The sequence below is a fragment of the Rana temporaria genome, chromosome 2 (genome assembly GCF_905171775.1).
Source record: "Rana temporaria chromosome 2, aRanTem1.1, whole genome shotgun sequence".
Taxonomy (NCBI): domain Eukaryota; kingdom Metazoa; phylum Chordata; class Amphibia; order Anura; family Ranidae; genus Rana; species Rana temporaria.
The window spans coordinates 78,647,401-78,791,579 of NC_053490.1; the positions used below are offsets into that span (position 1 = coordinate 78,647,401).

At 44.1% G+C, this 144,179-nt stretch overlaps 3 protein-coding genes across 4 annotated transcripts; 2 read left to right on the forward strand and 1 right to left on the reverse strand.

The window, feature by feature from the left end:
• Nucleotides 1–1,327: 1,327 nt before the first annotated feature.
• Nucleotides 1,328–24,932, forward strand: LOC120929171 (NEDD4-binding protein 2-like 1). The gene is made up of 5 exons (XM_040340438.1): nt 1,328–1,624; nt 6,397–6,524; nt 12,037–12,125; nt 13,627–13,703; nt 24,341–24,932. The coding sequence occupies exons 1-5, from the start codon at nt 1,443–1,445 to the stop codon at nt 24,444–24,446; spliced, it is 582 nt and encodes a 193-aa protein (XP_040196372.1). The 5' UTR covers nt 1,328–1,442; the 3' UTR covers nt 24,447–24,932.
• A 9,936-nt stretch (nt 24,933–34,868) lies between these two features.
• BRCA2 (BRCA2 DNA repair associated) lies at nt 34,869–121,288 on the reverse strand. 2 transcript variants are annotated; one of them, XM_040340440.1, is made up of 27 exons: nt 121,092–121,287; nt 113,676–113,927; nt 104,777–104,867; nt 101,780–101,865; nt 101,657–101,697; nt 99,490–99,595; nt 98,256–98,311; nt 96,430–96,544; nt 92,214–93,134; nt 85,673–89,160; nt 84,739–85,567; nt 77,591–77,689; nt 75,916–75,985; nt 66,307–66,509; nt 62,232–62,422; nt 60,891–61,075; nt 58,482–58,652; nt 57,773–58,112; nt 55,179–55,334; nt 53,447–53,591; nt 51,952–52,076; nt 47,653–47,854; nt 46,095–46,261; nt 43,752–43,890; nt 43,414–43,670; nt 37,740–37,868; nt 34,870–35,734 (listed from the first exon to the last, which is right to left on the reverse strand). In XM_040340440.1, the coding sequence occupies exons 1-27, from the start codon at nt 121,156–121,158 to the stop codon at nt 35,246–35,248; spliced, it is 9,120 nt and encodes a 3,039-aa protein (XP_040196374.1). In that variant the 5' UTR covers nt 121,159–121,287; the 3' UTR covers nt 34,870–35,245. The 2 variants fall into 2 exon arrangements, with proteins under 2 accessions (XP_040196373.1, XP_040196374.1); XM_040340439.1 differs by having other exon boundaries at nt 34,869–35,734; nt 84,739–89,160; nt 121,092–121,288.
• Nucleotides 121,289–128,490: 7,202 nt separating this feature from the next.
• Nucleotides 128,491–139,539, forward strand: ZAR1L (zygote arrest 1 like). Its single transcript, XM_040340441.1, has 4 exons — nt 128,491–129,107; nt 132,433–132,525; nt 137,762–137,836; nt 139,225–139,539. Exons 1-4 carry the CDS (start codon nt 128,586–128,588, stop codon nt 139,366–139,368), a joined length of 834 nt encoding a protein of 277 aa, XP_040196375.1. The 5' UTR covers nt 128,491–128,585; the 3' UTR covers nt 139,369–139,539.
• Nucleotides 139,540–144,179: the final 4,640 nt, after the last annotated feature.

Consider the following 144,179-nt stretch of genomic DNA (forward strand, 5'->3'; position numbering starts at 1 on the left):
CAGTGGTTAAGATCCGCCCCTCCCTCCACCCTGGGGGGACTGAGAGGAATATGGGGGTGGGAGCTTGTTCTCTCACAGACCCTCCCCCCCATACATCAGTGGTTAAGATCCGCCCCTCCCTCCACCCTGGGGGGACTGAGAGGAATATGGGGGTGGGAGCTTGTTCTCTCACCCCCCCCCCCCATACACCACAGTGGTTAGACCCCGCCCCTCCCCCATCCTGGGGGGACTGAGAGGAATATGGGGGTGGGGGCTTGTTCTCTCACAGACCCTCCCCCCCATACATCAGTGGTTAAGATCCGCCCCTCCCTCCACCCTGGGGGGACTGAGAGGAATATGGGGGTGGGAGCTTGTTCTCTCACCCCCCCCCCCCCATACACCACAGTGGTTAGACCCCGCCCCTCCCCCATCCTGGGGGGACTGAGAGGAATATGGGGGTGGGGGCTTGTTCTCTCACAGACCCTCCCCCCCATACATCAGTGGTTAGACTCCGCCCCTCCCTCCACCCTGGGGGGACTGAGAGGAATATGGGGGTGGGGGCTTGTTCTCTCACAGACCCTCCCCCCCCATACATCAGTGGTTAGACTCCGCCCCTCCCTCCACCCTGGGAGGGACTGAGAGGAATATGGGGGTGGGAGCTTGTTCTCTCACCCCCCCCCCCCCATACACCACAGTGGTTAGACCCCGCCCCTCCCCCATCCTGGGGGGACTGAGAGGAATATGGGGGTGGGGGCTTGTTCTCTCACAGACCCTCCCCCCCATACATCAGTGGTTAGACTCCGCCCCTCCCTCCACCCTGGGGGGACTGAGAGGAATATGGGGGTGGGGGCTTGTTCTCTCACAGACCCTCCCCCCCATACATCAGTGGTTAAACTCCGCCCCTCCCTCCACCCTGGGGGGACTGAGAGGAATATGGGGGTGGGAGCTTGTTCTCTCACCCCCCCCTTCCCCCCATACACCACAGTGGTTAGACTCCGCCCCTCCCTCCACCCTGGGGGGACTGAGAGGAATATGGGGGTGGGGGCTTGTTCTCTCACAGACCCTCCCCCCCATACATCAGTGGTTAGACCCCGCCCCTCCCCCATCCTGGGGGGACTGAGAGGAGTATGTGGGTGGGGGCTTGTTCTCTCACCCCCCCCCCCCCCCCATACATCACAGTGGTTAGACCCCTCCCCTCACGGGATAAGTCACACGGACATTAGGACCCGAGTAGGGGAGGTGTGTGGACTCTCCCGGAGCCGGCGCTGTAATAGGGGGGTCTGTGGTGTGGTTGTCAGGGGGTAACTGTGGATATAGATAGAGGTTGTGGGCGCCATAGAGAGCCCGGTCCTGTGTATGGGAGGAGATCTCTTCTCGGGCCCCCAGCACATCCCTGCTCTCCCCGCCCCGTCCTCCCTCCTCCTTCTCTACTATCATAATAGAGGAAGCGGGCGGGGGATAGCATGGCTGAACGGCTTATCAGCTCCTTCGGGAACCTGAGCCTAGACGGGCCGCCTCGGCCCCGCTATAGACAGAGACCACCCGACAGACACCCCGCCCCACAGCGCCCCCCTCCGTCCAGGTTCAGCAAACACATCTACCTCCTGAGGGGGCTGCCGGGCTCCGGGAAGAGCAGTCTGGCCAGGTACGGGGGGGAGGGGCGGCCTTGTTCTTCAGTCTCCTCATCCTATCAGGGGAATCTTTCTGTACCCCGCACAGTGAGGGCCACTTCCGGGTGAATGTACTAAAGGATGATAGACTGTTCTTGTTACTTAGTACATGACTTCTGTCATCCAATCATGTGCAAGGAAAATGCCTTTTTTTTTTTCATTTGCATGTGATTGGGTATTCTGCAAAGTGAAGCTTCACCTCATTTACTAAGCTCTGGAGCAGCTGCATGTGCAAAGTGTGCAGTCTATTTGTTTTTAGTAAACCAACCCCCATTGTAATCAGGGTGCAGGGCACCGCCCCCTTACCTCCATGCAAGGGCGCCGCTGCCACCCCCTTGATGCATGCATCTGACCTCCATGCAGGGGCGCCACCCCCCCCAATCCATGCGCCCGTCCACCTAACCGCCACCATGCAGGGGCGCCACCCCCTAATCAATGCACCCGCCCCTAACCTCCATGCAGGGGCGCCACCCCCCAATCCATGCACCCGTCCACCTAACCGCCACCCCCCCAATCCATGCGTCTGTCCCCCTAACCTCCATGCAGGGGCGCCACCCCCTAATCCATGCACCCACCCCTAACCTCCATGCAGGGGCGCCACCCCTCTAATCCATTCACCCGCCCATAACCTCCATGCAGGGGCACCACTCCCTAATCCATGCACCCGCCCCTAACCTCCATGCAGTGGCGCAACCCCCCTAATCCATGCAGTGGCGCCACCCCCTAATCCATGCAACCCCCTTGATGCATGCATCTGCCCCCTGACCTCCATGCAGGGGCGCCAGCCCCCCAATCCATGCGCCCGTCCACCTAACCGCCACCCCCCCTAATCCATGCGTCTGTCCCCCTAACTTCCATGCAGGGGCGCCACCCCCTAATCAATGCACCCGCCCCTAACCTCCATGCAGGGGCGCCACCCCCCTAATCCATGCACCCACCCCTAACCTCCATGCAGTGGCGCCACCCCCCTAATCCATGAACCTGCCCCTATCCTCCATGCAGGGGCGCCACCCCTCTATCCTCCATGCAGGAGCGCCCCTCCCCCTAGCCTCCATGCAAGGGCACCACCCCCCTAACCCATGCATCCTCCCCCCTAACCTCCGCGCAGGGGCGTCACCCCCACAAGCGTGTCCACCCCCCTAACCTCCATGCAGGGCGCCGGACACATGGATTTTAGTGTTTGCTTTTTTAGCACATGATTAGAGCTTGAGGCTCAAATTGGTTTAAAAAAAGGGTGGGCCGAGCCTACCCACTTGTGTTACAATAGCATATTAATATTCTCTTATGTCTTTGTGATTCTCCTCCTGGCCAATCAGGAAGCGGGCCCTGAGACCTGATTGGCCAGGGAGTCTTAGGACTCCCGGCCAATCGGGTCTCAGGACCCACTTTCTGTTCAGCTGGGAGGAGAAACCCTGGCTCTTCCCTCAGCTGGAGCGAGGAGCAGCCCTGCCCCTTGTCCTCGATCCTCGCCAACTTCCTGCCTGTCTCTCGCACTGGGGGTGGCATCAGTGTGAGTGGGGGGGGGGTTTGTTTTTGCTGCCACCACTGATTATTATAAAGTTAGAGAAAGGTAAACTGTGCTGTATTGGTGTGAAGCATTGTTGCAAAACATCACCCTGTTTTTTCTTTCTTCATTTTTAACTTTATGGACAAAATGACACTCCTTTCATCTGTGTACTACAACACACTACACTGGGGTGCGGTGCGGTGTGTTGGGCAGATGCGCTATGTCTGCCTTCTACACAACACACCTGAATGCAGCATTGTGATAGGGCCGGGCACACTGGCAGCATTGGTTTTCTATGTGTCATTGTGCTGAGCCTGTACTGATCACTTCACCGCTACACAGCTTAAAGGAGTTGTAAAGGAAACATTTGTTTTGCCTAAAATGAATGTCTGCAAGGTAGACAGACAGAATAGTGTAATGATTCTGTTAAAAAAACGAGTAAATACCTATTAAATTCCTTCATCTATATCACCTCCGGCATTCTAGTTTCCGTTCTCTCATTCACTTCCTGGTTTGCGGCGCTGGTTCATGTAAGAACTACATTTCCCAGTATGCATTGCGGCACGCCCAGTAATTCACACCTCCTTGAAGTCTCTAACACGTAGAGAGCGTCCTGCCGCACAGATGTAGTTCCCAGGAGGGGGTGAGCACGTTACTGACCACCGCAGTAAAGCCTCCCATCACGGTGGTCAGTAAAATCAGACAAGCAGGAAGTGAGCAGAACAGAGAAGAAATAGAGCAACTTCTGAGCAAAAACTAACAATGAGGAAGTGAAAAGAGGAATGTCTGCAGGTAAAGGATGCTTATTATGAAAAAAAAAATTCCTTTACAACCCCTTTAAAGGAGAAGTATGGAATTTTTATTTTTCTAATCATACTTGCCTAGATGGGTGCAGCATCGGTGCGATGCGGCATCTGTCCCCCGGCAGCTCTAAGGCTGAGAACCGAGCAATCGAACACCGCTGACCACTCAGTCCTTAGGTCTCCCTGAGCAGAGAACCGGTGACCGTCTGCCCCCTCACCCCCCCACTTGAGCGCTCGGCTGTAGGGGGTGGAAGCAGCCAGTTCAGGCTCTCAGCGGCCCGCTGAGTCAGGGTGTTTGTCCAGGTATGTGGGCGGATCCCGACATGGTCTCAATCTTTCCTGAGCCTGGAGTGGCTCTGTGACATCATTTGACAGCCCTCTGCCGAAAACTGGTCACAGGAGTGCATGACTATCTGCACTCCTGTGATCCACAGAAGAAGTACAACCAAACAAGCTTTGGCTGTACTTCTCCATAACAGACATTCTGTGAATAAAGCCTTTCACATGGGGTAAACTCCACCTGCGGATCCGCCTGCTCAGTGCAGGATCTGTCCGCTGATCTCTGCTGAGCAGGCAGATGACGGGTCCCTGTCTGCTCCTCTGATGCATGGCGGACACAGACACAGCCCACGCTCTGTGTGGTTGGTCGGATGTAAACTGAGCTCCTGTCTGTTTCCATCCAACTGTCATCTGATCCACCACATGGATGTTTTTAGCAGATCGGATGTCAACACTCATGTCCATTTACATCCGCTGCTCAATAGAGGGCAATGGATTGTCTTATTGGGTCCGCCTAAATAACTGACAGGTGGACCCGATTGGTCCACCCATGTGAAAGGGGCCTAAGTTGGTCACACACTGATCATTATTTGGCTGGTTCAGCAGGTAGCAGCTGAATTATGATTAGTACATGACCCTCCCCGTTTGACAGAAAGTTGATCATCATCAGGAATATGTTGGAAAACATTTGATGACCGGCAGCTGCAGCCACTGATCAGAATGTTCTGAACGCTGCAGGTGCCATGTGATGTCCCTGCAGGGGGATGCTCGGTGCTGCTGATCTCCTGCAGCCTTTTTCAGCTGCTTCCTGTTTACATGAACTCGCTCCAGTCTGCTGCACATCATGGCTTCCTGATGGTGATAACGATGTGTTTTGCCTATACAATAATATCTGGCGTGGCTGTGTGCAGGTTCCTGCAACAGGATGATAACACAGGAGCCCAACAGAGAGAATTGTTGTCACCTCATAACAGGAAGTGCCTGAACAAGGCCCATTCTACAAGGTCGCTAGGTCTTATTTTCATGAAAGGTGCGTGTACACTAATGCCCGGTACACACGATCCGATTATCGGACGAATGATTGTCCGTTTTTTTTTTTTGTATGCTAATCTCACATTGAATCTGATGAGTTTACTAAAGTCACGAAAATTCTCGTACGGCAGAATAAAAAATCGGAAGTGATGTCATGAGTTGTAATGCATTTGTATTGAATTTTGGAACGACGGCTGTACTGATTAAACGAAAATCGTACGATCTGGCATCGTACAAAAAAAATTTCCATGCATGTCCGATAGAATAAAATCAGATGAACTGTCCTGATCGGCTCTCGGAAGCTCTGTACTAACGATCAGATTATCGTGTGTACGGGACTAAAGGCTGCATTCACACCTGAACGTAGCGTTTTGCCGCGATTTTGGACAGGTCTAGGGTTACCAGTGTTAAAAGCAGAAAAACGCCCAAAAAAATGTCCCAGAACTTGTTTGAGCTTCAGGCGTTTTGTAGTGGAGATGTGAACCATCTCCATAGAGAACAATTGATTTTTTTCCCCTCCAGCGTTTTGTAGCTTCAGGCTTCAAGCTACAAAACGCTCAGGTGTGAATGGGGTCTAAGGCTGCATTCACATCTAGGCGGACAAAATCGCGGCGACAAATATCGGCGTATTGTACCGCGATTTGCGGCGACAAAACGCCGCGATTGTCCGCCTAGATGTGCCCCTAGATTGTCCCCCTATGGAGATGGTTCCCATCTCCTATGCCGAAAGCCGCCTGAAAAAAAGGTCCGGGACTTTTTTTCAGGCGGCAGGCATTCGGCGTGGAGATGTGAACCATCTCCATAGAGGGCAATGTTAAATCATCCCTCTGGCGTGTTGGGGCGGCAGCGGCGTCACACTACAGGTGACAAAACGCCTAGGTGTGAATGGGCTCTAACGCATATATAACATTTTAGTGAGTGGGCTTAGATCTATTTTATTGTTCAATGTCTAGAGAAATTTCTATTTTGTTGGCAGCAGCACCACGTTCTTCCTGGTATTCTGCTTATTTGTGACGGGTGCTGGCTATCAATAGACTATAAAGCTGCTATATTTCCTTGTTGCATGTGAAAAACGGTTTCTGCACAAATAAAACGAGAACCAACCAGACGTCTTCATTATTTCTAGGAAGCTGAAGAGAAATTTCCCCAGTGCTGTTGTGCTTAGTACAGACGACTATTTCCTAATGGAAGACGGAACCTACATATACAATCCAGATCTACTACAAGATGCACACCGGTGGAATCAGAGGAGAGGTGAGCTACTGATTTGTCTGCAGAAGGTCGATCGACATTCACCAGTCAGTCTGCTGCTGTACAGTACAGTTATACTTCTTCTCTGAAGGGTGAACTTGCCGGGCGTTCAAGAAAAAATGCATCATCCGATTGGAGCCTTTCTGTGTAGTACGATAGTCACCCCCCCATCCATCCGTGCAGTCCCACCAGTGCTGCCAATCAGTTTTACCTATCAGTGCCCATCAGTGTAGGAGAGAAATTACCTGTTTGCAAAATTTTATAACAAACTATGAAAACGTTTTTTCGTTTTTCCCCCCAAAAAGTTTATTTTTTTATTTAGCAAAAAATAAAAATCCTAGTGGTGGTTAAAATTATATTTTTTTATATATGTACAGTGTAGCATGACCACACAATTGTCATTCAAAGTGCGACAGCTGAAAACTGGCCTGGGTAGGAAGGGGTTGAAAGTGCCCAGTAGGCAAGCCTGTAAGGAACGGGTTACGAAACTGCAATTTTGTAATGCCTACTAGCAGTGGCGGCCGGTTGAATTTTTTTTTTTTTTTGGGGGGGGGGCACAAACAGTATGGGAACCCACAAGGGAACCCAGGTCAGTAGCACTTACCCCATCACTGGCGGCTTCCCCTGCTCAGTGGCCTCCCATTCTCCTACGGTGGCTTTCATTTCCTCTCTCCTCGGCAGCCAATATTCTCTTTTCAGCCAATCAGAAAACAGGTCTCACCCCCCCCCCCCCCCTCCAACAAACTTTACACAATGTAGTCAGGCAAGTACCGTCACCTGGCGACTGCCAAACCCAAACATGTCCATCGGATTGCCAGACAGTGAAGTGTGATTCGTTACTCCAGAGAACAAGTCTCCATTGCTCTAGAGTCCAGTGGCGGCGTGCTTTACACCACTGAATCCAACGCTTTGCATTGCACTTGGTGATGTAAGGTTTGGATGCAGCTGCTCGGCCATGGAAGCCAATTCCATGAAGCTCTCTACGCACTGTTGTTGTGCTAATCTGAAGGCCACATGAAGTTTGGAGGTCTGTAGCTATTGACAATGCAGACAGTTGGCGACTTCTGCGCACTGTGCGCTTCAGCATGCGCTGACCCCGCTCCATCATTTTACGGTCTATGAAGCTGGTTATGGCGTGGAATAGTAGCTCTTAGAAATGGTGTGAGTTGATATCCAAGGGTAGGCAAGTCAGATTTTTAAAGTGGAGTTCCACCCATAAATATAACATTACATCAGTAGTTTTAAAAAAATGTCATTAGTCCTTTAAGAATTTTTTTTTTTTAGATGCCTTCAAAGTGTTGTTGCTAGGCAGAATAGTTAATCTTCCCACTTCCTGCACCTAGGTGCTTAATGCTTCCTAACCTACACCGCACAGACTCCTGGGAATGTAGTGGGTGTAACTTTCCAAGAATCATGTGACTTGGACAGTACAGGTGCTGAAACCTGATCTGAAACCTATTACACTGCTTGTGCAGCACATGTGCGGGATCTGCAAGGCCGAAATCCAGGAAGTCATACAGTCTGGCTTCATGATGCCCACACTTAAGATGGCCCCAGTCAATTTCTATTTTATAAAGTGTCTAAATGCTGTAACAACCTAATAAAACAGACCTTAGTTTACAGACTAACTTTACTAGAATACATTAAGCTTGTGTATTACAGGGGTATTTATATTTAAAAAGTGAAATTGTGGCCGGAACTCCGCTTTAATATCTGTATGGTCCATCCAGCCAGTCTGGATTAAACAGTGTAGAAGGTGCAATTTGTCAATGTACAGGAGATGTATTAGTGGATTATTTTCTGTGCTGGGGGGCGGGGAAAGTGTATCTCCTAGGATTGGGTTGATGGGTGAGGGGAGATTGCTGGCAGGGGGAAAGTCTGGGTGATAATGTTGGCTTCAATTGTCAGGTGGGAATTTAGCGATCTGGAGTGGCATAAGGCTGACCATAGTTGACATAACAGGGGTATGGGGTCGATGTTTGTTCGATTTGAATCCTCTACAGCAGTGTACCCTGTAGTACTGGGTCAGGTCTGATAGGCCGACACTAGCATTGCGTTTTGAAAAGGGTAAGGAATAATGCACATTTTGCGGTTTTCACCCAGTAGTGACAATTGGGGTGATTTACTAACACTGAAGAGTGCCAAATCTGGAGCATAGAAAGCTTTTGTCAAAGCTTAATTAAAGCTTAAAGGAACACTAAAGGTTTGTTTTTTATTAGATCAATTGATTGCTGTAAGCTAGAGCATTTAAATATCACTTACCTCGTTTTTCCTTTTGACCTCCAAAATACAGTAATCCAGGTTTGAAAAAGCCATTTCCTGTCACTTCTCTTCTTGCTTTCCACCAGCATCTGAGCCGTTTTGCATGGTGGAAAGCAGAATGTGCTCACCCCCTCCCTATGACTACAGCCCTGCGTGAAGATGCTCTCTTATCCCTCACAGGCATGGAGGCTAAGCCTAATGGGAACTGTAGTTCTCATAGGCCGTGATGTAGCAAGAATGAATGCGCACCGCAAACCAGGAAGTCAGTGAGAATAACGAGTGACGGAGGTGAATAAAACGGCTCGATTTCAACAGGTATCAAACTAGTCATAATGCAAAACATTACTTTTTACTTTATCAGCTACGGTCCGATTTTAATTTAAGAGGAAAATATTTTTGTCTTTACAACCCCTTTAAAGAAGCTGAAAAAGCTGAAGTTAGAAGCTGATTGGTCTCTATGCACCAGATTTTGCACTCTTCAGTGTTAGTAAATAAACCACACTCACTATACTGTACTGAAAACGGATTAACACTTTCCTCTTTTTTTTAGGCTCCATGCACACTGAAGCTAAAAAAAGCTATTAAAAAAACGCCAGTAGCTTTGCAGGGAGCCTTTCAACGTTTTTTTTAGCATTTTTGCAATAGCTTTAATCAGCGTTTTTCAGTGTAGCTTTTTTTTTTTTTCAATGGATCAAAAAAAACTGGCATCTGCGTTTTTGAGCATTTTGCGTTTTTTTTCCCACCGAAAAACGTCACTTTGAACGCAAATTTCAGGCGTTCAGAAAAAAGCCAATAAACTCCAAAGCTCATTAACACTAAAAAACGCCCAGGTGTGCATGGGCACATAGGCTAACATAGAGTTCAGTTTATGGGCCTTAAAAAAAAAAAAAAAAAAAGCCAAAACGCCAATAAACTGCAGTTTATCAGCTTCAGTGTACATGGAGCTTAAGAGTAAACCTGCCATTGATAGCTTTGTTATGAAAATGAAATGATGTCCTTGGCTGTTTTGTTGACCCCCCCCCCCCCCGGTTTCAATGCTTTCTAAGGCCCCTTTCAGATGGTCAGATAGAATGGTGCTTTAAGCTGCGGATTTTACCGCAGCTAGAAGCACACAATGCTTTCCTATGACATCATTCACACACTACGATTACCTGCAATGTTTTTCCCCGCGGTTCGATAGAAAAAATAGAACTGGATGCGTCCAGCTGCGAAATCCCGCAGCTATAGGCACATAACCGCAGTGCACTGTGTCAGCTGCGTTTGGTATGAATCTTGAGGAGGAATTCCACGCCAAATTTCAACTAAAAAAACGGTATGGGTTCCCCCTACAGGAGCATACCAGGCCCTTGGGTCTGCTATGGATTTTAAGGAGACACCCCCTGCGCCGAAAAACCGGCATGGGGGGGGTCCCCCAAAATCCATACCAGACCCGTATCCGAGCAGCAGCCCGGCCGGTCAGGAAAGGGGTGGGGACGGGCGAGCGCCCCCCCTCCTTAACTGTGCCAGGCCACATGCCCTCAACATGGGGGGGTCGGTGCTTTGGGGCAGGGGGGCGCCCTGTGGCATTGCAGCGGGAGGAAGCGACGTGTCAACATCGGAGAAGAAGAAAAGAGAGAAAGATATATCGACAGCCGCACTCCAAAGTCTTAAAAAGACGTGTCCTTTATTTGGGTAAAAAGAAAATGCACTACAAAAAACAGCATACAGTGGGAAAAAAACAGCTGACGCGTTTCACATTGAACCTCAATGCTAAGCATCGAGGTTCAATGTGAAACGCGTCAGCTGTTTTTTTCCCACTGTATGCTGTTTTTTGTAGTGCATTTTCTTTTTACCCAAATAAAGGACACTTCTTTTTAAGACTTTGGAGTGCGACTGTCCATATATCTTTCTCTCTTTGCATGCCTTGTGCATTGCCGGCACCTGTTGGTTCTTGAGTGGACAGTGATTACCTTAGGTGTGCTCACCTGGAGCGGCAGGTTTCCTACCTGATCGGAGAAGAAGGCGGCAGAAGGCGACAGAAGCCCGAGCAACCCCCGCCGAATAAGAAGACCGGGAGGGGGCCGATGTAAAAGAGCTAAAGAAGAAAGCGCCCCCCCCCCCGGCGGAAGAGAACCAGACGGCGGTGAAGACCTGCACTTGCCACCCCCCCCGCCCCCGCCGAAGACGTCGAATGAGATGACCGGGAGGGGGCCACAGGGCGCCCCTCTGCCCCAAAGCACCGACCCCCCCCATGTTGAGGGCATGCGGCCTGGCACGGTTAAGGAGGGGGGGTGCTCTCCCGTCCCCACCCCTTTCCTGACCAGCCGGGCTGCTGCTCGGATACGGGTCTGGTATGGATTTTGGGGGACGCCGGTTTTTCGGCGCAGGGGGTGTCTCCTTAAAATCCATAGCAGACCCAAGGGCCTGGTATGCTCCTGTAGGGGAACCCATGACGGTTTTTAGTTAAAATTTGGCGTGGAGTTCCCCCTCAAGATTCATACTAGACACAGTGCTTGGTATTGGCAGGGATCCAAGTCGGATCCCCGTTCAATATCGTGCCGCTGCTAAACGCAACTGCAGCTAAAAGCACTGTACAAATGCAGCTGATCGCTGTGCCTGGAGTCTTGAATTCCAGCAAAACATAAACATGCTTTTAGCTGTGGTAAAACTGCTGTTCTTCTGAAAGGGGCCTAAAGTTGGTCATACATTATACAAGTGCCTTCTGATTGCATACACATGTAAGTGTTTAGGTTTGACCTCATATATTATTTGGTTTTGGTAAATCTGGGTCACTAACCCGGAAACATTAGCAGATAAAAGAATCATAGAGAAGTGAGATTTCCTGATCTGCATTGTTTTATTTTACTAAAAAAATAAAACCGAGGGATTGTCTGTCACAATTCCAGGCTTCCCTAACTTTTGTCAGTGCAGATTAAACCTGCGATGTTGTGAAGAAAGGAAGTCGCAGGAAGAGGAAACCTGAATCAAGACAGTAATTCTATAAAGCGTACTTGTTATATGTGTCCGCAGAGTCTAATATATAACCTAATGCATGGCCTATTGCAGCAAGACTCTAATTGTCAATTTCTAGATAATTCATATCTGATTATTTGTGAATTCAATTTAATTCAAAATGTCATGTTTCATTGGGACAGTAGGTAGTTTTAATGTGCAGTACAATAATAACTATTATTTTTGCATTGTTAATGTTTGTTCTGTAATGGATCGTTATGTTGCTGTAACTAGCAACTACCAGAGGCTTTTCTCTCTACAGCACGCAAGGCAATGACCAAGGGAAGGACTCCAATTGTCATCGATAATACCAACATCCGGGCCTGGCACATGAAGCCGTATGCGGTTATGGTAAGTACGGTCAGGCTTGGCTTAGATCAGTGGTTCTCAACCCTCTCCTCAAGTACCCCCAACAGGTCATGTTTTGGGAATTTCTCTTAGATAAAATAGCTGTCCAAAATACCAAGCCATTGACTGACTCTGATTTAATGTGCAAAATAAAGGAAAACCTTTAAACAGGGGCGGACTGACAACTCACGGGGCCCCCAGGCAATAGATTATGGGGCCGCACAGTATACATACACACACACACACAGTATACACATATATATATATATATACACACACACAGTATACATGCACACACACAGTATACATGCACACACTGAAAACATATTGGAGAGGCGGGGAAGCTATAATCTTGGAATTTTGAAAAAAAAAACACAGATTTTTACTTACTGTCCCTGGTTTTACTGAGGCTGGCAACCCTGATGGGGCCCCCTAGTGGCATGGGGCCCTCGGGCAGTGCCCGAATGGTCAGTCCGCCCCTGCCTTCAAACATGGTCTCTTGGGGGTACTTGAGGATAGGGTTGAGAACCACTGGCTTAGGGGACATGAACAGTTACATATAGACATGTCTCATTTTAGTGCAATTAATTATATATAGGAAAATGGAATGATCTTTAAGAGGAGTTCCAGCCTCAATTTTTTTTTTTACAAGTGCTTTAAACAAGCCTGGTTCTTTGCAGCGGTTCTCTTTTACTTCCTTTTTTTCTGCTGCGGTTCTGAGCCCTGTAGTCCTCCTGTGTTCCTCTGCCTCTTTCCAAGATGGCAGCCATGGCTTCAGGGCTTCTGAGCATACCAGCAGGAGGCGACAACATAAGGGACCTCCTTTGCCAGTTTCCAAGATGTCACCAGATTCTGCAGGTCACACGGAGCATGCTCGGCAATTACATCACTTTCTCTCTGTCGGCTCCACTTTTAAAAGTGATTTCCACCCTCGAGGTGATCTTACAGAGAATTCTGGGCTGGGGCCTAGCTGAAAACCTATAGCTAACCTGTCCTATCAGGTTGTAGGGGCAGAGCTGCCATGATGATGTACAAAGAAAGGGAAATTACGGAAAGGTGAGTATACAATTTTTTGTTTTCTTCTCACCTCTGATCCAAGTCATATACCATAAAGAAAATGAGGGACAAATCTTTTCAGTAAGGACAAAGGTTGCAATTTTTTATAGAAGGGTTAGAGCCCCGGTCATGTTTTTACTGTGGAGCTCTTGCCTCACTTACTGCCTTGTTTACCAATGCTTTCAGGATATGATGTAAAGAAAAATCCACCTTAACAGTTAAAAAAAAAAAAAGTAATCTCCTCGCTAATTTACTATAATAAACTGATTTTATTGCCATCTGCATGGTCTTCTCTGCACTTTCACTGAAACGCAAAGTACTCTGGGTACAGAAAACAATGCAATTCTGCTTCTAAGTTAGTAAACCTTCCAGACTCTTTTTATTGAAAAAGAAAAAAATGAAATTGCATTTAAAGTCTAACATTTTTCATGTCCTCGCTTGTCTTCAGGCACTGGAGAATGCATATCAGGTCATATTTCTGGAGCCTGACACACACTGGAAGTTCAATGTCAAGGAGTTAACAAGGTAACTTCTTCATCTCACTTCTTTACTCTAGAGCAGAACAGCTATAAAAGATGAGTACTTTCACTCCATAACATGCACCTGACCATAAGACGCACCTAGGTTTTAGAGGAGGAAAACAAGAAAAAAACTATTCTGAACCAAATGGTGTACTAATTTTTTTTATTTATACTACTACTATAGGTGGGTGGCGGACACACAGCAATACCACCCCCCCCCTATCAAATCAGCTCAGCTGCACTATATCTGGTGCTGGTGGTGGACACTGCAACCTTCCCCGCTTCCCAGATCAGCTCAGGGTGGCAGGGCACACACACAAACACCCCTTAAGCCTCTTCTATCACAACAGCTCAGGTGATGGAGCCTCACATCCTGTCTTCTCTCCTTCACAGAGAAGCCTAGCGCTGGGGATTCTGGCGCGGCGACTGGGGGGGGGGGGAAGAGGGTTCAGTGCCTGGTCAGTATTAGCTCCGTAAGACGCAGGGACATTTCCCCCCATTTTTTTTTGGGGGGGGGGGGGGGTGCGTCTTATGGTGTGAAAAATACGCTAGTTGTTTCGGTTTACTCTATATATTCTCATGTTGCAGTATTGACCACTTCACCCCCGGAAGGATTTACCCCCTTAATGACCAGGCCATTTTTTGCGATACAGCACTGAGTTTGCGTTACTTTAGCGGACAATTTCCAATTTAAAAAAACTCTAAAAAATAAAATGTCTTCATCAATTTAGGCCAATTTGTATTCCGCTACATATTTCTGGTAAAAAAAAGCTCCATTAAGTGTATATTGATTGGTTTGCGCAAAAGTTATAGCATCGACAAACTAGGGGATAGATTTATGGCATTTTTATTTATTTTTACTAGTAATGGCGGTGATCAGTGATCTTTAGTGGTACTGAGACATTGAGGCAGACAGATTGGACACCTAACTTACATTTTTGACACTTTTTTGGGAACCAGTGACATTATTACAGTGATCAGTGCTAAAAATATGCACGGATATTGTACTAATGTCCCTGGCAGGGAAGGAGTTAACGTTGGGGGGTGATCAAGGGGTGAATGCGTATCCTGGGTGTGTTTGCTAATTGTATGGGGGATGGGCTGCCTGGAACAACACACACACACACACACACACACACACCAACCAGTCTTCCTGAATAGCAGAAAGACAGGGGCCCGGATTCAGATAGGAGTTACGACGGCCCACTGCATGGAGAATTTGAATTCCGCGGGCTTACGCCGGACCACATACGTTACGCCGCCTTAACTTAGGGCGCAAGTTCTTTCTGAATACGGAACTTGCGCCCTAATTTACGGCGGCGTAACATATCTGAGATATGTAAAGTGAACTCCTGCGCTGTCTGGGGTGAGGGGAACAAGGGAAAGGGAAAACTGGCAGGGATACTGCTGCAAATATAAAAAAGGTCTACCTCAATAGACAAGGAGTGATATATAAAACAAGTGAAAATATTTGCGCTGTAAAAATGATGTACACAATGGGTATAGATATGCATGCATATACAAACATACGCACATACAGGGAGTGCAGAATTATTAGGCAAGTTGTATTTTTGAGGATTAATTTTATTATTGAACAACAACCATGTTCTCAATGAACCCAAAAAACTCATTAATATCAAAGCTGAATATTTTTGGAAGTAGTTTTTAGTTTGTTTTTAGTTTTAGCTATTTTAGGGGGATATCTGTGTGTGCAGGTGACTATTACTGTGCATAATTATTAGGCAACTTAACAAAAAAAAATATATACCCATTTCAATGATTTATTTTTACCAGTGAAACCAATATAACATCTCAACATTCACAAATATACATTTCTGACATTCAAAAACAAAACAAAAACAAATCAGTGACCAATATAGCCACCTTTCTTTGCAAGGACACTCAAAAGCCTGCCATCCATGGATTCTGTCAGTGTTTTGATCTGTTCACCATCAACATTGCGTGCAGCAGCAACCACAGCCTCCCAGACACTGTTCAGAGAGGTGTACTGTTTTCCCTCCTTGTAAATCTCACATTTGATGATGGACCACAGGTTCTCAATGGGGTTCAGATCAGGTGAACAAGGAGGCCATGTCATTAGTTGTTCTTCTTTTATACCCTTTCTTGCCAGCCACGCTGTGGAGTACTTGGACGCGTGTGATGGAGCATTGTCCTGCATGAAAATCATGTTTTTCTTGAAGGATGCAGACTTCTTCCTGTACCACTGCTTGAAGAAGGTGTCTTCCAGAAACTGGCAGTAGGACTGGGAGTTGAGCTTGACTCCATCCTCAACCCGAAAAAGCCCCACAAGCTCATCTTTGATGATACCAGCCCAAACCAGTACTACACCTCCACCTTGCTGGCGTCTGAGTCGGACTGGAGCTCTCTGCCCTTTACCAATCCAGCCACGGGCCCATCCATCTGGCCCATCAAGACTCACTCTCATTTCATCAGTCCATAAAACCTTAGAAAAATCAGTCTTGAGATATTTCTTGGCCCAGTCTTGACGTTTCAGCTTGTGTGTCTTGTTCAGTGGTGGTCGTCTTTCAGCCTTTCTTACCTTGGCCATGTCTCTGAGTATTGCACACCTTGTGCTTTTGGGCACCCCAGTGATGTTGCAGCTCTGAAATATGGCCAAACTGGTGGCAAGTGGCATCTTGGCAGCTGCACGCTTGACTTTTCTCAGTTCATGGGCAGTTATTTTGCGCCTTGGTTTTTCCACACGCTTCTTGCGACCCTGTTGACTATTTTGAATGAAACGCTTGATTGTTCGATGATCACGCTTCAGAAGCTTTGCAATTTTAAGAGTGCTGCATCCCTCTGCAAGATATCTCACTATTTTTGACTTTTCTGAGCCTGTCAAGTCCTTCTTTTGACCCATTTTGCCAAAGGAAAGGAAGTTGCCTAATAATTATGCACACCTGATATAGGGTGTTGATGTCATTAGACCACACACCTTCTCATTACAGAGATGCACATCACCTAATATGCTTAATTGGTAGTAGGCTTTCGAGCCTATACAGCTTGGAGTAAGACAACATGCATAAAGAGGATGATGTGGTCAAAATACTCATTTGCCTAATAATTCTGCACTCCCTGTATATGCATATAGTGAGTGGGAAAACCAAACGTGAAAGGGACAATAAATGAATAATAAGTGACAGTGTTGAACAGTCCCTGTTAGGGGAAAACGCAAAAGGTCCAGGAAAACAAAAGTCCAGCCATATAAAAGGTATAGTTCATCAACACTTGATCCAATCAATGAAGCGATGTAAACTTGTAAGATAGTTCAAAAGAGAGAAGCCTCATATCCAAAAATTGGTGAAAGTAGAAGATAAGCAGTAACCGGGGTTGCAATGGGGGAGGAAGAGTCCGTATTCTCCACCAGATCTTTTGATGTACAAAAGATACATAGACGATATTTTCGTATTATGGAAAGGTGACCGCCAGTCACTTATATCGTTTTTTTAAAAATTAAACGACAACTGTAAAAATATCTTATTGAGCTGGCAGATCGAAGAGAATACTATACCATTTCTAGATCTGGAAATCAGTAGGACAAACAACGTGTTCACCACAAGGACTTTTTTTAAAAATGTAGACCGCAACAGTTACCTCCCTATCACCAGCTGCCACCACAAGAACTGGCTCTTCAATATACCGAAAGGTCAGATGGTGCGTTTACGACGTAACTGTACGACTATTGAAGAATTCCAGAAGCAGGCTAATAAAATAGGTGACAGATTTATAGAGAAGGGATATGAAGAAACCTTTATCCAAGATAAAATAAGAGAAGTATCTGATCTACCGAGAAGTCAGCTTATGGTGACTTCCAAGCCTACCAGCAAGAATGACCTGGTCCCTATTGTCCTAGGATTCAATGCACAGCATAGAAAAGTAGAGAAGATCATTTCACGCCACTGGAATATCTTGAAGTCAGATCCAGGCCTAAAGGAGATCTTGCCCAATAGACCGAGGTTCATCTATACAAGAGTGCCCACTCTATGTGACCAACTGGTTAAGAGTGTGATTGACCCTCCTAAAAGAGCATTTTCATTTTTTACGGGTAAGGGGTTCTACCCTTGTAAGAGATGCTATTCATGCACACATACCCACAAGCCAAATCTAAAAGTGACTAATTTCCAGTCTAACAGTAATGGGACCCAATATGAGGTTAGAGAGTTTATTGGGTGCAATACCGAAGGCGCCGTTTATGTTCTGGAGTGCAGTTGTGGCCTCCAGTACATTGGACGCACCAAAAGGCTTTTGAGGATCCGCATTAAAGAGCATGTTAAGAACATAGAATGCGGTTTTCCCAAACACAGTGTATCTCGACACTTTGCAGAAGTACATCAAAAAGATCCCACACATTTAAAATTCTGGGGGATTGTGCCATATTCTAGACCTTGGCGTGGCGGCCACAAAGTGAGATCACTGAGCCAAATCGAGTCCAAATACATTTTTTCTATGGACACTTTTACACCCAAGGGCTTAAACATTGAATTTGACCTTAATTGTTTTCTCAGTGATTTTTGATTTAAGTTGGTGTATGTCAATGTATGTCATCTTTGGGCTCTGGATGATTAGATGCGGATTTCAAGGCCATTCTGCCTTATGTTCCATATAGATGCTATGAGGCCGGACATTGCATGCGGTGTACTAATGCCCCTGTTTAAACGGTTGGGGTCATACCATCACACTGTGCCCTCTGTTACCATATGGCCATTTTTTCCATGTTTAATTGATTTTGGACCCTATGGGTCCCTTTCCCCTCCCCTCCCTCCCTTTAATAATGACCCAGTCACCTATGCGGCACAATATATGCCAAATACCCTCTCTGGTCTATGATGGGTACACCTACATCCCACATTCTGACCTCCTAGGACCCATTGCCCACTGGTCTCTGTGAATTATGGATGTATTCCCACATTTCCATGATGTCAGGCAATTTATTCTCATTTTGTCTTCACCTTTCCCTTCCCTCTTTAGGCTCTCTCATTACAAACATTGCCATATACATTCCCATATATATATATATTCTTTGATATTTAATCTCCTGTTTGCTCTGCGAGTACCCCTTTCCTGAACCAGGCATCGAGTGATATGTGTGAGGGCCATCCCATTTTTTATCTGGCACCCGGGTCATGTGGGTATGGACACGTGTATCCACCTGTCAGGATTACCTTAGTTCATCGTTTGTTTTTTGGGAGTTACGGTCAACTGCTTTTCTTCAAGATACCTGGGCTCCAATACATTATGCCGGTAGCATTATTTGAGCACTTTCCCATCCTATCCCTTTTTTCATATATGTTCATCTCATATATGTTTCGTGTTTTGGGCCAAGCTGGATTCCCGTGCCATTTAGACTTATTGCCATCTCACCCCCTGCTTTCACGTCCGGGTGTGTACAAGCATTTGTGGATCCTTCCATTAGATCCTTTCCCTGTGTCATTATTGCTGACCTTTTGCTTTTTTACCACTAGGGGGCGTTCCTCTGTGTACGACCTGGACAGTCAGAAAAGTACTTAGTTTTTCCATTTTTTTAATATTTTTAATATATATTTTCAAGTATCTAGGTTCTATGTCCCTTTGGCTTTCATCCGCCTGTCTGCTTATGTGTCAGCAACAGTACAGATGCAAGCTTTGCCGGCCGTTTGTGCGAAGACTGCGCTCTATGGAGACGGCAACATGGCGCTGGTAGGCTGCAGTATGCCCTGTCTCCACTACAGCGCGTGAGCTTCGACAAAATGGCCGCCATGCGTCCAATTATGCAGACTATAAATGTCTGCCGATATGTCCACTACGTCATCCCCTGATGAAGTCACGTGTTGTGACGATACGCGTCGGGATTGGAGGGCTAGACACAATCTAGCATCCGACGGACGGTCGAACGAGTTCGCTACTCGTAGGATATATGCCGTTTTTTAACCACTAAATGTGAGTTTTTACCTTGTTTTAATAAATATTCCACTGCCGATTGGGGTACGCTACGCATCTTTATTTACTGCATGATATTGCCATCCGAGTACTCAGCCTGATCCACAGATAGAAGGGAGGAGGCGGAGGAGGAGGTTATTGCGAGTCCGCACTCGTGGAGATAGGTCTCATTTCACTGTATGTATGTGAGTGTATCTTCATCTACTTTCTTTTGGGGTCCTGTGTTGCATACTGTATCACACTATCAGGCTGCATGTCCTTCTGCTTTGTTTTTTATGTACAATCGAGACCCACATACATATGCAACAGGACTTGACTAATCAGACTCCAGGAGCCAGCTGTGAGCCGTTCTGGGACATAGGACTCCCAGCCTGACACATTGGAGGACTAGAGAAGGAAAGGAAGCAGGGACTGACGAGCTGGGCGCTCGTGGAGATAGGCCCTAGGTTATCATCTATATGTGAGTGCATCTCCACTGGCTAGGATCGAGGCTCCCCCCCCCCCCCCCTTTTTTACGTTCTCACACCATTTGGTATATGCCCTTTTATGTTTTACATGCATCGCATCATACGGAGATCCGTATCTGCTATCTAGTCCTGGACCACATCCATTAGGATTTGGCTAATCTTTTTTTTTTAATTTCAGTATTTTTTTTTATTGTTGTTTGCGTATCAAAAAAGTACAAAAAGTGTTACATCATCGTGTGTGTTATAAACAATACACAAGCATACATTTTTTCCCCTAGTTTCCCCTTGTCTTTTCCTACCCTCGTTCTTTATGACATTGTAAATAAGTGAGAAAACCCTTGTTTTATCTCGCCTCCTCTCCCACCCTCCCATCACACCGTAAGCCAGTTTTTAGAGTTAATGTACTACGTTAAGTACATCTTCCCCATAAAGAAATACCCGATAGCGGGTTAAGATATTTATTAAATTTGGATGGCGATTTCTATATAGGATTTGGCTAATCTAGTCTGACCTGACAGATCTGAGGTGAGCTACTGGGACCACCAGAGGTGTCTATGTGAGATCTTGGTTACGGCTTATCTTCTACTTTCACCAATTTTTGGATATGAGGCTTCTCTCTTTTGAACTATCTTACAAGTTTACATCGCTTCATTGATTGGATCAAGTGTTGATGAACTATACCTTTTATATGGCTGGACTTTTGTTTTCCTGGACCTTTTGCGTTTTCCCCTAACAGGGACTGTTCAACACTGTCACTTATTATTCATTTATTGCCACTTTCACGTTTGGTTTTCCCACTCACTATATGCATATATGTGCGTATGTTTGTATATGCATGCATATCTATACCCATTGTGTATCATTTTTACAGCGCAAATATTTTCACTTGTTTTATATCTGAGATACGTTACGCCCGCCGATAGATACACAATTGTATCTGAATCCGGGCCAGGATCTCTTTGTCATCCACTGACAGAACAGAGATCTGCCTTGTTTACTTTGGCAGATCCCCCTTCTATCTCTACGGGTAACGATCGCGGGTGGCCGGCTGACATTGACTCTGCTGGACCTGCTGATTGGCTCCCCCCGCTGGCCAATCAGGGCACACCCACGCACACAATGCCTTGTACAAGCCCGACGTACACCTATGACGATTCACACAGCCGAGCCAACCTGTGTTGGCTGCTCAGCAAGCGGTTTCAAACACTTTTTTGTATATGCCATAGTTGGAGTAGAAGCTGAATTGCAGTGCAGTACCTTTTATAACTTTCCTTTCATGAGATCACCAGCCAGATTCTGTCAGCAAGTCCCAGCCAATGATTCACAAACAATAAACAGCTCTGTACTGAGGGAGTCATCTGTTAGTTTCCCGGATGAGAAACTGAGAGATCTAGTAGTAAAAGCAGAACACTTCATACATATTACCCACAAACAGAGCACACATTTTACCCTTTGATCGCCCTAGATCAGTGATGGTGAACCTCGGCACCCCAAATGTTTTGGAACTACATTTCACAGGATACTCATGCACTCTGCAGTGTTGAGCATCATGGGAAATGCAATTCCAAAACATCTGAGGTGCCAAGGTTCGCCATTACTGCCCTAGATGTTGATCCCTTTCCAGCCAGTGTCATTAGTACAGTGACAGTGGGCCAGATTCAGGTAGACTTACGACAGACGTATCAGTAGATACGCCGTCGTAAGTCCGAATCCGCGCCGTCGCAACTTTAAGCGTATGCTCAAACTGAGATACGCTTAAATGTTGCTAAGATACGGCCGGCGTAAGTCTCCTACGCCGGCGTATCTTAACTGCATATTTACGCTGGCCGCTAGGGGCGTGTACGCTGATTTACGCCTAGAATATGTAAATCAGCTAGATACGCCTATTCACGACATACGCCCGGCCATCGCAGTAAAGATACACCGTTTACGTAAGGGGTTTTCAGGCGTAAAGATAAACCACCAAAAAGATGGCGCAGACAATGTTAAGTATGGACGTCGGAACCGTGTCGATTTTTTTCATATTTTACGTTGTTTGCGTAACTCGTCCGTGAATGGGGCTGGCCGTAATTTACGTTCACGTCGAAAGCATTGACGATTTGCCGACGTCATTTGGAGCATGCGCACTGGGATACGTCCACGGATGGCGCATGCGCCGTTCGAACGAAACGTCATTTACGTGGGGTCACACCTAATATACATAAAACACGCCCATAGCTTCAACATTTGAATTAGGCGAGCTTACGCCGGCCCTAATACGCTACGCCGCCGTAACTTTGGCGGCAAAATCTTTGAGAATACCATACTCGCCTCTCAAAGTTACGGCGGTGTAGCGTATAGGAGATACGCTGCACCCGCCTAAAGGTATGTGAATCTAGCCCACTGTATAGTATTAAAGCGGAGCTCCACCCTAAAGTGGAACTCACGCTGATCGGAACCCACCCCCCCTCCGGTGTCACATTTGACACCTTTCAGGGGGGAGGGGGGTGCAAATACCTGTCTAAAGACAGGTATTTGCACCCACTTCCGGCCACACGTCTCGGGCAAAAGACGGGTTTTTCCAGACTTCCCGTCTGTCCCCCGTTGTGTGCTGGGAACACTCGGCTCCCAGCACACAGCGTGTGAGCCAATTGGCGGGCGCAGCGTGACTCGCGCATTCGCCGTAGGGAACCAGTAGTGAAGCCGGAGCGCTTCACTTCCTGGTTCCCTCACTGAGGATGGCGGGGGGAGCAGCAGAGAGATGAGCGATCGCTTGTCCTCTGCTGCGGACGGCGCTGGACTCCAGGACAGGTAAGTGTCCTAATATTAAAAGTCAGCAGCTGCAGTATTTGTAGCTGCTGGCTTTTAATATTTTTTTTTACTGGCACATCCGCTTTAAGCATTGATGTCAGTGGCAGTTAGTGTCAGGTTGTCCGCTGCACTATTGCAGCCCCATTATTGGCCGCTGGTCATCACCATTGGTGCTATAAAAATAAAAAAAATGGCAGTGTTGTAGGTGCTATAACGTTCACGCAAACCAATCCATATACAATTATTGGGATTTTATTTATTTTTTTAAATCAAAGACATTTAGAAGAATACATTTTGTCCAAAATTTATGAAGAAAATTTATTTTGTAAATGTTTTTTTATTGTCTGTTATATAGCAGAATGTGAAAAATATTGTTTTTTCTTTTTCCCCAAAATCTTTTTTGTTTGTTTATATCATAATAATTAAAATAAAAAAACGCCAAAAGAAAAAAACTCTATTTGTATGAAAAAAATGATATAAATATAATTTGGATACAGCGTTGCATGACTGCACAATTACCTGTTAAAATAGCAGAGTGCCGAATAGCAAAAAATGGCCTGGTCACAAAGAGGGTAAAAGTGTCCGGAGCTCAAGTGCCTAAAGGGGAAATCCAGAAAGAAGGAAAGTTACCAGTACGTTTATGGAGTGTAAAGGCCATAAAGCACAGCTATCAACCATCCAGTTTACAATAGTGAAAGATGAACTTTGAACACAAACATTGCTCTGTAAGGTGTCTGAATAAACGGTGGCTAAATAAATGAGATTTAACTGTTTGGAACCCAATCCCTGGGCATGAGAGCCTACCCTGCATGAGATGATACAACGCCTTTTCCAGCACACTCCTGGGATGCTTGTCAGAGAATTAATAAACCGTATAAAAACAAGAAAGGAAAAACTGAATTGGAAGAAGAAAAGAGAGGAAGTTTAGACTTACCGTATTTATCAGTGTATACCGCACGCCGGCGTATAACGCGCACCCCAAGCTTAGAAGGGAAGTTTAGGAAAAAACTTACATTTTGGATGCTCAGCCTTGTCGGTGTCCGTCTGCTGTCAGCGTCCATCGGCGGCCTTGTCCGGCGGCCTTGCGCGGGGTCCGTCCAGCCTTGTGCGGCGTCCGTCTGCGGCCTTGCGTGGCTGCGGGCGGAGCCTAGCCGAGTACGCAGTACACTCGGCTCGGTCTTTGTCGGATGGGGCTCAGAGACAACGGGGATTGGCGTATAACACGCACCCACGATTTTCCCCTGGTTTTAAGGGGAAAACAGTGCGCGTTATACGCCGGTAAATAGTTGTACTGATATGAGGGGACTAGTATTAAACGCTGTAGTTAAATGTTAAGCTCTTACCACTGTATTTGTCCCACAATGGTCCAAATGTTTCATTAAGACGTTGCTAAAAAAATCTATTTAAAAAAAAAAAATCCCCAAACTATCTCTACCTGTAATTGTAGGAGGAATAGCCATGGCGTTCCCAGGGGGAAGATCCAACGGATGAAAGATGTCTATGAGTACAATGTCACTTTCCGGAGCGTCCTGCATGCAGAGAAGCCATCTTAAACTGGAAAATGCTGCTGACAGGAGGAACAACTCCCCCAGAGGGAGGTCTATAGGCCAGAGAACTTTATAGGTGTGGAGTAACTACAAATCCCAGCATCCCTGAGAGTCTTACACAGTGATGTCCTTCAAAAGGTAACATCCAAATGGCATTCTTCATGCAGGGTACAACGTATTGAGAAAGGTGTAGCATGAGCACTGTGCTGGTTAAAGGGGTTCTGGCCACGTGTAAGCAGGACGTTGCTGCAAATATTCCCTGAGAAAGAAAAGATTTTCATATTGAATTCAAGTAACTTAAATTTGGGGGCTGCCACCGCAGAACTCTTCTGTAAAATATTTGCTGAACCTCGTTTCAATATGTTAAAGCGGGTACACAAGTTCCTCCCCTTCACAGCCTCGTGGAACACATGACAGGTCCCAGAAGACTGCAGGACTATTCACAAGGTGTGGAGAGGCTCATGCAGGTTTCCCATAGTTAAGATGGTGGTGCTGGACTTTTTTTTTTTTTAAAGTCAGCAGCTACAGTATTTGTAGCTGCTGACTTTAAAAAAAAAAAAAAGTAGAGAGACTGTAGCTCCTCTTTAGGCTACGAAGCAAAGACCAGTTCCCCAAATCTACAGTCTTTTTGTGGCCCAGATTTAACCACTTTCTTACTGGGCACATATACCCCCCTTCTGCCAAGGCGAAATTTCAGCTTCCGGCACTGCGTCGCTTTAACTGACAATTGCACGGTCGTGTGACGTGGCTCCCAAACAAAATGGACGTCCTTTTTTCCCCACAAATAGAACTTTCTTTTGGTGGTATTTGATCACCTCTGCGTTTTTTATTTTTTGCGCTATAAACAAAAAAAGAGCGACAATTTTGAAAAAAAAATTCAATATTTTTTACTTGTTGCTATAATAAATATCCCAATTTTAAAAAAAAAATAAAAACATTTTTTTCTCAGTTTAGGCCGATACGTGTTCTTCTACATATTTTTGGTAAAAAATAAATCGTAATAAGTGTATAGTGACTGGTTTGCGCAAAAGTTATAGCGCAAAATAGGGGGACAGAATTATTATTATTTTTACTAGTAATGGTGGTGATCTGCAATTTTTATTGGGACTGCAACATTATGGCGGACACTTTTGACACGTTTTTGGCACCATTCACATTTACCGTATTTATTCGAGTATAACGCGCAAAATTTTATACCCAAAAAAAAATCAAAGTTTGGGTGCGCGTTATACACGAGGACTGGGGTGGGGTGGCAGTGGCGTTCCACTTTAAACCTAGCCTTTTGTATCACCTTGCCCCCCCCCCCCCGCCGCCGCTGCTACCGCCGCCGCTACAATGTTAATCACCGCGGCGCGGGGAACATTACAGACAGCTTTCTGTAATGTTCCCGCGCCGCGGTGATTAACAGTAGGTGGCTGCATATACAGGGGACATGGCTGGACATACAGGGGACATGGCTGGACATACAGGGGACATGGCTGGACATACAGGGGACATGGCTGGATATACAGGGGACATGGCTGGATATACAGGGGTCAATACATTGTCAATAAATGATTTTTGGCAATTACAATGATTTTATACCGATTTTTAATCGAAAATTAGGGGTGCGCGTTATACACGTGTGCGCGTTATACTCGAATAAATACGGTATACTGCGATTAGTGCTATAAATATGCACTAATTACTGTATAAATGTGACTGGCAGGGAAGGGGTTAACACTAGGGGGCGAGGAAGGGGTTAAATGTGTACCCTGCATAGTGTTTCTAACTGTGGGGGAAGGGGACTGACTGGGGGAGGTGACCGATCTGTGTACCTATGTACAAGGGACACAGCATCGGTCTCCTCTCTCCCTGACAGGACGTGGATCTGTGTTTACACACACAGATCTATGTCCTTGTCTGTGTAACCACCGATCACGGGTGTTTGGCGGTCATTGCGGCCGCCAGGCACGCGCATCGGCATCTCAGTGATGCGGCGGCCGCTTGCGCGCCCCCCAGTGGCTGGAGGCCGTATATAGACAGCCTCCTGGCAATTAGGATCCACATTGCGGCCGTAGAAAGTCGTCAGGCCGGCAGCAAGTGGTTAAAAAGAAAAAAAGCTGTAATGTAAAAATAAGACATTTTAAGGCATACTGTGATTCCTTGGTAGAAGCTGAATAAAAAAAAAAAAGAAACCAATGCAGCACAATAGCCAGACACCAACCATTTTCAGAGATCAGCAATGGCAGCCCCCTATCTCTCCATCTCATTGCTACTTAGTGCTCAGTCCTTTAAGTGCCTGCATCTCTTATTCTTTTATTTACAAGGCACCCAAACCTGGGAACACTGTGCTATGCAGCCAGGGACCAGACCACTCCATGGAGTACAGAGGCCTCAACTTTCTATCCTCCCGACTCCCATTTGTTTGTGAACATGGCTCATCGATGACATGGGAAGACTTTACAGACCCTAACCCAACTAGATCAGATTTGCCAAGCACTAGCACATGCAATATTAATGTATGGACTAACAAGACTTGATTACTGTTAGAGATTTTCTGGAATGTCTTTCTGGTTGCTTCAATATGTAGTTCATCGCTGAGCCATGCTAGGATATGTAGTTAGGAAAAAAGGAGATGTTGCGCTGGTTAAATGTATCTAAACAGTAAAATTGATATGAAGTAAATGCATAAAATTAAAGCCAGTAAACCCAAACCGATGGGAAGCTATAAAAAGAAAAACTCAGTCCCAGTATATCCGCAATAGGTATAGTTCATATTAAAGTGAATAAATGTTCTGGAGAAGAGTATGTGCGATAACCACCACCATGAATTAATAAGAATTGGAGGCTTACCACATGGCAAGCAATAAATGCTTGCGGCTGCAAACCCCAGCCAGGGGGGGGGGGGGGGGGGGAGATGAATGTTGAAACCTCCAACGAATCCACGATGTTGAAGCGTGTGACAGAAAAAAAACACTCAATGGTGAAGTATGACAAGAACCGGCACACACATGAGGTATATTGTGACTTATGGAACCACCACCACCAACACCCTATAATTAGGAGGCTTACCAGAGCGTATAAATAAACCAGCAAGTGGCTAAAACCCTAGCCAGGGCCTTTGAAAATCCTGGGCTGTGATTAAAATGTCCATGAACGCATTTCCGATGCCAGAAAGTAACAGAACCAGATGCTGCCCATCCATAACATTTCAGACAAGTCGGCGTGTGTATTGGTATAAAGATGAGGGATGGACAGCCGCACTCCAAACCAAACAGGTTGTCTTTATTCAAATCAACAGCAAGAACACAGCAGATCACAGCAATAGGAACAGGAGAATACCGACATTTCGCACTGGCTTCAGTGCTTATTCATACGCGTGAGGACGTGGAGAGCTGCTGGTGACGTCATCTGCTCGCGGCCGCAGAGCGGAGACACACGATTACACACGCCGACTTGTCTGAAATGTTATGCATGGGCAGCATCTGGTTCTGTTACTTTCTGGCATCGGAAATGCGTTCATGGACATTTTAATCACAGCCCAGGATTTTCAAAGGCCCTGGCTAGGGTTTTAGCCACTTGCTGGTTTATTTATACGCTCTGGTAAGCCTCCTAATTATAGGGTGTTGGTGGTGGTGGTTCCATAAGTCACAATATACCTCATGTGTGTGCCGGTTCTTGTCATACTTCACCATTGAGTGTTTTTTTTCTGTGACACGCTTCAACATTGTGGATTCGTTGGAGGTTTCAACATTCATCTCCCCCCCCCCCGGCTGGGGTTTGCAGCCGCAAGCATTTATTGCTTGCCATGTGGTAAGCCTCCAATTCTTATTAATTCATGGTGGTGGTTATCGCACATACTCTTCTCCAGAACATTTATTCACTTTAATATGAACTATACCTATTGCGGATATACTGGGACTGAGTTTTTCTTTTTATAGCTTCCCATCGGTTTGGGTTTACTGGCTTTAATTTTATGCATTTACTTCATATCAATTTTACTGTTTAGATACATTTAACCAGCGCAACATCTCCTTTTTTCCTTGCTTGTATTGTGTATGTATGACACTTTGTTGTTGCAGCTCTGTTAGTGATTTCGATTGTTTTTAGCGCGGTAATTTTTTCTTTGTTAGGATATGTAGTTGCCTATAAGCTGGTGATTTCCTTGCTGACCGTCTATAACATGTCCTTAATTCTCATTATGATCCTACAAATGATTTTAGAACCGCTTCTACATTGTTAGAATTACGCTTGATAAAAATGAGGCATTAAGAGAAATAATGGTTCTAATTTTGTGAACCGAGCCTGTGGTGTCTTATAAGGTCCCATCACACATGTGGAAATGTGCTCGTTCCCTTCCACGTGGCAGACCTATAGAGCCCAATATCATTTCTGGAGCGCAAAACTAAAATGTGCCCAATAGCTGGCTAGGCACTGGCAGAAATACCCACCAAACAGCATCCTACCACCAACTGTTCTAATAAATGTTTCTGGTAGTTGTCTCGGTCTGTTAGATGTTCCTGTTGTAATCCTCACAAGAGTCCATAGTAATACAAGCAATGGATTCACAATTAGGGCCGGATTCCTACTACAGGCTTAAGAGCACCTGAGGTGTCTGCAACCCCCAACAGACCCCAATAGTACTGAATGGGAGACCTTAAAGGGGTTGTAAAAAGGTACATTTTTTTTTTTCTAAACAGCTTCCTTTACCTTAGTGCAGTCCTCATCCTTCACAGTAATGCAAGGCTTTTTCCCTGGTGTGGAGTGTCATGCTCGCCCCCTCCCTTGGACTACAGGAGAGTCAGGATGCCCACTAACACACAGCTCCTTCCTCTATCTGCAACGTAGAGAGCGTCCTGACTCTCCTCTGGGGCTCGCCCCCCCTGCCTTGGACAACACTCCACACCAGGGAAAAAGCCTCGCATTACGGTGTGTAGTTACAGACAGAAGAACAGGAAGTGACGATTTCTCAGAAGAAATAAGGACATTTAAAAGCAAAATCGAAGGATGAGGTAAGTGAAGGAGGACTGCATCGAGGTAAAGGAAGCTGTTTAGGGGAAGAAAAAAAAATTGTACCTTTACAACCCCTTCAAAATATTCCTAATGTGTTTAACTCAAACGTAATTGAGCAATAGTAATGAAAACACCTCCTTTAATCCAGTCTTTGGGATGAAGATGATTTTGAAGCTTTTGCTCTAAGAGGGTGTATTCATGAAAAAAAAATAGAGAGACATTTTTCCTATGAGAAACTTCATGTACAACATTCATCCTGTGCAAAAATAAATGTTATTCAGTCATTTTCTCCCAGGTCAAATATTCTTCATACAGAAGTCTGAATAAGGAAATAATATTTTAATATGGCCATTAGCTGGAGCGGATGATCATATGAACCACTTCTGGACCAAGCCTATTTTTGTTTTTCAATCTCTATGGTCGTCACACGGCAGCAGCCAATTCTTTCTCCAGGTCCCTGATTGCCTGTAAGAATAATCAAGCGGGGGAACTGCCGCTATGATTGTTCTTATGGTGCACAGAATCGCTAAACACACGGATATCTGAATGTTGCCTGCAGCTTTAGGCATCATTCAGATATTCCCACTGAAAGTCAAAGACTTTATAAAGTCCTTGGGCTGAAAGTGGTTAAAAATCTCCATAGGCAACATTTAAAAATTCCTAACGGGTACCAGTTTAGAGTTGGGCCCCTTTCACACTGGAGCAGGAGGCGGTATAGCGGCGCTATACCGTCGCAATTCCCGCGGGATCCAGCTGCTAGCGGTGCGGTATTTACCCCCCGCTAGCGGCCGATAAAGGGTTAATACCGCCCGCAATGCGCCTCTGCAGACGGTTTCCCATTGTTTTAAATGGGAAAGAGCGGTATACATACCGCTTCAAAGATGCTGCTAGCAGGAGATTTTTTTTTCTCTGAGATGGCTGGGCAGGAGTTTTTCAGGCGGTATAGCAGCGCTATTTTTAGCGCTGTACCGCCTGAAAAACTCCTCAATGTGAAAGGGGCCTTACAGAGAAGGTCTAGTGCTAGAATTATTGCCGTCACTCTGACGATCACAGCGAGACCTCACATGTGTGATTTGAACACTGTTTTCATTTGCAGGCGCAACTTACGCATGCGTTCTCTTTGGTGCGCTCTCCTTTTTTCCTCTGTCTCTTTAAAAAAAAAGAAATCTGATCACTTTTATTGCTGTCACAAGGAATATAAACATCCCTTGTGACAGCAATAGGCGGTGACAGGTACTCTTTATGTAGGGATCTGGGGTTTAAAATACTCCAAATTCCTTCTTTGCACTTAAAAGTATTCAACTTGTCGTTTTGGAATACTGTGGATTTTAAATTGGTGCCATTGGCAGCGGATTAAACCGGAAGTGACGTTGCTTCTGGGTTACTACAGTCGAGACCCGATCAAAGCCGATGCCAGCTTTGTTTGGGACGCCGACCAGCCAGCAGGCTTCACCCTGGTACAATCACTTCCTCAGTTATGTCGTTTCGCGGGAAGTGGTTAAATAAGTAATAATTTCCTATGACCATCAGCTCCATCTAGTGGCTATAATGCAGCGTTTTTTTGACTGTCTATTCTGTATGAATGGAAAAAAATTAAAAACAAACACGTTAAAAGCTGGAGAGAACACATAGCTCAACATTGATCCTTTGCCCCAATTCAAACTGAACTGTACATATAGTTTCAAAGGACAAAAAAAAACCTGCATTTCTTTTTTTTTTTATATAAATATACCCCTAAGTGTGTTATTTTGTGCAGCATGTACTAATCTGACAATACAAAACTTCACTTATACATTCTCTTTTTGCACTTAAACTTTCTTTTGTATCTTTAACATTGATGTTTTTTTTTTTTTAAATAAAAATCTATTTGGTAAAAAACAAAAACAAAAAAAAAACAATTTATTAACAGATTTATATATTTGTTGTAAGACTTTACCTGCAAATTCTGTAATTTGTACAGACACCTGAAAATCAATAATTAAAGGTAAAAAACGTTTCCCCTAAATAGCTTCCTTTACCTTAGTGCAGTCCTCCTTCACTTACCTCATCCTTCCATTTTGCTTTTAAATGTCCTTATTTCTTCGGAGAAATGCTCACTTCCTGTTCTTCTGTCTGTAACTCCACACAGTAATGTGAGGCTTTCTCCCTGGTGTGGAGAAAGCCTCTTGAGGGGGCGAGCAGGCGTGTCAGGACGCCCACTAACACACAGCTCCTTTCTCTATCTGCAAAGTAGAGTGTGTCCTGACCCTTATTCTCGCCCCCTCAGGCTTTCTCCACACCAGGGAGAAAGCCTTGCATTACTGTGTGGAGTTACAGACAGAAGAACAGGAAGTGAGGATTTCTCAGAAGAAATAAGGACATTTAAAAGCAAAATGGAAGGAAGAGGTACTGTAAGTGAAGGAGGACTGCACTAAGGTAAAGGAAGCTATTTAGGGGAAATTTTTTCCCCCCCTTAACAACCCCTTTAAGTACCGTATTTATCGGCGTATAACACACACCTTCATTTAAAAATAAATAAATAAAATATATTTCGAAAATAAAATATATTTTTAAATAAAGAACTTTGAAGCAAATGAAGGGTCACAGTCCATCAATGCAGCCTCTCCATTGCAAATGAATGCAACCTGCACAGTGCCCATCGGCAGCCTCCTAACTGCCCATCTGCAGTCTCACCATTGCCAATTACTGCAGCCTGCACATCTGCAGCCTCGCCAGTGCCGCCATCTCCTGTGTACCCAGCGATCAGGCACACATAGTCCCACCTCCTAGCCCAGCTCCATTGATAGACAGAACAGTGGTGCAATCCTGAGCCAGGAGGCGGGACTGTGTGTGACTGATCACCGGGTACACAGGAGATCGCTGCTGTGTAATCCGGCAGCGCCCGCCCCCTCTTTCCACTCAGACACAGCAGGAATTGGCTTATAACACGCATACACGATTTCAGGGGTAAAAAGTGCATTTTCAACACCGATAAATACGGTGGGGCAGATCCACAAAGAGTACACCGGCGTACTTTCAAATTTCCCGCGTCGTATCTTTAGTTTGAATCCTCAAACTAAGATACAACGGCATCTGGGTTAGATCCGACAGGCGTATGGCTTCGTACGCCTTCGGATCTTAGATGCAAAACTTCGGCGTCCGCTGGGTGAAGTTCTCGTTGTTTTCCGCGTCAAATATGCAAATTAGCTATTTTCGACGATCCACGAACGTACGCATAGCCGCCGCATTCTCTTACGTCGTCTCTAGTCGGCTTTTTCCGACGTATAGTTAGACCTGCCATGTTAAGTATGGCTGTCGTTCCCGCGTTTCATTTGAATTTTTTTTTTTTCTTGCGCAAGTCATCCGTGAATCGGGATGGACGTAATTCACGTCTGTTTAAAAAAAATGACATCCTTGCGACATCATTTATCGCAATGCACGGCGGGAAATTTAGGGACGACGCATGCGCAGTTCATTCGGCGCGGGGACGTGCTTAATTTAAATGAAACACGCCCCCTAATCGCCGATTTGAATTACACGCCGTTACGCCGCCAGAGATAGACTACGCCGCCGTAACTTACGGCGCAAAATCTTTAAGGATTCGAACTAAAGCCAGGTAAGGTACGGCGGCATAGCGCATCTCTGTGGATCTGCCCCGGTATATTTAGTTTGTACAAGTGTATAGTGTGTGTTTGTGCAACTTCTCCTAGATTGTCATTCTGGATGACTGGTATTTAATAAAATAACTAACACTTTACACCCCCCCCCCCACCAGGTTTCTGCACAGATGTCGATGTAAATTGCGGGCCGAAATCGCAAAAAGTAGTACAGAAATTACTTTTTGAAAATCGGTGCAGTGCCGCAGATGGGGCCTCGCAACGATTAGGACGGTGCCATTGCCGCCGATTTGACATGCAATTTGTCAAATCGCACCAGTGTGAACCAGGGCTAAGGGGTTGATTTATTAAAACCGCAGTGTTTAAAATCTGGTGCAGCTGTGCATAGAAGCCAATCAGCTTCCAGGCTTTATTGTCAAAGCTTAATTGCACAAGCTGAAGGTAGAAGCTGATTGGCTACCATATAAAGTTGCCCCAGATTCTAAGAGCTCCCGTTTTAGTAAATCTCCTTAAACTCCTAATTGAGACAAGGACACACTATAGACTAGAAGGATACACTTTGTTCTTTTTGCATGTCTGACGTTTGAGCCTTGGTTCACATTGATGCGCAACCAGGGAAATTACAGCACCGGTTCCCGCATGGCTCCTCTCCCGCAGGCAGTTCACACTGCCTTGTGCAAACCCCCAATTTTGTTTACAGATCGCCAAGCGCCTTGAGGCGATTCAGTTCGCATTTGTAGCGCTATACAAGTAATTCACTCACTCGCAGTGCAAACTCGCACAGGAATCGGATAGCATAGTTGAGAACACCCATGCGATCCGATCTAGTGGGGGGGAAACAAGTCCCTGCTCTATTTTCTGTGAAGGTCTAATGCGAGTTCACCAACTCGCATTGCTCAGAGAGCGCATGTGATCGGCACCTGCAATGCGTGTCCCAATCGCATGCGATCTCTGAGATCGCAGCAGTTTAAACCTGGGCTAAAACCACTTAATAATTAAGTCCAGCCCCACTATATACTATAGTTTGGGTATGACATGTAGAGCGAAAATACTTTTAAGAATTCTGCCTGCATATTGTCTGATATCTAGAGCGCTTAGTGTGTCTATGAGTAACATGCACAGAATGAGGCTTGAGAAAAGCAATATATTTGGGAAAAGGTAAATAGATGGACCAGTACAAGCCCTTAGATTGAAGATTCTGCAAACTGGAGTAGGCGAGTGTATGATATTAAAGGGCTCCTCCTTTACCTCTCCAAGAATAAGGTTACAAAAAAAGTACTTCCAGAAATATCAATGCCTATGGAATACCATCATGTATTTTCTTTAGACTGATTGTTTAGATCAGGGGGTCAGCAACCTTTTTCCACTTAAATGCCAGATTCAACGTATGTGAATGCATGGAGGGCTAATAAATTAATTAATAATAGTCCTAACATAGAAATAACAACAGTACAGGTTTACCTCACTTTAAGGTGCTTAATGAATGCAAAGCCAGTTTTTCTCTGTCACCATACTGTCCTCTGCCCTCCTGCACCCCACGGACACAAACACACACTGTGTTGGTAGAACTCTCCTACCTTACACAGGTGTAAAGTACAGCAGCGAACAGCTGGCAGCACAGGGCTGGACGGGGGCAGGAACTGCTGAAGTTAACTTTCAGCAACCAATCACCTTCTGTTTAAATGTAATAAATTAAACTTTGGCAGTTTTTGCCCCCATCCAGCCCTGTGATGCCAGCTGCTGTCCAATGAAGAGGACAAACATGTCCGCGGGCTGGGCGACGGTGAATTAATGACGGGCTGGACAATTAGCGGTGGCCGCCATCCCCTGGTTTGGACTTTTTTTTTTTTATGGAAAGATTTCTGAACAAAATATATATATAACATTTTTACACACCATGCATTTGCAGGAATTGCCGCAGGAATGGAACAAGGCCTAAACTACACTGGGTGAATGTAATCTGCCATCACTTCCAGTGCAGTGATAATATTGCTGAGATTAAAACCATCCATATAGTTGAGGTGTAAAGCTGCAGTGGGAAGGCTCACAGGAGTGTTCATGCCCCTGACAATCCATTCTTATATACTTGCTGGAGTTCTTTATTATTTTTTTTCTCATATTTTACATTCCAGTACAATAATTTTTTTATATTTACAGTATATTAACATTTTAAACATATATACAGTATTTGTATAAATAAAGAACAGATATTGTTTAAAGTTTGTGTCTTCTTCTTTTGTGGAGTTTCCCATGGCCAGTGTCTTCTTTCTTTGTATCATTACCTGAAGGATCAGGTTTCCCATCAGACTGGTCAGGAGAGATCTTTTCCGTCTTCTCAGCTGACATTTCTATTTTTTGCTGTATTTTCCTTTTCTCTAAACCGGAAACCAGAGCCTGTGTATTGATCATGGCCAGTTCTTCATCGTCCACGAATTCCCCTTTACTCAGAATGGGCTGTTCACTGGTCTGTACATCTTTCTGCATGCTTCGAGGAGGACGAAACGCTCTCTGTAATGATGGCGTCACAGAGGGGCGCACGGGCGTTATCGGTGGAGGGGAAGGTATCCGGCTAAGGAGGTCCAGACCTTTTATCTTCTTGCAAGTCTTTGGGTCCATGTCACTACCGGAGATGATTACTGTATTACTCCTGCTAGGGGTATTCAGGGGATTCATCTGGGCACTTCCAAGTTTGCCCGCTGGAGTCTAAAAGTGAAAATATTAGGGTGCAAAGCTTATTACTTACTACAGAAATATCAAAATAAAATTCACATGGTTTTTAATGCCTGATCAATTCATGTTATTCAGAAATGATGGGACAGATGTATGTAAAGTAGGGTTGTCCCGATACCACTTTTTTAGGACCGAGTACAAGTACCTATACTTTTTTTCATGTAGTCGCCGATACCGAATACCGATACTTTTTTTAAATGTCATGTGACAGTTTTCAAACCACAATACAGACTAAGGATATTTTCTTTAGAATTATGAAGAACTCTAACTCAAGACATTATAAAAGAATAAAAATGAGTAAAAATGAATAAAAATGTTTTATTTGCTTGTCACGCAGTAGTAAAAAACTCAAAGAATTTTCATAGAACATGTTGATAAATACAAAAAAAGTATTCTATTTAGGTATCGGGAGCATTTGCGCGAGTACGAGTACTCGCGCAAATACTCGGTATCGGTCCCGATACCGATACTAGTATCGGTATCTGGACAACCCTAATGTAAAGTATGGATTTTGCATCTATCTGCTTCAATGTGTTACAGTACTAAATACAATGGAGGCCAGTTAGCCAACATCCACTTTAGGGGTTGTATAGGTTTGTTTTTTTATTTTATAAATAGGTTCCTTTAAGCTAGTGCATTGTTGGTTCACTTACCCTTTCCTTCCATTTCCCTTCTAAATGATTTTTTTCTTTGTCTGAATTTCTCACTTCCTGTTCCTCCTCAGTAAGTCGTTCTGGCTGACTAACCCCCATAGATGATGGGGGCAAGCTTACTGAGGAGAAACAGGAAATGAGAAATTCAGACAAAGAAAAAAAACATTTAGAAGGGAAATCGAAGGAAAAGGTAAGTGAACCAACAATGCACTAGCTTAAAGCAGGGGTCTCCAAACTTTTCAAACAAAGGGCCACTTTATTGTCCTTCAGACTTTAGGAGGGCCGGATTGTGGCCAGCAGGGGCAGGAAATGTCATGGGCCCAGCATCAGTGAGAATAAATATGGCCTCAGGTTTGGTGGTCAATAGGAGGAGTAGTCCCCCCCCCCCCCCATTAGTAGGAGGAATGGTATCCTATCATTGGTATCAGTGTAAGATATAGTGCCCCGTTGTTGGTAAAAGTGGGAGGAAAAGTGCCTCATATCAGTGGAAGGAATTGTGGCCCAAGGGCCGGATAAAGGCTAGCAAAGGGCCACATCTGGCCCTCGGGCCGCAGTTTGGAGACCATTGGTTTAAAGGAACCTATTTAGAAAATAAAATACAAACCTTTACAACCCCTTTAATGAGTGTGCATAAAACGTGTCACAAACAATGTACATCTGATGGAAGCTTTCATGCTTTGCTGTGCATATTTATGTCATTGTTATCGTTATATTTATTGGCGTATAACACTCACTTTTTTACCCTGAAAATAGAGGGTAAACTGTGCCTGAGTGTTATACGCAGGGGGTTGTGGAAATTATTTTCCTGAAACTTCCCTCTTAAAGTTAGAGTGCGTGTTATACGCCGATAAATACGGTAATTGCAATAGAAAACATGTTATGGAAAAAGCTTGTTTTTTGTACAATCAAAAATGCACAACACAGGGTTAAAAAAAAAAAGTGCCGTGAGCTTCTTTGACGAGTTTAGGGCAGTGTAGTAAAGGAATGACCTACCCAACACGCGAAGCGCAAGCATAGTGTGAATGGGGGCTTATAGTGATCAGATTTATTTCCTGAATATTAACTGACTGAGGGGAACTGCTGTACCTTCTGTGATTCAAATACCGTATGGCTCTGCCAACAGTCTGTTAAAGGCCAATCACAGAGCTAGTATTGGTATATAATTATTGGGGCAGGCAGATTCATTGGCTGGTCTAGCCCGCCTTCTAGAAACCATTTCATGTGTTCCTGTTCTCCATTGGCCCCTCTAATTCATAATGCTGTGTAAATATAGCTGGGTCCTCCCAGAACCGAGTACTATGTTGGAAAGGAAGCAGTGAACTTACTGAGAACTTGGTTGTTGCAGCATACGAATCCGAACTATGCTGAGCTGGAGGTGGTTTCTCCTCGGGATGGGGGACTCTCAGGATGTTGAACAGTTGTATCTCTGCTTCATGGTGGAACTTCTGGGTAGCCTGTGTACAGAGTATGTTCAGGTTAGCAGGGTGAGAACTGTTCTGCCTTGAGTGCAGATTAAAGCCACTTAATTACAGTTGAACCTCGGATTAAGAGCATAGTCCGTTCCAGGAGTATGCTCTTAATCCAAAGTACTCGTATATCAAAGCGAGTTTTCCCATTGAAGTCAACAGAAATGAAAATAATTTGTTCCGCATTGACTTTAATGGGATGCAATACCGAATGCGGCCAGAGATGGAGGGGCGCCAGAGAGCGCCAAAAAGGTCAGAGGACACTTCGGCTTGTTTCCTGCGCCCCTGTACATCAGGCCAAATGAGGTACTGCAGGCCACTGTCCGGCTTTTCTCGGCTCCTGCGCCCCTGTACATCAGGCCAAATGAGGTACTGCAGGCCAATGTTCGGCTTTTCTCGGCTCATGCGCCCCCCGTACCTCAGGACAAATGAGGTACTGCAGGCCTATTTAGTTTGAATTCTGCTCGTCTTGAGAGTCAACACTCACAAACCAAGTCAGAATTAAAAAAAAAAGTTGCTTGCAAATCAAATGCTCTCAAACCAAGTTACTCTTAAACCAAGGTTCTACTGTACACGATTACTGCCCCAAATACATTTCTTTGTGTGTAAAGTGGGTCAGGTTCACAACTTTCCATCACTTCGCTGGTGGTGGCCAAGACTTTTTCCGTGACCTGAGTCACTATATATTCTTATGAAAATTTCACTACACAGTGGGCGTGCAAAGATTGCATAACTGCATCAAGTGCCAGATAAACTTTTATTTGACCTCTTCACTTCCCATTCTACTTGCAAAGTAGCTACCAGGACAGACACATCTACCATCGGAGCCCAAGACTTTCCTTCATCAAAAGCCTGTGAATTAAATTATGCATACAGTGCACTACAAGGGACAAAGGATGCCAATTCTAATAAGATCAGGAACAATACATACATGTTGAAAATATACTATATTGTCAAAAGTATCGGGACATCTGCCTTTACATGCACACGCACTTTGACATCCCTGTCTTAGTCCGTAGGGTTCAATACTGAGTTGGCCACCCTTTGCAGCTATACCAGCTTCAACGCTTCTGGGAAGGCTTTCCACAAGGTTTAGGATCGTGTCTATGGGAATGTTTGACCATTCTTCCTGAAGCACATTTGTGAGGTCATGCACTGATCTTGGACAAGAAGGCCTGGCTCGCAGTCTTCACCCGAATTCATTCCAAAGGTATCCTATCAGGCGGAGGTCAGGACTCTGTGCAGTCAAGTTCCCCGACCCCAAACTCGCTCATCCATGACTTTATAGACCTTGCTTGTGCACTGGTGCGCAGTCATGTTGCAACAGGAAGGGGCCATCCTCCGAACTGTTCCCACAACACAAAGTTGGGAGGATGAAGTTATCCAAAATGTCTTCGTATGCTGACGCCTTAAGAGTTCCCTTCACTGGAACTAAGGGGCCAAGCTAAACCCCTGAAAAACAGCCCCACACCATAATCCCCCTTCACCAAATGATTTGGACCAGTGCACAAAGCAAGGTCCATAAAGACATGGATGAACAAGTTTGGGGTGAAGGAACTTCACTTGCCTGCACAGAGTCCTGACCTCAACCTGATAGAAAACCTTTGAGATGAATTGGAGCGGAGACTGCGAGCCAGGCCTTCTCGTCCACATCAGTGCCTGAACTCACAAATGCGCTTCTGGAAGAATGGTCAAACATTCCCATAGACACACTCCTAAACCTTGTGGACAGCCTTCCCAGAAGAGTTGAAGCTGTTATAGCTGCAAAGGGTGGGCCGACTCAATATTGAATCCAAGTACAGACTAAGATCGGGATGGCATTAAAGTTCATCTGCGTGTAAAGGCAGGTGTCCCAGTATTTTTGACAATATAGTGTATGTTGTAATTCCTAAACACATTCCATATTATCATGTCTTAAGAAGATCCACAGAGGCCGAAAAATCTGAAGTGAAGACTTCATTTGGGCACGTATAGGACTTGTGGACAAATTGGAAAACATATTAGCCCATGTCTAACAACAGCCCATTTGGTAAAAGGAAACATACAGACAAAGCTTGTTTTGCTGTACTTCTCCTATGGATCACAGGAGTGGTTTGTTCTGCACTCCTGTAACCCGTTTTCAGCAGAGTATAGGCATAAGTCCGCTCTGTGCTGACATCGGAGTCGGTCCAGGGTCCACGTCATCATGACCATGGATTCAGGATCTGCCTGATCCCTGGACCGACATCCATCATTTGAACCTAGATGTCCACATTCAATTTAGCACCACCTGTATGCGTCGGGTAATCTTATTAAAACCTCATCTCATTTTCTTCAGGAAAAAAACTTTAATTCTCATGCAATTTACACTAATTAGCTTAGAGCAACTTCAAGGATCTATATTTCCCATTAACAGCTGCAGCCTGCCAACTTTGACTGCAATTGTGCATCTCTCTGTACTAGAGCTGCACAATTAATCGTCAAGAATCATTATCACAATTATTTCCCATCTTCCTGATTATGTCTCTGCTCTCAGCCATCAAAAGTCAGTCTGGGCAGTCTGCCAAGTTTTAAAACATTCTATCAGTGGAATGTCAAGTCTAAACATTGTATCAATTTGACTTTTACATCAAAGGAATAGACTTCTGTATGTAAATTAGGAACGTTTAACCACTTAAACACCAAACCTTTTTCTGACAGTTGCTTTCTTCAAGTAAAATCATTTTTTTTTGCTGGAAAATTACTTAGAGCCCCCAAACTTAACTTTTAATTAAATCGATTAATCTTTAATCTTTTTGATCGATTAAAATTCTTTAGATTGGTACTCGCCTCTCCGCCGGCTTCTGGGCCTTCAGGGAGTTCCGTCGGAGATCCAATAACGTCACGGACACCGGCGGGGCTTGCCGTGTCCATCTGAAGGGCTCCTTTGCTGTGCCTTCATATCTGCATGCCGGCGGGACCTCACTATCTGCCACACGCAAGGGCTGTTACACTTCCCTCTATCACTTCCCCCTATCAACCTGGGATTCTATTCTACAACCATCCACTGGGAGTTGTGATAGTTCCCTTCATGGGACATCTACATGCCGACGGACTGATGTTAACCTCTCCTCATCTGGATTCAGCTGTGGTATCATTGTACACATTTTTATACCAGTATCATACTTGGCTACATGTTTTTATGACTGCTTTTGGTACCGTTTGGTATTACTCGCACCATTTTTACAGTTTATGTAGCTACATCGATTTTATCTCCAGTGCAATATTTATTTGGTTACCTACTTGAAGACTATAAAAGTTTTAATGCTATTCCCATCGAGCGCGGCCTTTGTGTGTTTTTGTATCCTGCTATCCATTTTTCCAGTGGTTTGTAGCTGCACTGGGAATCAGCCTGCAAGGAGATCAGCTAAAAGTAGTTGGATCTGTATGTGCGTTATAATTAATCGAAATTAGTCGATTAAAAAAAAAAAAAAAAACGATTAATCGAACAGAAAATTTTTGATCAGTAACAGCCCTAATATATATATATATATATATATATATATATATATATATATATATATATATATATATATATATATATATATATATATATATATATATATATATATATATATATATATATATAGTAGGGACCCTAGAGCAGGGGTCTCAAACTCAAATTACCTGAGGGCCACAAGACAAGTTCTCATATCCCATGGGAGACCGCATGCAAACTTTCAAACTTCAAAAACAACAGTACTGGTGTCAGCGAACACATTATTAACCATGACCACTACACTGCACACTGACCACTACACTACACACTGACCACTACACTACACACTGACCACTACACTACACACTGACCACTACACTACACACTGACCACTACACTACACACTGACCACTCACCATCAGGGCACAGCACATCATGTCACAGAGCCCAGCACATCAGGGCACAGCACATCAGGGTACAAAGCACAGCACAACAGGCCACATCAGGACAGGGCACATGGCACATCAGAGTACATGTGGCACATCAGACCACATCAGGGTACATGGGGCACAATCAGGGTACATGGGGCACATGACATCACAATCGGGGTACATGGGGCACATCAGGGTACATGGGGCACATCAGGGTACATGGGGCACAGGTCAGCGTTTACTTGTTGTCGTTTTCTTCACATGCAGAGTAGCACAGGAAGCGTCTGTCATAAGTTCACTTCTCGGTCATGTCACGCTGCGACTGCTCCCCGCCACCCGACGGACTCCCCTCTCTCCTCGTCCATCACAGATGATGTCACAAGCAAATGGGGATGAACGAGAAGAGGGGGGGGCCACTGGGGGGCGGGGAGCAACCGCAGCGTGACATGACAGAGAAGTGAACTTATGACAGACGCTTCGTGCGCTACTCTACATGTGAAGAAAATCTACTCCCCCACTTCTGCGGCACCCCCCGCCCTGCCTGTGGGCCATTTATAACCGGTCCGCGGGCCGGTACTTTGAGACCTCTGCCCTAGAGAATAAAATGGTGGTTGTTGTAATATTTTGTCGCACTGTATTTGCGCAGCGGTATTTCAAATGCAATTTTTGGGGGGGAAAAAACGAACCAGTAAAGTTAGCCCAAATTTTTTTTGTATAATGTGAAAGATTTTACGCCGTAAGAATCGTTATTCTAAGCAAAAAAAATCGTGATTCTCATTTTGGATAGAATCGTGCATCTGTACTCTGTACCAATACAATGAGCTGCTAGGTTTGTTATGTTACTCAACCCATGTTATCACATGATCGTGAAACATTGTGGTTTCAGTTACATTTTGGAAGACCAGCACTGTCACTGATTGTTGTAGACTCCTAGTTCAAAAATAAAAAGGTAGCTTTGTTACGCACATGGTTATTATGTAATATTTTAATTTTTACCAGTAATGGCGGCGATCAGTGACTTATAGCGAGACTGCGATATTGCGGCGGACATTCTGGACACTTTTTTGGGGACCAGTGAGACCAATACAGTAATCAGTGCTATAAATATGCACTGTCACTATACGAACAACACTGGCTGGTAAGGGGTTAACATCTAGGGCAATCAAAAGATTAACTGTGCTTAGCCAGTGTTTTACTATACTGTGTGAGGTGCTTTTACTAGGGAAAGAGATGGAATTTATTCCCTGCTTCACAAGGACACAAATTTTACCCCTTTTCTCCTGTCAAAACGCGATCTGTTTTATTTACATAGGCAGAGAGACAGAACTTCGATCTGACTAATGATCGGCAGGTGCTGGAGGACATCGGGTAGCATGTACCTGCTGATTGGCTTCCGCTGTCTGTAATCACAGCAGAAGCGAGTCGGCGGCGAACATGAGCACACCCTAACCGGACGTGTTGGATCATTCATATATACCTAATCCGGCGCACAGGTGCCCCCCTGTAGCAGTAAAATTGCTATAGGGCGGACTTTAAGTGGTTAATATAAAGATCACAGGCAGCAAATTGTTAAGTGAACTTGACATAATAGATTTCTGATCCTACAGCCTTCACTATGATGCTCTATTTTTGTCAGAAGTGGTACCTGGACAGACTGGCGAAGTTTGTGAATAGCCTTTTGTAAATGTGTCTCTTTGGGGTTGGCAGTAATATAGGACAGATCTCCAAAAGACACTATGGGAATTCCAGCAGTAGATTCTGATCTCCAGCGAAGGTTACTGGCTGCAATCAAAGTACCCGGTTTTGCAAGTTCCTCCAGGGAGAGCTGAGACAGGTCTATCCAGAACTTAACGGCTACAATATCATGGGCTTCATCAGACAAATACACAATAGGAGCAGCACCTGGAAAACACAATTTTCACATATCAAACACTTTCTGCTTTATCTGCGCATTTTAAAGCGTTTCCAGTCTTTGGTTTGTACCTATTTTTTGGTGTATGGATATCACCAAGCCCACAATGTCGACTTCACCATACTCCGTTTTAAAATTAGGCTCCATGAGCTGGCTGAAGTCGGTCACTTGCCTCTCTGTGTAAATCTGTTCCAGGATATCCTGTGAGGACTGACAAATACACACTGATAAGAGCAGACTTAAATAGTAGAGACTAGAGAGTGTACCGTTCCAAGCCCCCAACCACCAATAAATAGCTCCCGCCATGTTACACTGACAGGTGCTGGCTCTGCACTAATCCATGGAGCAAGGAGACCATCCTGGACTGCCGCACTCTGTAAAAGCGAGTTTATTGCGAAAATGACAAAAAATAAAATACGCGTTAGCTAGTTTTTGTCCCTGTATGTCCACTTTTGGCTTCGGCTACGCTTGCATCATTTTTGGATGATTTTGCATTGCATTGCACGGTTTGGATTTTATTTTTTGTCATTTTCGCAATAAACTCGCTTTTACAGAGTGCGGCAGTCCAGGATGGTCTCCTTGCTCCAGCAGACTTAAATAGCAAGACAAATTATCTCTGGCCATTTAAATCAGCTGAAAAAATAAAATAAAATCACTATAAGCAAAACAGCATTTCTACCAAACATTAAATTTGTTACCTGAAAAGCCAATAGGATTTTTAATCTCACCATAAAATCTTTTTCTTGGAGTCCATTGAAAAAAAAAAAACTGTAGGCCAGTCCAGGGTAATCCCTCCCTCCCACTACCAGCAAGCCTCAGTTTGTAGCAAAGTAGTACCAAGAGCATGGTCAGAGTCATAATCAGGCAGCATCCTCTGTGGCTCGAACATCCCCTTGGTATGAAGACCAGGTAGCAGCTTACAAACCTATGGTACCGAGCCTGATTAATAGCTCAGGAAGTACCAATACTCCTGGTAGAATGAGTGGTTACTGAAAACTTTTCAGAGACATGTAATTGTGTGAGAAAATCTTGAACTGGGATACCATGTATATTTGGATTCTGTCTAATATGGGCTGCTAGGGGTTCAATACATATGGCAAAGAGGAGGGGGAACAGGGGGGCACCCCTGCCATATCCCCAAAAAATTGGAAAAGAGGGCGAGGTGGTGAAGAGAGTTCTAACTAGGGCTGAGGGGGATGTATAGAAGTGGGAAACGGCTTGTAGGAATGGCAGCAAACAAACGGCCAGACTGAGAAGTAACACCTCAGATTGATTCCTGTTAGCCACTTCTATAAAAGGCCTAAATGTTAATGAATGCAGGTATTAAAAATGATTAAGCAAAATTCTATGGTGTAGATCCCTGGATCCCGACTTGCAACCCTTTGTCACTTTCTGTGTGGCCCTTGGGACCCTGTAGACAATTATCTGTGTTTCCCTGTTGCTCTGTTATAGTAGTGATTTCTAGCTGCCTCATAATATAGCTCTCCAGGCTATGACTGCCTCCTGAAGCATGGCCAAGGTCTCCAACAACTCTCTATAGCATACTCACAGTCTCTGACCATCTCTCATATCATGTCCACAATCTCTGACCATCTTTTGCATTATGTCTGCAATCTCTGGCCATTTCTTGTATCATGCCCATAGACTGGTTGTATGTTTGCTGTCTAATAATGAATATTCAATTAATGTTATGTGCAACCCCCTTTCTTCATAACCCCCCCCCCCCCCCCAATTATAAAATCATCCTCTTCCCCCTCATCTGTGGTCTGTATGCATTTCCTAAAGGTCAGCAGCTACAGTACTTGTAGCTGCTGACTTTTCATTTTCCCATAGGCCGGGGAAGATCCTCTTGAACCATAGGTATCTGTGCAGCTCTGCATTTCACTGCAAAGCAAGGGTCATTTTACTTGATCAGGAAACTAGCTGCAAGGGTAACTATACAGACTTTTTTGTTTCGGGACTCAAATTTTTCAGTTCATGTACCAAATTGGGTTACATATAAATATGCAAGCCCCTCCAGCAGTCAAAATACCTGAACCGTGGTTGCATCTGACTGAATGCAGCGGGTGTGCCAAAATTTCCAAACAATGTCAGACGGGAAGGAGCCGAAAAGGCCTTTTTGGCTCTAACAGTATCTATGAATTGGGATACTCACATCCAGCAGATAAAGAACAATCCGCTGTGCACGTGTTTACACATCTCATGCTGTAGATTTACTCAGCCCCAGGCGCAGTGCAATACTCTTAGATTGGTTAACATATGTCAATGGCAACAGTACAAGGATAAAAGTGCAGAGGCTAATAATAGACGGAGGTCTAAAATTGTATTATTTTCTCATTATAATGATAATCACTGGCTGAAGACATGAGGCCTAACACACCTAGAGTACATACCCCTCTGTTAGCAAGTCTCACCTGCAGCTGCTGGAACTGCGTCTTCTTCGTAGCGGTTAGCTGCACAGCTGCAGTGTCTGCTTTGCATTTTGGATGGGAAGTCGCCAACTGATATATCTTGAAGTGACATCCCTCTTTTAGAAGGGAGACTAGATCAGGTAAAGGGCGCCATATGTTGAGTATATAGGCTATTGAAAGGAGAGGTGAAAATAAATATTTTAGAGATAGGAATGCCTCAAATGACATGTTACGAGTTTCAGTTTTTGCACCGAACATCGCAGATTTTAGGCCAAGAGAGAAGACTGCTGTGAGCAACACAGATCGGTCCCGATTGAGGCACCTTGATAAATAAGGCCTGCATACCGATTCTTACTTTCAGTTCCACATGTATAGACTTCATGAAGTTTTCCTACACAGGGGAATCTTCTATAGCAGCATACTATCTTGGTCAATCCACATCTATATATATAAAACTCAACGTGTGTGTGTGTGTGTATGCATGTATGTTCCAGCATCACGTCCAAACGGCTAAACATATTAACATGAAACTTGGCACACATGTTACTTATATGTCAGCAACAAACATAGGATAGGTGGTTTAACCCTTACCCACCCCCATTTGCCATGGTCGGGGTTTTCCTTTAAAGTCCCATTCAACTCTATGGGAAATACATGTTACTTCATAACTTCCAAACGGCTGTAGATATTTCGATAACACTTGGTCACATGTTACTTATATGTCCACTTAAACTATAGGATAGTTTATTTATCCCTTAGCTATCCCCATTTGTGAGGGTCGGGGTTTTTGTTTAAAGTCCCATGCAAATCAATGGGAAATGTATGTTCCCACATAACTTCTGTACGCCTGGAGATATTTCAATAATACCTGCTACACATATTACTTATATGCCAAATAATAATATATGACAGTTAAATTAACCCTTACCTACACCCTTATATAAAAGATGAGTATATTTATATTACTATGATTTTCCTCCCCAAAAGGTTAAGATAGGAAGACCGGGCAACGCCGGGTATTCAGCTAGTTTCCTAATAAAGTAACTGTTCTAGTGGCATTCCAAATGCATAAATGTAATCCTACTTATACCCTTACAGATCTGAATAGCAGGGCCTCTTATACACTAAAATGCATCTAAAGTATTCATCAAACTTACAAGTAAAGTAAAAGACACAGCTGCTGCCAGCTCAGATATAAATCACAGATCAGGGCTAATTATTGCACAGTCCCTTTACTGTATGCCTGCCAGGATGGGCTCCAGGTGCAGGAGACGCCTCTATACGCCTATGGAGCACAGAAGACAGGATTAAGTCTTTGCTGTACTATGAGCAGGGAACTTGATCGATTGCTGGCTTGTTATGACGGCAGTTAGTGTTTCCAACACTCATGAATGACACCAAGTGTGTTTTAGGGGTTCCTGGCTTAAAACTACGTACTAAAAGCACACCAGCTACACTATGTAGAGCGCATAACAAGTTTTAACATTTACACCATTATTTTTATCAAATAAATAGGACTATAATATGTAAAATAAATAACAAGCCCTCTGTTTAAGCTGACCTGAGGTTGGATCTTGCTCCTTGTAATCCACAATGCGCACTTTCCATACAGGTGTCACCTCTCTTCTTGTGCACCCTTCAGACCCTTGCTCAGTAGATTCAATGGCTTTCCTGAATTCTGTCTGGATTAGAGCTTGTTTCTTATCATTAATAACCTGTCTGTAATGATTCAGGACACGCAGTTGCTCACTGCTCATACATGACTGAAATCAGAAGAAATTATTATAAATTAGTTAACACGCTACAAACTAGTGAGGCATATTTAAGAAAGAGCCTAAAAAAGCCAACTATCCTTTCTGTATATATGACCATTTACTAGCCTTTCTCAGCCAGGGTGTCATGTCAAAAAGGCTAAAAACTGCCCCAACTAGACCTTCCGTTTTGTCCCTACGGAGAGGAAAAGGATATTATCCCTGTCTACCAAATCATGTATTTGTAATAAATACCAATAGCTAGATTCAGTAAGAGTTAGGCCGGCGTATCAGTAGATACGCCGACCTAACTCGGAATATCTGCGCCGACCTAAGTTTAAGTGTATTCTCAAACTGAGATACACTTAAACCTATCTAAGATACTATCTTGCGCCGTCGTATCTTAGGGTGCAATATTTAGGCTGGCCGCTAGGTGGCGCTTCCATTGCGGTCGGCGTAGAATATGTAAATCACTAGATACGCCTATTCACAAACGTACGCCCGGCAGACGCTGTACAGATACGCCGTTTACGTAACGCATTATCAGGCCTAAAGTTATTCCATCAAATAGCTGTTAAGTATGGCCGTCGTTCCTGCGTCGAAATTCGAAAATTTTACGTCGTTTGCGTAAGTCGTCCGTGAATAGGGATTTACGGAATTTACGTCCACGTCGAAACCAATAGGCCTGTGCGGCGTACGTTGCCGCTATGCACACTGGGATATGTAGGAGGACGACGCATGCGCCATTCCAAAAAAACGTCAATCACGTCAGGTCAACCCAAATTAACATAAAACACGCCCCCTCAGCCTATTTTGAATTAGGCGCCCTTACGCCCCCCCCGCTTTAGGCTACGACGCCGTAAGTTAGCAGGCAAGTACTTAGTGAATCATGTACTTGCCTCGCTAACGTACGGCGGGGCCTAGTGTAAACACGATACACTACGCCGCCGCAAAGTTAGGACGCCCTTTCTGAAACCAGCTACAAGAGTCTAGTTATAAGATCCTAACACATTGATCCTGGACGCCCCAGTCACTTCACTGATTCTTTCTAGAAGCCTTCCCTTCTTGATGGAGATGTGGACAAAGTACCAGGGATATCCTCCATATGTTCTGTCATGCCCAAAACTTGCTAGATTCTGGTCCCAAGTCACACTATCATCCAACAATTCACTGACCACTCTGTTCTGCTCCACCACAATACACTACAGACTAGTAGCTAGTTAGACCCAGTGCTTCAGATGTGGATATGGCTGTGTATGGCCTCAGACACCATTGCTCTGGCCATGCACCCTGACAGGTTTCACACCTCTGTGACCACACATGACCTCAGAGTTACGTAATTGGTAACACAAAGTCCATTAATTGGTAAGGCAGAGTTCTTTGCCTTACAAACTACTGAACCCGGTGTTGAACGCAGAGTTCAGTAGTCTGTAACAAAGAGCTCAGTAGTTTGTAAGTCAGAGTTATTTCCCTACAGGACTCTGAACTCTGCACTACAAACTACTGACCACTGAACTCTCCCTTTACAAACTACATTTTAGGGCTTGTTGACACCAGGTGTGGTGAAGGAACACGTGCAAAATTGCAAATTTTCGCACGCCGCACAGAAAAACCCTGCCTTTTGCAGATTTGCGCAGGTGTCATTCATTTTTAATGGTACACCCACACATCTAGCAAATATGCGTGCACTTAAAAAAAAAAAAAAATCAGGCTGGCACCTCTTTTGCATGTTTCACAAGCATATGGCAGCCCGGTGAAAACGCAGCGTGTGAGAACATGAAAAGAAAAGAAAAAAAAAAAAAAAAAAAACGCATGCTCCGACACTCCTAATGGTGTGAAAGAGCCCTCAGATTGGTGTCCACAATTCTAAAGGGTGCCTGAAAAAGGTTAAGAAAAACACTTCCAGAAACATTAGAAGGTGGTCAGACCATCTTCATCACATCCCTAGCACTTAATAAGTGTTCATGTGGCAGGGCTATGGAGAATCTCTTTACAGACACCTGCAGCGCTGGTACAGGCAGGAAAAGCAAATAATAATCATGCAAGGTTTACTAGCCTAAGTTTGCCCAAATAAGCCTAGTCAGGTAATGCCTGAAGGTACGTCATCCTTGCCAAGTGAGAAAGACTGATCAGGAGACTCATCTAATGTCTGTGGGCAAAGGGAAAATAAAACACACATGGCAGCCATTGCTGATCTCCTTCAAAATAATACTATTTCCTGATTACCTCTGGATTAAAAAAAAATTAATGCTGACCCAGAACATGCATGTAGATTAGAGATATATTATCTGCATACTTATACCACCCTGGTGACAAAGTACTTGGGCCGTAAGATTAGCATGACAGCCAGGCAACTAGAATAATCAGAATTTAATATTCTTTTAGTATAGGTTTGCCTCCATCTTTGGACTATGGGAGAAAGCCAAAACTGTTAAAGAAATGCCAATAAGAGATTATTAATGCCAATAAAACATTGACATGGTGGGAATGAATCCGTGCAATGGAAACAAATATTGCCAATGAATGATTAGTAATGAGTGTGTATATAGGGTTTTGACACCCTTAAAAAATTTAAAGCAGCTGCCTCTACGTAATTTATTTAACCAAAGGGCTCTTTCACACGGAGCGCCCGTTCAGGTCCGCCTGCCAGTTTTTTAGGCGGACCTGAACGGGCGCTCCGTGTTCCTTTATGGAACCGCGGATGTCAGCGGTGACATGCCCGCTGACATCCGACCCGCCAAAGCGCGACGGAGGAAAAACCTACTTTTCCATCCGTTGATCGGATCGGGTGAACACGGACAGATGGTCCGTGTTCATCCGATCCCCCCATAGAGGAGAGCGGAGAAAAGACAGGGCGGTCCCTGCACAGTGTGCGGGGACCGCCCTGTCATATGCCGGCTCAGCGGGGATCAACGAAGCGACCCCGTTGAGCAAGCGGAGGTTCACGGGGCGGATCATTACTGATCCGCCCCGTGTGAAAGGGGCCTAAGTGAAATAATGAATTGAATGGAGTGAGGAAGTAGGGGTGGCGCTAGCTTAAATGATGCATAAATATAATAAAAAAGTGCAAAACTGATAGTGTTGATAATACATTTACCATAATGGTATAAAGTGCACCTGTAATTAATATGTGCAAAAAACAAATAAATAATGATTAATGAATGAATAGATAATTGAAATAAACTGATTGGATTACATATACAATTGTGCACACTAATTATTAGTGTTAAACGTCCCTATACAGTGTATGGGTTATTGTGATATCACAATCCAAAAATTCAAAAAGTGCTTCGTGCCTGGTGAACATCTATTTCTGTATTTCACACAGTGACCACCTCAAACTGTGCTCTTATGTGGCCCGCACTCACCGGATCTTCCACCCCCTCTTGGGGTATAAAGCGTTCACAGTATATGCCACTGTGCAGCACTCTGGCAATACTCCGTCCTGCTGTGCTCCTGGTGGTGCTCCTAATAGTTATCCCATATAAAGGAGAGAAGGGTCCCAAATAGTGCGATACCGTTTAAATAACATTCTTTTGTTAAAACAAATGGGTACTCAGATATGGGCAAATTCAACAGTGCATTTCATGCTGTCATGCAAAAAACGGAAGTGTGTTGTGGCGTTCTGTCGGATCGCTCGACCCGTTTCTTCGACCTGGAGCGGTGACATCAGGTCGACGAAACCGGTCGAGCAATCCGACAGAACGCCACAACACACTTCCGTTTTTTGCATGACAGCATGAAATGCACTGTTGAATTTGCTCATATGGGAGTACCCATTTGTTTTGATAAAAGCATTATTAAAACGGTATCACACTATTTGGGACCCTTCTCTCCTTTATATGGGATAACTACTGGGAGCACCACCAGGAGCACAGCAATAAAACATTAATAACATTTTTGCAAAAACAAAAAAATGGCTCTAGTTAAGCAGCTACCGGTAATTAAAAAAAACAAACACAACCAGACAATAGAAAAGCACACAGTAAATGTAATGGCTATGTGGACTGGTCACATTTCTTGTTGCCCAGTCTTTACTGCACTATAGCAATTGGAAATAGTTTATTTTCACAAAGCAGACGGCTCCATGAGAAAATGTGCAATCATACCTCCAAGTATCCTGGATCAGGTTCATTCTGAAGGGCCTCATAGATCTCTGCACCATCCTGAAGCGCAGCAATTTGGGTTACACTTAAAGAATTGCGCTTTGTACCTTTTGCTTTACTTTCGCATGCTAAAGAAAGTAAAATACATATAAACTTCTACTTTGTAATCCAGAGTCCACATACATCTGTAAAAGTTCTCATTTGTCTTATTTTAGTTTATGGTTTTGTTCGCTGTGGTTATTCACATTCCTGTACTTGTTCTGTAATGTTGCAGATGTTTTGCTACACACCTAAGAGTAAGTAGAACTAAAGACATGGCTTGGATAACAGCAAAATGTCTTCAAAGTCACAGAACAAGCCCAGTTTAATGTGTGCAAGGTGATACACAAATGAAAAAAATAAAATCCTCCATCCTACATAATTTGTACCCGTCTATCGGTCTTCTCTTCTCTATATCCATTCAAAATGCTGAATTTATAAAGCTGGTCTGAGCTGTCAGAAAACTGGGGGAGGAGAGCAGAAATTACGCTCAGCAGAGCTCAGGGAAGATAGCTCTCAGAGCTGATTGGAGAGAAGAGGCACCACCCCCCTTCTCTGCAATCAGGAACAGAGCTATATAAACAAGCATTTCCCCAGTCTTCCTAGTGACAGGACAGTGACCACCGCTTCCTGTAATCAGAAGCAGTCACACACAGATCATCCCCCTACAGTTAGAAGCACTCCCTAGGGCACACTTAACCCCTTCAGTGCCACCTAGTGGTTAACCCCTTCACTGCCAGTGTAATTTTCACAGTAATCATTGCATTTTTATAGCACCGATCGCTGTAAAAATGTGTCCGCCATAAAGTCGCAGTCACGATAAAAATCGCAGATTGCCGCCATTACTAGTAAAAAATAATAAAAATGCCATAATTCTATTCCCTATTTTGTATACGCTATAACTTTCGCGCAAACCAATCAATATACGCTTATTGCAATTTTTTACCAAAAATATGTAGAAGAATACGTAACGGCCTAAACTGAGCTTCGGACCGGGCCGTGGGTGCGCGCGACCCACGGCTGGGCATTTAAACAGGATGTACCATTCTGCCAACGTATATGTGCAGGAAGCGGTCCTTAAGTGTTTAAATACCACCAAAAGAAAGCTCTATTAGTGTAAAAAAAATTATATACCGTAAATTTAATTTGTGTACAGAGTTGCATGACCAAGCAATTGCCAGTAAAAGTAGCACAGTGCTAAATAGGAAAAAATACCCTGGTCATGAAGGGGGTAAAACCTTCTGAAGGTCAAGTGGTTAATGAAAAAAAAAAAAAAAAAAATATTGCCTCCATCTGCATATATCAGAGATGTTGCTGACAAGTATTATTTACCAATTCTACAACTTCATTTTATCTCAAACCCGACAGCATTTATTCATGCAATCATCTACCTCCCATCTTACTAATTGCAGCATTAATAATTGCTCATTTCCTATTACATGTAATGTTGGTTCCATACCCTCCTGCTGTTCAAACTCTTGCTGAATCTTCAAAAATAAGACTTCCAGATTTTTTTGCTGTTTCAAAGAATGACGTTCTGCTTCTCTTTTCTCTGCTCGGTCATTACGGAATACATACGTGCCGTTGGCCATTTTTTCCATCCACTGAAAAGAAAGGTTTTTTTTTTTTTTCGTTTTTTTTTTTATCCTTAAAATTTCTGGCAACCTCATGAAAATTACTGCTAAATAGATTCTATTCAACATAACATTTGTGGAAGCCGCCATCACCGAGAAGAAACCACAGAATATCAATAAAACTTCAATAAAGTGGGAATTTATTTTTATACATATTGAACTATTAAGCATTTCTAAATCTCATTAAAATGTGAACAGAAAGCATTAACTTTCCAATGACTGATTGGCAAAAACTAAATGTAAAAGTGTTATACAACATTATAAACATGTTTCATTAGTGACAGAACTGCATTAAAGAATACATTCAGACTAAATAAATGGACAATTAGCAAGGATGCGTTTTATCACCTAATATGCGAACAATAGGCCAAATAGCCGGCCTTGCAAGCTATAAATATGTTTTGGACTTTGACCTGTCGGGCCCGTACCACACCCCCCGCTCTCGGGCCCGTACCACACCCCCCGCTCTCGGGCCCGTACCACACCCCCCGCTCTCGGGCCCGTACCACACCCCCCGCTCTCGGGCCCGTACCACACCCCCCGCTCTCGGGCCCGTACCACACCCCCCGCTCTCGGGCCCGTACCACACCCCCCGCTCTCGGGCCCGTACCACACCCCCCGATGTCAGGCCCGTACCACACCCCCCGATGTCAGGCCCGTACCACACCCCCCGATGTCAGGCCCGTACCACACCCCCTGTTGTCAGGTCCATACCACACCCCCTGCTGCCAGGTCCGTACCACATCTCCTGCTGCAGGTCTGTACCACACCCCCACCCCGCTGTCAGGTCTGTACAATGTAGGGACCTGGCAGGGAAAGGGTTAAAGAGGGTACTTGGGGCATTACAGATCCCACTGCTATGGCTTGTAATATTTGCTTTAGCAAAATATTGCCTATTTGTAATGACAAAAGGTACTTCTAGCTCTAAATGTCACCTATAATGCATTTATGAAGACAAGAGGACTGCTAATTTGCAAATTATCCGATTCCCTAAACCAGAGCCCTAGAATTATATGGTGTCTGGGGCTGCTAGAGGAGCACACCGACAGCTGTCACAATGCTGAAAAGAACAGTAGCTAAAAACACTGTTTTCACCATCGATACAATCGTTGTTTACAAGTGCACATTAAATATAAGAAAAAGGGTCATCTAAATGAAGGACAGCAAGGAAAGCCTGGACTGCCAACATTAACCTCAGTTATCTGATATGGGAGAAGTCAATGCTCCCAACACTCATCCCTAATGTGTAAATGGGTTTCTTTCTGCACATCTGAAAAAATGACCACAACAATGATGTGATAAATGAGACTAGAACGCCATTTATTCTATGATGAAGGCATAGGCCGAAACGCGTCAGTTTTTGGATTCTGTTACTGCCATTATGCTGAAATATTTTTTTTCCATGAAGAAGCTGTCGAGTTGCCAGCTTGTAATTGCCAAGAGCACAATCTCATGCCTCTATAGAAGACTACACAATATAAATTTGCAATATTTCTTATCTACCAAGCTATACAAAATTTTTAACCACTATAGGTTTATTTTAAATCCCAAGCTTACCTGTATAGGGTAGATCCTTTGTATGACAATGTCAACGCACCCCACAATGCCACCTTCGGCAAGCAGGGATGATAGAGGAACGCAAAAAGGTCTGGGGTCACAGAAGTACCCAAGCTTGGTATACCAGCGAGCAGGACGAGTACTGTTGGCTGCAAGCTAAGGGAAAAAAATAAAATAAAAATAATTTCGTATAAATGTTTTAGTAAAACCTAAAGTCGTGAACACTTAAGAACACTGCTCCCTGGTGTATACATAAAGTTCTCTGTGTACCATTTTGCTCACTGCTTATAATCTGCATGCATAATTAAGTAATAATGATTATCAGGAAAAGAAAATGTCTGAAGTTCTGGTCAAAGAAAGCACATGGGATTTTGTTACTTTGTAAAATGATCTGGAAATAAAGTGTGTGGCTGACAAAACAAAATAATGATTTAAAATTGAGAAGTCCAGCCTGAGCTTGTTTGGCTGGGCTTCTCCTATGGGTCACAGGCGTGCAATTCGTTTTGCACTCCTGTAACCCGTTTTCAGCAGAGAGTGGACTGAAGTCCGCTCTGTGCCGACATCACAGAAATCAGTCCAGGCACCGCATCATCACAATGGAAGTAGGGATCCGCTAGGTGCCCGGACTGACACCCATCTCAGCAAGCCAATGAGAGAGCCTCAGATGGCTGCTCCCTGCCCCTCCACAGCCCAGCGCTCCAGTGAGCGAGGAGGAGCTGAGTGGAGAGTTGCCGATTGACAGTTAGCAGCTCTCTGCTCAGGGAGCTATGAGAACCAAGCCATCGGCAGTGTTCGATCACTTGGTTCTCAGTGAAGAAGCACCCACAGGGGACAGATGCAGCATTGGACTGCATCCACCTAGGTAAGTATGATGGAGGAAAAAACCCCAAACTCATACTTCTCTTTTAACTGAGGGAAGAGTTCAGGAGGGAACCAGAGAGCATGGATGTCTACTGACCAATAAAAGAAAGGTCTTAAACAGATTTATTCCGCCCAGCTGTCCCATCCTATCAGATTTGTAAAGATCTGCAGATAAATCCAATTTATCACTGTTTGAATGGAAAAGCATGGAACACTGGAAGAAAAATAAGAGAAGCCTAATCTTTTTTATGCCATCAATTTTTACTTGATATGCAATTAGGAAGTTTATTCAGGAAGATCTAGAATTGAGAGGATGATTTATGAAAACTGGAGCTGATGCCCATAGCAAACTGACAGGTTCCATATTTTATTTATTGGAACAAAATATGAAACAAGAAATCCGATTGGCTGTTGTGTACAACTGATTTTTTTTCTCCAATTTATTTTATATCTGCCCTTAGAGATGTGTGCATCCACCATCCGCTTGGCTGGTACCAGGGGTGTCAAAATTTAACTTACAGTGACCAAAGCCTTCACACTTGAAACAAGCATTTTGCTGTTATGGAGATGAAGTGTGGAGTTATTTTGAATGGTCTTAGAGGCCTTTTTTACAATGCATGTCCATTGTTTTTATGAAGCATAATATACAGAGGTTAACCACTTCCCGACCGCCGCATGTAAATGTAGGTCCACAGAATGGCACGTACAGGCAAATGGGCGTACATGTACGTCCTTGCCTTTTAGCAGGTGGGGGGTCCGGTCGGGACCCCCCCCGCTACATGCGGCGGTCGGATTCCCGCGGGGAGCGATCCGGGACAACGGCGCGGCTATTCGTTTATAGCCGCTCCGTCGCGATCGCTCCCCGGAGCTGAAGAACGGGGAGAGCCGTATGTAAACACGGCTTCCCCGTGCTTCACTATGGCGCTGCATCGATCGAGTCATCCCTTATATAGGGAGACTCGATCGATGACGTCAGTCCTACAGCCACACCCCCCTACAGTTGTAAACACACACTAAGTGAACACTAACTCCTACAGCGCCCCCTGTGGTTAACTCCCAAACTGCAACTGTCATTTTCACAATAAACAATGCAATTTAAATGCATTTTTTGCTGTGAAAATGACAATGGTCCCAAAAATGTGTCAAAATTGTCCGAAGTGTCCGCCATAATGTCGCAGTCACGAAAAAAATCGCTGATCGCCGCCATTAGTAGTAAAAAAAAAAAAAAAATTATAAAAATGCAATAAAACTATCCCCTATTTTGTAAACACTATACATTTTGCACAAACCAATCGATAAACGCCTATTGCGATTTTTTTTTACCAAAAATAGGTAGAAGAATACGTATCGGCCTAAACTGAGGAAAAAAAAAATTTTTACATATGTTTTTGGGGGATATTTATTATAGCAAAAAGTAAAAAATATTGAATTTTTTTCAAAATTGTCGCTCTATTTTTGTTTATAGCGCAAAAAATAAAAACCGCAGAGGTGATCAAATACCACCAAAAGAAAGCTCTATTTGTGGGGAAAAAAGGACGCCAATTTTGTTTGGAAGCCACGTCACAGGACCGCGCAATTGTCTGTTAAAGCGACGCAGTGCCGAATCGCAAAACCTGGCCTGGGCATTTAGCTGCCTAAAGGTCCGGGGCTTAAGTGGTTAAATTCATAAGGATCTTCAGATTTTCTCAGTTAGACATTCAAAAAAAAAAAATGCAGAAAACAACAATTTCTACCTTCAACATAAGAGATTCCGGAGCTTCCAGGGGAGTGCATGCCTCTTCTGAACCCACCAATTCTGCCCCATGTATTATTATTTTCTGACCAACGAACAACCGCCTTCTGTGGAGCAATGCAGTTAGCGAAGTGTCCAACAAAGCCTTGATTCCATACCAGCCATCGGTCACCTCTATGACAGCAGGACCTTGCTTAGTATCTTTGGACTCACTCTTATCATTGCCTCCCCAGGAAATGACTTTAGAAACACAAAGCACAAGGGTCTTGGCGGCTGTGTCATCTCTCTCCATGATCCTCTTGAGAGCTGATCTCCGGCTTTTATCAATTTCCACTTCATACCTTAGAAAAGAACATTTCTCAGTTGTACTGTTATTTGTATTTAGAGATGGCATATTCATGTTATACTTACATTAAATTTATGTCAATCTCATGCAAATCTGCCTAACTCTGTACTGCTTGGCAGCAGGCATTAATCCCTTAAAGGAGAAGTACAGCCAAAGCTCAGACTGAACCCGGAATATGACTGTTTGTTGTGGGCGACACAGAAGATTCCTTCTTCCAGGAACCAATTATCTCTAGAAACAGCTATTCACCATGCACCGCCTTTGAAAGACCGGAACCTCACCAATGACAATGTAGCTAGGCGGTTAGTCCTTTAACTGAAGGACTCCAATGGATTCAAACATAGACAGATAATATAATACGGACCTGTATTTGAGCTGTAATAGGACCCGCTCTGGTGTCAGACATCTTCCTGCAAACTGTTCAGGGAACATGACCTCCATTGCAGCCAGTTTCCACACAATCCACCTATAGTGATTGTACACCCATTCTGAGGAGATCAGCTTCGGATCCACGCCTGTGGTGTCACATAGAGCTCTGTTGGGAGAGGCCATTTTTAGCAAAATGCACAGTAAAGGTAAAAAAAGCTTTAATAAACCTCTCTTCCCATCTTTAGCAACCATACAGTGAGGAAAAAGGCAGAGCGACAGAAAACCAGCAGGGGGTTCAATTCCTTCTCTAGGCTAATGTTTTACTGTAAACCTCTATTATTTGAGAATATTGGGAACAGCACAAAGGCTGATCTTCAAACCATGTATACTGTATTTTGGCAAATAAACTAAAACTTGTCAAATACCAATACCAGTTGGTTGTCCACGTGAAAATGATCTAACTATGAAAGAGGCCATCTTGTCATGCATTTTTTTTATTTATTTTTTATATACTTTAGAAACTAAACTGCGCTATCCAGGAGAAAAGCCACTTTGGGGGAATTTCAGCTTGAGTTACTGAACTTCATAATCAATGAGCTTTTTATAACAAAGTAGCAAAGCAGAAACAGGAAAATATGTAATAAGACGACAAAAGATCCACCTGCTGTCTGCATAGACAACTAGAGAACATTAAGTATTTCATACTTGACCAATCCAAAAAACAATATTTTTGACAATGTAAAATTCTTAAAAAAGGTAAAACTTGTTTTCTTAATCATTCATTAAGGGCCAGTTCACACCAGACGCAGTTCCGTACGCATTTTTTCTGCACTAAAAATGCATGCACATTGCTTTCCATGTATTCCAATGGCTCTAGTTCACACCGTGCAGTCAGTTTCCGGTGCAGAAATTAACCAGAAACTGGCTGCATGGTGTGAACTAGAGCCATTGGAATACATAAAAAACACTGTGCATGCATTTTGTGCAGAAAAAATGCACATGGAACTGAACGGAACTGCGTCTGGTGTGAACTGGCCCTTAATGTGGCCTGAATATTACAACAGCCAGCCAATATAATTGGTCATATGGGATTGCCTCAAAAGGAGGACACTGTCAAACCCAAAAGCCTCATGCAAAAGTGGAGGGTTGAACAGCTTCCGGACTGCAGAATCTGAACTCAGGAGCATAAGTTAAAGAGTTTTTCCTGTGGAAAGAAACCCCTGGACTGAGCAGTATCTAGGAGTAGACCTAGGTAGTCCTTATGACAAGATAGTTCCAGCACCGACTTTTTGAGGTTCAAGAGTCTGAACATTGTTTTAGATGCTGTCCAGAGTCCGAGCTGACTTTTATTTAACTATAGGCCGGGCAGGAGCGCTCTAGTTCTAGGTGGCAGTCATGTGACATACTCCCCATACTGTGGTGTGATCTGTCATGAAAGATCAGTGTACCGGCCCGCTGCGAGTACCATGTGATCACTGAGACCAATCACAGCGGATCACATGACAATTGTACACAATGGTTGGCATCCATTCATTGTGTACTATTGTGTCGATCTATGCGATTGGTCATAGTAACCACATGTTACAGACCGGGCCAATCATAGCCCATCTGTACCAAGTGATTTGCTGTGGCTCGCTTATATTCACTCTTCAAAGTAATCATAGTGTTCAAATACTGTCACAGGTGTCCCTGATCACTCCACACCATCTATATGAGGACGCTGTACTGAACTGATGACAGCATGTAAAAAATTAAAAAAATAAAATTGAAAGAAAGGGGTCTTTAGGGGGATATTTGTACTGTCCTGGCATTTTTGGGCCACAATATTGAATTATAATAATACTAAATTGTTGGAGGGTATTAAAGGATATATAAATCTTTTGTTTCCATTGTATTAAAAATAAAACCCAAACTGAAGCCCCCAGCCACCACATACTGTGTAGCCATCAATCACATGTGCCTTTACTTTCTTTTCTTCCACCAGTCTACCACTGCTTGGTCCTTGCTAAAATCCTGTCCAAATACAGACTAATACCCTATGGTTGACACGTGCACCCTGCTAGGCATGTTCCCCTGTGGTCAGCAATTAAGCCCATCATTGGCTGTTTGGGAACCAAGTACTGCATTGGTGGAGGGTAAGGGGAATACGAATGTATGCTTCATACTGGGGTTACAGCAAGGCCGTCAGTACATTTTCAATATATATATATATATATTAATATTACACACACACACCTTTTACAGTGTATGCTGGTTTATTATAACAAGTGTAAAAGCAAATATTCATTTTTTTACATGCTACCCTTCCATTGAAGTTAAGCATGCCAGAAAACATGCCATCTGATATCCACCATTTGGGTTTTCACATCAATCCAACATGGAAAGAAGTGAAACACAGCATTACCTGTAGAACTCCTCCCTGCCAGCAGTCAGTTTATCAGAAGGTATCAGCCAACCACCATCTGCGATCTGCACTCCACCACCAGACAGACAGCTCTTTGTGAAATAATCCAAACAATGGAAGTCAAAAATCTTGGCTGTCTCACTGTCGATTCCAATATGGTTTTTTAAAACGCCAAACCTGTACAACTGAATAAAATATCACACAAATAGTCTTTATAGTCAATAGATAAAGAGATAGCCCGCCCGCCCCTAAAAATGACACTTAAATGTATTATGCAGAATTAAGTTATAAAAACAACAACTGTATCTGTGCCCACCAATGCAGGCTGAGTGTGTCCACCATGCAGCCTTGTGCCCAGTGCCCACAATGCAGTCTTGTGCCCACCAATGCAGCCTTGTGCCCAGTGCCCACCAATGCAGTCTTGTGCCCACCAATGCATCCTTGTATCCATTATGCAGCCTTGTGCCCACAAATGCAGCCTTGTGCTCACCAATGCATCCTTGTTTCCATCATGCAGCCTTGTGCCCACCAATGCATCCTTGTTTCCATCATGCAGCCTTGTGCCCAGTGCCCCTCATGCAGCCTTGTGCCCAGTGCCCCTCATGCAGCCTTGTGCCCACCAATGCAGCCTACCTGTGCAGCTGAGGAGAGGAACAGGAGAGCCACCCGGGTGTTCAGAGCGCAGCACGGGGAACACAACGATAACAGCTTTAATTTCAACAGCCGTCTTCCCGCCGCTCAACATCATATACAGCCCCGCCCCCTGGCTGGTGAACTTTGATTGACAGATCACCCGTCACTGGGATTGGACGGGTGATCTGTCTTTTAAAGTCCCGGGACCAGGAGGAGAGGCTGTATCTGACAGGAGCGGCGGGGAACACGGCTATTGAAATGAAAACTGTTATCACTGTGTTCCCCGCGCTGCGCTCTGAACACCTGGGCGGCCCTCACTTTTTCTTCCCCTCCATGACCACTGGGAGAAGGACTCCCATTTCACACAAGCTGACGGCTCCCACCCGCTCCCAGGCAGCCCTTCCCCACCAGCCCTCAAAATCCACTTGCAAAATGCAAGTGGATTTTTTGAGGGCTGTATATAATATTTATATATCACACATATATACACACAATCTGCTACTAAGGTGAGGCTGTGGAAGACCGTTTCATGTCACAGATCATACACCATGAGCACTGCCACAAGACACAAGGTAGTTAATGCATCAGAAAGCTCACAGATGTTCTGTCTGCTCCAGCTTTTTGACACTCCTAAATGAAAAATATCACTGAAATTCTGCTGAAAAATGAATGTGTTTTTTCCCCCCAATTTAGGGGTTAAGACTATACCTGTTCCTTTGGGTACATTGTAGGCAGCTTCCCTTGTACTGCTGAAATCAGTGTAATTCTGTCCGTAGACGTGGCTTTTAGTCCATACAATGATCCCGAGTATGGTTTAATGTTCTGCCTTTGTTTCTTTCGTACTCTCATTTCTTGCAGGTCTCTGGCACAATGTAGACTTGCAAGCAATTGGGAAACATCTTGTAACAGAGAAAAAAAATAAAATATTGAGACCATTCAGTAAAAAAAGGACTTTTGTACTTGCCATAAACCCTTTTTCAATGGAAGGGCAGCATAACCTTAGTTACAGAAGGGTTAGACACTGGCAAACAAACTGTAGGTCAGCTCAGAAAACGTCTCACAACCAGCATGCCTTGATTTTGTAGCAAAGCAGTAGAAAGGACATAATTATAAAACCTGTGTCCCTCAATGGGCTAAAAAGAATATGAATTTAGGGGGAGAACTAGGCTTCATATCAAAAGGGTTAAAAGCTGCCCTCCTGCATTGTATGTTAATGAGGACAGTCCATGGGACAGATTGACTATAATAGCAGCCAAACATACATCAATATTTAGCCAGTTCAGCATGGACCGTCAGGATTTCGGTCCACATATGGGCAGACTGGTTGTAAATTAGCCTGACGTTTTTTTCCCCCCAAACAATCAGTGCCGTCGGCAACACTGAACAGTGTGTTCTGATGGCGGAGAAGAACACAATAGCACAGCATGAGCGATTCCGGAATCCGTTTTTTTTTTCATTCAACTCACTGGTTGAAAGAAACAACTCACCGTTTTACACTGGTTCAGTGCTTAGTCACGACTAAGCACTGAACCAGTGTGAAACGCGTAAGCTGTTCTTTTCCCGATTTTTGCTGTTTTCCTGTGGTGCATTTTCTATTGATTTTACCAATAAAGACAACTTAAGAGGTTTTTTTTGGAGTGCGGCTCTTCATCCTTTTGAAATTTCTACCATTTGCCTAGTGCATTGCCCGCACCCTTGGTTTCCTGAGAAGTTCTTGATTGCTTAGCAGACCCACCTGGAGCGGTGACTCCCTTCCCCTGAGGTGCAGACTACAGGCCAAAACATAGGGCAATAAACTGCTAGTGCAGTGACCCCACATCAAAGCGTTGAATTACTGATGCACTGGAAATATGGGGACATGCAAGTAAGCATTTCTAAAATCCAGAGAAGCCAGGACTCGAATGAGGAGATTCAGAACTGAAACTGAAATACAAAATTGGGCAAAAACCTGCCTTTGGGCTTGAAAATGATAAACTGGTTGACAATGACACCTTGATTGGAAGTAAGAAACCAAAGAGGACACAGGGAATGCAGCTCCAGTCAATAGCCCTAAAAGACCACCTCCCACCCGACTCCCCACAGCACCTAAGAAGCAAACTGTCTAAGAGTGCACAGAGTTCAACAAATATTACGCTACTCTGGAAAGTGGGGACCCAAGGCTGGAAATGGCACTGGTAAAAGTAACAAGCTGATGCTTGGGCAGCAGGAATAGGACAGCAGTGTGGAAATGCTTCCTCAACACCAGGGCTTGACAAATTTGCTGGGAATCTAGGAGCCAGCAAAAAAAGTTAGGAGCAAGGAACGCGCCCCGTCCCGCCAAGCTTGCGTGCAGAAGCGAACGCATACTCACGTAGAGGCCGCACATGAAAGCGGTGTTCAAACCACACATGGGAGGTATCGCCGCAATTGGTAGAGCGAGACCAATAATTCTAGACCTCCTCTAACTCAAAACATGCAACCTGTAGAATTTTTTAAACGTTACCTATGGAGATTTTAAAGGGTAAAAGTTTGTCGCCATTCCACGAGCGGACGCAATTTTGAAGCGTGACATGTTGGGTATCAATTTACTCGGCGTAACATTATCTTTCACAATATAAAATAAATTCTGCTAACTTTACTGTTGTCTTATTTTTTAAAGTAAAAAAAGTGTATTTTTTCCCAAAAAAGTGCGCTTGTAAGATCGCTGCGCACATACGGTGTGACAAAAAGTATTGCAATGACCGCCATTTTATTCTCTAGGGTGTTAAAATAAAAAATGTATATATATATATATATATATATATATATATATATATATATATATATATATATAAATATATAATGTTTAGGGGTTCTAACTTCTAAGTAAATGGAAGGAGATGGAAACAGGCAGGGAAGCTCCATTAGCATTGCTGGTTGTCTTGACATACCAACGGCCACCACAAGAGGGCGCCAGATTCAAGAAGGAACCATAGGACTGCAGAAGGCTGCGGCCTCAATTACCGGCTGGCGCGATTTGATCGCGAGGGGGGTGTGCACAGAGACAGGGTACCCCAGCTGTGCCACCCCAAGCGCCAGGTCGCTAATTCTAGTCGCAATTGTGACCTGGTGCCCAGGGTTTGTCGAGCCCTGCTCAACACTATGGTGGTAAAGGATGCAAAGCACAAGCAACATTCCACCCAAGAGATGACTTCTGTACTCAGTTTAACGGCGTTCACCTCTTCCTCTGCAAAACCTGCAGGAATGAGGGGAGAAAAATGCTTAAAGCGGAGGTTCACCCGCACATGACACTATTTCCCCCTAGATGGATGCTCGTTTTGTCTAGGGGAATCGGCTAGTTGTTTTAAAATATGATCCGTACTTACCGTTTACGAGATGCATCTTCTCCGCCGCTTCCGGGTATGGGCTGCGGGACTGGGCGTTCCTATTTTGATTGACAGTCTTCCGAGAGGCTTCCGACGGTCGCATCCATCGCGTCACGATTTTCCGAAAGAAGCTGAACGTCGGTGCGCAGGGGCAGTATAGAGCCGCACCGACGTTCGGCTTCTTTCGGCTACGAGTGACGCGATGGATGCGACCGTCGGAAGCCTCTCGGAAGACTGTCAATCAAGAAGGAACGCCCGCTCCCGAAGACCCATACCCGGAAGCGACGGAGGAGATGCATCTCGAAAACGGTAAGTACGGATCATATTTTCAAACAACTAGCCGATTCCCCTAGACAAAACGAGCATCCATCTAAGGGGAAAACATAAAAAAAAACATAATTGGGTGAACTCCCGCTTTAACAACCTAAGTCACTGAAGTAGCTTCTGGTGCTCAGCCCTAACCGGCCCATCAACCAAGGAAGTCTTCCGAGAAAAAGCAAGAGCTGAGGTAATGTCGATTGCTCTAGATTTAAAAAAGCTCACCTTAACCGAAACAGAGTCTGGAAAGCACCCTACACCCCAAAAGGTCACTTTCAACCTCTACCCACATGTGCAGTCCAGTGGGGTCTGGAAGTGGTACTCTAAACTCAGGCTGAGGTTGATCTTGCCAGAAAGCTCTCCAAGACACATAGAGGGTTATTTACTAAAGGCAAATCTACTTTGCACTACAACTGCAAAGTCCACGTGGAAGTGCAGTTGCTGTAGATCTGAGGGGGACAGGCAAGGAAAATAAAAAAAAGGCATTTTAGCTTGCACATGTTTGGATGATAAAATCAGCAGAGCTTCCCCTTATTTCAGATCTACAGCGACTGCACTTCCAAGTGCACTTTTAGTGAAAAGTGGATTTGCCTTTCGTTAAAAAACATAAAAAAAAAAACATAGCTTCACCAGTGATGTAAAGAAGAGTATCAATTGAGGGGAAAAAAATTGAAGGAAAAAAACATACACAGCAGAACTACAGGAATGAGGTCCACCCTTCTAGGACACTAGTAAGCAACTGCTGATCGTGGGAGTGGTTACCCTTGTCTGGCCTATAGTTTGCCAATGTTCAATCCTCCTGAAGGAGGCAGAATAACCTGAATAAACAAACAATAAACATGAAAGAATTCTCCTTTCGTTACTATTCTGGATTTTATTTACTTATGGCAAGATGTAAAGAAAGCCCTCCCCAATGAGAACAGAAAACCATTAAAGATCTGATAGAAGTTCTATCTATTTCCAACTCTATTCAAAACAAAAGACAGAATATAAAAAAAAAAAAAAAGTTTTATTGCAAACCACACACCTTTTTTGTATCCCCACTATCATAAATATTCTACAGTAAGCAAAATATGCCTACCTGGATCCAAGTTCTGAACACTTTTCATGCTCCAACTTACCCGCACTGTTGTGTGGTTCTAGGTCATCTTGGTCACTTGTCCATTCCTCAGATGTGCCAGTAGCTGGTTTGTAAGAAGGTATGTCTTTCAGTTGCCTTCCATCATCAGAAGCATCAGCAGAAATGTCTGACGAGGAATGTCGAAAAGCAGCAGATCTAGTAATAAGCTGAGATTTCTGGGCTTCCTTGTTTCCAGCAGAAAAGCTGAAAGAAATTAAGTGTTTCCAATTGATCATAGAATAGCCACCAAATCGAATAAAAGATTTACAAAGCTCTTGTACTAAGCACAGGGAATGCATGTTACAAATGATATCTCATACACCAAGTTTCACACAATTACATAACCATGTATGTTACACTATGGCTACCGTGTATTATTAAAACAGGAGGGGTTCACCCTAAAAAAAATAAAAAGTTTTTTGTCTATCATGCCATGCAGCATACTAGCGTCAGCTACAGTATGCATTTATTTTATTTTTTCCGCTGTACTCACTGTGTAATCCGTTTCAGACTCCTTTGGGGAGTAGGCGTTCCTATCAAGAGGGGAACGTGATTGACGGCCAGCTATGGCGCGCCACGCTTCCCGGAAATAGCCGAAATAGGACTTGGCTCTTCACGGCGCCTGCGCAGTCAGCTCCTAGTCTGTGCGCAGGCGCCGTGAAGAGCCGAGACCTACTCCGGGTATTTTCGGGAATCGTGACGCGCCATAGCCGGCCGTCAATCATGTTCCCCTCTTGATAGGAACGCCTATTCCCCACGGGTGTCTAAAATGAAACTATTGGATAACACAGTGAGTACAGCGCAAAAAAATAAAATAAAGGCATACTGTAGCTGAGGCTAGTATGCTGCATGGCAGAAAGTAGTTTTATAGGGTGAACCTCCACTTTAAGTTCCATTTGTGACCTTGGGGCTTTGTTACACAGATGTCGCCATTAATTTAACATGTCATTGGGACACCGCACATGCGCGTGTATATATATATATATATATATATATATATATATATATATATATATATATATATATACACACACACACACACACACACACACACACACACACACTAACACACAGTACAATTTGTTTTAGATGAAGAAAATCAGGATATTCTCATTATATGGAGAGATCTATTGACAGGAAAGGATTAAAAAACTATTCCAGATCCTTCATTGGACTTGCCCAAGAATGGACCCGTCGTTTATAAATAACATGCAACAATGAAGATTTATGCTGGTCTTGTACATTTATTGCAGGAAACCCATAGACATTACATGAGAGACCATCAGCACCAGTGATGAGCACGAGAAGACTGAACCAGACATCCGATTTTGAAAGAAAGAGATTTTCAGACGATTGTGATTTCCTTTGAAAAAAGTGGTCTTGAAATGTCTAGCAGCATTTTCCCATTCCAGGGACAAATCTCAAATATTATAAATGAAAGACAAAATACAAACTTCAGAAGTTGTATAATGTATTCTATTGTTTCCAAATATGCGTGGCCTTGGTCACACAATTTTTTTTGTAGAAATACTAATTACTCGAAATTTGTTTGTTCTGTTATACAAGAAAAATCTAGGTGCTTGTCTCTTCAGATATTTTTGCATGAACGGTCATGATCGGCTCTCGAAAGCTGTGTACCGTACTAACAAACAGATTATCGGACAAATCGCTACGAATGCTTTCTTTCCCCATCCGATATTCTCATTGGTGTTGATTTACTAAAGGCAAATCCACTTTGCACTGCACTGGAAGCATTCATACTACGAAGAGATAGGATCTACACAAAGTAAAATTAAAGGGTCACTAAAGGAATTTTTTTTTTTAGCTAAATAGCTTCCTTTACCTTGCTGCAGTCCTGGTTTCATGTCCTCATTGTTCGTTTTTGCATTCATGTTGCTGTAAATCCTCTCTGTTCTGGACACTTCCTGGTTGCCTGTTTCCTGATGACCACAGTACTGGGAGATTTCTCACGGTGGTCACTAATCAAGGAGGTGTGAGTAAAACTAAACTGGATTGGTGCTGAGGAGTTTTAGACAAAGTATCACTGCTCTCTATTGGCTGACTGCCCTCTAGTGGCTCTCTGTACATCAGAGAACCAGGAAACAACAGCAAAAACGAAACTACACTGCAGGCACATTATATGATTGTTTTTTTATCTATTTTTAATCATTTTTAAAAGGAATCGGTTAACTATTATGTCTCTATGCCCTGTAAACAGTCATTTCAGCAAAAAAAAAAATTTCCTTTAGTGACCCTTTAACTTATTAGTGCTTTAACCACTTCCCGACCCGCCTGCCGTACATATACTGTGGTAAGTTACCTGTATGTGATTTTGTCAATAGCAACTGGGGGGCGCATGCGTCGCCAGAGCCACAATTGTGTGTCGATTGGCCACAGGGGGAGCCAATGAGCAGACCGCCTTGCTGTCAGGCATGGACACTCTGATCTAGTGTTCCTGCTAACCAGGAACACGGATCAGAGAGTGTCCATACAATGAGCCCATCCCCCACACACAGTTAGAAACACATTGAGGGAACACTGTTAACCCTTTGTTTGCCCCTGTTGACCCCTTCACTGTCAGTGTCCGTGCATATTTTTAGCACTGATCACTGTAAAAATGTCACTGGTTCCCAAAAAAAAAGTGTCAACTAGGTGTCCGATCTGTCCGCTGCAATCCCCTTAAAAAAAATAAAAAAAAAATCGCTGATCACTTTCATTACAAGTAAAAAAATAAAAATGCCATAAAAATATACCCTATTTTGTAGGCGCTATAACTTTTGCGTACACCAATCAATATACGCTTATCTGGATTTTTATTTTACCAAGTATATGTACCAGAATATATATTGACGTAAATTGATGAAGAAAAAGAGATTTTTAATACAGCTTACCTGTAAAATCTTTTTCTTGGAGTACATCACGGGACACAGAGCGGCATTCATTACTATATGGGTTATATGGAGTACCTTCAGGTGTAGACACTGGCAATCTCAAACAGGAAATGCCCCTCCCTATATAACCCCCTCCCATAGGAGGAGTACCTCAGTTTTGTAGCAAGCAGTATGCCTCCCAAAATGGTCCTCAAAAAAGAGGGGTGGGAGCTCTGTGTCCCGTGATGTACTCCAAGAAAAAGATTTTACAGGTAAGCTGTATTAAAAATCTCTTTTTCTTTATCGTACATCACGGGACACAGAGCGGCATTCATTACTATATGGGATGTCCCAAAGCAATGCTTACAATGAGGGGAGGGAGAACATCTCCAAGACAAAAGGATTTAATTTAGAGATATACTCAAATCATAATAAATCCAACTTAGTTGAGAAAAATAAAATTTTTAAATTTAACTCGAACAAGAGGAGCCCCCGGAATCCGAGGGTCTCAAACTGCAGCCTGCAGCACTGCCTGCCCGAAGGCAGTATCAGTATTCCTTCTTACGTCCAACTTGTAGAATTTTGTAAACGTGTGGACAGAAGACCAGGTTGCCGCCTTGCAAACTTGAGCCATAGAGATCTGGTGGTGTGCTGCCCAGGAGGCGCCCATGGCTCTAGTAGAATGAGCCTTTAATGATACTGGAGGAGGCAACCCTTTCAAGCCGTAGGCCTGAGTGATTAATTGCTTAATCCACCTAGAAATGGTGGACTTTGCAGCTGCCTGCCCCTTCTTGGGCCCATCCGGTAGAATGAACAGCACATCTGTCTTCCGGATCTTCTTTGTAGCTTTAAGATAGGCCTTCATGGCCCTGACAATATCCAAGGTATGCAGCAACCCTTCCTTTCTGGAAGTAGGTTTAGGGAAGAAGGATGGTAATACCAAATCCTGGTTCAAATGAAAACTGGATATGACCTTCGGAAGGAAGGAAGGATGAGGGCGGAGAACGACCCTGTCCTTATGAAAAACAAGATATGGTTCCTTACAGGATAAGGCTGCCAGCTCCGAAACTCTTCTTGCGGAAACTATGGCAACCAAAAATACTAACTTCCTTGTCAGTAGAACCAAAGGAATATCAGCCAACGGCTCAAACGGTTGTTTCTGTAAACTTGACAGAACAAGATTTAAATCCCACGGACAAAGCGGGGATTTAACTGGAGGTCTAATACGTAAGACCCCTTGAAGGAAGGTCTTAACCAGCGAGTGGGTGGCCAGCGGCCGCTGAAACCACACTGACAGAGCAGAAATCTGTCCTTTGATTGTGCTTAATGCCAATCCTTTATCCACTCCTAGCTGGAGAAAACTTAATACTCTATCGATGGTAAATTTGCGAGAAAGCCATCGCTTGGACTCACACCAGCCTACATAGGCCTTCCAGACCCTGTAATAAATCACCCTAGAGACCGGTTTCCTGGCTCTGATTAGGGTAGAGATTACTTTCTGAGACAGACCTCTACCCCTGAGAATCAGGGATTCAGCTTCCAGGCCGTCAAATTTAGATGCCGTAAGGCAGGGTGGAGGATCGGACCTTGCGATAGCAGGTCTGGCCGTAGAGGAAGAGTCCAAGGGTCTCCCACTACCATCCTTAAGATTAGTGAGTACCATGCCCTTCTGGGCCATGCTGGAGCTACCAGGATGACTGGTATGTGCTCCACCCGGATCCTGCGCAGCAGGCGGGGTAGTAACTGGAGCGGGGGAAACGCATAAAGAAGTTTGAACTGATGCCAAGGGCAAACCAACGCATCGGTTCCGCAGGCCATCGGATCCCTTGAGCGGGACATGAACCTGTCTAGTTTCTTGTTGAGTCTCGATGCCATGATATCCACGTCCGGCACTCCCCCTCTTTGGCAGAGTGCTTGAAAGACTAGTGGATGCAGAGACCATTCCCCCGGCCATAGAGTCTGGCGGCTTAAGAAGTCCGCCTGAAAGTTGTCCACTCCTGGAATGAATATTGCCGATATGCAGGGCACATGAGCCTCTGCCCATAGAAGAATCAAGCTCACCTCTCTCTGAGCGGCTTGACTCCTGGTTCCCCCTTGGTGATTTATGTATGCCACGGCCGTGGCATTGTCTGATTGAATTCTCACCGGGAACCCCTGCAATTTTGACGTCCAAGCCCTGAGGGCTAGTCGAGCAGCTCTGAGCTCCAAGATGTTGATGGGCAACTGCTTCTCTGGCTTTGCCCAAGTACCTTGGCGAGTGCAACCATCCAAAATTGCTCCCCAGCCCGTCAGGCTGGCGTCTGTGGTCACTATCTTCCAAGCCACTGGGCTGAAAGACCTCCCCTTCAGTAGATTCTGAGGGTCTAACCACCAACCCAGACTTTGTCGGACTCTTGATGAGAGCGGCAACGGGATATCCAAGGCCTGTGGCCTTCTGCTCCATGCTGACAGGATGGCTGCCTGTAGGATGCGAGTGTGGCTCTGGGCGTATGGTACCGCCTCGAATGTGGCCACCATCTTGCCTAGTAACCTCATACATAGGCGAATAGTCGGTTCTTTCTTGCTTAGAACCAGTAGAATTAATTCCTTGATGGCTTTTACCTTCCTCAGAGGTAGGAACACTCCTTGTTGTTCTGTGTCTAATCTCATGCCGAGATATTCCAACTGCTTTGTGGGCTGGAAAGCTGACTTTTCTCGATTTAGGACCCAGCCGAACCTCTCGAGGTATTGGACCGTGAGGGCCACTGCTCGCTCCAAGCCAAGACGAGTGATCTATGACTAGGAGGTCGTCCAGGTATGCTAGGATCGTGACCCCTTGGATCCTTAGTTTGGCTAGGATTGGAGCTAGGACCTTCGTGAACACCCGGGGGGCCGTAGCCAACCCGAAGGGAAGCGCCACGAATTGGAAGTGACGCGAAGCCACCATGAAGCGTAGATATCTTTGATGTGGCTGATAAATTGGAACATGAAGGTAGGCATCCTTTATGTCTATGGACACCATGAAGTCGTCCTTCTGGAGTGTGGCAGCTGCTGACCGCACGGATTCCATCCGAAATGAGCGGATCTTTAGATATGCATTTACCATCTTTAGGTCCAAAATTGGCCTGACATCTCCATTGGATTTTGGGATGATGAATAGGTTGGAGTAGAAACCCAGCCCCTGTTCCAGGACTGGTACCTCTACTATTACTTCCTGGGAAAGTAGATGATCTAATGCCGATCTTAATGCGGCTCCCTTTTCCGGATCGTTTGGAATCCTCGACTTCTGGAAATGAGGAGGAGGAAACCTTAGGAAATCTAATTTGTAGCCTGTGGCCACGGAAGACCGTACCCACTCGTCGGGAATGCTGGCTTCCCAAATCTCTGAAAAGAGTCGCAGCCTTCCCCCCACCTTCGTGGGTGGGGGCGCCCCTTCATAAGGTTGGCTTGGGGGCTGGTTTTGCTGGTTTGCGAAACCACTGCCTTTTGCCTCTAACAGCCTGTCCTTGTGATCTGCTGTTGAAGCCGAAGTTTGCTTTTGCAGGAGGCCGTCGATACTGCTTGGCATTAGAGGGCCCCTGCCCAGGGGAATACTGTCGTTTAAACGCAGGTCCCTGAACCTTCTTCTTAGTTGGCAAGAGAGTACTCTTGCCGTTTGAAATGGTCTGAATGTATTTATCTAGGTCTTCTCCGAAGAGTCGTCCTCCATGGAAGGGGAACCCTACCAGGAGCTTCTTGCATGGGGGCTCAGCCTCCCAGCTTTTTAACCATAAGAGTCTTCTCATATGGATAAGGGATAACGATAAACGTGACGCTTGCTGGATAGAATCCTTGATTGCGTCTACCGTAAAACATATGGCCTTAGGGACATCCGAAAATTTTTCTGCCTGCTGGGCCGGAATAAGTTTAAGCATCTGCTTAAATTGATCCGATAATGCTTGAGCGACCCCAATCGCAGCCACAGCTGGCTGTACTACTGCCCCTGCAGTAGTGAAGGAGTTCTTAAGTAGTGCTTCCAAGCGCTTATCAACTGGATCCTTGAACACCTGTATGTTTTCTACAGGGCATGTTAACGATCTGTTAACACATGAGATGGCTGCGTCCACTGCAGGAGTAGCCCATCTTTTGGAAAAAAAATTTCTTCCATAGGATATAGGACAGAGAACCTTTTAGGTGGTAAGAAGATCTTATCTGGCTTGTTCCAATCTTGGAACAAAATTCCCTCTAATAGAGGATGGATCGGAAACACAGCATTGCTTTGAGGCGCCCTCAGTGAGCCCAAAGCTGAAACCGTCGATACCTGGAGATCTGGTACTGGCAAGTTGAATGCCCTATGGACCAAGTCCGACAATCCTTGAATCCACCAGCTCTCCCTCAGGGAGACTGCCCCAGACTCCTCTGTATCCGGGTCTTCGATCCCTGAACCTACTTGGTCCTTGTCCAAGAGGTCGTCCAATTCCCCTGAGGAAAGGACCTCCTCTTCTGAGGGTCCGCGCTCGGGCGACGGAGATCTATTCCGCTTACTGCCCCGCATAGCTGCGGCTATCATTTTTCCCATGCTTTTCTGCATCTCTTTTAAAGAGGTGAGTAATACCTCCTCCGTGACCATCTTAGGGTTGGACTGACCCGCGTCAGCTCCAGCCCCAGATCCCGATGGCCCCAAGGCTCCCTGTAGGGAAAACAGCGGCATACCATGGTACAATACCGAGGTACACCTGCTACCTATTGGTATTTGGAACTATAAAAGTTAATTGTCCAAACACCTGTTTGGGGGATAAAAAAAATGCTTCCTCTCCCCTAGATGACTTTTTTTTTTTTTTTTTCGTTTTTGTTTCAAATCCAGGAAAGAAAAAACATTCTGTCCCCCTGAGTAGTATTGCAAAGAAAAACTATGAGATGGAAAAGAAACAGCCTATTTCTAGGCTTGAAAAAACAGTCCTCTGAAGACTGCAATATCCTTTCTGGCCACTGTGTGTCCTCGGCGCCCCGTGCTGCCGCTCTGGTCTTTCTCCTCAGTTCCAAAGTATTGAATGGAACAAACAAGGAAGGGCCGCCCCTTCCTTTAAGCCACTGACCCGCCCTTCCCCCCCCAGCAATCTCAAACAGGAAATGCCCCTCCCGACAGGGGGAGGGGGGGGGGATTTTGGGAGGAAGGGACCTCTCTGTTCCAGCAAACTGCAGCCTGCAGCCTGGAACCATGAGGAGGTCAGCGTTTTGCCTGCTTGCAGGCTCTGAGGAGGAAGACTGAATGGAGCATCGCCTGGAGGCCTGCAGGTAAGCAAAGCTCTCTGACACACACATATATTTTTATATAACACAGGCCCCACTCAATGCTTTTCCAACACTACAAGGGAGGTCACATCTTATGGGGAATAATACATAGAGAGCCATCCTATCTTTATGATATGTGACTAGTTTGCCAGATGCAGTGCATAACTTTAGGCATGTCCCCTGTGACCCCCCAGAAAAAAACCTGCTAAGAACCAAGTTCCGCAAGTTTTCCCCTCACTTACCTGCTCCATGCCGCAGGACTTTGCCAAGCAAGAGGCCCAATCTTCCCCCATCTCCGTGGGGATGTCTAGACCTTCAGGCCCTGGGTTCCTATGAAGGATCCACTGTCCTGGGCCCATATAGCACCCTGGCAACAGAAAACTTTAGGTACCCAAAGGTTTCTAAGTTCTGGGCCCAGGGTCCAGCTCTCTAAAAAGAAAAGCATTATGGGCTATACCCCAAGGGTTTGGGGTCCGGTTACTGACCACTTTAGCGCTGAGGCTTTTTTGGACAGAACCGGTAGCTCACCTAATCCCAAGGATGCGGAGGCAAGCTAAACCATGACTAACACCTAAGATACTGGCGTAAAAACTGAGGTACTCCTCCTATGGGAGGGGGTTATATAGGGAGGGGCATTTCCTGTTTGAGATTGCCAGTGTCTACACCTGAAGGTACTCCATATAACCCATATAGTAATGAATGCCGCTCTGTGTCCCGTGATGTACGATAAAGAAATTGTATTTTTCTTTTCAATTTTTTGAATATGTATTATAGCAGAAAACAAAAAATATTGTTTTTATTTTTCAAAATGTGTTACTTTTTTGTTTATAGCCCAAAAAATAAAAACCGCAGAGGTGATCAAATACCACCAAATGAAAGCTCTGTTTGGGGGGGGGGGAACATCAATTTTATTCGGGTACAGCGTCGCACAACCGTGCATTTGTCAGTTAAATTAACGCAGTGCCGTATCGCAAAAATTGGCCTGGTCATTAAGGGGGTAAATACTTCCGGGGCTGAAGTGGTTAAGAAATATGTCATTTTGATGTGTATTGGAGATGGATTAATGGTTTGATCCTCCCATTTGCCCAGAGATTCAGTGGCACAACATTTTATGACACTGAAATGATACAGCCTTCGTAATCCAAAACTCTAAGCATTCCATAGACCAGCATTCACTGGTCTAGTTTTTATTATGCAGAGAAGAATATTTTGATGTTTTGCTACAAAACATTACATAGAACCAGCTGGGCTCAACTGTATACAAGCTAATTATTTCTTGAAGTATTCATATTTCATGTCCAAAGACGAGAGATAATATGCAAGCAAACATTAAAGAGACAATGAAAGGGGAATAAATTGCAAGTCAGATGGCAGACAAAATCTTGCAGAAAATAGATTTACCATTCTGTCAATTTTGAAAGGATTAGCCAATATCTATATTATAGAGAAAGTATTATAACAGCGGAAGTTCATATTTACATCTACTTTACCTCATAGGATCACAGAATGAGGCCTTTAAAGAAACATTGTATACAAATTTTCTTCTATCTTTAAAATCACCTACAAAAACAGAAAACATTAGAAGGTTTATCATGGGCCAGTATTAGAATTGCTGGAATTACAACAACAAATCCAAAAAGGGATAGAAGTGCAAATGATAAAAGGCAAAACATCATTACTGTAAAAAGGAACCACAGTCATTTATTTTTATTAAATGAAAAGCCAGCAGCTACAAATACTAACTTAATAAACAGACACTTGCCAGACTAAGGATCTAGTGCCATCTCTACCCAGGGCCAGTTCTTCTCCGGTCTTCAGGTTCCGATGCTGCCATCTTGACTGTGGGAAGCTGGCTGCGACTTCCTGCTGCTTCACAGCCGGCTCCCAACCTTGCATGTGCAAGATGGGCTGTGTTTTCAGAATGGTCCCGCAGTCTCCGGGGACATGCGACGTGCCGCAGGGAGATGGGGGGGTATGTATTCTTTTTTTACGTGTATGTAAACGCTAAACAATATATTTATTTCACATAGTTAGTTATGCAGGAGCCACTGCGCCAAAGCCTCCACCAATTAAAACCCAATCAGGTGCCAGTCTAAGGATCCTGTCCTCACTCTGTGCAGCTATAGAAAAACCACACACACCAATGACATCACTCGGCTTAGTACATTTTTATCCAGCCATATAAGCAACACAGTTCCACCAAGGAACTTCCCCTCCATTACATGCATCACCCTTAGGGGCTTAGTAATACATTTCTCCTCTTTTAAAACCTGTTGTGTGAATGCATTTTTAAATACAGCACTCGCAAATCACCCCTGCCCATTTGAATGAATGGGTAGTGCATTCAAAGCACCTTAAAGCGGAGCTCCACCCTAAAGTGGAACTCCCGCTAATCGGAACCCTCCCCCCCCCCTCCGGTGTCACATTTGACACCTTTCAGGGGGGAGGGGGGTGCAGATACCTGTCTAAAGACAGGTATTTGCACCCACTTCCGGCCACACAGTCTGCAGGCAGAACATCACCTCTCCCCCCCCCCCCCCATTGTATTCTGGGAACACTCGGCTCCCAGAGCACAGCGGGAGCCAGTCAGCAGGTGCATCGCAACTCACGCATGCGCCGTAGGGAACCGGGCAGTGAAGCCGGAGCGCTTTACTTCCTGGTTCCCTCACCGTGAATGGTGGGGGGGGGGGGGGGCAGCAGAGTGACGAGCTATCGCTCGTCCTCTGCTGCGGATGGCGTTGGACTCCAGGACAGGTAAGTGTGCCGATATTAAAAGTCAGCAGCTGCAGTATTTGTAGCTGCTGACTTTTGAAAAAAAAGATTTTCAGCGGACTTCTGCTTTAAAAGCACTTTGAAAGCGCTGCAAAACTGGAGTTTTTAAACCCCTTTTTTGGCGTTAAAAGCGCTCTTCTAAAACAAGCAGCGCTTTAGCGCCAACGCGGCCCCAGTGATAAAAGGGATCTTAGAGCTGCATAAAAGTGGTTGCAAACCTCAGTCGTGAAATCGGAACAAATTAAATTAAGGGAAATAGGGAATTCCTTAAACTGCTAACTCACTTTAATCATCATTTGCCGTTAGGCTGAAGAATGTTTTCAACTCTGTTACACAATAATTGACTAATCTCAGCATTGAGGGTTACATGAGATAACCTTAAAGAAAACCTACTATGAGGGCTGCTTGTTAAAGGTTTCAAAGCCAGTTTCGATTCTTGCATCAACGATCTGTCAAATTCTGGTAAAAGCTGTCTTTTGATTGGTGGTTCACCTATGGGTAAACGTTTTAAAAGGCAATTAAAAAAGGCAAACTACAACGGTTTTAGGACAATTTTCTAAATAATCAATGCATTTTAAATTGTTTTAGACACACACATAAAAAAAAATATTGATATACAAACATCGAATACACAGAAAATGATTCCCAGGGGCACTAGGAGTTCCCAGAAAGACAGCACACAGAAGAACGTGCCTGTTTGATTGCAAGTCTGAAAGATGAGTCATTGACTTATGTATTTAAATTAAAGTCATTTGATTCCTTAAAAACAACAGACTTTTTACATTAAAGAAGCAAAAAGAAAGAGCCTAGAAGATTTATAAAAGTAGCCCAAAACTCCACCCGCTGACATAAAAGGAGAATGCTTAATATACAATATTTGATATTTAGCAGGAAAAAAAATATATTCAATTTTGTCCTGCAAATAAAGACATACCCTTACCTCGTCACAGCTACAACTCATTAGGCGATACTTGCATTATTGAGCAGGTCCGTTTTACTTTTTCAGTTCCAATGGTTGTAAAGGCAGGTGTTTTTTTTTTTTTTAACCTTACTGCATAAGAAATCTTCTGCATGCAGAAGGTAAAAAATAAAAAAACTGGGCCGCACAACAGGAGGTGAGCGCTGAACATGGTCTGCAAAGGGCTACCACAGACCGCGGTTGCCGCTGACCTCTTGCTGTGCAGCCATGCCCATGTGTCCTCTCGCAGCTCCTTCACCCACATGGCCAACGATGTCATCCAAACAACAGGGCAGGGGGCGGGACGAGCTGCAGCTCAGAATGGAGAGCACCTCTGGCCTCTGCCTTGCTGATAGGATGATACTGTCAGGAGGACAGGGGAGCCGGGAGAGGACACACATTGACTGATCACAGCCTCTGCCCTGCCAAAGGTAGGAGTCCTGTGCAGGGAAGGCAGAGATTAGAATGGGGAAGTGAGATGTTAGCGAGGAAAGGGGAGGGGGGAAGACTGCAGGGACACTGTGATGGAGGAGGCTGTGATTGTTAGGGGCATGGTTATATAAAGGGAACTGCACTGTAATCATTACAGTTGCCCTTAATAGTGCAGACCCCTTTACATTGCTACCTTTATAGAGCAGTCCCGTTACATTAATGTAAAGGGGACTGCACTGTAATGTAAAGGGGAATTGAGGACACTGGTAGAAAAGGGGCGTTGAGGAGAGACATATTTTCTGTAGATTGTATGAAACATTTTCAAATAATAAAAAATTGCTGCTAAACATACTGTTTTGTGGTGTACTTAATGTGCAACAAAAAACGCATGCACTGTGGAATACATGGAAAACAAACGACCCTAGTTCACATCAGTGCAGTCAGTTCCAGTGCAATATGTAGAAGATAGCTCAGGGCCATTTTGAAATGTCATAGCAGTAATAAGCTATCTTGATGGTCAAATATTACAATGAAAAAAAAAACAAAAAAAAAAAACACACACACAAAAATGGAACTTACGCTTTTCGTAATCCTCCCCCACTACGGTGTCACATTTGGCACCTTTCAGGGGGGAAAAGGGAGCAGATACCCGTGTAATCCACAGGAGAGGGTGTAGCAAAGAAGGGCACTTTTGGTCTGTGTGAGCAGAGTCCACAAATAACTGGGCAATTTGGGTCATAAAATTTTGCATGACAGTGGTAAAGACATCTAGTAAAGACCTAGAGAGGAGAGAGTCCAGCCACACCTGGTGAGCCAAGAAGGATCCCAATGACTGAGCAGACTCTAAGATCAGAGGATGACACAACGCCAGGTTGCAAACATCGGCTTTGTCAGAAGGCGCTATGCAAGTGGACCTGAAGTGTTATTAGAATGTGGGCTGAGGCAGGGCTCGACAAAATCCGGGCGCCAGGTTGCAATTGTGACAAGAAATTGTGACCTGGCGCCCGCCGGTAATTGAGGCCGCGGCCTCAATTACTTATCCGTCGCAGGCCCGCCGCGACCGCGCGGCGGGGGAGCACGGAGGCACAGGATCCTGTGTCTCCGTGCGCCCCCGCCACGCAATCACGGCGGGCCGCGACGACTGGTAATTAAGGCCGTGGCTTTGCGGCCCTGTGAAATCCCAAGTTTCCTTCTGTGACCTGGCACCATCTGGTGGTGGCCGTTGGCATTACAGTAAAACAGCAGTTCTAATGTGTAATTTTTCATTGTTTTCACTGCCATCTCCTTCCCTCCAATTAGAATCCCCAAACATTATATATATTTTTTATTCTAACACTCTAGAGAATAAAATGGCGACTGTTGCAATACTTTCTGTCACGCCATATTTGCGCAGCGGTCTTACAAGCGCACTTTTTTGGGGAAAAGAGACACTTTTTTAAATTAAAAAATAAGACACCAGTAAAGTTATCCCAATTTTTTTTTATATTGTGAAAGATAATGTTACGCCGAGTAAATTGATACCCAACATGTCACGCTTCAAAATTGCGTCCACTTGTGGAATGCCGACAAACTTTTACCCTTTAAAATCTCCATAGGCGACGTTTAAAAAATTCCAAGCTGAGCCGCAATGTAATCTGGGAGTTCGCCCAGATGATTGGTGTCTATCAGAAAATGTCCCCCCCAGCGGATAAGGCCCCGCCCCCCGTATTGCGTAGTTGCGTCACGAATGTCACAGAGTTTCCGAAAGAACCCGAACATGCAGAGCTGCGAGTCAGCTCTACACGGCGCCTGCACACCGACTGGAAGCCGTGTAGAGCTGACTGCGCAGGCGCCATATAGAGCTGACGCGCAGCTCTGCATGTTCAGTTTCTTTCGGAAACTCCGTGACACTCGTGACGCAACTATGCAATACGGGGGATGGGGCCTTATCCACCGGGGGGAACATTTTCTGATAGACACCAATCATCTGGGCGAACTCCCAGATTACATTGCGGCTCAGCTTGGAAACAGGAGTGAGATAATAATAAAAATACCTATTAGAATAAACAAACGTGCCAATGAAAGCACAGTGTTGATGAGGTGAAACACAATTGTCAATCAAATTGAGACAGAGCTGAAAACTAAAAATTGGTCTGGGCAGGAAGGGGGTAAAAATGCCCTGTATGGAAGTGGTTAACAACAAAAAACAAGTAACACTTACAGACAATGCTGTGTGTACAGCATAGGTAGCGTGTAGTACAGCGTGTAGTAAACCGAGTGTCTCCACTCTGCGGCCGCGAGCGGATGACGTCACCGGAGAAAAAGAGCTTCTAATTTTTTAATGAAAAGGGTTATTACCCGTGCAAAAAATGCTTTACATGTAGACACACCAAGGAGAGTAAAAAAGAAAAAAGTACATTTTAAATCCAGCTTCACAGGGAAAGAATATCTCCTGTGAGACTGAAGGGGTGGTCTACCTTCTAGAATGCCCATGCAAAATCCAGTACGTGGGTAAGACAAAAAGAAAACTCTGGAAAAGACTTCGGGAACATACACAGAACATAAAAAATGGGTTCCCGAAGCACAGTCTATCCCGTCATTATGACCGCTACCATAACAGAGACCCCTCCTCACTGATGGTATGGGGTATAGAGAAGTATAAACCCCATTGGAGGGTAGACAATAAAGTACAGAGGATTAGTCAGGCGGAATCCCACTGGATTTATGAATTATGCTCTTTGACGCCGCATGGGCATAATGTGGAGTTTGATCTTAATTGTTTTATATCAAACTTTTAGCATTTTACTTTATTCTCCCTTTTTAAATATATTATATATTTATAGGATTTTATCATCATTATCTTTTAATTTTTAATTAATATTTATTGCGGCTTTCTTTTTTCCAGTATTTATTCTATTAACTGATTGGCTATCCCGAGATATTCCCCAGCATATGGGGTTGCTTTTTATCATATTATTGTTTCCCGCATTCACTTTGGAAGTTCACATTTAATACAGGTTGTTTTTTCCCCATTATCTACTATACATGTCAATTATTGCCTTCATGGGTTAATCTGAGCATCCGGCTCTATTAAGTATTTATAGGTTGGATCCTTATTATATAGTATTAACCTCATTTCTATGTAATTTTAATACTGAATTCATGTGGTATGTCTAGCATCCAGCAGGGGGTGGTGATGCACCTGTAGCGGTTAGCTGGAACTTGTATGCCAATTCATGCCTTTTTTTCACCACTAGATGGAGAAAAGTACATCGTTAGGAATTGTTTATTTTTAAATGTAATACTTATTATTGCGCATCCGAGCTTATATTTTATTGTTATCATTGTGCATATGTAGTATAAGATCCGTTGTTCTAATACCTTAGCCATTCTAATATACGGCAATTATAAAAGTCACCTCCTTACCAGCCACCCTTCATCCTATGACTAAGTGACGTGTGGTCGTCACGATACGCGTGAGGAAGGAGGGTTGCTGGTGACGTCATCCGCTCGCGGCCGCAGAGCGGAGACACTCGGTTTACTACATGCTGTACTACACGCTACCTATGCTGTACACACAGCATTGTCTAAGTGTTACTTGTTTTTTGTTATTAACCACTTGAGATCCGCGCTATGGTCGAAAGACGTCCACAGCGCGGCTCTCAAGTGCCGGGTGGACGTCCATAGACGTCCTGCTGTTGTTGTTCGCTGTGCGCGCCACTGGGGGCGCGCAGCGGGGAAACAACGTGCCCGGCGCATCGCTCGGGAGCCGATGCGAGTGCCTGGCGGCTGCGATGTCTGCCAGACACACGCGATCGTCAGTGACACAGCAGGACGTGGAGCTCTGTGTGTAAACACAGAGCTCCACGTCCTGTCAGGGAGAGAGGAGACCGATCTGTGTCCCTTGTACATAGGGACAGAGCATCGGTCACCTCCCCCAGTCACCCCCCTCCCCCCACACAGTAAGAACACACCCAGGGAATACATTTAACCCCTTCCTCACCCCCTAGTGTTAACCCCTTCACTGCCAGTCACATTTATTCAGTAATTAGTGCATTTTTATAGCAATGATCGCTGTATAAATGTGAATGGTCCCAAAATTGTGTCAAAAGTGTCCGATACGTCCGCTGCAATATCGCAGGCCTGACAAAAAAAAAAAAAAAAAAAACGCAAATCGCCGCCATTACAAGTAAAAAAAAAAAAAAATCAAATCTATCCCCCATTTTGTAGGCGCTATAACTTTTGCGCAAACCAGTCGCTTATTGCGATTTTTTTTTCTTTTTACAAAAATACGTCGAAAAATACGTATCGGCCTTAACTGAGAAAAAAAATAGTTTTTTTAAAAAAAAATTGGGATATTTATTATAGCAACAAGTAAAAAATATATATATATATTTTTTTAAATTGTCGCTCTTTTTTTGTTTATAGCGCAAAAAATAAAAACCGCAGAGGTGATCAAATACCACCAAAATAAAGCTCTATTTTTGGGGAAAAAAGGACGCCAATTTTGTTTGGGAGCCACGTCGCACGACCGCGCAAATGTCAGTTAAAGCGACGCAGTGCCGGAAGCTGAAATTTCGCCTGGACACGAAGGGGTTTATGTGCCCAGTAAGCAAGTGGTTAAACTGCAAATGGTTTTACACTATGGAGGCTTCCATGTTTCTCTGTTTGAGTGCCATCGCTGGGACCCTGTGAGCTGCCTTTTGGGGGATTAGTAACAGCAGGCTGGCTGTGGGATACTTTGCGATCAGCATTCATACAGGCTTTATACAAGCCTCTTTAAGGTAAAGGGCTTGTGGGAACACTTATATCCACACTGCGGATTGCCTGGCGTTTGGATTTGCAAGCACGTGTGCACATTATTATTTTGCACTTCAGCAGTTTCTGTGAAAATTCGATTACCAGTGGAGCACTTATGCACTTTGCTAAATTCTGGACTGTTATTTCATTTTAATTTGCACGACTGTGCACTGGACACGTTATTTATTTTATTTTTATTTTCAATTTTTTTATTAATATTTTTTTTCTTATTATTTCTAATCTTAAATCCTGGTTTGGATTTTATGGGAAAATTTCACTATAGACACTTTATGGATTGGGTTGCGCTCACCCATGCATGCTGAACATTTATTTTAAGGAATTTTTGCATGCAATATTGTATTAAAATATATTCATTGGGTCTGACACTTATTACATTATTGCACTTTTAATGGATGGAGCACTTTAATGATTTTTTACTTATTCATTCATATATGTTTTATGAAGTTTTATTGCTGAGCATTATTTGGACACTCTAGGATTACTTTATTGTGTTTCACCTCATCAACACTGTGCTTTCATTGGCCGTTTGTTTATTCTAATAGGTATTTTTCTTATTACCCTCCTCAATTTGTTGATGTCGGATGTTTTTTTGATCTTATTTGGAGTGGAACATTTTTAGATACACAGGAAGAATTTCACTTTGACGCACTATTCTTATTTTATCATATATTTTTTTCCATCAACAGGAATTACTATTATGGTTATTTCGTTATTTGCAAGCGCCATTACACCCCCCATATTTTCAATCTGTTATCAGTGTGTGAGCACTATTAGTTGTGGCTGCTGCTTGTTAGTTATATTTGTTTATTTAGTTTCGTTTTATGTGCCCTTGTTAGGTTGGTTTTGCGCATCAGTTCCCCCCATTTTTATACATGTTTTTCAGCTTGGAAACGCCTACTCCCACGGGAGAAGTACCCGGAACTTGGATTGCAAATATAGATTATAAGTTATGTGTAGCCTAAAAAAAAAATAAAAAAAAAAAAAGCCAATTGTACATGTTAGAAGTATAAAGAATTTAGTCCGATATAGATGTTATTTGGGTGAACCTTTGCTTTAATCCTCTTGTATTTTATTGTATTGTAACTGTATTGTCTCCCTTTCATATTGTAAAGCGCTGCGTAAACTGTTGGTGCTATATAAATCCTGTATAATAATAATAATAATAATAATAATTATTATTAATAATAATAATGAAAAACCCAGAATATCAAGCAACAGATTATCCAGATTTCTCAACTATGTATTCCTTCCCTAGACAAAAACATCTGAATGCTGGGACAGCTAGCTATCTTCACTACTTCTTGAAACAGAGATTAATAAAACTAAGCAAAGAAAAAAAAAAGTGACATACCATGTGAAGTTCTATCATCAGATCTTAATCGCTTCCCATTTCTAAGAATCAGAAGCTTGTTGGTAGCGTCTGCTTTCATTATACCATCAGTTAAATCTTCATCATCCATGAAAGCTTTTGCACTTTCAGCAGCCTCAATTTCAAAATAGTTCTCAGGTGTGCGAGATGTCATTGAAGAAACAGTATTCCTCTTGCTAGGTACTCTTGTATTGTGAAATGGAGTGGAATGCCTAAGCATCGGACGCTGAGAATCACAAGAGCTTGCAATAGATGGTCTACCTATGTTAATATTCTCTCTTGTCCTTGCCCTGTGGTTCTGCAATTCAACAAGCTCGTCATTAAAATTAGCAATAACATCAGCTTTGTTCACTAATGGAGTGAGCGTGTTTGCCGTCTTACTACTGTTGCTGTCACCTTTCCCATTAGGACAATGTTCTTGAAGGTTTTCAGATTCTGTAAACTCTTGAAATAGGTCCTTAACTGTCTGTATTGCCGTTTCTGAAACAGAGACTTGTTTTCCACTTGCTGTGCTAAATCCAAATCTATTAGTAGTCGTTTTAGGTAAATTACTTGTTTCTGAAGTTTCTAAAGTTGTCTGCTCTTTTGGCTTTTGATGTAATGATGTTTGAACTTTGGATACACGTAAAGGATTGTCACCAAGAACGTCCTCAAGTTTGTCTTGTTGCGAGGGACAGTTTTCCATTTCTGAAAATATTTGTTGAGCTTTCTTTAAAGCCTCTTCTGATAAAGTTACTGTTTTACCGCTGGCAGTGCTAAAACATGGCATCCCAGGCATAAAACTGTTATTCACTAACATTTTGGAAGCTTTTTCAGGCATATGGTCTTCAGAAAATGGATACATACCACGGCTCGTTTTAGAGAGTGACATTAATTCTTTAGTGCCTGAGTGAAATGTACTGGGCTTCAAAGTCATTTCATTTTCTTCACGGTTTTTAACACTGATTGCTTTGCTTTTACCTTGAGCTATACTTTCATCAGTAATGCCATCTTCACCATCAGCGAGCAAAATCCTTGCTTTTAGGAGGGCATCAGCAGACACTGCGACATTCTTTCCACTTGCAGTGCTAAAGCCTGGAGCTGGAAGTGCAAGGATTGTTTCCTTTGATACAGTGGGTGATGCTGGGTCTTGTACATTGCTGCTCTCTGGGGTATTCCATTTAGTATTTCTTTCTACACTCTGTTTAAGAGAACATGAGTTTTCCAATTGCCCGTCTATTTCAGCAAACATTTCACAAGCTTTTTTCAAAGCATTTTCTGACATTTGAAGAGGTTTACCACCTGCTGTGATAAAAGATGGCTTCACTATATTGGGGGCAGTTTCCTGTGGTAAATGCATATCTCTAGGCTGTGCTACTCTGGACGTTTTTACTATAGGTGGTAAATCAGTTTTTTCCAAACAAGAATCAGTGGTGCCATCTCTAAGAAATGGTTTCATTGGATTACCCTCTGCTAGACGTACCTTACTAAGTTTTGTGTTTTCTGAGGAGCACAAAACAAGATCCCTGCATTTTTCCTGATTACCTATTTCAAGTCCAGTCTGACTGGATTGAAATCCATTTTCCAACCCACTATTATCAGTATCAGATAACATCCGCCTTGCTTTTTGGAGAGACTCATTAGACACTGCTACTGTTTTCCCACTTGCTGTGCTGAAACCTAGAGGTGGAGGGACATTAACAATCACTTGTGTGGTGTTTTTCGTGGCAACATTACAACCCCTAATGTTCGGCTTACTCAATTTAATTTCAGCTGGATTTGACCGAGGTCTATCGTGCATTTGCTGGTACTCTATTCCCTCAAGTCCATTATGTACTGCCAAATCGGTTTCTGCAAACATCATTTTTGCTTTCTGCAGAGAATCACAAGAGACTACTACAGATTTACCACTAGCTGTACTGAAACCTAGTAGAGGGAGGACAGGCTCTTTTTCTTGCAGGGTTTTGCTTAATACATCTTGTACGTTGTTGGTATTGGGTGACCTGGAACTGATCTTCTCTACGTCACACAGACTGAATTTAGAATTCTCCCCAACAGTTACCAGATGGTGGTCATCTATATCAGCAAATATCTCTTGAGCTCTCCTCAAAGACTCTTCAGAAAGATGAACAGATTTACCATGTGCAGTGCTAAATTCCACTCTCTTTGTATTAAGAGTATCTTCCTTAGGCAAGGATATACAATGAGCCAGTTCTGATCCAGAGACCTTGTCAAAAATTGTTTTTTCTTTCTGGACAGAATCGTGAGGAATAGGAGCACCTGTTCCACTTGTGATGAAACCAACAGCAGATTGTTCGACAGTTAGTTCATGTGTTCTCTTGCCAGGTTCACCATGACTAATTGTGTTTATATTTTCCTTTACAACCACACCGGAAGTCGAACCTTGATTCCTATCTATGTCATCTGGATGTAATAGATCATTAAAGATGGATTTTGCCTTTGCTAGAGCTGCCTTATCAACACTAATAACTTTGCCTTTTCCAGTAGAAAACCCAACTGGCATTGTCGAGACACAAGAAGCAGAAGCAAGACTTCCACAGGATGCAGTGTTGATATTTTGTACACAAAATGCTTCTTCAGAACCGCTAACCTCATTACCACTATCCACAAACTCATTCATCAATTTCATTTTGGAATTATGTTTCTCTCTATTAAACATATATTCATTAAAAGTTGAACTCCTTTTTTCACATTTTGTAGAGGATTCGGTTTTGGAGTATACAATGCTCGATTCCTTAACATTACGCGGAACAGTGATAGAATCTTTTGAAACTTGCTGAACATTTGGTGTCGAGGGAACAGCTGAAGTTGTAGGAAAATTCCCTTTGTTGACATCTGTTGAGGGGTGCTTTACCGACAATGTGGTATCATCTAAATCACAAAACAATTCAAAAGCTTTGACCATATCGTCATCAGTAATGTTTATGCATTTCCCACTCGCTAAGCTAAATCCACCAAATTTCTTCTTTTTGTCTTTGGAAACCAATTTTTCAGATACCGAAGCCACACCAGAGTCATAAGCAGTTGCTCCAACAGAGTTATCTTTCTTTTCCAATGACAATTTGACACTGGAATCTTTATTTTCTACATGTTCTGCTCCAGTTGCAAAGCTATCATTGAAGTCAACATCGTTCCAAACATCAGAATTATTAAGATTCTCAGATTCGCCAATACCATCTTCAGCACTCCGCAAGTTTTGATTATTATTTGATGTTACGGTACCGGTTTTCCGAAACTGTGTGAAGTCAAACTGACTGTCTGCATTCTCGAGAATAGAAGACAGTTCACTGACTTCAGCTTTCTGACTTTCTGTCAGTATCTCACAGAAGCGGGACTGGATTTCAGAAGATAAACTTGTTTCCTTCTGGCTTTTTCCATCAGATGTGCTACTTTTGCTATGTTGCAAGAGTAAAACATTTTGGCTACGCATCCCTTTAATTTGGACTTCTTTGGAGGAATGGTTGTTTAAGCGTAATAGATTTGAAGTTCGGCTATCCTTTGTCTCCTCTGTTGACAGCTTGTTCAAGGGCTCAAAATTATTATCTGGTTCTCTTGCTTTCTCATTTTCTGGCACCAAGTTAGCAGCTGGCGTACGTAAATCCTTATTGGTGATGATGTTATCACACATTCCATCTTCAAGATCTTTAAACAGGAGCATTCCCTTAGCGATTTTACATTCATCAACTTTAATTTCCTTACGTGATGCTGTTCTGAATCCATTGAACACTGATGCTGAATCAGCAATGTCAAGAGTGTTGTTAATGTCAACAGCTGGAGGTAAAGGGTGACTAATATGATGTATAGGATCATCGTCTTTAAACAGAAGTTCTCCCTTTCTCAGGTTTTCTTCTGAAATAGAAATAAGCTTGTTAGATCCTGTTTTAAAGCCTCCAAAGTTCTCAACCTTTCTGATGCAAAGAGATACATCAAGTGGAAGACTGTCAGTGCTGGCATTGTGATGCTCTGTAGTTGAAAAAGCACATTCCTCGTGGCTGTCAAGCTGTTCTTTATGGTCTTTGGTGACATCTGAAGAATGGTCATTTTCCATAACTTGTTTTTTAGCTAATGTAACATCACTGTGCCCTACATTTTTATCAATACTGTTTTTTTTGGAGATACTAACAGATTCCAGCAAGGATTTCTTTGAGGCATCTCCAGTATTCCTGTGTTCTGTCCCCTTTACATCCGCTTGGATATTAATGGTTGTTGAAATGTCAGTAGCAGTGTCTAAACGGGGTGCTTGCTTAGAAATTGGTTTGTCCACGTGCTTCAAGTTCAAGAGGTTTTCTTCAATTTCCTGGACATCCAGAGCATCCTCTTTCAAATATTCAGAGTCTTCTTTAGGTTCAAGTTGTGCATCTTGCTGTATATGTGTACATGCTGCATTCACTGAATCCAGTTCCTCTGAAATTACAAAAACACTAAATTAATTAGTTTTTAGTAAGAAACCAGTTACAACACGAAGGAACATTATTTAATTAATTTTTCACGACAACAAGACATCCTAACAGGAATTTAAGACAAAAAATGGCCAGCACTCTGTAAAATGCGTTTTGAGTACTCAGTAGGTAGTAACACATATTGAATGTTTTAGGCCCCTTTCACACTGGGGTGGGAGGTGCTCTGGCGGTAAAGCGCCATTATTTTTAGCGGCGCTTTACCGTCAGAATTGAGGCGGTATTTTCCCCCGCTAGAGGCCGAAAAAGGGTTCATCGGGGCTTTCACACTGGAGAAACAGCGGCCGCTGGTTCAGGTCGGTTTGCAGGCACTATTTTTAGCGCAATAGTGCCTGCAAACCACCCCAGTGTGAAAGGGGTCTTAGGGACACATAATCCTGCCTACTAATTAAACACTCAAAATCCATTTACAGAGTGCTGGCCTTTCCTTATCTTAGTTTCTACAGTTCATCTGTTGCCCATGCAACCGCACCAAAAACAAGGCTTCTGTGGTACGCATGCAAGATGGCGGTCTATAATACCGAAGGGAGTTTAAACTGACAAGGTCATAAATGTACAATTAAACAACTTTAATTGTAGTGAACTATTGCCACACAAATGCCTACATATAACTAGAATATGATTTAATCTATGCAACGTCATGCTCCCACTGGAACATCTTGTGCATATGGGGCCAAAGCCCAGCACTTGCTCCTCGCAATGTGGAGAAAACTGTGGAAAGGTTTGGTGCAGGACCACACTAGCCAAATTTAAAGAGTTGCTGCACAATGGATTTTTGTTTTTTCCAGCTGCATAATTAACACCACACACAGGCAAAGTTAGACACATAGGGCCAGATCCTCAAAAGGGATACGCCGGCGTAACTGCTGTTACGCCGTCGTATCCCTGTTTCTAACTATGGAACTGATCCACAGAATCAGTTTTCCATAGTTAGACAGAAGATCCGGCATGTGTAAGGGACTTACACTGCCAGATCTTAGGATGCAGTACCGCATCCGCCGCTGGGGGCATTTCGTGTCGAAATGCCGCCTCGAGTATGCAAATTAGCACTCACGGAGATCCACAAAGCTTTTACGCTTCGTTTTTTCTCCGTAAGTTTTAGTTTGCAAACGCAAAATTAGGGCTGCTTTTACAAAGTGTAAACTGTTTACACCTTGTAAAAACAGACCCTTCTGTTCAGCGACGCGATTTTTTTTTTTGTTTTGAATTTTTTTTTTTCACGGTATCTTTTTTTTCCCCCGACGCAACTTTATTGACACGTCGCAATCCACAAAGCTCGGCGTAACGTAATTTCGCGCTATGCACGTCGGGAAAATGACGTCACGAGCATGCGCAGTACGGCCGGCGCGGCAGCGCGCCTAATTTAAATGGGAATCGCCCCCATGACAAGAGGAACGCCTTGCGCTGGCGGAATTTAAGTTACACAGCCCAAAATTTCAAGTGCTTAGTGGATCGGGCACTTAGGTAGAAATTTTAAGGCAGTGTAACTTAAATGGGAAAAATTAAGTTACGCCGGATCTTTGTGGATTACCCCCTTAAAGCCTAAAGCTGGCCGTATATGGTTGTTTTTTCGATTAAGCAGCAGGCTGAACGAAAAAAAAAAACGAATCCCCCATCCACACACTCAAGGTGGATGGGGGAATCCTCTCTACATATTCTGACAGCAGGGGGACTCCCATATTGTCAGAATACACAGATCAGGGCTGCAGACATTGGCTGAAGCTGCTGATCTAGCAGCTTTTACCAACAGCGTGGTTTAGATAGAATTGTTAGATTGACTGCTGTTCAACTGCAAAGGCCACACATAGATCAATCCCTGCTGAACTGGCCAAATTTGGATCCATGTATGGGCCAGCCGGACTCCAGGTTTGACTGAACTTAAAATAGTTTGTTTAGACCAAGCTTATCCAAACTACTTTCTTCACCAACAGATGCGTTTGCGGTCAATGCTGTATACACTGTATGGGCCCTTTGACATGGATGCCGTGTGTGCGGGCTCCGCTTTGCTCAGCGGAGATCGCTCCGTCGATCCACGCTGAGCAGGCAGATGACAGGTCAGTCTCTGCACACTGTGCAGGGACCGACCTGTCAGAGCGCAGCTCTCCCCTATGGGGGGGGGGGGGAAATCGGATGAAGACGGACCGTAGAATCCATCTTCATCCAATCCACCAGACGGATGGAAAATAGGGTTTCCATCCGTCACACTTTAGCGGATCGGATGTCAGTGGGCATGTCACCGCTGACATCCATGGCTCCATAGAGGTGCACGGAGCGTCCGTTCAGGTCCGCCTAAAAAAAACTGACAGGCGGACCTTAACGGTCCACCCATGTAAAAGGGGCCTTAGTAGCATCAGCTACATACAGTACTGTATTCCTGACAGTGGGACAGGGACTTCCTATCCCCGCTCCTGGAACAAAATCGAGTCAGGTTGTGAAATTCTCAGCCACTCAGAGGAAGCTTTGTATTTCCTGAATAAATAAACTTACTCAATCTAGTTGGCTGAAGAGGAGAAGGCGGATGACGTCTCACTCTCCACCTCAGCCAATCAAAAGGAAACTTTGCATTCTTTCAGAAAATACAGAACTTCCTCTGAATGACTGAGCAGTGCTCAGCTCGACTCAATTTTGTTCCAGGAACAAGACAGAAGTCTCTATCCCACTGCCGGAGCACAGAACAGCGCTGTCAGAAAGTGAAACTATTATTTTTCTCTGACCCATGAATCTAAGCAAACTGACAGGAGGAACTTACTAAACATGCAGTTAACTGGAGAGGAGGACAAGCATTAAGTAGTGCAATCAGGTATTACTTGTGTAGCAAAGACCTTATATTTTCCCAGTTTCCGAATATTACAGTAATTTATATTACTATAAAACATGTTTATGATAGTACATATGTAATATTGTTATAGTACAGAATATCACGCTAAACATTAGGCTGTCTGCAACCTTGGGTGATTGGTCTTTTCGCTTACTGTCCTTTAGAAGAATAAATAAACTTACTTTGAACTTCTCCAAATCCAGCATGTTTTTCAGGTATTCTAATAGGCTCATTGTGTGAAACTTTACCAATGTCCCTTGTTCTTCCATCTTGACCATTTTTCCCATCATTTAAACAATACAGAAACTTTGGCTGCCTCTTCAATATAGAAAGTGTAGCTTTTATATTGGTACTCCCTATCTGAGGTCTTTTCTCATTTATTTCTACCAGCACTTGTTGAGCTGACAGCTCCAGGTCAGCTGAAGTAGTTCCCTCTGTTGGTCTAGTGTTCTGAGCACTGCAAGTTGTGTCCACATCAGGCTTTGTGTCAGGTAATGTCTGTTGTACAGTAATGGGAATGGCCATTTCCAGACCATTGGCCACTTTACAGGATCCTGCTGGTGTATGGTATGAACTGGATTTTCCACTGTTCCTTGTTGGTGAATAATTAGTTATTGAAGGTCCCAACTCCTTTCCTCCCCCATAAATCACATCTGTTTGAACTGGCAAGTGCACATCTCCCTGTGTGGTATTTAGATCAGGCAGGGCTATTGGAGACCATTCATATGAAGACGGCATAGAAGAGGGATGAAAATTCGCAACATGCGTGTTTTCCAGTTCAGGTTTGTTGCATTTATTCTGGCTCTCCATATTAAGGAATGCCTCCAAGGAAAATATACTCTGGCCAACAGCAGATTCCTGAACCCCATTACTATCATTTTTTTTTCTTCTTTTGGCTCGATTATCAACCTTCACTTTTCTCAGTCCTGGAGGTTTCTCACGAGTAAAAAATATGGACAAGATGTCTTCCATCCCCTCAAGAACATTCTCAGTCTTCTGACAAGCATCTTTATTCTTTAGAACGTTCTTTTGCACCTCCCCAGACTCAGAAGATTCAAATGCACCCCTGGCTGCTTCATTAGGAACAGCATAAGCTGAATCAGCTACAAAAAAAAAAAAAAACACAATCAAACAAACATTTAATGGAAACATTTTTAGCTTGCATGTTCTTAAAATGAAATCATATAAAAGGGAGGTCCTATCAAGGTAGTAGGGAGCACTGGCAGCTTTCGGACCACAAAGCATAAAACACATTTCTTCAGTAGAGCAGGCCATACATTAATCCAGGGCTTGACAAATCCCAGGTGCCATGTCACCATGGCGACTAGAAAATGCATCCTGGCGCCTGGGCTTTTGTCAGCCCATTCACTGTTGGTCTGAATTATTAGAGGCCAGACCCCAAGTCCAAGGAGCAACAGCTGCAGCCCTCCATGAGTTGAATCCCTCTTCTGCCGCTATAGGCCAGGCTGCCATTGGCTGGGCATTGTAGTCGGATGGGTTCTTATACAGAACAGCAAGGGCTGCCATTGGCTGGAAGTTTCATGTGGGCAGGTTCTTATGGCTGAGAGCATGCGATGCACAGGGGCTACAGAATTTCATAGATGGGAGCCAACGGGGACACTTCATGCTGATCTTTACAGGAGGTTATTGTCACCATATCTCTACTTATTTCAGCAAACAGAGCCGGTGAGGAGGGCAGGGCAGTCTTATTGAATGATGGGCACACCTGAGCGATGCCCGGGTGCATGGGGGGGGGCCCCAGGATCAGGTTGGGGGTTCACTGGCCGCTGGTGACACTCTAGTGCATGGGTGCTCAACCTGTGGCTCTCCAGCTGTTGCAAAACTACAATTCCCATAATGCCTCAGCCTTTGGGAGACATGCTTGTACCTGTCAGCGGCTTGCAATGCCTCATGGGAATTGTAGTTCCGCAACAGCTGGAGAGCCACAGGTTGAGCACCCATGCTCTAGTGTCACCTCTCACCACCTTCTCTCCATATTACCCCCTTCCCTCTCACCTCCTCATTATTTCTCACCCCCTTCTCTTTCCAGCCAGCTTTAACCCTGCGTTACGTCTGGGTTATTGTCTGGCCGCTTTGCTGCAAGTAAAGGTTAGTGGGCGCAAATTACTTGCCTTGCCCTGGGCGTTGACTATCCACGCTATGCTAAAAAATTGTCTCCTAACTTTTTTAGCTGGCTTATGGACTCGAAGGAAATATTTAAAGCCCTGCATTAATCATTTGTTTTTTTGTTCAACCAGCAGGTTGGAAAAAAATATATAAAATCATCCGATTGCCCCCACATTCAAAGAGGATGGGGGATTTACTCCCACTGTGCTATTGTGTTCCAATGCTGGGGTGTTTGACCAACTGTCAGAAGTTCTGACAATTTGAACCTTTAGTATCACTTTAAGTCTTACCTGTAGCTACCTTGGATATCTCCTAAACCTGCACAGTTTAGGAGATATCCCCCTGTGTCTGCATGTGCCGAAGTGATCGAAGTGCACTGAAGCAATGGCACGACGTGCCATTACCGGCAGCTCCCGCATGCATGCCAAGTAAGGCAAGTAATACATAATGTGCTAGTATGCTATGCATACTAGCACATTATGCCTTTGTCTTGCAGGTTTTTTTTAAGGGTTTTCAACCACTTTAATGTTGCTGTTTTGTGGCCAGTTTTATTCTGGTCTTTTCATCAATTTTGGGAGGGATGTCCAGTTCTTGGTAATGTTACTGCTGTGCCATATTTTCTCCACTCAATCATGACTGTCTTCACTGTCGTCCATTGTATATCTAATGCCTTGGAAAAAAAATTGTACTTTTTTACAATGAGAGCCCTCTGATGCTTTGGAAGCTTTCTGCGGACCATGGGCTTTTGCTGTAGAATGTGACTAAGAAAATGTCAGGAAAGACCTACTAGAACAGTTGAACTTTATTTGGAGTTAATCAAAGACACTTTAAAATGATGGCAGGGGTGTACCGACTCCTATTTAACATGAGTTTGAATGTAATTGCCCAATTCTGAACACAGCTACATCCCCAGTTATAAGAGGGTGTGCAAACTTATGCAACCACATTATTTTTGTCTTTTATTTTTACCCCCCCCCCCAGATTTTAGTTTGTTTTTCAATTGAGTTGTTCCGTTTATAAGTCACATTAGAAGTGGAAAAGGCTGTGAAATAATTTTCTAATTTTTTTTTTCATCACAGAAACCTGAAATTTTAACAGGAGTGTGTAGACTTTTTTTTTACAATTTCTGCTGGGTTTACGGTTAATGAAATGCTGGCACTCATATCAGCCCTCAAAATTTCCACTCGTCTACTAGCATTTGGCGAGTGGATTTAAGCTGGGGGCGAGTGATGACAGGGCTACATGACCAATCTCCCTCCAATCTGTGCCTATACTTAGAGTCCAGATGAGATTAGCGGCCGAAGAGGAAAGGTGCATGCTCGGGAAAAGTAGTCTGGTGAGCCACGCACAGGCAGAGCAGTACACAGGTGCTCTCCTTACAATTCTCATTAAGCCATGGGACCTAACAGTATGACCTCTCTGAGCCTGCCCCCCCTCCCCCGACCAATGTAGCTGGAGAGCAGAAAGTAATGAGTGAGGTGGAGGATTGCAAAAATTACCACTCCGGTGCAGCGCTCACTGAAAGTTGCCCTGACAAGACAGCGGCAGCCTTCCAGTTTGTGCAGTTTTCTTCTCCTTGTGCTCTATGTAGGTGTCCAGCAGTTCAGCCTGAGCACTGTGAACAGACTGGTCTCAATGTGTGCTGTGCAGTGTCAATGTGCACTGTGCTATGGTGTCAATGGCTGTGCAGTTGTGTGGATCTCAGCGCTGGATTGTACTCCCTCCCGCTGTGCTGCAGCTCCTCTCCTCACTGCCAGCCTGAATAAAAGGGGGAAGTGGGGACATGCAGGCTCCTGATGATGAGATGAATGGGAGAGAGAGAGGATGGATGGGAGTTGCAGAGGAGACAGCAAGAGAATGGGGAAGAGACACAGTTCTAGAGCCCTGTCCCTCTGGTCTGACCCCAGTGCCCTGTCCCTCTGGTCTGACCCCAGTGCCCTGTCCCTCTGGTCTGACCCCAGTGCCCTGTCCCTCTGGTCTGACCCCAGTGCCCTGTCCCATTTTGTTAAAGTTGTTGTTGGTAATATTTAATTTTGTAACTTGATTCTGCATAAAACATTTAACAGTGTCATTCCATGAGATAATCTACGAGGGCGTGTTTACGGGTGCAATTAGGCGCAGGGCAGTGTATGAATTAGGTGGGGCAACTGGTGGCGAGTAACTCTTGAGGCCTGGCTAGTAGCTCAGGACTTGAAATTTTGAGCCCTGCGCTATATATTAACACAAGTATTAAATAATTTGCCACGATCATGAGTCCAATTTCTTCCTTACCCAAGTGGTCATCAGCCTTCATTTGGAAGTCCTTGTCAACCTTGGGGTCAGTTGGTCCAGCCATAAAAGATGTTTCTGCATCATTACAAAGCTTAGAAAATAGGCTCTGCACAATCTGCCCGATAAAAGAAATTAATACAATTAAACAGTTCTTCATCAGTGAGGAAACTGCAGTAATCATTTTCATTCACATCAAATTCACAGAGACTGCTGACCATAGAACAAATCCAAAAATAGGGAATGTGAGCATACAGAAAGAATTAGTACTGACACTTAACACCACATAAATGGAGAGATTTTCTACCTAGTATACACTGTATCTTGATAACATGATTAATAAAAATAATACAATGCTACTTAGTTACTACTTAGTTATCCATGAGCATTTTAATGTGTGCTATCCTTTCAACTAAAATTAAAAAAGTGTCTGTGCGCTTACGGCTTCTTAACACATCTTATATACATACATACATACATACATACATACAATGTAAATACAAGCAATTCTGTTCAAAATACAAGAAATTTTTTTTGTGCCAAGTCCTTGGTGCAAAACTCTGCTGAAAGCACTGCATGCACCAATTCCTTAACATAAAAATGTACAAATACAAAAATTTTGTGCAAAGTGCCAAAAGTCCCTTAGTGCTAAAGTCAGCCGGAAAACTATGAATACACAAACACAATTCAGTGCACTACCTTTAGTCAATCTTGTGTGAATCCTTCCCCAGTTCTCAGAGCACTCACCAAAAACCGAGACCCTTAACCACTTGCAACCCAGGCCAATTCTGACATTTCTCTCCTACATGTAAAAAATCATAATTTTTCTAGCTAAAAAATTACATAGAACCTCCAAACATCATACATGTTTTTTTTTTGTTTTTTTTAGCATCTCACACGGTATTTGCTCAGAAATTTTTCAAACACGTTTTTTTTGGAAAAAAAAAAAAAAACAGGTTTTGTACTTAAAAAAAAAAAAAACACAGTAAAGTTCACCCGGAGGGCAGCGGGAGATGTCCCCTCTTGTCGCCCATAAGAACAATCAAGCGGCAGAACAGCTGATATGATCATTCTTTTGGTGAAGGGAAATGCTGGCTGAAAAAGCCGATATCTGAATGATGCCTGTTGATGCAGGCATCATTCAGATATCCCCTCACAAAGTCAAAGACGTCATATGACGGCCGGCGGGCAGGAAGTGGTTAAAATAGTTCCAAAGTCAAAAGGTTTGTTGTTAATGGTTGCACCTTTGAGGTGATTGAAGATTGCACTGGAGGACTGCACATAGTACTGCATTGACTGGTGTATGCACAGCTTTCGCAAAAGTTTTGCACAAAAATATATTTATTGTATATTGTACAGGATTGTTTGTATTTGCACATTATAATATGTATGTCTATAAGATGTTTTTAGGAGTACAGACACTTAATTATATTGTATCACTTTAGTTTAAAGGAAAAATGCACAAATATAATGCTTGTGGATAATTTAGTGCTGCTTTTTATTTTATTAATTTTGTACTTTAGATATCAGGGGGTATTTATTGATACAGCAGCTGGGGTTTGTGATTAATGGTGTGGCGCAGACAATAACACAGAGTGCAGCAGTGTGAAGCCAATCTGACCGATTCCTCACAAGTAGATGTTTGGTGAAAGTCACATCCACTGCTTTATAAATGGATCCCTTAGTAAGGCTCACGGTCATTTGTTATACAGAGAACCAAAGTGGTTAGACTATAAACAAACCTGGACCCCTAGTATAAGGATTCTCAAAAATTAAGCATGAAAATTTAGACAAGACTTAACAGTCTACAAGGTAATAAAATAACTCACCACCGCATCTTTATTATCAAAGGGCCTTATTTTAGAAGTTTCATCATTAGCTTGAGCTTAAAAAAAAAAAGAAAAATAGAGAAAGAAGAGGAAAAAATTACTGATGGCTTTCAAAGAGCTAAAAAAAGAAAATATTCATAAAGTAGAAATATAGAGTACAAGAGTGTTAGGCTGGGCTCACACTGATACGACACAACAGTCATCCGACTTTCATCCTACTCTGCTCTGCGACATCAGTCCTACACCCATCCGACTTTCATGAACAGAATACTACTTTGATCCGACTTTGTGATAGTCTGACCAATCAAAACAATCCCAGTGCGAGATAAATTATTTTTACTGCTGCTGAAATCACCATGTCGGATGTCACAAGTCGGAGGGTTAGGACAAAGCTCCTACTTTGATCCGACTTCAGTGATATTCAATGGGCTGAAGTAGGATCAAAGCAGTACAGGGAGACTTGTGTCGGACCAGTTAAGACGGCTCTCATAGGGAAACATTGATTTTCACACGTCATACGACATGAGCTCCCAATGTCGGAGCGTTTGTCGGACAAGTGTGAACCCGGCCTTAGTCCACATTCCTTTCTAATTACCTTCTAGAACAGCCTCTTCTCAGCTGTTTTTAAACAGGGAGGAAGCATGGAGATAGCTTACAGATCTCAGGGAAGCCCTGCTAGTAATAATTCATCTACGGTACACAGGACTATAGCGCGATCAGTAACTTGAGTATAGTAGAATACAAAATCAAAATAAAATAGGAATGTAGCATTCTTGGTGTATTTGACAGACTGGGCTGAACTTTAGAACACAATTGAATTTAAAGTCCATACTAGCCTCAACCAAATGCCTCTCTTGAATTATTTTAGAATGTAGGTACCTTCTAACAATTTTTTTCTTGTGGCACATACTATATACAAATATACAACACAATTATTTTTCATTAAAATTTAAAAAGGAGAAAAAATAAAAAAATGGTAAGAGGCCTCCAAAAAAAAAAAAATCATAAAAATTGTAGCACTCCATTACATTGGTGGTTAGTGCAGTGCCTGTAAAAGCCAAATTTTTTCATATATGATAAGAATTTTTTAATTCAAAAGGACAACATGCTGCTTTACAGGGACATAAAACAAAGTGTCAAATTTGTACCGCTGTGGTTTAGCGTGCAGCAGCTGACCATTGCTGTGTGAACTGGCCATAGAGATTTTACTTTACAAAACTCGGTAAAGGCTTACCAATTATCACTGTTGGAGAGGGTGGTGTTGCTAAAGAGCTTGACCAAGACATCTCAGGGTCTGCTTCTGCACCAAGACTTTCTGATATACACCTTGAGGTTGTGTTCTAAAAAAAGTTGAATAAACAGATTTCTTCCTACTTATATTCCAGCAGATTACGAAAATATAAAAACGAGATATATATATATATATATATATACATATACACACACACACACACACACACACACACACACACACACACACACACACACACATCATGTTTCCGTGAAAATAAGACCTAGCATTATTTTTCAGGAGGGCTGCAATATAAGCCCTACCCCGAAAATAAGCCCTTGTTTAAAATGCTTGTAAAATCCTATAAATCAACTCTATTACAGTAGTATATAATGTACAATGTGTGTGTTTATGTAATATAATTGCGGGGAAGAGAGCTCCGGCGGGTCACAAAAACGCTGAGCAGCGCTATAACAAAGGTATTTGGCACAATTATATTACATAAACACACACACACACACACACACACACTGTACAATATATACTACTGTGATAGAGTGGATTATAGGATTTTACAAGCATTTTAACTCAGTTCACACTGGGGATTCCTGTCAGGCAGGGAGAGAGAGGGGGGGGAGAGAAGACAGCACATTACATGGGAAGATCTACCCCGAAAATAAGCCCTACTGTGTCTTTTGGGGCCAAAATTAATATAAGACCCGGGCTTATATATATATTTTTTTTCAGTCTGGTTACCCTAATGGTGCCACATCACTTATATAATATAATATGGGTACCAGGCAGGTACCCATTATAGGTAATCCTCACAACCAGAAGCGATTCAGTTCGCATGCGCCGCGCTTTATACGTTTTTCATTCATTCATTCATTTATTCATTCACATATAGGACAAGTCATGTAAAATGAGAGAGAGAGAGAGAGGCACAGACAGGCAACCCAGGCAATCTAGCATAATGGCTCAAAGGAAGGAAACTTTCAGAACCAAGTTCTGAAAGAACCTTCACTTATCTTATCCAACGCTGCAGGACTTTGCAAAATACAGGCAGTCCAATCTTCGCGCCCTAACGGAGAGCTGAGTCTGCAGACCTTCAGGGACCGGGGTCCATGGACAGGAACACCACACCCCTGGCCCTGTATCGCACCCTGTCAGTAAACTTTTGCTATTGGGTATGACCAAAGCACTGAAACCCAGGATCCAGCCCTCAAATGAGAAGCATTACAGGCAAAACCACGTTCTTCTTAACCGAGGCCCGGGTACCATCCACTTTGGCTAAGAAGCACTTTGGACGGATCCGGAAAACAGCTTGCCTAAGCAAAGCCTTCTAAGATGTTACATCGAGTGACCACCACCCTAGACACTGGCGAAAAAACCGAGGTACTCCCGGTATGGGAGGGGTTATATAGGGAAGGGAACTTCCTGCCTTAAGGGCGTGCCAGTGTCCATCACCTGAACGTAGACTCTATAACCCACATAGTAATTACTATGCTTCTCTGTGTCCCGTGATGTACGAGAAAGAAAAAAAGATAAAAAGTAGGAGACAGAGGAGGTAAGAAAGTAATAGGTGGGGAGAGAAGTAAAGAGGGTATTAGAGTAAGAGGAATATAGTGGTATTTGGAAAGGGGGGGGGGGGGAGATAAAGACTGGGGTTTGGTAAGGGAGGGAGGTGAGAGAAACTGAGGTTCTGTTAGCTGGGTTTCGTATAATTGGGAAGGTAACTCAAGACGATAGAAACTGGAATTAACAGAGTGCCAGAAACACTGACCAAGCAGGAAGGGCCGAGTTAGATACATAAGACATATAGAAGTGCCATGGCTGTAATAAGCAGCTTTAGTAAGCTATGAAGAGTCTATAGGCATCATGTCTGAAATACAACATATGTTAGCAGAGAGCCAGTAACAAGGGAGAGCAAACAAGAAAGGTGGGGCTACTGGACAGGGTTAAATTTGTTAGTATCACCCGGTTCATAAAAGGAATAGATAATAACAGGTATAGGCAAGACAGTATAATCAACCTTAGCTATGAAAACAAATCCTGGGGCATGATTATTGATGAAATTAGTGACCGGCTGCAGCAGAGGGGCATCCCAGCACATGAAATGAATGATGAAAGTAAAAATGGCCCCCTTCCTAGGAAAAAACTAAACACTCACCCCAATAAATTTTGGTGTGCAACACAGGCTATCAAACACATCTGAAAGACATAGAATTGATACATTAGAGACTGTCCACCAAGATAGACTTTTACCAGCTGAAGAACAGAAAGCACTACTCACCATTTTTCCAATCCCGCTGGGGTGTTCTGTAGGTGTACTTTTTATCCCAAAGTGGAGTCTTAAACATCTCCCCCATAACACTAGGACTGGAAACATCAGAATAACATTTAAATTAAAAATGCTGGGCTACAAAGAACCGAATAAAACTTTGTTGAATATTAAATAAGGCACCTATAAGCTCTTCAGTTTATCATACACCTGCCAGACTAATTAAAGCTTTCTATTCACACTCGCCAGACTGTTTCAGGAACTATGCAGAGGCAGGCGCTTAACATATTTGGTTATACTACACAATGGCAGCTACATATTGGAAAATGACTGAGGACTTCCTATTGACATTTGTGTGTTGGATTTCATTAACTCCTTGGTCTGTGTAATTTAATATTAGAGAGAAATTATATTTTAGAGATAGATCTTATTATGATTTTATATATAGAGAGACTACTCCCGCTCTCGATAAAAAACTGCTTGTCACGGTATACTCTAAGCTCTCCAATATGTATATAGATGAGAATTCTTCACATACTGGAATATATTCAATTCAGTGTGGCAGTCATGGGAAGCATATTTTTGATCCCACACTTCCCTGGTGCCTCCCTGGCTAGTATTAGGCTTGTGGATGTCCCTTCTTGAGCTACACTGCAGTAGACATTTGTTGTACTCTTTAGGGCTTACGTAGACACAAACTAGGTTGACCGTCAGCCGCCGGAAAATGCAAAATACTGCAAAAATCGCACTGCAATTTTACCGCATTTTGCAGCCAGCGGTCAAAATGTTCCTATCCTGAATGCGATTATTCCATGTTGAGGAGAGGGAGGTTGAGAGGGGTTGAACCTCCCCTAACCGCAGCAGCTTCTGAACTCTTATAAAAAACCTATGCGTGCACGGACACATAGGCTTTTATGGATTTGAGTTAGGAGCTTTGGAAAAAAAAAAAAAAAAACGCCAAAAGCTCCTAAACCAAAGTTTAGAAACTGTAGTATACATGAGCCTTGAGGGTCAGCAGTTTGTTATCGTTAGTCTTTCATTTAGCTGTATAGTGTGGGTTAAAAAAAGAAGGAAAGAATATTTAATAAGTAGGTTTTAAGTGAATTCAGAGCTGTGCAGTTATGCGACCACCAAGACCCCTTTTACACTGGGGCGTTTTTCCAGGCGCTTTTTGGGCTAAAAAAATAGCGCCTGAAAAACGGCTCCCCTGCAGTCTCAGTGTGAAAGCCCGAGTGCTTTCACACTGAGGCGATGTGCTGGCACGACGTTAAAAAAACTCCTGCAAGCAGCATCTTTGGAGCGGTGAAGTGAATTGGCACCGTTGCCGAAACGCCTGTAAAGCGCTTCAGCAGCAGTGATACTTGGGCGCATTTAATCCCTTCATCGGCCGCTAGCGGGGTTACAAGCGCCCTGATAGAGGCCGAATAGCACCACTAAAATGACGATAAAGCCCTGCTAAAACTAGCAGTGTTTAACTGTCAACGCCCATCTGCCCCAGTGTGAAAGCAGCCTTAGAAACAGATGATTTAAGAAAAAAAAAAAAAAAGGGATTAACATTGCTTATTGCACACTACGCAATGAAAATGTGTGTATAGTGTAATAGTGAGAGTCCCTGTCCCTATGGAAAGGGAGCAAAAACGGACACAGAGTCTGCATGTCAGCGAACTGCAGAACTACAGAGCATAGCTTTGAAATGGAGAAAACTGTTTTGGCAGCTTTCTCCGGGTTTTGCCAAGTTCGAATGGGGCTGTGTAGTTTGGAGATCCTGCAGAGACTTGGGTGGGACGGGATCTCCAACCCTGTGTCCAGATCTTACAGACAGCCAGCAGGTTGTGTTCCCAGGTGCACACAGCCCATATAATGAGGGACTGGTCAGATTAGAGAGTGGAGGAAGGTGGAGTGTGTGCAGCTGGCTGCTGTTGCATGACACTGTGTGGAAAGCTGTCTGCCCTGTGGGAGACTACATCCCTGGTGTGGGGGGACTTTGTGCCCGACAGATTGGGAGGCTGGTAGACCTGAGGTGACTAGCAAGTTCAAGGGGGCTAAAGGAAGACCTGAAGTCTGGGAGACAGTGGGCTGGACAATTCTGTTGAGGCCAGGAGTAGGCTGGTTTAGCAGGTAACTGTATGGCAAAGTAAGCCTAGGAGCCAGGAGGCTTGGCATTTTATGTTAAGTGAACTTTACTGGAGAAGAACCCCTGTGTGGGAAATCCTTTTTAATAAAAATGGGCTGCTATGCCCTCAAACCTGACAACTAACTGCTGTGGACTCGCTGAAAAACGCATTTACCACTTGAGCTAAACACCCCCATACTACAATAGATATCAAAAACATAAATAGCTTTTTTTTAATAAATGATCACATTCCCTCTGTTGCTACATAAGAGTTTGGGGAGGAGAAACCGCAGTACGCTGATCTTCCCAGTGAAAGGCTGGGCGGGGGTAGTTGTCAGGACAAGACTGGTCATTGGTGGAAAGCAGATAGAGTTCCCAGCATAGCTAGAGAACTGATCACGCTGCGTTAACCTGCTTAGTATGGTCAGTTTTTAATAGTAAATCAGAGGGACAGACAGGAACACCAGGGATTTCACACAAAAGAAGCTAAACAAAGAACAGGATACTTTCTCATACAAGCACATGCTGCAGCAGGTACACATCAGGAATATGAAATGTTGGGTTTACATACTCTTTAAAGAAGGAAAAATTATCTGTGTGGTGCAAGCTCCTGATTCTACTCACACTTTTTTGCTCAACTAAGTTGTTCTAAATGAGGCTTGTCTGCCATTGCATTGTTACAAAAAATGTACTCGTAACTGTTTTATGCCAACACAATAAACTTTAGATTTGCAACTTTATAAGATTATTTGTGTACTTGTTTTTATACTATGACAACATAGTTGAATCTTATGCACTAGTGAATGACGTGGTATCTACAAGGAAAATGTATCCAAACCCATATTAACAGAGTCTAGAATCCATACTAATGTATACAAAGGGTCAGAAAGCATTACCTGTTATGACACTGCTTTGAGGTACCAAAGACTTCATCGCGAAGACACTGCGTTGCATCTCCGGGACTTTTTTCTGTTTTACTGACATTTTCTATAAAAAAGGGAAAAAAAAAAAAAAAAAGAAAAAAAAGAAGGGGGAGGTATTTATGTATACACAATATAGAAGAATAGGGGATGGCACTTAGGCCTAAGTAAACAAACACATGATACATACAGTTCTTTGCCCCACAAGGTATGAGAGAAGGAATTTCAGGGGGGAAGGTACATGACAGATATGCAAGACGATTATGGGGCAACTGTTCTTGTAACCGCTGGATCATTCAGCCATTCACCTTAAATACTTGCCTACTGGGTCCTTTTAACCCCTTCCTGCCATGCCAATTTTTAGCTTTCAGCGCTGTTGCACTTTAAATGACAATTGCACGGTCATGCAACGTTGTACCCAAACTACATTTTGTCATTTTTTTTTGAGACAGAGCTTTCTTTTGGTATTTAATCACCACTGTGTTTTTTTTAAGCAAAAAATAACGATAAAAATACTTGTTTTTCTTAGTTTGTTATAAAATGTATATAAAGTAATTTTTCTCCTTTACTGATGTGCGCTGATAAGGCTGCACTGATGAGGTGGCACTGAAGAGGAGGCACAAATATACAGCGCTGATAGGTGCACAGATATGCAGCCCTGATGGGCACTGAAAGGCATCATTGTGGGCACTGTTGGGACTGCACTGATGATGAGTGCAGATCTGCTGTGTGTGGAAATGCCGCTGATTGGCTCTCCTCTCATGGGGGGGGGGGGAGAGAGAGAGAGAGAGAGAGAGAGAGAGAGAGAGAGAGAGAGAGAGAGAGAGAGAGACACAACTTTTACAATACCGCAGCCAGGAGGTGGTTAAAGGCCCTCCTCAGACACATTGACATATTTAAAATGTTGGAAAAGAAACTTCCACCTTTGCTACCGTGTTTCCCCGAAAATAAGACCTACTGCGATTTTCGGGAAGGGCTGCAATATAAGCCCTACCCCGAAAATAAGCCCTAGTGTAGAGTTGTTGGCACACGACCGGTTTTTCCGTTGAATAAAAAAAACGTTGGTTTTCCCGATAGAATTCCTCTCAGCCTGCCTTGCATACACACGCTCAGACAAAAGTCTGCCCATTCAAAGCGCGGCGACTTACAACACGTACAATGGCACTATAAAGGGGGAAGTTCCATTCCAACGGTGCCACACTTTGGGCTGCTTTTGCTGATCCGCGCGTTAGTAAAAGTTTGGTGAGAGACGATTTGCGCTTTTCAGCGTGACGAATGTGATATCTCCATCATGAACGCTAGTTTTACCAGAAAGAGCGCTCCCGTCTCATACTTGATTCTGAGCATGCATGGTTCTCTGGAAAACCATAGAGACAAGCGGTCTTCCCACCAGGATTTTTTCCTGATGGAAAAAAGAGATCCTTCTCTCTTTTTTTGTCTGGCAGTTTTCCCGTCGGAAAAACTGCGATGGAGCATACACACGACCTGAATTCCCAAATTAAAGGTCTCACAGCAGTTTTCCTGTTGGAAAAACCAGTCGTGTGTACGAGGCATTCAAATTCTTTTAGCCTAATAGTGTTTAAAGGCAATTTTTCCCCATAAAACAATAAACATGTTATGCTTACCTGCTCTGTGCAACAATATTGTACAGAGCACCCCCTACCTCCATGTTCTGGGGTCCCCCGTGGGCGGTCCCTGTAGCTACTCTTCTGCAAGCGATCCCATAGACGAAAGTCAGCTGCTATGGGGAACCTTGTGCAGACACGTTTAATAGACACACATAGCACGGCTCGGCCCCACCTCCTGCTTACTATTCACAGGATTTGATTGTCATTCGCTCCTGCCTCTGTGTCCTGTGAGAGCAGGGAAAGGAGAGAGTACCAAATACTGGGAAATTTTTTACCCTAATACAGGGAACGCATTACGGTAAAGAATGTTTTTACTTTAATACTATCAATTGTTTTGTGTTATAAAAAAAAAAGGGGGGGGGGCTATAGTATTTTCTGTGCACTAGCAGAGCAAGGATGAAAAATCTTCAAAAGTTGCAATATGACCAAGCACAAAAGTCTGAATTGTCCAGGCTATGGTATTTTCTTTCACTCTCTATGGATGTGAAATCTGCCTACAGAAGAAACAGAACAGAAAAAGGGATTTTGATACAGCTTACCTGTAAAATCCTTTTCTTGGAGTACATCACGGGACACAGAGCGGCATATTCATTACTATGTGGGTTATATGGAGTACCTTCAGGTGATGGACACTGGCAATCTCAAACAGGAAATGCCCCTCCCTATATAACCCCCTCCCATAGGAGGAGTACCTCAGTTTTGTAGCAAGCAGTATGCCTCCCAAAATGGTCCCCAAAAGAGGGGTGGGAGCTCTGTGTCCCGTGATGTACTCCAAGAAAAGGATTTTACAGGTAAGCTGTATCAAAAATCCCTTTTTCTTTCTCGTACATCACGGGACACAGAGCGGCATATTCATTACTATATGGGATGTCCCAAAGCAATGCTTACAATGAGGGGAGGGAGAACATCTCCAAGACAAAAGGATTTAATTTAGAGATATACTCAAATCATAATAAATCCAACTTAGTTGAGAAAAATCATTTTAAATATTAAATTTAACTCAAAAGGGAGCCCCCGGAATCCGAGGGTCTCAAACTGCAGCCTGCAGCACTGCCTGCCCAAAGGCTGTATCAGTATTCCTTCTTACGTCCAACTGGTAAAATTTTGTAAACGTGTGGACAGAAGACCAGGTTGCCGCCTTGCAAACTTGAGCCATAGAGATCTGGTGGTGTGCTGCCCAGGAGGCGCCCATGGCCCTAGTAGAATGAGCCTTTAATGATAACGGAGGAGGCAACCCTTTCAAGCCGTAAGCCTGAGTGATTAACTGCTTAATCCATCTTGAGATGGTGGACTTTGCAGCTGCCTGCCCCTTCTTGGGCCCATCCGGTAAAATGAACAACACATCTGTTTTCCGGATCTTCTCTGTAGCTTTAAGATAGGCCTTCATGGCCCTGACAATATCCAAGGTATGCAGCAACCCTTCCTTTCTGGAAGTAGGTTTAGGAAAGAAGGATGGTAATACCAAATCCTGGTTTAGATGAAAACTGGATATAACCTTTGGTAGGAAGGAAGGATGAGGGCGGAGAACGACCTTGTCCTTATGCAAAATAAGATATGGTTCCTTACAGGATAAGGCGGCCAGTTCCGACACTCTTCTGGCGGAAACCATGGCGACCAAAAATACTAACTTCCTTGTCAGTAGAACCAAAGGAATTTCAGCCAACGGCTCAAAAGGTTGTTTCTGTAAACTTGACAGAACAAGATTTAAATCCCACGGACAAAGCGGGGATTTAACTGGAGGATTAATACGTAAGACCCCTTGAATGAAGGTCTTAACTAGCGAGTGGGTGGCCAGCGCCCGCTGAAACCACACTGACAAAGCCGAAATCTGTCCTTTGATTGTGCTTAATGCCAGTCCTTTATCCACTCCTAGCTGGAGAAAACGTAATACTCTATCGATGGTAAATTTGCGAGAAAGCCATCGCTTGGACTCACACCAGACTACATAGGCCTTCCAGACCCTGTAATAAATCACCCTAGAGACCGGTTTCCTGGCTCCGATTAGGGTAGAGATTACTTTCTGAGACAGACCTCTACCCCTGAGAATCAGGGATTCAGCTTCCAGGCCGTCAAATTTAGATGCCGTAAGGCAGGGTGGAGGATCGGACCTTGCGATAGCAGGTCTGGCCGTAGAGGAAGAGTCCAAGGGTCTCCCACTACCATCTTTAGGATTAGTGAATACCATGCCCTTCTGGGCCATGCTGGAGCTACCAGGATGACTGGTATGTGCTCCACCCTGATCCTGCGCAGCAGGCGGGGTAGTAACTGGATCGGGGGAAAAGCATAAAGAAGTTTGAACTGATGCCAAGGGTAAACCAGCGCATCGGTTCCGCAGGCCATCGGATCCCTTGAGCGGGATATGAACCTGTCTAGCTTCTTGTTGAGTCTCGATGCCATGACATCCACGTCCGGCACTCCCCATCTTTGGCAGAGTGCTTGAAAGATTTGTGGATGTAGAGACCATTCCCCCGGCAACAGAGTCTGGCGACTTAAGAAGTCCGCCTGAAGATTGTCCACTCCTGGAATGAATATTGCCGATATGCAGGGCACATGAGCCTCTGCCCATAGGAGAATCAAGCTCACCTCTCTCTGAGCGGCTTGACTCTTGGTTCCCCCTTGGTGATTTATGTATGCCACGGCCGTGGCATTGTCTGATTGAATTCTCACCGGGAACCCCTGCAATTTGGACGTCCAAGCCCTGAGGGCTAGTCGAGCAGCTCTGAGCTCCAAGATGTTGATGGGCAACTGCCTCTCTGGCTTTGCCCAAGTACCTTGGCGAGTGCAACCATCCAAAATTGCTCCCCAGCCCGTCAGGCTGGCGTCTGTGGTTACTATCTTCCAAGCCACTGGGCTGAAAGACTTCCCCTTCACTAGATTCTGAGGGTCTAACCACCAACACAGACTTTGTCGGACTCTTGATGAGAGCGGCAAAGGGATATCCAAGGCCTGTGGCCTCCTGCTCCATGCTGACAGGATGGCTGCCTGCAGGATGCGAGTGTGGCTCTGGGCGTACGGTACCGCCTCGAATGTGGCCACCATCTTGCCTAGTAACCGCATACATAGGCGAATAGTTGGTTCCCTTTTGCTTAGAACCAGTAGGATTAATTCCTTGATGGCTTTGACCTTCATCAGAGGTAGAAACACTCTTTGTTGTTCTGTGTCTAACCTCATGCCGAGATATTCCAACTGCCTTGTGGGCTGGAATGCTGACTTGTCTTGATTTAGGACCCAGCCGAACCTCTCGAGGTATTGGACCGTGAGGGCCACTGCTCGTTCCAAGCCAGGAGACGAGTGATCTATGACTAGGAGGTCGTCCAGGTACGCTAGGATCGTGACCCCTTGGATCCTTAGCTTGGCTAGGATTGGGGCTAGGACCTTCGTGAACACCCGGGGGGCCGTAGCCAACCCGAAGGGAAGCGCCACGAACTGGAAATGACGCGAAGCCACCATAAAGCGTAGATATCTTTGATGTGGCTGATAAATTGGGACATGAAGGTAGGCATCCTTTATGTCTATGGAAGCCATGAAGTCGTCCTTTTGGAGTGTGGCAGCTGCTGACCGCACGGATTCCATCCGAAATGAGCGGACCTTTAGGTATGCATTTACCATCTTTAGGTCCAAAATTGGCCTGACATCTCCATTGGACTTTGGGACGATGAATAGGTTGGAATAGAAACCCAGCCCTTGTTCTAGGACTGGTACCTCTATTATTACTTCCTGGGAGAGTAGGTGATTTAATGCCGTCATTAATGCGGCTCCCTTCTCCGGATCGTTTGGAATCCTTGACTCCTGGAAATGAGGAGGAGGAAACCTTAGGAAGTCCAATTTGTAGCCCGTGGCCACGGAAGACCGTACCCACTTGTCGGGAATGCTGGCTTCCCAAATCTCTGAAAAGAGACGCAGCCTTCCCCCCACCTTCGTGGGTGGGGGCGCCCCTTCATAAGGTCGGCTTGGGGACTGGCCTTGCTGGTTTGCGAAACCACTGCCTCTTGCCTCTAGCAGCCTGGCCCTGCGATCTGCTATTGAAGTTAAAGTTTGATCTTGCAGGAGGCCGTCGATACTGTTTGGCATTAGAGGGCCCCTGCCCAGGGGAGTGCTGTCGTTTAAACGCAGGCCCCTGAAACTTCTTCTTGGTTGGCAAAAGAGTACTTTTGCCGCTTGAAATAGTCTGAATGTATTTATCCAGGTCTTCTCCGAAGAGTCGTCCTCCATGGAAGGGAAACCCTACCAGGAGCTTCTTGCATGGGGGCTCTGCCTCCCAGCTCTTTAACCATAAGAGTCTTCTCATATGGATAAGGGATAACGATAAACGTGACGCTTGCTGGATAGAATCCTTAATCGCATCTACCGTAAAGCGTATGGCCCTAGGGACATCCGAAAATTCTTCTGCCTGCTGGGCAGGAATAAGTTTAAGCATCTGCTTAGCTTGATCCGATAATGCTTGTGCAACCCCAATCGCAGCCACAGCTGGCTGCACTACTGCCCCTGCAGTAGTGAAGGAGTTTTTAAGTAGTGCTTCCAAGCGTTTATCAACCGGATCCTTGAACACCTGTATGTTTTCTACAGGGCATGTTAAAGACTTGTTAACACATGAGATGGCTGCGTCCACCGAAGGGGTTGCCCATCTCTTGGAAAATTTATCTTCCATAGGATACAAGGCAGAGAATCTTTTAGGTGGTAAAAAGACTGTCTGGTTTGATCCAATCTTGGAACAAAACTTCCTCTAGCAGAGGATGGATCGGAAAAACTGCGTTGTTTTGAGGCGCCCTTAGTGAGCCCAAAGCTGAAACAGTCGATACCTGGAGATCAGGTGTTGGCAAGTTGAAAGCACTATGGACCAAGTCCGTTAAGGCTTGAACCCAACAGCTCTCCTTTTGGGAGACTGCCCCAGACTCCTCTGTATCCGAATCCTCGATCCCCGAACCTGCTTGGTCCTTGTCCAAGAGGTTTTCCAATTCTCCTGCGGAAAGGACCTCCTCCTCAGAGGGTCCATGCTCGGGCGACGGAGATCTATTCCGTTTCTTGCCCCGCAGAGCCATGGTTATCATCTTTTCCATCTCCTTTAATGAGGTGGACAATACCTCGTCCGTGACCATCCTAGGGTTGGACTGACCCGAGCCAGCTCCAGCCCCAGATCCCGATGGCCCCAAGGCTCCCTCTCGGGAAAGCAGCGGCATAATTTTTTCCGAGACCTCAGATTCTCTGGGGGAATCCCCACCTCTTGTACCCTCTGACCCGGATGCCATGGTACAATACCGAGGTACGCCCGCTAACTTGTCGGTGTTTGGAACTATAACAATTATTGTCCAAAAACCCGTTTGGGGGAAAAAATGCCTTCTCTCCCTTTGATGGATTTTCTCTTTTTCTTTTTTTTTTTTTTTTTTTTTAAACCCAAGAAAGAAAAAACATTCTGTCCCCCTTAGTAGTATTGCCAAAAAACTGCTGAGATAGAAAAGAACAGCTTATTTCTAGGCTAGACAGTCTTATGAAGACTGTAATATATTTTTTGGCCACTGTGTGTCCTCGGCGCCCCGTGCTGCCGCTCTGGTCTCTTCCTCCTCAGTTCCAGCATAAACTGAGCTGATGGAACGAAAGGAAGGGCCGCCCCTTCCTTAAACCAACTGACCCGCCCTTCCCCCCTCAGCTAACGGCGCGAATTTGCGCTCATAAAACCGGCACGCGCGCCCGCCGCCGGGGGGGGGGGGGGATGGTGGGCGGAAGGGAGCCCACAAGGAGGCCAGCGTTTGCCTGTCATCCAGGCTAGGAGGAAGAAACCCATGCAGCATCGCCTGGAGGCTTGCAGGTAAGCACAGCTCTCTTAACACACACACACAGCCACTCAATGCTTCAATACTACTAGGGAGGTCACCTCTTATGGGGAAATAACACATAAAGCCATCCTATCATTAAGATATGTGACTTACTTTGCCAGATGCAGCGCATAACTTTAGGCATGTCCCCTGTGACCCCCCAGAAAAACCTGCTAAGAACCAAGTTCTGCAAGTTTCCCCTCACTTACCTGCTCCATGCCGCAGGACTTTGCCAAGCAAGAGGCCCAATCTTCCCCCATCTCCGTGGGGCTCTCTAGACCTTCAGGCCCTGGGTTCCTATGAAGGATCCACTGTCCTGGGCCCATATAGCACTCTGGCAACAGAAACATTAGGCCCCCAAAGGTTTCTAAGTTCTGGGCCCAGGGTCCAGCTCTCTAAAAAGAGAAGCATTATGGGCTATACCCCAAGGGTTTGGGGTCCGGTTACTGACCACTTTAGCGCTGAGGTCTTTGGACAGAACCGGTTAGCTCACCTAATCCCAAGGATGCGGAGGCAAGCTAAACCATGACCAACACCTAAGACACTGGCGTAAAAACTGAGGTACTCCTCCTATGGGAGGGGGTTATATAGGGAGGGGCATTTCCTGTTTGAGATTGCCAGTGTCCATCACCTGAAGGTACTCCATATAACCCACATAGTAATGAATATGCTGCTCTGTGTCCCGTGATGTACGAGAAAGAAAAAGGTACGATAACCTTCAACTTTGGTGTTGACAAAGAATTCTATGAATACCGTGGACAGCAAGGAAAACTGACAAATTGATCTATTAACAAATCAAGCCCACCCATTCACTTTAATACTAGGTTCACAATATTGCAGGTTATGCAGGCCACGTCTGCGCAGGCACAGCTGTCCAGTCATTCAAATGGGCTGCTGTGCCTGCATTTAATGCAGGAAAAAGATTCATGCAGGTAAATAGAGCTTTCAGTTTGAGACATCTAAAATCACTGGAGTTCATTGACAGGTTGTTTGAACTGCATACGACCTCTCAAGCTGGTATGAATCTTGGGTAGTTCAGCGGGGACCAGCCGAGAATCAAACCATCTATGGGCAGGCTGTTTGCGCCCACGCAGATCCATCGATCGACTTGGGTACAACCAGCATATTGGATTTTTACATGCGATTATTACCAACGGCTAAAGCTGCTAGCAATAATCACTGTGTTCTCCTATCAGGGACAGCTCCCCCGCACTCCCCTCCTTGCCGGGAGAACACAACAGCTCTGCAGGAGGGATCAGCGTTGGCTGTGTTGGTGGGGTAATCAAGCGATTTTCGTTCTTGCAACCCGTGGTTGCAGGAAATAAAAGCATATCCTCTATGGCCTGGCTAAGCTGCATGCCCCAGTTTCTTCTGCATTCCTACTGACTTGTATAAGAGAAAAGCAATTCCAACGAGAAACCATCAAAAGCCTCTTACTTGCCGAAGGTTGATTTTTAGGAAAATCCCTGGTTGGTGAAAGGAAAAGGGGTGAACAAAGGCTTTGTTCTTTAAATATGATTGGTGTAGAGTCAAGCTGGCTGTCGATTGGTCGTTTGCGTTTTGGGGTCTTAAAAAGGCTGTCATCCAGTCCTTCCACTCCCTTCTCTTCATCTACACACAGCCTGGACTGCCTCTGTACAGCTTCTGCAGTGAGCTCCTCAAACCAGTTCACACTGATAGGACCTAGATCTGGAAGAAAGATTGCAACATTATAAAGAGAGGAATCTCAACAATATGGCAGTACTAAAAGGAAAAAGAAAAAAGGGGGAAGAAGATACACACAAAATTTGACACCCTTTTGCTGCCAGAATCGATCCTGCACACATGCTAAGATTGCACTTTTTAGACCTGAAGATTGGGGAAAACCCTAGGTAATAATATTTTATTTGATTCGATTAAATTAAATGGAGGCGGTGGCAATTTAAGTCGCACAATATTAGCACAACAGTTTATCAAACCAATATTTTCAGAAAAAATAAAAGTTACTGTATTTGCTGGCGTATAAGACTACCTTTTACACTAAAAAAAAAACTGGCCAAAAATCAGGGGTCGTCTTATGCGCCGGGTCAGCTGCTCAGATGCCTGCTGGATGTGCAGTAATACTGTATGTAGCTTAGCCAATCCCAGTAAGCGTTGTATTCAAATGAATACAGAGCCTTGGAGTAACAACCTCTGCCAATCTGAGCAGGCTACATACAGAAGCCTGCTCGGATTGGCTTTTGAGAGTCAAAGAGGCGTGGGCTGATGATGTTACAGCCTCTGCCAACCCAAGCAGGCTTTGTATTCTTTAATAGAATGCATCGCTCGCTGTGATTGGCTCCAGCAAGAAGGAAGAAAAATATGGCTCCAGAAGGAAAAAATATGAACCTTTAGAAGCCTCGGAAGGGGGTCGTCTTATACGGTGAGTACAGGCAAAAAAATATTAAAAAACTGTCAAATTAGGGGGTCGTCTTATACGCCCGGTCGCCTTATACACCGGCAAATATGGTAATTTTAGGGCACAATAAATTAACCATTTCTTTTGCTAAAATATAAACAATGAAGTTGCATCAGGTAAATAGGTTAAAATTGTGTGCGTCTGTAAAATTTTGACTAAGACCCCTTTCACACTGGGAGCGGTTTGCAGGCGCTATTGCGCTAAAAATAGCGCCTGCAAGCCGACCTAAACAGCTGCTGCTGCTGAACGGGGAAAAAAAAGTCCTGCTAGCCGCATCTTTGGAGCGGCGAAGGAGCGGTGTCTATACCGCTCCCGCCCATTGAAATCCACGGGACAGCGCAGCTATACCGCCGGCAATGCGGGTGGTTTTAACCCTTTCTCGGCCACTAGCAGGGGGTTAAAACCGCCCCGCTAGCGGCAGAATAGCGCCGCTGTATTTAGCGGCCACCGCACCTGTGAAAGGGGCCTAATTTTGGTACCCACAATTATTCACAGGCAACTGTTTAAAAGCCCTAACAGGTCATCAGCTTGTAGCGAAAGCGATATTATTAAACCCAAAAGTAAACGTTATATTGCAACTTACCAATTCTTAGGCATGATGGCTACTTTAGGCCGAGTTCACACTGACATTAAGAGCAGGCATTTGGGAGGCGTTAAAACGGCTCTTAAACGCCTATGCACAAGATATAATAGACAGCCCATTGTGCCGTTCACACTAAGCATCGCTCTAAAATTGAAGCCTTGTGTCGAGTCAGGAGGCATTTAAAGCCTTTCAACACCTCCCATTCAAGTCAATGGTAACGCTCTGGCAGGTGTTTTGACGCGGTTGCAGCACATTAAAATTTGTTTATTTCTGTCACTTACCATTGTGGAGCAGTTTTAAACACTCATCAAACGCTACGAAACCGTGCATAGGGCGTTTAGGGAACATTTTTTACGTGTGTAAAACGCCCCATTCTAAAGCTCATTGATGCCCGTCTGATGCCCGTACTAACTCCATACAAACGCTATTGGAGCATTTGTTGTGCGTCAGAAATTTAGTCAAGTGTGAACACGCCCTTAGTTATTTTTTTAGGCTTTCTTTCCTTTGTTCTTACCTGATGATCCAGCCAGTAATGCCATGTACACACAACCGTTTTTTCCGTCGGAATAAACGGCAACGGGTTTTTACGACGGAATTCCGCTCAAGCTGTCTTGCATACACACCAAATTCCGACTGTCAAAAACGCGGTGACGTACAACACTATGACAAGCCTAGAATAATTTCAATGCTTCCGAGAATGCGTAAAATTGTTTCCGAGTATGTGTGTTTTTTTCTCCATCGGAATTCCATACAGACAAACAGAATTTCCGACAGAATTTTTTTCTGTCGAAAAAAAAAAAAGAGAACATGTTCTCTTTCTAAGTCCATCGGAATTTCCAAGGGAAAAAAGTCCGATGGGACATACACACGGTCGGAATATCCGATGATATTTTTTTGACTTTTTTCATTGGAAATTCCAACCGTGTGTACGCGGCATAAGTCAATTGCTTTTCAACAGAACAAGCTCTCCTGCAAACGTAGCAGCTAGGGTATTGAGACAAACCTTTTACCACTGACAGGAGTGCCTACAAAGATCAGCTGGTATTTATTCATATTTATCCCTCCGCAAAAAGAAAACCTGTTGCTGTAACTGCAGTGTGAGTTGGAGTTTGGCTTCAGTTAGTAGTGTATCTGCTGTCCACAGGTGCCTTCCTATTGGCTCTAAATCCAGTATTTGCAGCAATACTCAATATGCATTACGCAAAAGTTTTTGCACGCAGGCACACCCGACACATGCGGCTTCGTTCGTATGTGCGTGACCCATTATCCTCCACTCTCCCGGCTGAGACCCGCCGTGGGGGCAGAGCAGAGGCATCTTGTACTGTGTGTAGAGGTGAGAGGGCAGCTTTAAAACAACCCGAAACACTTCTATTAGAAAGACGACATTGTCCTGACACATAGCAGCCAGAGTCCGTTTACAGGACTGTCCTGCCAGGGACAGAGTATAAATATTCCCAGGTACACTCACACAGGCACATAACCATCATCAACCATCCATATTTTCAAAGACAGTTTGTACAAAACACTCTGATGTGTCCCATCCATAAAAGTCCTTGGGCAGGAGAAACTGGTTGTGAAAATACCTCAAAATAAATGAGTCTCCAGCACAGGCAGGAGGAGAGAGTTCCATTCTCCCCCTTTAAATCAAAGTGTGCATCCCGCCTCCTCTCTCAAGCTAGAACGCATGGTGTTCCTAAATGAGTGTGCCCTGTCCCACCTTCAAGAGCAGTCCCTGCTTATGTCAGTGTTCTGTTGGATCAGCTGGATGGAAGCGGAGAGGCGGAGCAGGTCGATGGGGAAGTTAGTTCCATCCTTCTCCTGTGAACGCTGGGGTAAATCAGAGTAGGGCTGCAACTAACGATTATTTTCAGAATCGATTAATGTTTTGATTAATCGGTTAATAACTTTGCAATTTGCATTTTACTTTTTTTTTTTTGCCCAATTTGTTGTTGGGCAGATTAACCACTTAAGCCCCGGACCATATTGCTGGTCAAAGACCAGAGATCTTTTTGCGATTCGGCACTCCGTCGCTTTAACTGAAAATTGCGCGGTCATGCTACGTGGCTCCCAAACAAAATTGGCGTCCTTTTTTTTGCCACAAATAGAGCTTTCTTTTGGTGGTATTTGATCACCTCTGCTTTTTAGTTTTTGCGCTATAAACAAAAACAGAGCGACAATTTTGAAAAAAAATAATATTTTTTACCATAATAAATATCCTCCAAAAATATATAAAAAAACAATTATTTTCCTCAGTTTAGGCCGATACGTATTCTTCTACATATTTTTCGTTAAAAAAAAAAAAAAAAAAAAAAAAAAATTCGCAAAAAGCGTTTATTGATTGGTTTGCACAAAACTTATAGCGTCTACAAAATAGGGGGTAGTTTTATGGCATTTCTATTAATATTTTTTTTTTTTACTAGTAACAGCGGCGATCAGCGATTTTTCGCAAAAGGTGTTTATTGATTGGTTTGCTCAAAACTTATAGCGTCTACAAAATAGGGGGTAGTTTTATGGCATTTCTATTAATATTTTTTTTTTTACTAGTAACGGCGGCGATCAGCGATTTTTTTCAGTACTGCGACATTATGGCGGACACTTCGGACACTTTTGACACATTTTTTGGGACCATTGGCATTTTTATAGCGATCAGTGCTATAAAAATGCATTGATTACTATAAAAATGACACTGGCAGGGAAGGGGTTAACACTAGGGGGCGGGGAAGGGGTTGAGTATGTTCCCTGGGTGTGTTCTAACTGTAGGGGGGGCGCTTCGCGAGGAGACGTAGAGCTACGGGCTCTCGCGCAGGGGAGCCGACCTGCCACCGTAGAACTGCGGCGGCTGGTCGGCAAGTAGTTAAACACAAATTGCTACAAAAATGCATTATATGCTTTTCTGCAGCTTCTCCATTGAAGTATATTGAACCAAAAAAACGTAATGCACCGTTTTGCCCTTTCCAAATACGCAGCAGCTGAAAAAAGCATAGATGTGAACGTGTCCCATAGGAAACCATGTAAAAGAACTGTAGTGTGTTTCTGCAAAAAGCAACAAAAAAGGTCTGATCCAGGCCTGAGATGTTTAGTAACATTATGGGATTAAAACGTTTTTTTTTACAAAAAGAGCAAATAATTGCTACTGTAAGGGGTTAATTTTTCTACTGTGGGACCGTGAAAGTAATATTTACAGTAGCAATTTGCTCTTTTTGTACCATAAAGGGATAAGTGTATTTATTTTTTAACCCCATTATGTTACTGGCCGATTAATCGATTATGAAAATAGTAACCTATTAATTTCATAATCGATTAGTTGTTTCGGCCATAAATCAGAGTGAGTGAGTGAGTGAGTGAGTAACTTGTATAGCGCAGCAAATGCGAACTTAATCGCCTCAAGGCGCTTGACGTCCAGAGTAGTACAGATTTTTCAGAAGAGGTGGGTCTTTAGCTTTTTCCTGAATGCCCGATGGTTTTCTTCCAAGCGGATGGTCGTGGGTAGAGCATTCCAGAGCCGTGGTCCTTGGACCGAGAATCTTCGTTCTCCTTTCGATTTGTAGCGGGATTTAGGAATTTGGAGAAGGTTTTGGTTGGTAGACCGGAGCATGCGCTTGGTGACGTACGGTTTTATTTTCTCGCATAAGTATTGAGGAGCTTTTCCCTGTGTACATTTGTGGGTGAGGCAGAGCGTCTTGAATGTCACCCGGTCCTGTACGGACAGCCAGTGGAGGGACCTCAAGACTGGGGAGACTGATTCCCACGGCTTTTTACCTGTTACCAGTCTGGCTGCCGTGTTCTGGACAACTTGTAGACGCGCCATCTGGTATTTTGGTAGTCCTAAGTAGAGGGAGTTTGCGTAGTCGAGTCGTGAGTTGATGATTGTTCCGACAACTACTGCCGTGTCTTCTTTCGGGATAAAGGGTATGAGTCTACGTAGCATGCGGAGCAGATGATGAGAGCTGCTGATGACTGATCCTATTTGTGCATCCATCGTCATGTCTGAGTCGAAGATGACTCCGAGACTTTTGATTTTTTTGCTTGGTGCGATGGTTTGTCCGAGGATGGTGGGTGGTGTCCATGTGGTCCTAGCAATGGATTTCTTATTTGCGTGAAGGATGAGTAGTTCCGTTTTCGATCCGTTAAGTTTGAGGGAGCTTTCGGTCATCCAATTGTCGATCAGTGTGAGGCACTTTCCAAGTTCAAGAAATTGGTCTTTTTTGTTGGTGATTCGAAGGTAAAGCTGCGTGTCGTCCGCATAGGAGTGGTAACGCAGGTCCTGTTTGCTGATGATTTTGAGGAGCGGGCGGATGTAGATGTTGAAGAGTAGAGGCGAGAGGGGTGATCCTTGCGGGACTCCGCATGTGATGGTCCGTGTTTCTGATGTGAAATCTCCAAGTTTCACGGTCTGAGTGCGATTTTCCAGGAAAGATGCGAACCACGGTAGGGCTGCGTCAGAGACTCCTGCTACTTCTTTGAGTCGCGTGAGCAATATGTTGTGATCTACTGTGTCGAAGGCTGCACTAAGGTCCAGCAGCACTAGGAGACAGGATTCTCCGTCATCTGCTGCTTCAAGGGCGTCATCCCATATCTTGAGAAGAGCCGTTTCTGTGCCGTGGCCTGGGCGAAAGCCTGATTGTAGAGGATCTAGGAGTTTGTGGTCGTCCAGATGGGGCTGGAGTTGTTGCACGCCCCTCTCCCTCACCAAGCTAGAGAACGCTCCACGCTTTGATTTAAGGCAGACTGGGGCGCGCTCCAGCTTTAGGCAGAACAGCACATGCTGCGATTTACCCCAGCATTTACAGGAGGAGCATGCATCTTCCCCCTCCAGACCTGCCTGCGATTAGCACAGCGTGGTGCCGACTTCCTGGCAGACTACGCACGTGGACTGTGCGAACACGCCGGAGCTCATCCTTACTCCCTAGGGAACACTTAACCCCTTGATCGACCCCTAGTGTTAACCCCTTCCCTGCTGGTGACATTTATACAGTAATCAGTGGCTGCCTTTAGCATTGGTCACTGTATAAATGTCACGGGTCCCAAAAAAGTGAACAGTGTCAGATCTGTCCGCCACAATGTTGCAGTCCCAAAAAAAAAAAAGATGATCGCCGCCATTACTAGTAACAAAAAAATAATAAAAATGCCATAAATCTATCCCCTATTTTGTAGACGCTATAACTTTTGCGCAAACCAATCAATATATACGCTTATTACCAAAAATATGTAGAATACACATTGGCCTAAACTGATGAAGAAATTTGTTTTTAAATGTTTGGGATATTTATTATAGAAGTAAAAAATATTGTTTTGGTTTTTTTCAAAATTGTCAGTCATTTTTTGTTTATAGTAGAAGAAGAAAAGATCAAATACCACCAAAAGAAAGCTCTATTTGTAGGGGAAAAAAAAGGACATACATTTTGTTTCTGTACAATGTCATATGACCGCGCAATTGTCAGTTAAAGCGACACAGTGCCATAACGCAAAAAAATGGCTTGGTCATTAAGAGTGGGGTAAAACCTTCTGGAGCTGGGGTGGGTAAACTTGTGAAAATAATGCAAAAGTGGCTCTGCCAGGAAGAGGGTTGTATAGTCAGATGTACACAGGAACTGCACTGCCAGGCACATTCCTCCTCCATCTACTGACAGGGAGAAGTTGTAGTAAACAAAGCACACAGGTCATGTACACAGGGAGGCATATATACATGGGGGGATGGATATACACTGGGGGGGGGATATATACAAGGGGGGTGATATACACGGGGGGGGGGATATACAGTGGCTCAGCACTGGGGGGAGAGGGGGTAACACGCCACATACAGCTGCAGAACTTCCTGTACTCAGCACAGTACCTGAGGCCGGACAGTGAGCACGGAGGAGGTGCAGGAAGACGGAGCCCCCCAGCTGTACAGCAGCCATGACAGTGCGGGGAGAACACCGAGCGAGGAGCACACAGGAAGTGCCGCACTGCTCAGCACCGAGTCCCCTCTCATCCCTTCCACATACAGACTCCACTACACGCTTCAACTTCCCGCTACCAGCGAGGCCGCAACCCACACCGCCTACAGCCAATCACAGACATTCCCCAGTACCGGGTACGGTTCTCTGCGGATAGTACGAGGGGCGTGATTGGCTGTGGCGCTGCACGGCTCCACCCCCCTTGCTGTAGTAGTGAGGGTGTGTGGCGATGTAATGTGATTTGTAGTAGAGATGGCAGTGTTGGGATAGTTGCTCATTCCATGACTATCAGCCGTTGTCTTCTGGCCACAATTCTCCACAACTGCCCCTATGTAGTCCTAATGTACAGATCTCTATAAATAAACCAGAAGACATGATTCCATTCCTCAGTATATGAACGTTTTACATAAGAAATGTCTAATGCCCTGGTCGGTGCCCAACCTGCGGCTTGGAGGCTGCAGCCCTGTTTTGGGCAATTGTTTTGCAACCCTCTGGGCCCCTGCAGATGCTGATCTGTATTTCTCTAGTGTCCTGTTATAGCAGCAATATCTAGAAGTTTCAAGAAGTATCTCTTCTATCCTGTCTGCAGTCTCTGATCATCTCTTCTGTCCTGTCTGCAGTCTCTGATCATCTCTTCTGTCCTGTCTGCAGTCTCTGATCATCTCTTCTATCATGTCTGCAGTCTCTGATCATCTCTTCTGTCCTGTCTGCAGTCTCTGATCATCTCTTCTGTCCTGTCTGCAGTCTCTGATCATCTCTTCTATCCTGTCTGCAGTCTCTGATCATCTCTTCTATCCTGTCTGCAGTCTCTGATCATCTCTTCTATCATGTCTGCAGTCTCTGATCATCTCTTCTGTCCTGTCTGCAGTCTCTGATCATCTCTTCTGTCCTGTCTGCAGTCTCTGATCATCTCTTCTATCATGTCTGCAGTCTCTGATCATCTCTTCTGTCCTGTCTGCAGTCTCTGATCATCTCTTCTGTCCTGTCTGCAGTCTCTGATCATCTCTTCTGTCCTGTCTGCAGTCTCTGATCATCTCTTCTGTCCTGTCTGCAGTCTCTGATCATCTCTTCTATTATGTCTGCAGTCTCTGATCATCTCTTCAATCCTGTCTACAGTCTCTGATCATCTCTTCTATCATGTCTGCAGTCTATGATCATCTCTTCTATCATGTCTCCAGTCTCTTATCATCTCTTCTATCCTGTCTGCAGTCTCTATCATGTCTGCAGTCTCTTATCATCTCTTCTAGATATGTGCATTCCCGTTCGTACGAATGTTATTTTCATACGAAAATGTTCATTTTCGTACCCGCAGAATAATGTGTACATACGAAAAAATGAAAGCACCAAAATACTAAAACAACGGGATTACGAATGAGCCACATAACAAACAACCGCAAATACGAACGAACGATCCGACGAAAATACGACAAAACGAAAACGGCAAAAGAACGAAAATGACATCTATAACAAAAGATTTGCATTCTGTATCCTGTTTAAATCCCCTCTCTGTTCGTATCCTCAGCCGTATGTTCATACGACATCCACAACAAAAGATTTGCATTCTGTATCCTGTTTAAATCCCCTCTCTGTTCGTATCCTCAGCCGTATGTTCATACGACATCCACAACAAAAGATTTGCACTCTGTATCTTGTTTGAATCCCTTCTCTGTTCGCACCCTCAGTCGTATGCTCACACGACATCCACAACAAAAGACCCGCACCCTGTATTTTGAAATCCTTTTTTCTGTTCGTATTTTGGATTCAACAGAATGCAAATCTTTTGCCACAGATGTCACACGAACACTCGACCGAAAACACCAAAAGAAAAAGGACCCAAAATACAGAATCCAAATCCCTTGCCACAGATGTAATTTTGTTTTTTTTGAATGGGCAGTGAGTGTAGTTAGTAAAGCAGCTTCTCTTTTGTGCTGAGTAGTACAGTAAAGCCAAATAAACTTTTCTGTGGATTTTCATCTGAAGGGAGATCAGTTGGCCAGACTTTTGAACCCAAAAATGGTTTTCTGATGGAGTTTAAAAACGAACAAATTTTCTGAGAACGAACGGAAAACGATCGTTTTTATGTTTGTTGTTAAAAAAGTCTGACCAAGTGTATGGGGCTTAACAATAGTTAATATGGATGAGCCGCGTGTTGAAAGTGCCGCGAATCCCGCGATATATTTACGAAAGTACAAAATGACGAAAATCCTTTTTCTGTTCGTATCTTCAGTCGCATGCCCACATAACATCCACAACAAATTGTCATAGATGTCACACGAACACACGACCGAAAACACGAACAGAAAAAGGAATCCAAAACACAGAATGCAAATCATTGACGAAAATTCACGAAAATTATTGTCTAACAAGTAACGAACATGAATTAAACAGAATAACGAACCATCCCGCATGTACGAAAATAAAACGGTAACGAAAATACGAAACGATCGGAATACGAAAAAATCTCGTCGTACGAAAAACGAACGGGAACGAACAGGAAAACGGGCGTCTTACGAAAAACGAACGGAAACGAACCTACGGAACGATACGAAACAAAAAAAAACGATTTTTTTTTCTGTGCACATGTCTAATCTCTTCTGTCCTGTCTGCAGTCTCTGATCATCTCTTCTATTATGTCTGCAGTCTCTGATCATCTCTTCAATCCTGTCTACAGTCTCTGATCATCTCTTCTATCATGTCTCCAGTCTCTGATCATCTCTTCTATCCTGTCTGCAGTCTCTGATCATCTCTTCTATCATGTCTGCAGTCTCTGATCATCTCTTCTATCATGTCTGCAGTCTCTGATCATCTCTTCTATCATGTCTGCAGTCTCTGATCATCTCTTTTATCCTGTCTGCAGTCTCTGATCATCTCTTCTATCATGTCTCCGGTCTCTGATCATCTCTCCTATCCTGTCTGCGGTCTCTGATCATCTCTTCTATCCTGTCTGCAGTCTCTGATCATCTCTTCTGTCCTGTCTGCAGTCTCTGATCATCTCTTCTGTCCTGTCTGCAGTCTCTGATCATCTCTTCTGTCCTGTCTGCAGTCTCTGATCATCTCTTCTATCATGTCTGCAGTCTCTGATCATCTCTTCTGTCCTGTCTGCAGTCTCTGATCATCTCTTCTATCCTGTCTGCAGTCTCTGATCATCTCTTCTGTCCTGTCTGCAGTCTCTGATCATCTCTTCTGTCCTGTCTGCAGTCTCTGATCATCTCTTCTATTATGTCTGCAGTCTCTGATCATCTCTTCAATCCTGTCTACAGTCTCTGATCATCTCTTCTATCATGTCTGCAGTCTATGATCATCTCTTCTATCATGTCTCCAGTCTCTTATCATCTCTTCTATCCTGTCTGCAGTCTCTATCATGTCTGCAGTCTCTTATCATCTCTTCTAGATATGTGCATTCCCGTTCGTACGAATGTTATTTTCATACGAAAATGTTCATTTTCGTACCCGCAGAATAATGTGTACATACGAAAAAATGAAAGCACCAAAATACGAAAACAACGGGATTACGAATGAGCCACATAACAAACAACCGCAAATACGAACGAACGATCCGACGAAAATACGACAAAACGAAAACGGCAAAAGAACGAAAATGACATCTATAACAAAAGATTTGCATTCTGTATCCTGTTTAAATCCCCTCTCTGTTCGTATCCTCAGCCGTATGTTCATACGACATCCACAACAAAAGATTTGCATTCTGTATCCTGTTTAAATCCCCTCTCTGTTCGCACCCTCAGTCGTATGCTCACACGACATCCACAACAAAAGACCCGCACCCTGTATTTTGAAATCCTTTTTTCTGTTCGTATTTTGGATTCAACAGAATGCAAATCTTTTGCCACAGATGTCACACGAACACACGACCGAAAACACCAAAAGAAAAAGGACCCAAAATACAGAATCCAAATCCCTTGCCACAGATGTAATTTTGTTTTTTTTGAATGGGCAGTGAGTGTAGTTAGTAAAGCAGCTTCTCTTTTGTGCTGAGTAGTACAGTAAAGCCAAGTAAACTTTTCTGTGGATTTTCATCTGAAGGGAGATCAGTTGGCCAGACTTTTGAACCCAAAAATGGTTTTCTGATGGAGTTTAAAAACGAACAAATTTTCTGAGAACGAACGGAAAACGATCGTTTTTATGTTTGTTGTTAAAAAAGTCTGACCAAGTGTATGGGGCTTAACAATAGTTAATATGGATGAGCCGCGTGTTGAAAGTGCCGCGAATCCCGCGATATATTTACGAAAGTACAAAATGACGAAAATCCTTTTTCTGTTCGTATCTTCAGTCGCATGCCCACATAACATCCACAACAAATTGTCATAGATGTCACACGAACACACGACCGAAAACACGAACAGAAATAGGAATCCAAAACACAGAATGCAAATCATTGACGAAAATTCACGAAAATTATTGTCTAACAAGTAACGAACATGAATTAAACAGAATAACGAACCATCCCGCATGTACGAAAATAAAACGGTAACGAAAATACGAAACGATCGGAATACGAAAAAATCTCGTCGTACGAAAAACGAACGGGAACGAACAGGAAAACGGGCGTCTTACGAAAAACGAACGGAAACGAACCTACGGAACGATACGGAACAAAAAAAAACGATTTTTTTTTCTGTGCACATGTCTAATCTCTTCTGTCCTGTCTGCAGTCTCTGATCATCTCTTCTATTATGTCTGCAGTCTCTGATCATCTCTTCAATCCTGTCTACAGTCTCTGATCATCTCTTCTATCATGTCTCCAGTCTCTGATCATCTCTTCTATCCTGTCTGCGGTCTCTGATCATCTCTTCTATCCTGTCTGCAGTCTCTGATCATCTCTTCTGTCCTGTCTGCAGTCTCTGATCATCTCTTCTGTCCTGTCTGCAGTCTCTGATCGTCTCTTCTATCCTGTCTGCGGTCTCTGATCATCTCTTCTATCATGTCTCCGGTCTCTGATCATCTCTCCTATCCTGTCTGCAGTCTCTGATCATCTCTTCTATCATGTCTGCGGTCTCTGATCATCTCTTCTATCATGTCTCCGGTCTCTGATCATCTCTCCTATCCTGTCTGCGGTCTCTGATCATCTCTTCTATCCTGTCTGCAGTCTCTGATCATCTTTTCTATCCTGTCTGCAGTCTCTGATCATCTCTTCTATCATGTCTGCAGTCTCTGATCATCTCTTCTGTCCTGTCTGCAGTCTCTGATCATCTCTTCTGTCCTGTCTGCAGTCTCCGATCGTCCATTCTATCCTGTCTGCAGTCTCTGATCATCTCTTCTATCCTGTCTGCAGTCTCTGATCATCTCTTCTGTCCTGTCTGCAGACTCTGATCGTCCATTCTATCCTGTCTGCAGTCTCTGATCATCTCTTCTATCCTGTCTGCAGTCTCTGATCATCTCTTCTATCCTGTCTGCAGTCTCCGATCGTCCATTCTATCCTGTCTGCAGTCTCTGATCATCTCTTCTATCATGTCTGCAGTCTCTGATCATCTCTTCTATCATGTCTGCAGTCTCTGATCATCTCTTCTATCCTGTCTGCAGTCTCTGATCATCTCTTCTATCCTGTCTAGTCTCTGATCATCTCTTCTATCCTGTCTCCAGTCTCTGATCATCTCTTCTATCCTGTCTGCAGTCTCTGATCATCTCTTCTGTCCTGTCTGCAGTCTCCGATCGTCCATTCTATCCTGTCTGCAGTCTCTGATCATCTCTTCTATCATGTCTGCAGTCTATGATCATCTCTTCTATCCTGTCTGCAGTCTCTGATCATCTCTTCTATCATGTCTGCAGTCTCTTATCATCTCTTCTATCATGTCTCCAGTCTCTGATCATCTCTTCTATCCTGTCTGCAGTCTCTATCATGTCTGCAGTCTCTGATCATCTCTTCTATCATGTCTGCAGTCTCTTATCATCTCTTCTATCATGTCTCCAGTCTCTGATCATCTCTTCTATCCTGTCTGCAGTCTCTATCATGTCTGCAGTCTCTGATCATCTCTTCTATCATGTCTGCAGTCTCTTATCATCTCTTCTATCATGTCTGCAGTCTCTTATCTCTTCTATCATGTCTCCAGTCTCTTATCATCTCTTCTATCATGTCTGCAGTCTCTGACCATCTCTTGTATCACATCTACAGGAATATATTATAGTGATCTATAGGTAAATATTGGAGTGAGTTATAGGAATATATTGGAGTGCTCTATATATAGAAATATATCGGAGTGATCTATATATAGGAATATTCTGGAGTGACCTATATATAAAAATATATTGGATCGATCTATACATAGGAATATATTGGAGTGACCTATAGGAATATATTGGAGTGACCTATAGGAATATATTGGAGTGACCTATAGGAATATATTGGAGTGATCTATATATAGGAATATATTGGAGTGATCTAGAGGAATATTTATGGGGTGATCTATATATAGGAATATATTGGGGTGATCTATAGGAATATATTGGAGTGATCTATATATAGGAATATATTGGAGTGATCCATAGGAATATATTGGAGTGATCTATAGGAATATATTGGAGTGATCTATATGAATATATTGGAGTGACCTATAGGAATATATTGGAGTGATCTATAGGAATATAGTGGGGTGATCTATATATAGGAATATAGTGGGGTGATCTATAGGAATATATTGGAGTAATCTATATATAGGAATATATTGGAGTGATCTATAGGAATATATTGGATTGACCTATATAGGAATATATTGGGGTGATCTATAGGAATATAGTGGGGTGATCTATAGGAATATATCGGAGTGATCTATATGAATATATCGGAGTGATCTATATATAGGAATATATCGGAGTGATCTATAGGAATATATCGGAGTGATCTATATGAATATATCGGAGTGATCTATATATAGGAATATATCGGAGTGATCTATAGGAATATATCGGAGTGATCTATAGGAATAAATTGGAGTGATCTATAGGAATATATTGGAGTGATCTATATATAGGAATATATCGGAGTAATCTATAGGAATATAGTGGGGTGATCTATAGGAATATATCGGAGTGACCTATAGGAATATATCGGAGTGACCTATTATATATAGGAATATATTGGAGTGATCTATAGGAATATATCGGAGTGATCTATATGAATATATTGGAGTGATCTATAGGAATATATTGGAGTGATCTATATATAGGAATATATCGGAGTGACCTATAGGAATATATCGGAGTGATCTATAGGAATATATCGGAGTGACCTATAAATAAAGTCCATAGGAACGCTCCTGCTCCCGCTGGATGTGCCCTCCTCCCTCCCCGGTTGGTGATTACTGATGGCCCTCAGCTGGTCCGCACTCTGATAAGCTCCGCTCCCCGCCCCTCCGCTCATACTCAGCACAGGGATGGCGGGGTTCCTGTACTCCCCGTACAGCGCTTACCAGCACTACGCTCCCCCGGCTCCGCAGCCTCCCGCCCGGAACAAGCAGGCCAGCTGGAAGTCCGGGAAGAGCGCGGAGCCCACCGACTACCTGGACAACCTACAGAGAGCCCAGCTGAAAGCCATTTTGTCCCAGGTGAACCCCAACCTCACCCCCCGCCTGCGCCGGGCCAACACTAAAGAGGTAGGGGTGCAGGTGAACCCGCGGGTGGACACCGGAGTACAGTGCTCTCTGGGGCCCCGCACCCTCCGGAGACCCCCTCCTCCACCCCCGCCGCCCGAGGCTGTGCGATTCACCCGCCCTCTGGCCGTCTATTCCCCGGTACTGGAGCGCCGCCTCCTCTCTCTGCGTCCAACCGACTTCAAGAACAGCCAGAACGAGGAGCGTGGGGAGGAGCAAGATGAGAGGGAGGCGGAGCAAGAGGCTGAACCGAGCGTGGAGAAGAGCGGAGACGACCACGAGGAGCTCAAAAGATCCGCCTTCCAGGTACCAGAACAGAGGAAGGGGAGCAGCGATAGGACTAGACGCACCCTGAACCCTAGTATCCACCTTACAATAGAATTTGGGTGGGCTGATCCCTCTGAAATTGCCTCCCTCCCAGCCCTAGTATCATTCACCCTGCATTGGGACTAGATATGCAAATTGTATTCATCTGTACACCCCGCCCCTCCCTTCTCTAAACTGGCCTCCTGCACCCTAGGTTCAAGATTTGATATTCACCCAGCAAAGAACTACCTGGATTAGCCACAACTACACCATTTTCTCCCCCCCTCCCCAGGACCTGAACCCTAATGTCCTTTAGCCACCAATAGGTCTACATGGCCTAAGGCCACTGCACCCCTTTAAGCTCACTAGTATTCTTCACTCTGCAATAAGACTTGATGGACTAATGTAACCTACATCTCCTACCCCCCCCCACACACACACACATTGGACACCCTGCACTCCAGGATCAGATAAACCTAGATGGACAGACCAACCCCCAACCACACTCGTTACTCCCATCCACTGGACATGACTAATCCAAACTGCACTCTAGCATACCCCCCCTCTGTAGTACTAGATGTACCAACTCATCACATTGGACTAATCCCAACTGTGGCTTGGTACCTCTGTGGACCCTACCCTAGATGCATGTGCTAGTATTCAAAATCCTACAGTGAGACTAGAGCAGGAGTAGGCAACCTGGGGCCCTCCAGCTGTAGTGGAACTACATTTCCCATGAGGCATTGCAAGGCTTGCAGTTCCAATTACTCCCAGAGGCATGTAGTTCTGCAACAGCTGGAGGGCCCCAGGTTGCCTACCCTTGGACTAGAGGAACTAATCCCCAAGAAAAAGGGCTAGATGTACTAAATGCCCCTCACACTTGCACCCTTGGGTGAAAAATCTTGCGTGCACACATTGATCCCTAGTATTTACCCTGTAATAGGACTAGATGAACTAATTCAACTGCTCCCTTCATATACTGGACATGCCTGTAGTGGAGAAAGCGGGTACATTGGTGCCCATGTACAATGCCTAAGGGGCCGGTGGTATTGGCTCAGCTAGAACTATCATTATGACCAGTGGCGGTTCGTCCATAGAGGGCGCTGGAGCGCCGCCCCCTCTGGCTCTCACTGCCACTGAGTCTAATAACATAGATTCATGCATTGCACGAATCTATGTTATTATCGCCACCGCTGTTCTATTCAGATGGTCGGCGCTCATGTCCGGCCATCTGAATAACGGCAGCTGGTTGGCTGTACGGAAGTGCCTATCGGAGCCAACGGCTCTGATAGGCACAGTGGTGACAATTGATGGCACAGTGGCTGTGTTTGATGGCATGGCACAGTGGTGACAATTGATGGCACAGTGGCTGCGTTGCATGTCACAGTGGTGACAATTGATGGCACAGTGGCTGCATTTGATGGGCACAGTAAGGCTGCAATTTTTTTTTTTCGTTTGCGCCCCCCCAAAAATTGAGCACCAGACGCCACTGATTATGACTAATTGGTCATATTAACACTTCCCTGTGTACAAGACAATCTTGCCCGTCTCATTGGTGGCACTTTTCTTGATAAGTTGCCTCTCATGAACTGTAGGTGGGCACACTGACCTACATGCACAGGTCTTGTTGGTGAAATCTGAGGCTAATGTTGAAGCCAGTGCATGTAGATGGCTGGATGAGATTGCTGCATAGAGATTAGAGGTCGACCGATATGTGTTTTTCCTCTGGTCGATGCCGATATTTGGAAATCGGGGTGGCCGATATTTTAGGCCGATTTTCTTTCTTTTTTTTTTTTTTTTTTTTTCCCTTCATCTCAAAAAACCTAGGGTGGGAAGGAGATAATTGTTTAGGGTGGAGAGGTGGGGTGCAGCCTGTCAGTGACCACTGGTGCAGCCTATCAGTATCCATTAGTGCCCACCAGTGCAACCTCATCAGTACCCACCAGTGGAGCCTATCAGTGTCCAGAAGTTCTACGATAGTGCCCACCAGTACAGCCCATCAGTGCCACCTCATCAATGCCCACCAGCGCATACCACCAGCGCATACCACCAGTGCATCACCACATCGGTGCATCACCACATCGGTGCCCACCAGTGCATCACCACATCAGTGCCTCACATCAGTGCCCACCAGTACAGCCCAATGTCATTCACTGCCACCTCATCAATGTCCACCAGCGGAGCACTCCAGGCTCCGTTGCATCTTCTAGCCTAGCACAAGAAGGCTCCATTCGTCAAAACAGACAGTAAAACAAAGTAGCAACTATTGAAAGTCCAATATAATACTGCAGCAGCGCCATTTCCAAACAAACGTTTGAAAAACGAAACAAACTTCTATATTGATTATATAGAAGTTTGTTTCGTTTTTCAAACGTTTGTTTGGAAATAGCGCTGCTGCAGTATTATATTGGACTTTGGGACTTTCAATAGTTGCTACTTTGTTTTGATGTTTACATTTTTTTTTTTTTTTTTGCAGCTGCTGATCATTGTTTCATTTCTTGTGGCCAAATTTCTGTATTGCCTACTCCTGAGCAGTGCTAAAACAGAAGGAAGGGCGATATTGGCACTCTATCCACAAAGCTCCATTCGTCCCTGTTGTGCTGCCTACAATCACCAGAATGCAGAGCGGGCCGGTAACAACCAATCGGCGGCCGCCGCTGCCGTCATTCTCCACTCTGGAAAAAAAAACGTCCCCTGACGTGCTGCGCGCTCTGCCTACAAGCCCCAGAATGCAGCGCGGGCCGACAGTTACCGGCCCGTGCTGCATTCTGGAATTTGTAGGCAGAGGTAGGGCGCGCAGCACATCAGGGGACATTTTTTTTTACAGTGGAGGAAGTCGGCAGCGGCGGCCGCCGATTAGCTGTTACCGGCCCGCTGGTTGGCTGCCGACTTCCTAAACGGAAAAAAATATAAAGTCAGCAGATAGCAGCGGGCGACGAGTGGGCGGGCAGGCAGGCGGAAGAATTCCACCCAGCACAAATCCTAGACAATCGGCCTAATTTACCCAATAATCGGCCGACCGATAGATCGGTCGACCTCTAATAGAGATGTGTATGGGATCTCTTTCCAATGTTCAGGATAATGGGTGGGGCTTTGGAGTCCTGATGTAAGCTTGTAAAGTGGGGCTCTGTGTGTTATAAACATGCTGTGTGCTTATTGGCTTTGTCTGGAAGCTCTATTATCTTTGCATTGGATTATTTTCAAGGTTCCTAAGTGGGAACTTGTGTATGCAAACCATTTGGGTCCTGTCAAAACTAACATTGTCTAAAATGTTAGATGTTTGCGTGTGGCTGTAACAAAGCTATGCGTTTGTTTTGTCTTTCAGTTCTTGGAACAAAAATATGGTTATTTCCACTGCAAAGACTGTAAAACGCGATGGGAGAGTGCATATGTCTGGTGCATTTCTGGAAGCAACAAGGTGAGCACATTGATGTCGGATGAGATCACATAACAAGAATGGAATACACAATAGTTTACCAGGTGTTTTTTTTTTTTTTTTTTTTTTCATTAAAGTAATTTTTTCCCAAAAAATTGCATTTAAAAAGACTGCTGCGCAAATACAGTGCAACATAAAATATTGCAACAACTGCCATTTTATTCTCTAGGGTCTCTACTAAAAAAAGATATAATGTTTGGGGGTTCTAAGTAATTTTCTAGCAAAAAAAAAATGATTTTAACTTGAAAAGGGCTGTCAGAAAAGTTTGGTGGTTAAACGTTCCCTAATTTACATACAGAAGTTTATTCCTTTGAAGTGATACAATGTTTAGACTTAACTTTCCACTGATAAAGAATGTTTATAAAACTTGGCAGGCTGCCCAGACTGACTTTTGGCTGAGAGCAGACAGGAAATTCTTTGCATACCAAAGTGCAGAGAGAATTATTTCCATGTCAAAGATCGTGAAACTTTGTGTCAAGAATAGCAACAGGAAAAAGATCACGATAACGATTTGACAATTAATCGTGCAGCTCTACCCCATCGCAGACTTTTCTGGCTCAGGCTTATCAGTAATGGGTGCATTGACTACCAGCTGGATACCTCACATATCAATGGATTTATTGCAGAAGGGTTGCACCCAGAGGTGGATCATATTTATAAAAAAAACAAAAAAAAAACTCTTGGTTCATGAAGTGTGTGCCAGACTAATGGGTGTCTGTATTGGAAAAGCATGTGAATGAGGCATTTTTTTTCTCTAGCTGCCACTAGTAACATCACTAATGGAACAAGTGCAAGTGATCTTTCTGCAATAAAAGCTTTGGCCATGGTGTCCTGGTGGAATGTGCATTGATCCTTGATGGGTTACCAGTCACATTAGATGGCTTTTGGCATCTAAACACCTATATTGTAACTTCCAATCACTACATGAAATGGCTGCTTTTTTTTTTTTTCCTCTCCCGGTGGCTCAGCCAGATCTGCTTCCTGTCCTAGAGTGATGATGACCACTTTATCCTCCTTGCATAGAAGGGAGTTTTTCTTCAACTCAGATGAGATCTGTGACAGCTGGTAACATTTTAGATGCACAAAGTTGAAGATGCTAGAAATCTGGCACAATCAACACTTTTTCTGGATCTGCAGAAAATGTACTTTGCCTGGGAAAACCTAATGCAGCCACCATGCTAAGGACTAGTAAATTGTACTTTTTAACCACTTCCATACCGGCCTTTTTTGGCACTTCTCTCCTACATGCAAAAATCATATATTTTATTTTTTTTGCTCAAATTACTCAGAACCCCCAAACACTATGTTTTAACGTTTTTTTTTTTTGTTTTTTTTGGGGGGGGGGGCGGCAAACTGTTTCATGAATTTAAAAAATAACAAAACAGATAAGTTAGCGCAATTTTTTTTATATAATGTGAAAGATGAAGTTGCGCAGAGTAAATGGATACCTAACATGTCACGCTTTAAAATTGCGCACACTCATGGAATGGCGCCAAACTTCAGTACTTAAAAATCTCCATAGGCGTCGCTTGATTATTATTTTTTTTTTCACAGGTTACCAGTTAAGAATTGGAGGTCTAGTGCTAGAATTGTTGCTGGCGCTCTAACGCAATACCTCACATGTGTGGTTTGAACGGCGTTTACATATGTGGGCGGGACTTGCGTGTGTGTTTGCTTCTGAGCTCGAGCTACTGGGGATATGGGTGTTTAAAATTTGTTACTTCATTTATTTTTACCCCTTTTATCACTTTTATTCCTATTACAAGGAATGTAAACCTCCCTTGTAATAGGAATGGTTCGTGACAGGTACTCTTTTATGAAGATATACGGTGTCAATAAGACCCCGCATCTCTCCTCCAGGCTGGAAAGCATGAGATCGTGAAAAAAAATTCACGATCTCATGCTTTCAGCTGCGATTGCGGCTTTTTTTACATTCCGGTACCCGGGCGTGACGTCATAACATCGTGGCCGGGCCTCCGAAGATCATAGAGATGACTGGTGACCGTCTGGTCACCAGTCATCTCTATGCCTCCCATCCTTTGCCGGCATATCGTTTCTTTGGGTCTCCGATGGCACGGGAGAGCCCGGAGGGGGACGTCGCCTATAAAAACGATCAAGCGACGGAACTGCCGCTATGGTAAATAAGTAGTGCTGCGCTGTGTGATGGGGTTAATGAATTGGGAGAAAAGACAGTTGCTATAACTGATATGTGAACATCAAAGCAAAAAACTCGCTGATATTGGTAATACAAATGACATCCAAATACAAAGTGCTCAATGATATTAAATTAAAGCATGCACTGCTATATAAAGTAGCGCAACTAAAACACAAGTGATGCTAAGAAATCGCATCAGTGTCCATGCAGAAAAACGGCAAAAACCAAATGCTGTTTAAAAGATCAAAGTAATCAACAGTAAAGTGCTGGTGCTTGTGCCGAAATATTCAACGTGAAGGTTGTGCAGAAAAAGAATGACAGGAAAAGGGGAAGGCAGTTTCTAGCCCCCCTTTTCCTCATGGGAAAGCGTCGGGTAAACAGTTTTCAGGTTCTCCAGGGGAGCCTTTGGCTTCCTCAGGGGAATTTTGCGGGCTCATTTGCCCTACAGATGACCTCTCACTGTGGGGGAATTTTGGTGGGCTCATTGCTCTGCAGATGACCTTTAGGACTGGGGTAGAAAGCCTGGGAAAACCCAGTTTGAGCTAGTTGGAACCAGCCCGTTTTTGGGCTATTTAAGCCGTGTTTCCGTTAGCTCAGGCTCATTCGCCTCAGAAGACTAGGAGCTGTGGTGTTCTTTTCTCCCCCCTCCCACCCCTTCTATATAATATTTTGTCGCGGTGTTTGGTATGTGGTAGTGTCGCCTTTTTGTTTTTTTAAAAAAAAAAAAGTATTTTACAACCAAGGGGACTAGCTGTATATTTTATCATATTTATGATATTTATAAATACAATTATTATTATTAGCTTATGCTATTTTGGTTTAAAGCTGGGTAATTTTATTGGCAACCTGAGCCGTAGTGGCTAGGCTAGCTTTATGGCTTAATTGAATGCTTATTTATTTAAAATTTGTTGAAGTATATTTTAACAATATTTGAAACCAATATTAAACAACCGCGGCCTTTAACATCCAACAGTTGTCTTCTGTTTCTTTATTTATTGTAAAGTATTAAGGGTTATTTCCCATCTGCTTTCCCACTCCAATATCCTTTTGAAGTTTAGTGAGGGTGTCCCCTTACCGTACTGCTGTAAGGTAACGGCATATATAATATAGTCAAGGGTGTTCCAGTTGTTTCAGAATGTGGTATGTCCTAATAAACTGTAATCTCTCTCTGTGAATAAAGTCCCCCTCAGGAGTCGCGTCCAATGGACAACATTGACCCTCACCCAGGGAGGTAAAAAGCGCCAATAGTGCAGTATCGTTTAAAAGGTTTTTAATAAAAAAAGGCATACGCTATGGTACTCACATGGATGCAATAAAAAAGTGTCGCGTTCGTAAGCGTCACCTCCGGTACCTCTTAGTGGACTCTTGCGCGTATTTGTCACGACGCGTGACAAAAGGGTCTGCCGCTTTGATCATTCTTATGGTGCACCAAATCGCCGGCTGAAGAGATGGATATCTGATTCCTGTAGCTGCAGGCATCATTCAGATATCCCCACTGAAAATCCAGGACGTCATATGACTTCCTTGGGTGGGAAGTGGTTAACATTGTTCCTAGATGTTTATATTGGTGCTTAGTTGCACGAATGCAGTATGAAAACAAATGTGTTTGAGACTAGTTTGCGCCATAAAAATCATGCGGTCTTTTTTGCCTATAACAAACTCCCTGCAAATACAAGTGAATCCACTGGTTTCACACCACCAGGGCTGCCAGTTGGAGGGGGTACCACTAGTCCCCCCTGTATAGGGCACTGGGCCCCATCGGTTTTACAAAGTGAGCACAGGCAGCTAATGAGCAAAAGGGAACCTGGACAGGAGGGGTGGCATTTCCTGGCAAAGTTCTGTATGCATGTGTATAATTTCCCCCACCCTGTGTATTGTATCATGACCGTGTAGGGCAGCCCATTTGCTTGATGAACATGGCAGAGTAGTTCATGGGAGCATGTTTGCTTTGTTCCAGTTTGTACACATTTTACCCCGGGGCCTCAAAGTATACAACAGCCTCATTGATTCCTTCAGGTTGAATATGAAGTACTATAGTGTAAAAATATTAAAGAACTGGTAAAAGAAAATCTGTTATGCTATTCTTCCCTCAAAATGACTTTATAGTCGGTGCTAGGACAAGTGTCACTGGCAGGTCATAAGCTGTCCTTCTGGTGTGTGGCTCATGCAGTGCTTTGTCCTCTGGCCATAAGGGGTGCTAACTCACATGAAGGGTGTATCGGACTACACTCTGTACTTTATAATCTATATAAAGTTTATGGCATGTGCCCCCCATCTCCCCCACCAGCATGTGCTCTATGCAAAATGTTTTGGCTATACATTGGTAGTCGGTGAGAAGACTGCTCCATAAAGTAAGGGGGTCCTGCATTGACGACCACCATTGTGACACAAGTGCGACAGGGGCCTTGGTGATTACAGGCTAACTTTTAAATGCTGGTCCTCCTGACAGGAGAATCGGCATTCAAAACTTTTGTCTAAGCCCCCCCCCCCATCTCAGTTTAGGTGGGTTTAGCCATGTTTGGAGTAGGGGCATTTATCATTTCAATGGTCAGAATCTTCTGGATAATGAAATGGTATTAAATGTGCCTAGTGTTTAGATTCTATTTTTTATTCTGTGAACACTCCTCCCCTGAACGTGATTCTTCTGTGTTCAGAAGATGAGCATTTTACCACCTCTAAACTGCTGCTCCCAAACTCTGGTTAAGGTTCAGGTGTACATGGACACATAGGGGGTTATTTACCAAAGGCAAAGCCACGTTGCACTAAAAGTGCAGTTTCTGTATATCTGAGGGGGGGGGGGGGGGGGGGAATAAACTGCACGTTATTTGTTGATAAAATCAACAAAGCTTTGCCTTAATTTCAGCTCTTTAACCCAGATCTACAGCGACTGAACTTCCACGTATTGTAGTGCAGAGTGGATTTGCCTTTAGTAAACGACCCTCCTAGGCTTTTGAATTCAGGTGCGTTGTTAAACGCCAAAAGCTCCAAACATGAGTTCAGGAACAGCAGTCTGCATAAGGCCTTACCAGTTCAATTTTTTTTTTTTTTTTTTTTTTTTTGCAGGTTTATTTTAAACAGCTATGCCGAAAATGCCAGACGGGTTACAATCCTTACAGAGTGGAAGAGATTCAGTGTCAGGTAACTGGTCTGTTTCATATGTTAACATGTTTGTATTGATGATGGGGGGGGGGGGGAGGGGCAGATTTGTATTTGTGGCACTTATCTTTAGACTGTTATCCTAACTTTTGGCTACGTTTTTGCTCACTAAAGATGTGGCTACTGGTGTACAGAGATTTTGTTTATACAGCTTCCTTAAAATCTCTCTATACTGATATAAAGGTAGGTTGTTTTTTTTTTTTCTTTTCCCCCTGGTGATTTTGTACAAAGCAGCCCTAATTCTCTACAGGTCCCCTGCTGGTGCTTTAGCTAATTGGGCATAGGTACGCATAAAGGGAAGCTGCACACAGAAGTTTTTTTTTTTTTTTTTTTTTTTTACCTTGAGGCATAGAGTGCATAAGGTCAACTCCTCCTGACCTATAGATGGAAAATACCTTTAAAATCAAAGGCAAAGTGTATACCTGAAGGTAAGTGTCTTGCCTGTCTCGTGATCCAGGCCCTGTGGCTTGACGAGATCTGTCAAATTGGTCATCCTGTGCATAACACTACTGGACTGTCGGTGCACAGCAGCATGCTTGGTCTTGACCTGGGTAACCATTATGGGTTTGTTCTGCCACTGCGGTTGGCGCCTTCTAGTGGCATTGTGCATTTATCTCCTGTCATGTATTGACTGACAGGTGTGAGTTCTTTAGTTACAGGACACAAGATGCTTGTGCGATCATGTTGCTGACAAGCTTTGGCATGTAATTGCAGCGTGTTCTCTTCTGGTGCCCTAAACTTTCAGTTTGTAAAAACATGAGCAGCTATCAAAGCGCCATGTGAAGTTATGCTTGCCCCATCTGTGGTCTCTGTAGAGGTGTGGTGACCGGTAAATGGATGTAATAAATTTTTTAAATGTGGTGGTCCCCAGGGGTTTCTCTTGATGAACGCTTCAGTCTGACTAAAGATTGGTGTGTTGGCTCTAGTTTTGCATTCAAAGCAGTATTAGACCCCCCCCCAAAAAAACGTTATTATACTGCAGCCTACCAATTCATGAAGCCTTGCTAGCAGCTTGTAAGTGGCAGGCAGTACTCCCAAATGCTTTGTAAAAGCTAGCTGTTCACCCAAAAGCAGCCCATTAGGCCAATTTCAGAGGCTTCAGCTTGTATAAGCGGTGAACATTGTGGCCCTTGTAAAATGTTCTTGGAGACCTATGCCCAGAGTTCAAGTGGTGGCTCCTCTGGCACACATGTGCCCCATTCCTGTGTGATAGGACCACGGTGCACTTTCTAGTAAATATTTAGGATTGGCAGTTCTAATTCTGCATGTAATTTCAGCCTTTCATGCTGCATTGGCTTTGAGTGTATTTGGGATTTTACATGTAATCTGATATACAGGCTGTTGACTTGACTTTTTTATTTTTTCCTTAGGCTTGTTCAAAGACGCGTTGCTCCTGTCCTCAAAAGAAAAGACACATAGATCTGAAGAGGCCTCACCGCCAGGAACTGTGTGGTCGCTGCAAAAATAAAAGGCTCTCTTGTGACAACACTTACAGCTTTAAATATATAGTCTGATGTAGAGTGGCGCATAGTATTATGACTGAAGAGCACTTTGTGGAGATGGCACTGAATCCTGGTTTTTGACCCCGGCACTGGATAATGGACTGATTTTGTATCTGTCTTGTAGTTTGTCAATATTTTGTATACTATGTAAATAAAGTCTTTGACAGTATATTAAGATTTTGATTGACCTCCCTGAATTCATTTATGGTTTTGAGTTGGGAGGTTTAATTCAGTGTAACAATGGCTTGCACCTTAAAGCGGATGTCCGCTGAAAAAAAAATATTAAAAGTCAGCAGCTACAAATACTGCAGCTGCTGACTTTTAATATCGGCACACTTACCTGTCCTGGAGTCCAGCGTCTTCCGCAGTAGAGGACGCGCTGCGCCTGCTGATTGGCTCCCGCTGTGCTCTGGGAGCCGAGTGTTCCCAGAACACAACGGGGGGGGGGGGGGTACGGGAGGTGACATCCTGGCCGGAAGTGGGTGCAAATACCTGTCTTTAGACAGGTATCTGCTCCCCCCTGAAAGGTATCAAATGTGACACTGGAGGGGGGGGGGGGGAAAGAGGGATCCGCTCAGCGGGAGTTCCACTTTAGGGTGGAGCTCCGCTTTAAGAGTTGGCATGGCAGAGCTAGGCTTTCAGGTTGTATGCCAGAAAACTTCTGTAGAGCAATACACAAGTGACCTTCTTGCCCTCTTCCACATATGGGTGTAACATGGTGCAAGAGATGGGAGCTGGTACTCCTGCCTGCAGGTTTTTGAAGACTGTTATTGGTCTATGATTTATGGAAGCTAAGCTCTACAAAATAATTGGTAATTTGTTTCTCAAGTCTTCCAGAACGGCACAATGAGAGATGACTGGCTTCACCTGACGGGAAACACAATCAAGAGGTTAAAAACCCCACCCATTCCGGTGCTCCTCAGTTTTTGATTGTTTCCCCATACCAAAACTTTTATTTTTTATAATGTCCCTTGCACCTGAAGGCCTGGGAGCGGAGCCGTAAGCTGAAGAAGCTGCTGGGCTCAGCAGGGCCCTCTGGTCCTTCCTGGGAGGGTGTCCTGTAGTCACTCAGAGGTAGGGTTGCCACCTCATCCCTTTAAAACAGAACACATATTAATTACACAGGTTCTGAGGCTAATTTAATGCAGATAAGGCACCAAGTGAGTTTAATTACCACCTTAATCAGCCACAGAACCTGTGTAATATGTGTTCTGTTTCAAAGGGATGAGGTGGCAACCCTACTCAGAGGGGACAGCAGAAGAGCCTCCCTGAGCACTGGAGGACCCTAGATATAGTTTGTTCCTAGAACTCCAGGGGCTGTTCTTTCCTCTTTCTCCCCCACCTGCTGGGTGTCCTGTCTGGAGGGGGGATTGGTGTGTCCTTGGGAACCTGGGGCTCGCGCAGACCAGTGCAATATTCAGTCCCGCCGCGCTATCTTTCCGGCGTTGTGTGGTTCTGTCCGCCTCTCTAGCGCCAGGAGATGTCACAATACGCTGTGTCACTGAATCAACAGGGAAAAATCCTTGCTGATTCTGGACCAAAATAAGGTTTACCTGGGGTTCCCGGTGGATTCCCTAGAGAGGAAACTTATTTTACCCCAGGACAAGGTTCAGGGTCTCATGACAGCGGTCAGGTCTATGTTGGAGGTAGAGGTATCCTCTTTCAGAGGCATCATGAGACTGCTGGGTCTAATGACCTCTTGTATTCCAGCAGTGCCGTGGGCTCAGCTCCACTCCAAACCCCTCCAACAATTCCTCCTGGGACGGAATGGGAGAGATACTAGACAACACGGTCTCCATCCCAGATGTAGTGACGGAGTCTCTGAGGTGGTGGCTTCTTTCTTAGAGGTTAAAGGGGGGTCATCTGTGGAGTCAAACCGACTTCCTCAGGATAACTACAGACGCAAGTGCCTGGGGGTGGGGGGGGGAACTCACTTGGACGAACCCCCAAGCCCAGGGTTCCTGGAACCAAGATCAGAAGGGTGCCTCCTCAAACTTCCGAGAATTATTGGCAGTCGGAGAAGCCTTAAAGGCATTTGAGGAGAGAAAAAGTCACTTCTCAGTAAAAATGCACATGGGAAAACTCTGAAAGGCCTTGGGTTGCCAAACCAAAGCCCAGACTTGAACCCGATTGAACTTCTCTGTAGAGATCTGAAAATGGCTGTGCACCGACGTTCCCCATTTAACCTGATGTAGCTTATGGGGTGCTGCAAAGAAGAATGGTAAAACCTGCCCAAACTTAGGTGTGCCAAGATTTTAGGATTATTCTAAAAAAGACTTGAGGCTGTAATTGGTGCCAAAGGTGCTTTAACGATGTAAGGAGCAAAGGCCGTGAATACTTATGTACATGTGTTTTTTTTTTTTTTGTTTTTTTTTTATGCGTTTGCAAAGATTTCAAAAAAAAATATTCCCACCTGTTCTCCTGCGGGCGTCGCCTCCCATACTATAGCTCCGGTGCCAGCAGCGGCACAGCAATTCACTTGTAGTTAGTACATGGTTGCTGGCTGGCAGTATAATGGCGCCCCCCCCCCCCCCCATGCTTGCCCATACCGTCATTCCTACTAGGGTGGCTACTGCTTGAGGACCTTCTACCCAAAGGCTTAATCCTGGAGAGTAGGCCAATACAGTTATAGCTGTCAATATACTGAAAACTGGACCAGGAAGCAGCTCTACAGAGCAGTTCAGGCAATCCACTACTTCTTCCTGGAACTCAAAAAGAGATCTCCACTTCCCAATCCCACCCATTCAAGGTAGCCAAGACACACTGTCCTTGGAGGAGAATCTGAACTGGATATCATGAAAGGTTCCTCCAACTATCAGGCCTTGCAATATGTTCCATACCTCCCAGCCGCCCCGGATTCGCTGGGTCCGTCCCGGGATAAGTAAATCCCAGGGCCCCGCGAATCTGGCTGAATCATGCAGTAAAGCCCAGTTCTGGCACTGGACTCCTCTAATCCCCTGGTCATGTGAGCGCCGCACTGCAGATGGCAAGGCTGAGACTAACACGATCAGTGTCCAGGCAGCACAGCCCACCTGCTCCCTCTATATCTAGTACAAATGGAAGAGGAGGGAGGCCAGGTTGGCTCCACCTCCTCCCCATGTCCGCCAACAAATCCCGGCGTGCAGCAAATGAAGTGCCTGTGAAGGGATTGTGTGGGCGGGAATTTTTAAAGCAGTGCACATGATGTTACTGCATGAGCCTCTGGAGACCAGCCAGCCTTAGGTACATGAACTCTCCCCTCTCTCTCTTCCATCTAGTCATTCCTTCCATGTGTCATAGTTATCCCTCCTTCCTGCCTTCCATGTGCCATAGTGATCCTACCTTCCATGTGCCATAGTGATCCTTCCTGCCTTCCATGTGCCATAGTGATCCTTCCTGCCTTCCATGTGCCATAGTGATCCCTCCTTTCTTGCAGGAAAGGGGCATTCAAGCATGCTGCTTGTAAGACACACACGGGTGCCATTCATTTTTAATGCGTGTTTGCGGCCACAAAACCACATGGTACTGCAGTACTATGCGGTTTGGTGTGGTAGGATTTGAAGAAGTAGTGCTTTGCAGAGCGTCTTCATCCACTTGAATAGGTGGCGGTCGTTGGGCAGTAGTGCCCGCCAATGCATCAGGGGATAAAATTCCTGATGCAGCCATGAACCAAATCATCACAGCTGCAGCATATGTACACCCCCGGATGCTGCCTTTGCAGTTAAAGGGTGCGCACTTGGTGAGGTGGTAAAACCCTTTGGTTGAGCCACGGGCTTGCCACCCTTACAACTAATGTGAATGAGCCCTAAGTGTTGTGCTTAATATTTTTGACATTTGAGATAAGATTTCCTTCTGATGTTCATTTGTTTAAGCAATACTGCACTGTGTACAGCAACTAGGCGCAGCTTCTGTTTAATCATCGCTCTTTGGGCCACTCTTACTGTTAGGCACAACTTGACCATGACCGTCATTTGCTACAGGTACTGCAGTACTTATTCTTTGGCTAAATCCCAGGGGTCCTCAGGTCCTTCAAAATCCTCTATTTTAAAGGGTCACTAAAGGAAAAAATTTTTTTTGCTGAAATGACTGTTTACAGGGCATAGAGACATAATAGTTAACTGATTCCTTTTAAAAATGATTAAAAATTGATAAAAAAACAATCATATAATGTGCCTGCAGTGTAGTTTCGTTTTTGCTGTTGTTTGCTGGTTCTCTGATGTACAGAGAGCCACTAGAGGGCAGTCAGCCAATAGAGATCAGTGATACTTTGTCTAAAACTCCTCAGCACCAATCCAGTTTCATTTTACACACAGTAATCACACCTCCTTGATTAGTGACCACCGTGAGAAATCTCCCAGTACTGTGGTTATCAGGAAACAGGCAACCAGGAAGTGTCCAAAACAGAGAGGAATTACAGCAACATGAAAGCAAAAACGAACAATGAGGACATGCAACCAGGACTGCAGCAAGGTAAAGGAAGCTATTTAGCTAAAAAAAAAATTCCTTTAGTGACCCTTTAAGCTCTCTGTCTATTTTCAGTGTATACAAAACCAAATGTGTTGGAAGTATTTTTCTAAATAAATGTGTTGAGAGTTGTATGAATTCCTGAGACTCCAGATTGTGGCACAGCAATCAAAGCATATTTTATAGGTATAAAGAAGCCCAGGTTTTGTTTAACCATGACCCTTAAACCCTGCCCACTATCAAGTTTAACCACACCCACTTTTTGCTGTGGCATGCTATGTGTACCACAGGTCACGGTCTCCCTGAAATGGCCCTCATTCGCAAGTTCAAAAGTTGGAAGGTATGATGTTCCTGCTAGACCTAACAGCTGAGGCAGCAAG

What these genes read in the sequence shown, in the direction of transcription:
- ZAR1L (XM_040340441.1), top strand. Translation starts at nt 128,586, where the DNA reads ATGGCGGGGTTCCTGTACTCCCCGTACAGCGCTTACCAGCACTACGCT. An exon ending in TCAAAAGATCCGCCTTCCAG is followed by an intron (nt 129,108 to 132,432) that starts GTACCAGAACAG and finishes TTTGTCTTTCAG; the next exon opens with TTCTTGGAACAAAAATATGG. An exon ending in GCATTTCTGGAAGCAACAAG is followed by an intron (nt 132,526 to 137,761) that starts GTGAGCACATTG and finishes TTTTTTTTGCAG; the next exon opens with GTTTATTTTAAACAGCTATG.
- BRCA2 (XM_040340439.1), bottom strand. Translation starts at nt 121,158, where the DNA reads ATGGCTGCTGTACAGCTGGGGGGCTCCGTCTTCCTGCACCTCCTCCGT. An exon ending in CCAGCGGGATTGGAAAAATG is followed by an intron (nt 101,698 to 101,779) that starts GTGAGTAGTGCT and finishes TATGTCTTTCAG; the next exon opens with ATGTGTTTGATAGCCTGTGT. An exon ending in TTTAACAAGCAGCCCTCATA is followed by an intron (nt 75,986 to 77,590) that starts GTAGGTTTTCTT and finishes CTGTTTTTGTAG; the next exon opens with GTGATTTTAAAGATAGAAGA.
- LOC120929171 (XM_040340438.1), top strand. Translation starts at nt 1,443, where the DNA reads ATGGCTGAACGGCTTATCAGCTCCTTCGGGAACCTGAGCCTAGACGGG. An exon ending in CCGGTGGAATCAGAGGAGAG is followed by an intron (nt 6,525 to 12,036) that starts GTGAGCTACTGA and finishes TTCTCTCTACAG; the next exon opens with CACGCAAGGCAATGACCAAG. An exon ending in TGAAGCCGTATGCGGTTATG is followed by an intron (nt 12,126 to 13,626) that starts GTAAGTACGGTC and finishes GCTTGTCTTCAG; the next exon opens with GCACTGGAGAATGCATATCA.